Raw genomic sequence first — 121896 nt, forward strand, 5'->3', positions numbered from 1 at the left:
CTACATTTTCATCCCCTTTATTTTTCGTACCTACGAACCTATCTGAAAGATCGATGAATGCGGGATCACTCTCATTCACTTGCTTATTTGCGTCTTCTGCTGGCATGTTGGCTATCTTTGTTCTTGCTCGTGTATTATGGGCCGGTGGCGAGTGATTCATACGAATGATTAAAAAAAAATTTGGACTTAAAAAAAATCTTTGTATACGAGGCACCAAAAAGACACCCTGTAAATGTATATATGTATATAAAATCCTTAAGTAACCCAAAAAGAGAAAATTATAGTATAAAACCTGAAATGTGTGTTAAATCCTATGAGCCTTGCGTGTCTACAGACACTCCTTCACGTACTAGCGCTTTAAACAAAAATCAAAAGAAAATTTATATAAAAGAAAATTTAAATCAATATAAAATATATGTATATGCGGGTTACAACCCTATAGGTACTGAACCTTATGAAAAAAATGTATATCTATTGGTATAATAAAAAAAAATATTTATGTAAACCAAAATATCAAGCAACCAAGTAATCTCGATGTAATCTCAAAAAGGAGAATATACGACATAGCAAAATATATGTATGTTAAATGCTATAAACCTTGAGTGTCTACGAACACGCACCCCTGTATTAGCGCTTCATACGAAATCAACCAAAAAAAAATGTCTACAAAATATATATATATATCGATAAAAAAATGTTTGTATTGATGAAGAGGTGTGAATATAGTATACCTGTAGGTTAACCCCTATGCTAAATGAATGTTCATAAACTTATGATGACGTATTAACGTAACACGTACACCAAAAAACTCAAACCTTTGTAAAAAACTGACTCCAAAAAACCAATACCAAAATTATCTCCGATATAAAAAGTATAAAAAAAAATTTAATAATATAGAATGTTATGAGTTGGCGGGTGTTCGGATGGCCTGACTACATGAGGAGGCTTAGGGTTCTGGAGCATAGTTGTTCGTTCCTGTGTGGGTTGGTATGTGAATCCTCACTGATAAATTAAATAACGAAACAAATTACGAAACGATTTTATGCTTCACAACATCTACCAATCGCAATGTAGTTGTGGTCACACAATCTACTACTTATGGAACAACAAAACTCAAAACCTATGTTTTGGCTTCCACATTTGTAGCCATATTCCTGACACTAACTCTCTATAAAAGAAACAAACCAAAAAACTGAAATCTAAAATAAACTTTTGTGTTGTAAAAATGTCGATGCTAATAGATCACCCTCATGTTTTGCGTCTATGCCACCGTTTGGTTATTGTATCAGATATGGTGGGCTTGCTCCTAACTACTGGTGCAATTAAACTTTGTAACAAATAGACAAGCAAGTCACCTAACTAGCTTAGATACCCGCTTACACCATACCTTTTTTTTCAAATGAACGTTTTTTTTTTTTTTTTTTTTTGAAAGCTTAAATACATTTGTAAGTGCAAGTTTAATTGAGTAAAAAAAAAGATAATTATATCTTTGTATTTCTACTAGATGTTACAGAAGAATATTTGATTTCTTGCGAGGGCGCCAATTCAAGCTTCTTTTCCTGCGCTCTGTTGAATTATAAAAAAAATTATTTCTCGGGTGCTATAAGAAATATAGCGATCCCTTCATGTGTTTTTAGTTTGGGCGCCATTTATAAATGTATGTCACGTACACGTTGCTTTGGTTCCCGATGGTGGCCCTAGCTAGCTCAGTACATTTGGCAGGCCGTGGTTCTCAACCCGCCATCTTGGAACCGGACGCACACATATATTTATTTACTTCCGTTCAACCTCTTCGGATTCACTTACCCACCGCACAATAGGAATCCCACCCAACCTTGGACCGCTCGCATCGTGCAACCTACTCTGCGGTCACCCTAATGCCATGCTCCATACTCCTACTTACCTCCTCATCATTCCATCCTTACATCCCGCCCCAAAAGAAATTAGCCAGCCATATTACTTCTCTTTTCACTTCAATAACGCATTTTTAATAACCATAATCTTAAAATCTATACACGAAATGAAATAAAATCTTATACAAAAAATCAAGCTTCGCTTATATTCAATAATATTTTTCTTCAAACACCTTAATTTATGTATATACATATATGTAAATTTTAATTTAACACATATGGGTTCCTTCTTCGCAAAAAAAAAAAAATGTATATCCTTATGCAAACATATAAAAATAAACGTATTACAAACAGTATTTATACACGCGTAAACAGGCCTATAAATATTGTCAACCTAAAAAGAATCAAAATGCGCACATGAATTCCGTATAAAAAAACTGTATGACAAATGTTCAAATATATTTCTGGGCCTTTCTGTCGCCAAAATCACCAAACTCTTATCTACTCAAGTGGAGTTATATAAAAAAAAAGAGTTTTAAAACACACCCTAATGCCTGCCTAAAAGAGCTCTTTTATGTGGGGATTGGGGAGCATATTGGTGCAGGGTTCATACCCCCTGCAAAAAAAAAGGTAAGACAAAAAAAACAGTCTAAATCGTTTTGGTATATCTTGTGACTGATAGACACCTTACAATTTTAAAGAATTTTCGATCTACTCTGAACATTACGTTTAAGACTAAAACGAATAAGATTTATAGTGACTCGGATATATGTCCATGCACATCAATGTAAAATTCATATTTCATACAGTTTAAAATTTGGGATAAAAAAAAAACAATTCTTAGACTACCCTGACTCGTTTGTTAATTTCTATCTACCATAAAAAGCTTTTGTACACATTCCATTATGGTGAACTTTTTTGCTGAATGCTATAATGAGGTAAGTCGCTCCAACGTTAGGGTAAATGGCTAGGTGAATAAACAAATCCAATTGGACGCAGCTTTCCGAGACGCACATAAAAGGATTTGTTGGTGATGAAATGGTAATACCAAAATCGTGATGAGATGCAATTACGATTTTTGCTTGATAAAAAAATGTTGTAGGGTTTTGATAGATCGGAGATCGAATTGTATCGGATTTGTAGGCAATGACGCTGAGTTTGTATAAAATGACGTCGAATATGTAGGAATAATATGGACTTTGTACAAAAACGGTGTTGATTTTATAAAAATGGTTGATACTCGTAACAATTTTGATGTTGAAGTTGCAAAAAGAATTGTTGCATTTGTAAAATTTGATACCGAATTCGTAGAAATTCGTAGTTTTCGTAAAAATTCGTGATTTGTAAAAATTTTGATTCGTAATAAATGTGATTCGCAAAAAATGTGATTCGCAAAAAATGTGATTCGCAAAAGATGTGATTCGCAAAAAATGTGATTCGCAAAAGATGTGATTCGCAAAAGATGTGATTCCCTGGCGCTTTAAAAAGGCTTCACTGGCCACCTCCGGTTCCCACTACGAGAATGAAATCTCAATTAGCGCCAATTAAATTCTTTCATTAAGGCTCCCAAAACCGATTTGGCGTTCACGCGCCTTATGTCACACATACATTAATATTATATTGCCCTCATACCTACACGCAATATGAAACGAATGTATCCGCAAAAAATTTATTATTTTAATCAAAAGGAAAAATCAAAGAGATAGTAAATTTTTAGAATTTGGGATTACGCAAAAAAACAATGATTGAGTGGGAATCTTCACTCAGGAAAATCCGTGCTTGCGGATTTATTGAGGAGGCTGGTGACCGAAGTCGAAATTGAGGTCGCGTGAACCCCAAACGGCGCGAAAGTCTACATGATTAAAAAAAAAAAAAATCTTCATAATTTAAACACTCACCAGGTAAACAAATATTCCACCTCCTTATGCAGCAAGGAAATCCTGTCCTGATGGTTGGATGCAGCGTCGTCCTTTTTCTTTAAAAATTATCGACCGAAGCCGCTTTTTTTTTATTGAAGGCAATTTGCCTTATCAAAACTTAAAAATTATTGCTATCGGCACTAACCTGATCCTTTCTGGATCTTCGCGCACAGGGAATTTTAAAACTTTATCACACGCAAAAATCACAAATGTTTTTTTTTCTTTTTATAAGCGGAGCGCGCACTTTAGCCCGATATGCTGCTATATTTTACTTTCCTCTTGTTCACCTTCAGTTACCCCCTTTTATACTATCCGAACCGCTGAAAAGAACCGTTTCCTTATGCCGTTTCCCACGGTCTTTCTTTTGTCTATTGCAATCATAACCACCCTATATCTATCCCTGTCCTTATTCTCAACATATCATGCACGTCAATCTGGCAATCTTCAACCTAAAGCTTTTTTCATCAATTGTGAACTTACGTGAGTTCACCATGGTGTTTTTTTTTTGCGACATTTTCATTTGACGTTTCTCGTGTTTACCTTTTTGGTAAACACAATTTTATAAATTTTATTTATGATAAATTGTAGTTGAGGGATCGACTGCTACCCACAACCTGTCGCGAGAGGTGTCCAAGACGCGTCGAAAACAATGTTCCGAAGGCGGAAAATAAGAATTGTATCTCTATCCGGAGATATTTGCAGTGTAAGTTGGTGATTTTCAGGTGATTGTTGTTCTGTTGTGCAATACCCAACAAAAAAACTGTGAACATAAGTGCTTTGCGTGGATATAGTTTTGGTCTCCAAACCGGTGTTGGACCTACCCAGGGTGCTGTTTTATAAGCGCGGCCGACGGCCACCAATGCAGAATGGTGTTCTGTGCAACCATGCTGTGGATACCACCCCCGGTTTAGGCGGGACCCGCTGGTAACTTTTCGGTTTTTTTGTTCATATATTTTGAACGAGCAAAAAAAAATGTATTTCAATATTGCTGTTTTAACAGCGTACTCCACCCTAACATATGAGGCTCTATACATCCGAGCGGGCCAAGGTCTGCATGAAGCCCAACGCGGGGACGACCCACGCCCTGACATCTTTTGATACGCATATTGTACAAACAAATTCTAGGGTCACCCCTGGTCCACCTTTATGGCGATATCTCGAAAATACGACCACCTATACAACAACCACCACTCCCTTTTAAAACCCTCATTAATACCTTTAATTTGATACCCATATCGTACAAACACATTCTAGAGTCACCCCTGGTCCACCTTTGTGGCGATATTTCGAAACGGCGTCCACCTATAGAACTAAGGCCCACTCCCTTTTAAAATACTCATTAACACCTTTCGTTTGATGCCCATATTGTACAAACATATTCTAGGGTCAACCCTGGGCCACCTTTATGGCGATATCTCGAAACGGCGTCCACCTATGGAACTAAGGATTACTCCCTTTTAAAATACTCATTAACACCTTTCTTTTGATACCCATATTGTACAAACAAATTCTAGGGTCACCCCTGGTCCACCTTTATGACGATATCTCGAAACGGCGTCCACCTATGGAACTAAGGATTACTCCCTTTTAAAATACTCATTAACACCTTTCATTTGATACCCATATCGTACAAACGCATTCTAGAGTCACCCCTGGTCCACCTTTATGGCGATATCTCGAAAAGGTGACCACCTATACAACAACCACCACTCCCTTTTAAAACCCTCATTAATACCTTTAATTTGATACCCATATCGTACAAACACATTCTAGAGTCACCCCTGGTCCACTTTTATGGCGATATTTCGAAACGGCATCCACCTATAGAACTAAGGCCCACTCCCTTTTAAAATACTCATTAACACCATTCGTTTGATGCCCATATTATACAAACAAATTCTAGGGTCACCCCTGGTCCACCTTTATGGCGATATCTCGAAACGGCGTCCACCTATGGAACTAAGGATTACTCCCTTTTAAAATACTCATTAACACCTTTCATTTGATACCCATATCGTACAAACGTATTCTAGAGTCAACCCTGATCCACCTTTATGGCTATATCCCTAAATGGCGTCCACCTATAGAACTATGGCCCACTGCCTCATAAAATACTCTTTAATGCCTTTCATTTGATACGCATGTCATACAAACACATTCCAGGGTTTCCCTCGGTTCATTTTCCTGCATGGTTATTTTCCCTTATGTTGTCACCATAGCTCTCAACTGAGTATGTAATGTTCGGTTACACCCGAACTTAACCTTCCTTACCTGTTTTCATTAAAAGTTTAATTTATTACGGAGGGTTACTCCTTTAATTGTAAAAAGCAGAGAAAACGTAGAGTTTTTCAAATTATTCTGAAAAACTTTTTAATTTGAATTTCTGTACCCAAGTTCACTATGAAAAACTGAAAAATGTAAACTTATTGAAAACTCATTTGCACACACAATTTACACTTTGAATTTAATTGTGTTTTTATGCACAAAATTTTGAAACTAAAAACAAAATTTTCGTTTGTCAGAAAAAATAAAGAAAAAACTAACTAATGTCAAAAAACCCTATCGAAATACAAACTGGCTTGTTTGTTTTTAATGAACTACTTTGAATTTTTCTTGTATTTCGTTAGTTTTGCCAAATATAGTTCACATACTTTCACCAGTATTGAAACCTTATTGGCTCCCTCGACAAAAAATATAGGAGAAAATACAAGAAAAATACATAGAAAATAAAGTAGCGTCATATAGGAGTTTGATTTGTTTGCAATTACAGCACCATTATACTTGCAGGAGGCTTTCACAGCTACAAAAATTAAGGCGGATTTAAACAGATGCTTTGGTTGTGTTGCATTCATTAATTCATCTGTCGGGCGAAGTATCGAAAAATTTACATAAATGCTTTGGTTGCGAGCTTACGCTAAACTATATTTCAAAAAACTAACGAAATACAAGAAAAATACAACCTTCCATTAAAAACAAACGAGCCAGTTTGTTTTTCGATATGTTTTTTTGACATTCGGCCGTTTTTTCTTTATTTTTTTCAGACAAATGAAAGTTTTTTTTTAGTTTGAAAATTTGGTGCATAAAAACACAATTAGAATCAAGTTTCTTGTGAAAAAAGTGAACCATTAGAGATCGAAATAATTTGCGCGTGTTATTTGCATTGTTTTATTGTTAAAAATGTTAATGTGAAAATAAAATGTAAAACATAAACAAAAACATAACAAACTCGCTAATTATGGGCGAATAGTGGCCTCGCTTTTTCATGATAAAAATTTTGTTTGTGTTTTAAAGTTCCGATAAAGTTTCGTTAGTTTTTTTTTAGCTTGAAATCCAAGCAAAAATAAAGTAGTGTCATATATGCTTTTGAAGTGACCAAAGCGTTTTATATAGTTTTGCCCTTATGCATTTGTGTAAACAGCCTTAGAATTGAAATTTTTCCATGATACACGTGTGGCGCTTTATATTTTGACTCTAATTTAAATAAATTTTGCTTTCCGTATGTTTCCGCATTGTTGCAGGCTACAAATCTAGTATTCTTATTTCCGCGGAAATATATTGTAACGAATTTGCTGCAAATCGTCTTATTTGCAACCCTCTGCTAAGTTCGTATCGCTAAACTGTTGAATAAATAACTCCAATATGTAATAATGCAAAATGGCCTTTATTCAAGTACTTCACAATAACACTTATACTTTGCAACGAATAGCTTGCTTAATAACCAAACTGATTGACAGCTCAAATGAAACTGTACTATACAAAATAATACTGCTATAGCTCGCTAGGTAGCGCTTAATCCAAATCTCAAATCAAACTGAATTACTTCTTACTCGCCTGCACCGCTTTTATAGTTTACGCTGCATACTTCTAGGCTCTTCGATTTCCAGAAGTTACTAGTTGTTTCGGCTACAAAATAGCCAGCCACAACTACGTGCACAAATTATTGCCCTCTCTTGTGACCACTGAGATAAGATATATGCATGTGTTTGTGCATTACCGCTCCGCTGCTCGTATACGTACATATGTGTAGACGCAATTATTTATTCGTTTATGTAGATCCATAAAGATTGAATTATTGATGTGAATGTTTGTAGTTTACAGTCTCTCGCGCGCACATAGTCGTATAAGTAAATGCATCTGTGTGTGACATCTCTCTGGGCTGCCTTATATATGTGTATACTTGATTTGATTATTAACGTAAATACTGCTTGGCATGGCCTTAGCATCGCCTTAGTGATGGGATAATTTAGTGATGCTAATATCCGTGACACTGCCCTCCACCTAAGTCTGATCGTCCCGATCAGACAAATCTCTCGATCTAAACGCTGCTAGCATCGCCAAATGTACCACTCTTCTACTCCGTGGTTTCTCAATGCTTTGTATGCGGTAGATGGTATCACTGATCTTCTTCACAACCTTGTACGGGCCTTCCCAACTGCACCGAAATTTGAATGGAACACCTTTCCGCCGGTGAGGGTTGTATAACAGTACCAAATCTCCCGCCAAGAAACCTTTCGAATTATTGTTCTCATGGTACCTGTGTTTCATCGTACCACTCAATACCCTGGTTCGTTCCTTCACACTCTGTTGTTTGGCCAATGAACCACTTCGTAGAGCTTGCGCTGGACGAATTTTCTTTGCATAATCGGTATCGTTCCCACATTTTACAACAGTAGTGCGCTCCGGCTTGAAACTACCCTCGCATTCTTTCTCGGAAATTCGTTGCTTCGTTTTCCTGCGTCTTTTAGGTTTTGTCAATGCCAGTGTTTCTCTCGCAGGTACTTTTGATTTTGATTTATTTGGCCCATTCGATCTATCAACCTTTACCTTTGAATTTCGTGGCCTTCGTCGAGTATTCTCCTCCAGTACCCGATTACTGCTGAACCCTTTTTCCAAACTAAAGTTAAGTGGCACATCTTGGTTCTCATAACGCATCACCCTTCTCTGCATATCGATCTTGATGTCATGGTCAACCAAGAAATCCACTCCCAATATAACTTCATCAACAATCTCCACCACAACAAATTTGTGTAGAACCATGACCTTCCGAATCAATACTTCACATATCGCTTCTCCCTGAACTTGGTTATACTCGCCAGTGACCGTACGCAACTTTGCTCCAGGTAACGGTTTTACTCTCCTGTTGACCAAGTCAGATCGGATCAAGGAATGAGATGCGCCCGTATCTACAGTCAATACTCGTTCTTTGCCATCCACATTCCCTCTGACGGTAAGACTGCTCGATTTTCTACCAATTTGCGACACAGATATCACGGGGCATTCAATAGCTGGATCTAGCTTTCTACCTCTTACTCGCTCTTGCTCATCTCCTCCAGCTTTGCGTTTATGGCCACCCACATTGTTGGAACTATTAGGACCAAGATCGCAATGACGTGCAATGTGACCTGGGTTGCCGCACTTGAAACATTTGATAACTTTTCCACTCCGCTTTTGCGATCCTTTCAGCACCTCCAATATTGCGTCTACCCACTCTGGCCTTTCTACTTCCACACGGCGTGCTTTGAAAACTGGCTTAAACAGAAGCGACGCTGTTTCCTGAGTCAATGCATGGGATACCGTTTCAGAAAATGTTTGCTTTGGGTTCGCGTATGTGGCTCGCTTCGTTTCGACATCTCGTATGCCATTTATGAAGCTCTGGATTTTTACCCTTTCAGTGTATTCCACGGGTGCGTGTGCATTTGCAAGATGAGCCAATCTTTCAATATCTGAAGCAAACTCCTGCAATGTCTCATTTGCTTTTTGGTAGCGGTTTTGCAACTCAATTTGGAATATCTGTTTCCTATGCTCGCTTCCGTAATGTCTCTCTAAAGCGCTCATCAATGTTTCGTAGTGGTTCCGCTCGTACTCTGGGATGTTCTGTAGGATTTCCGCTGCTGGCCCCTTCAATGCCACGAACAGTGCAGCAACTTTATCTTCCGCATTCCAGTTGTTCACTGCTGCGGTCTTCTTAAACTGTAGCTTAAATACCTGGAAAGGAACAGAACCGTCAAAGGATGGTGTCTTTACCTTTGGATTACTCGCTGAAACAGCTGGGCGGTTTAGTTGTAACTGCTCCATACGACCTTTTAACGCTTCTATTTCGGCATCAATTTTGTCCTCGAGTTGTAAAATTTTTGCATCCTGCTCTTCCAGTTTCACAAAGAGCTGCGATGATACCTGTTCCGAAATTTGTGCCGACATTTCAGATATACGTGCCTCTTGCGCTTCCAGTTGAGATGCCAAATGTGTCTTCTGTTCTTCCAATTGTGATGTTATACGGGTTTCCTGCGATTCCAGTTGGGATACCATATACGTCTTCTGTTCTTCAAGTTGTGTTTCCTGTGCTTCAATCTTCGATGTTATTCGTGTCTCTTGGGATTCCATCTGTGATGACATATACGTTTTCTGTTCTTCTAGTTGAGATGACATATACTTTTTCTGTTCTTCTAGTTGAGATGCCAGTTGCGACGACATTGATGCTACTGTCGATGTTTGTGCAGATATTGCAGCCAATATCATGTTCAAGTCTGTGCTCGTAACTGTCTGCGATGTTTCGTTTTTCTCTTCAATTTTTGTTGTTGTTTCGTCCCCATCAGGATAAAAGACAAACTCGTCCACATCAATTCCTTGCGACTCCATTACCTCTCGTAGCCGTGCTTGAAGTTCGATCTTATTGCCGGTTGTATTTAATCCACGGTTCTCCAACTCCTTTTTCAGTTGCTGGATCTTCAATTCACTGAACTTTGCCATGTCCAAGTTGTATTCCCAATCTTCGGAATTTATTCAACAATTCCTCTTCTGACACCAATTGTAACGAATTTGCTGCAAATCCTCTTATTTGCAACCCTCTGCTAAGTTCGTATCGCTAAACTGTTGAATAAATAACTCCAATATGTAATAATGCAAAATGGCCTTTATTCAAGTACTTCACAATAACACTTATACTTTGCAACGAATAGCTTGCTTAATAACCAAACTGATTGACAGCTCAAATGAAACTCTACTATACAAAATAATACTGCTATAGCTCGCTAGATAGCGCTTAATCCAAATCTCAAATCAAACTGAATTACTTCTTACTCGCCTGCACCGCTTTTATAGTTTACGCTGCATACTTCTAGGCTCTTCGATTTCCAGAAGTTACTAGTTGTTTCGGCTACAAAATAGCCAGCCACAACTACGTGCACAAATTATTGCCCTCTCTTGTGACCACTGAGATAAGATATATGCATGTGTTTGTGCATTACCGCTCTGCTGCTCGTATACGTACATATGTGTAGACGCAATTATTTATTCGTTTATGTAGATCCATAAAGATTGAATTATTGATGTGAATGTTTGTAGTTTACAGTCTCTCGCGCGCACATAGTCGTATAAGTAAATGCATCTGTGTGTGACATCTCTCTGGGCTGCCTTATATATGTGTATACTTGATTTGATTAACGTAAATACTGCTTGGCATGGCCTTAGCATCGCCTTAGTGATGGGATAATTTAGTGATGCTAATATCCGTGACAATATGCAACTATTACATCTGTAAATACTACAAAGTTTTATTAAACTATTAAATGCAACTCAGCTTGAAGTACTCTTACGTACCAAAAATGCAACTCTAGACCTGAGATTTGCATCAGGTGAGCGAGGCTGTTTGTAGTTTTGACGTTTATCGCTTAGTTGACACACTTGGTATAGGTACACTATGCGAGTGCCTGTCAGAAAGAAGTCAACACACTTGTACATGTACACTATGGAATAAATAACTAAATACTTGAACATATGCAAACATTTTGTCTTAATTACTGCAAATAAGGTATCCTAAATTCTATATTTTCCAAAGTTATCACAGTTTGTTTAAAAATTTTACCTGAATTTCCTTAAAGATTTGGTTCTAATGTCAAATGCAAAACACTCCCTTATAGTATTTTAAAATGTTTGCTAGACTGGCTGCTCATATTATTTTATAAATGAAAATTTTTATGCTGTTTGGTTTTCTATAGACAAATATAAAAAGAAAAGTTGGTTTGAAACACAAATGGGCAATGCATTGCAATGCAATTTATTTACCACGAGCAAACAAGCCAGTCTATCTTCAATGCTCTGCCCTGCAAAAATCGTTGGATTACGTGTTCCATTTTCTTCATGTTGGAGTACTCTAACAATATTCCTTTACAATGCGTTTGCCGACCACCATCAGCCGATCATTGCTCGTTTTTTAACGACAGTGATCACGACACGATGACGATCGAACAGAGTTGCCAAAAGTAAAATATTGCATGCAAATAACTATTAATAAAATTTTACCTTGGCAACTCTGATAAAATGCAACAGCGCACTGGTTTTATGTATACATACTAAAGTATGTATAGAGAAATATTAGTTTCTTTATTCACGCAAATGCTAAATAACATAAGAATATTCGTAGCATAAAATATAAAAGTTGTATTTCCCCTCTTCATTTACTTTCATTTTAAATTAAATTCACTTCGATAATTCTTTCCGACACAATTCCTCTTTAGTACTTTGGCATATGATCCTCTGTGGGTGCTCCATGGAGTACTACAGGGAAAGTACTCTCACGTATGTACTCTATGGAATACTCACAAACAAAGCGAGAGTGGGATCACCTACTCCTCTGCTAGGAGATCGCAATGTTAATTGGAGCACATTTTTTGTATGAATACAGATTAGATTTGGAGCAGTCCTATACTCCCAAAGGAGTATTCCTTACATTATTTATAGAGTAATCGCGTGCTTTGAAGGGTGGCCATTCGTGACAGCCATCCTCCCTGTCAGCCTAATTTGACAGGCAGAAATTGCAATGGAAGCATGGAAAGATTCTTCACTTGTAGGAATTCACAATTATTAAGAAAAATCAAATACAAGAATATTTTAATAAATATGTTGCAATAAGATTTTTTCACCCATCAACAAATAAAACAAAATTAGATAACAAAAGGTTAAATAAACTATTAAAAAATAGAAAAAATAAAAACAAGTACTACTTATAAAAAGAAACTGGGTAATCATGATTTAATCACTAGATTTGTTCTTTAATGTCAGCAGAGCTTTGACACTCCCAAAATTGAAAATCAGAGGACGGGTTGTTTTTGCGAAGCAAAGGAAAGGGGTGAATAACACTGTGCAACAAATTCAGGTTAGCAAAAGTTAGGTCGATTCTTAGAGTGAGGGGTGAAAATAGAGGCTAAATTAGAAGACCCGTATCTCAGCGGTTGTTTATGTTAGTTCGATTTTTTTTAATCGACCTTCGAACTTTGCAGTCAAATGCAATAAATTTCTTCCCCTTCTTCCTCGTCTCCTCTTTTTTGTTTCCAACCACCGCACAGGTAGCGATTTTTATATATTTCATACATGCAATAATATCAAAAATAAAGATTCAGTTAAGACTCGAAACTCAGCCGAAGCTGATGTGTTTTAATTTTCGCTCGGTGGTGATAAAATTCGCTATTAATTTTTTTTGGAACTTATTTCATTTTGTGAGTGATTTAAGTTGAGTGCATCGGTTTCATAAAATAACAAAAAAAACATTGTATAATATATAATCACCCCTATTCTGCATTTCGATTACGTTCCCGTTCTACGCTCCGCTTCAATCGAAGTTTGGTATTCTGCATTACGACGGAATTGTAAAGAGAAGAGGAAGAGCAAATGATTTTTCGAAATCAGCTGATGGTACGGAATGTGTGAACATTGGAACAAAATAAATTCAAGAAAATTAGTAAAAAATACTGAAAAACGTTTAAATTTTATTATCCACGCCATTTTGTACAAAAAAAGCAATAGAATATATTGCCGCAGTGTTATATTTTTTTGAGTGAAGTGCTTTCATAATTGTAAGTGTGTTTTTGTAGTTCTTTTGGCCAATTCCCTGCCGTGGCCACCAAGTTTTGTTAAAACGGATTCCTGCACGAATATAGTTGACATTTTCTGAATTTTAAGGATGCTAATTTCATTGCACTGCCCTAAAATACTTTATGAAGATTTATTTATTCTTTCCGCAAGGATTGTTTACGTTTTCGCTTCACCTTCCTCTACTCCGGCAGCTTGCTTTGGCATATATCTGGACCCAACGAACATACACAAATTATAGCTGTCTATTATAATGGAATCAATAGCCGCGGCATTATTTATGGAGTTGGAAAGCAACGCATACGAAAATTGCCAGGCGAGAACGGAAAGGCAAATATTGCGAGATTTGTGTAATCCATTTGAGATGAGTGACGAATTGTAAGAAATTGAAATTAACAGTGGTATAGTTTAATGACTTATTTTCTTATTTAGGTTCATAAAAAAACTTTCGACTTAACAAGGATGCTTTCAAGTATGTGTTAGATACTTTTGTGGCGCAAATACGTCCAAGGACTTCGACATCGACATGTTGTTTTTGCCCTGGAAACACATAAAAAACAATCATCATCAAGCCTTCTACGTTTCTTAACAAGTTTTACTTACATTTTTGTTAAAATTCTGTTATAAATTAATAAAAAATAAAATATTTTTCCGCCAACTAATTTGCAACTTAGAAAAACGGAACTACGATCGAAATGCAGAATACAAAAAATCGAACGATTCGAAGTTGGATCGAAAGAGATTGGAACACAGAATACTAAAATTGCCAAATCGAAAAAATTCCAATCCAAGTCGAAATGTAGAATAGGGCTGATTGTATTAGAAATGTCGGAACCAAAATGTAAAATGGACCATTTTTGTAATGTTTGTGGACGTTTCATAGCAAGCGATGAAAAATGTGCAGCCTTATCGCGAGTTTTATTTTCACCCGAAAATATTCACAGTTTTTGTTCACCCTATCGCAGAGGGTGGCGAAACAATTTTTCGTGTTCGAAAAAGATTTCACCTTATCGGCAACTCTTTGTTCGGGCGAAATGAACAGCGTGGAAACTCAAATTTGTTCACTTACATTTTACAGGCGAACGAAGAAAAATGTAAGTAATTTTTTGTTTTGAAATTTGGTACTGTTATAATTATATGTACTTTTATTATTAGAAATAAATCAATAAATAATGCACAATCGGAAGCTGAGTGGGAAAAAGTGAAATTCCTGTATTGCTAAGTATGTAAATTCTATTTTTTATGACAACGTATCAGTCGGCCAAGTTATCCATTGTTGACCAAGCAAAGATTCCAAAATGTTGAGCACCTCACTGAAACAAGATTGGCTAATGCCCACTTCATGGTCCTTTCCAACGCCTTTTTGCTTATGCGAAAAAACGAAGACATGTACTCAACTTTACAATTGGTGGAACTCCAAATTTTTGCTTCAATGTTGGCAAGGAGTTGGTAAGAATCTAGCAAATATAAGAATGCCGGCTTGTTTAGTCTGTAATATTGGCCAAAGCTAATTAAAAAAAATTAACTTGTTATTCAAAAGTGCTGAAAATAGTAATTATTAGCTTACAGTGAATCACTTAGCTCCAAAAGGTTAGAACTGTCACTTAATTGCCTCCGAATCGCTTCCACATTTATATTCTCCTCGCGCTCAATCAATACCAACCTAAGTGCAATACTAAACATTATTTTATTAATTTTTTATTTATATTTTTGTTGTATTTTAAGGAAATATATGCTTGGTTACAAAATTTACACAATTGTAAGTAAATTATTTGTTCACTGCCAATTCGCAATAGAGCATCAGCTGTTTCGAAGTGAACTTTTGTTCGCCCGAAATTGCCGATAGGCGGAAAAAGTTCAACTGAACAAAAGAAGTGAAGGCGAACACTTTTCCGCGTGAACTTCGTGATAAGGGTGGTGACAATGCGAGCGATTGTTTTTTGGAAGCCTATGAACAATCAGCCTTATTGTAAACTTCATGTGAATAAATCAATTCAATGAATTTTTTATTTCCCATGAACAAAAAATTCGTATCGTTAATTTCATGTGAATCAATCCTTATATTCGAATTTCGAATATGCTATTGTGAACATCACTCATGTTTTGTTTACAAATTTTTGCAGAAAAAATTGCTGTTGTGTAGTCAAACATTTTTATTTTTGCGTTAAATATTAAAATTGTAATGATTAGTGCTTACTTGCGCCTTTTGTTTAATTGCAGAAGAAATTAATACCAGTCAGCAATTGGCTGAACGAGTGTCCAGGAGGATATTACGCGACAAGTGTAATCCCCTTGAATTACCCAATGCAAGGTAAACATGCAAATAATTATACTCGTAACCAAATAAATAATCGCGTTTTAACTATTTATACATAGCCGGCGTTCAAATATTTGTTGGATATATTGCACAGTGGTCTGCCAGTGGCACGTAAACGTTTTGCAATAGACACAGTTGTAAAGCTTTCAGTTGCTCTAAGATTTTTTGGTGAAGGAGCATACCAAAAAGGAGTAGGGAGGCAAGTGGATGTTGGCTTATCGCAGTCAAGTTTTAGCCACGTCTTGTCTGAAGTATTGAATGTTTTTGAGGAGTGCCTTTGCAATCAGTGGATAAAATGGCTTACTAAAGACGAAATGCGTGAAATTGCTTTGGGTTTTCATCAACAATTTAATATCCCAGGCATTATTGGCTGCATAGATGGCACACACGTTAGAATTATAGGCCCTAGGAATAATAAACACTTATATTATAACAGAAAGGGTTACTATAGTATGAACGTTTTGCTGGTAGATTGGTAAAATTTGTGTATGCTTTTACGCATGTTAATAATTTTATCTGCAGGTATGTGATAACAAAATGGCAATAAGATACGTCGATGCTACACACGCTGGAGCCTGCCATGACTCATTAATATGGAATACAAGTGAATTGAGGGTTTCAATGGAGCAGGATTACTTGCTAGGCACTAGAAATGTTTGGCTGCTAGGTAAAATTTTAAATGAAATCTGTAAGTCCCAAAATCAAATTTTGTTTATAGGCGATGCTAGATATCCACTGGAGCCTTGGTTGCTAACACCCCACAGATCAGCGGAAGAGGGCTCCACAGAAAGAAAATTTAATGAGGTTCTTGCACGTGGACGTAACATTGTGGAAAGGACCAATGGCGTCTTAAAAAATATATGGAGGTGTGTACTAGGAGCCAGGGAGCTACATTATTTGCCTAAGAAAGCAGCTCAAATTACTAATGTCTTTTGCGCGTTGCACAATATATGCTTAAAGTATCGGTGCGATGACACACCTTTTATTTCAAATAGAGCTTCTCAACCGGAAATTTCTGAACACGTGCAGTTTGAAGAATCTGAATCGCATTCATCATACCTCAATGAGGCTAAGCGTATTAGAGCAAATATAGGCAATTGCCTTATGTAAATTTATGACAAAATGTTTTTTATAATTGAATGACACTCTTCAAAGAAATGTCTGATTTGTATTAGCTCAAAAAGCGGCTTTATTGTTAATCTTGTTTTACCAATTTGAAAAAATAAAGTACATAAAATTAATTTTTTTTACAAAAACGTTCTAATTAAGGCCTAAGCTTTTCTTTGCAGCTAGTATTTTCAAATTTTGAACCTCGATTTGGCTGTTTATAAGTATGAGTTACGGTCAACTTCAATTTTTCTGAGCCGTTCAATTTCCGAATTGTGGCGTTTTGTTTCCTTTAGTAAACTGTTTTGAATATTTTGAAAGTTTTCGAGGCCCTGGTTTAATTCCTTTAAGTGGCCTTCTATTTCAGTATAGTGATGACTCTGGATTTCCAAGCCCTTTCTGACGTTGTCATTCATTTCTTTTTGAACATCTAGTTCAATGTTTAATAGCTCCGAAGGGTTAATTTTTTTGCGAGTTTGCTTGCTGGTTTTTTGTGCAGGCAAAGCACTTTCCCTTTGCGTGTCACCGACAGTTTCGGTGCTATTTTCGTCCAAGCTATTGTCCATGCAACTAAGTTCCACTTCAGAGTCCTCACTAGAGCTGTTGTCTTCATCACTACTGTTATTTTCACGTTGCTTACCAGTTGATTTCGTTGCATTCAAACCAAAAGGCTTGCCATCTTCGACACCTTCCGCAGCTGCTACCGACGCAGTTATATCCAAAATTGACTGTTCTAATACAGAAAAAACATGATGCTTGCAAGGTCCTCCACCGGTCTTTTTCCTATTTTTGGTATTTTCGCCAGCCTTGTTTCGTACGTATCGTTTTTGATCAATCCAAACCTGTATGCAATGGCTATATAAATTATGGTACATTCCATAGCCACATTGCATTGATAGTCACCTTTTCCATTCGGAGATTGATTTTGATGGTGGGCCCATGCTATTGAGAGAATTGTTCAATTTCTTCCAAAAAGCCAGAACTTTATCTTTATTTTTTTTTTTGGAAGCCCTTTTCTATTTCAGGATTTCCGGCCATAGTGCTTACCAAGAAAGTCAACTGAGTTATATAAAATAATTCTTAACTAAGTTTAATAAGCAATAAACAATCCTTACATTTTATCGAGTGTTGTTCCCCACTTTCAGTTTTGCGAACAAATTCTATATATTCACGTGGAAAAAAATTTGTTGACGGTTAGGGTAATTTTTCGAAAATGGGAAATTTTTCACATGTGAAGTTCACAATGAGAACAGAACAAATGTGGGAATTTTTCCATTGAGAATTTCATTCACGCGAAGTTTACAATAAGGCTGAATGAGTTATATTCAGCCCTATTCTGCATTTCGACTTGGATTGGAATTTTTTCGATTTGGCAATTTTGGTATTCTGTGTTCCAATCTCTTTCGATCCAACTTCGAATCGTTCGATTTTTTGTATTCTGCATTGCGATCGTAGTTCCGTTTTTCTAAGTTGCAAATTAGTTGGCGGAAAAATATTTTCTTTTTATTTTTTTTATTAATTTATAACAGAATTTTAACAAAAATGTAAGTAAAACTTGTTAAGAAACGTAGAAGGCTTGATGATGATTGTTTTTTTATATGTTTTCAGGTCAAAAACAACATGTCGATGTCGAAGTCCTTGGACGTATTTGCCCCGCAAAAGTATCTAAAATATACTTGAAAGCATCCTTGTTAAGTCGAAAATTCTTTTTGAACCTAAATAAAAAAATAAGTCATTAAACTTTACCACTTTTAAGTTCAATTTCTTACAATTCGTCACTCATCTCAAATGGACTACACAAATCTCGCAATATTTGCCTTTCCATTGTCGCCTGGGAATTTTCGTATGCGTTGCTTTCCAACTCCATAAATAATGCCGCGGCTATTGATTCCATTATAATAGACAGCTATTATTTGTGTCTGTTCGTTGGGTCCAGTTATATGCCAAAGCAATCTGCCGGCGTAGAGGAAGGTAAAGCGAAAACGTAAACAATTCTTGCGGAAAGAATAAATAAACCTTTAAAAAGTATTTCAGGCCAGTGCAATGAAATTACCATCCTTAAAATTCAGAAAATGTGAACTATATTCGTGCAAGAATCCGTTTTAACAAAACTTGGTGGCCACGGCAGGGAATTGGCAAAAGAACGACAAAAACACACTTACAATTATGAAAACACATCACTCAAAAAAATATAACACTGCGGCAATATATTCTATTGCTTTTTTTTGTACAAAATGTCGTGGATAATAAAATATAAACGTTTTTCAGTGTTTTTTACAAATTGTCTTTAATTTATTTTGTTTCAATGTTCACACATTCCGTACCAACAGCTGATTTCGAAAAATCATTTGATCTTCCTCTTCTCTTTACGATTCCGTCGTAATGCAGAATACCAAACTTCGATTGAAGCGGAGCGTAGAACGGGAACGTAATCGAAATGCAGAATAGGGGTGATTAGTTTTGTCATTTCTCCAGAATTTGTCGATTAAACAACAAAAATTTTAAATAAAGTGACAAAAATTAAATATAAAATATTTTTGAATAAATTAATTAAAAAAATAAGAAATATGTATGTACCTGAAAAACTATTGGGTCATCGCCGGGTATGAAACTTGGCTACCGTTGTGTGTACAGGAGTCTAAGTCGCTTTTCTACGGCGGCTTTTCACCTCCGATGGAAAATTAGTAATATACATACGTAGCCGATAGATCACAAGTGGTGTATTTTCATGTCAATGGTCGTCTTACGAAAGAGTGATAACGGTTTAAGCCAGAATTGCCCTGTAAATATGTGAAAGCCATCATAAGGAAATAGTTTAGACTTATGGCGGTTTTCATCATCTCCCGTTCACGCTAATCGGTAGTTTATTTCATAGATATCCTACTGATTTGTCAACTAAAAAGGTCAATGTTAAATGAAATGTACAATGTAAGTTCTTATAAACATAAATTAATTCAACACATTATTAAACTTAGGCCCTGCATTTCAGTGCGAGCTTAAACTCCAGCCTGAATCTGAATTCATCGTCCAGTTCCGAACAAACAAGAACGAGAAAAATGTAGAAAAAAAATTTGTTCTGAATTGAAAGATAAATGCAGCCTAAGAAAATTATATACTAATGTGTCACTTATGTATTTATCTAATATACTTTTTTTATTTTCTTTCAGGAGTTAATCAGCCCTATTCTGCACTTCGAACTGAACTGAAATTTTCTCAGTTTGGTAACTTTGCTATCCTGCGTTCCGTTTTCGTTCAGTCCATGTTCGAAAGTCTCGATTTGACGTATTCTGCATTTCGAGCGGAGTTTCGTTTTTCTGAGTTGCAAATTAGTTGACGGAGATTCTTTTGATTTTTATTTTCGCGGGCTTCAAAGCGGAATTTTTTAAAAAATATGTAAGTAAAATATACATTAATGTTTATAAAAAATATTTTAAAACAAACTTTTTATTTTGTTGTGGTTCTGCAGGGCAACAAGTACAACACCAGAGCAATAGGAAAAGTTGTTGGAAATGCTGTCAACAAAAAGAGACAATGCGCAAGGGTTCTCAAAGAGGCCTAAAGAAGAAGTCCATTGATTATATTGAATTTAATGAATTATTTTTTATTAAAATTTACAAACTTCTACAAATATAAAATAATTCAACTTCTTATTTATTGGAATATTATATGTTTTTACAACAAAGTGAGTATGTTGTTGCGAATGCGATTGGCTACAGCAGTATAATCATTATCACTGCTATGTCCTTCTTCGTCTTCCTCCTGAAGGCTTTCTGTTTGAATGTATGAAGGTTTAGCACTTTCAGCACCAACTTACAATTCATCGCTCATCCTGAATGGATCACTGAGGTCCCTCAATCTCCGTCTTTCCACTCTCACGTCTACATTGTGTGACGCATTGTCCTCCTCTTCAATTAAAACTGCAACGGGTAATGTTTTCATAATTTATTTATGTTAAATAAATGTTAAATAACGAAATATTCACTAATTTATAAATTTTTCAATATTTCTTTATTTTGTTGTGTTCTAATTTCATCAATTTCTCACAAACAGCTGATTTCGAAAATTCGTTCATTCTTCCTCTTCTTCTTTCGATTCAAGCGGAACTCAGGATACCTACTTTCAGTTCAAGCGGAGCGGAGAACTGAAACGGACTTGTAATGCAGAATAGGGGTGAATATGTCTTTAAAAATTCATTTTCTACACTCCCATTTAAATTTTTTTCTCGCAACATTTTGGCGACGAAAGTGACGAGCAGGTTTCACGAGCAAATGAAAATGATTGAAAGTCGGTATCAAGGATTCTGGGATATTGCTATGATGGGTGACTACTGCTGGTTTCTCATAAGAGAAACCGATTCTAATCTAAATAAGCGTCAAAACAAGACACATAACTTTTTCAATTATAAAATAAGATCATAGAGTTAAGACAGAATGATATGTACATATGCTATTATTTGTAGGATACTTAAGTATTAAATGGATATATTTACTTGAATGCTTATAACTTTTGTACTAGTCCATCGATTTTGTTGAACGAAAGCTTATTTTTTTTTTGTAATAAAACAGAGCTTAGAGGGGAAAAAATCATATTTTTACAAAAAAAATTAAAAAAAATCCGTAATATTGTTCGTTATCTTTGAATCTGCAGGGCTTAGCAAAAAGTGTTGTATGCACAGTTTATAGCAAATTTTATTACCTTTAAAAGCCTTCGGAATTTCTCATTTCGTTCTTGAGATATATATGATTAAGTGGACCCAATTTTTTTTTTTTTGAAAACATGGTTATTCGTAAATATCTCAAAAACGTTGCCACAGAATTAAAAATAACCTTGATTTTCGGAATCAGGGGGTGATTTTACATAGGCATTTCATAATGGCGCCTCTGATGCATCTTGGCTGTAAACCAGTGTAATTTAATAAACAAATTGCGAAAGGCGTATAAAATTCCTTAAACTTTATGAGTATAATACTAACTTATGGTTGGAATAGTTCTGGAATTACATCGAAAATATTCCAGAGTTTGAAAATTATTTTTGGGAAAATAACGGGGAAATGCCCGATTTTTTTTCGGAATAATTTTCGAATTATTTTATAGCATGACTTGAAATGCATTCTATACATACATACTCATATGTAGTCAAATATTAATACCCAAAATAGCCACTTGAGCGCAGCGTGCAATTATGCATAAATGCATTTGCTTCATCTTAGAATACTTTCGGTATAATTTTGGAAATTTTCTGTATTAATCTGGGATACGTTCGAGATTTTTACTAAACATATTGAGTGATTATTGATTTTCGAAGTTACTTGCCACCTCAGTATATTTCTTAAAACTGTTATTTGTGTTCATATCTCAAACTCATATGGAGTAATTTATTGTCGGGACTTTTTCGAAACAACTTTGTCAACTATTTTTGGACAACGTCGGGTCTATTTCGAAATAATTTGTTTAATTACTCTGGCATTATATACAAGTCATTTTCGGGATTATTTTGGAACTAATTTTAGAAAATATCGAAAGCAGTTGCGTTTTTTTTTAATAGTTTCGAGGTTTTTTTCAGCATATATTATAAATTAATAAATAAAAATGTTGACTTATTATTAATTATCGGAGCCGTTGCGTCACGCAAGAACGCCAATATTTTACAAGCCAACAAAGCGTTTCAGCTAGTAAACAAAACAAATTAAAAATTAAAGAACATATTAAATTATTTGTATTTGTAGGCTACATATGTATTAATATATATTTTTTTTTATAATTATTCATACACTTAATATATTCATGTGTTGAGTATATCATTCATTTGCTGCTTGCATTCGCAAATCTTCTTCTATATAGCTCTCTCTATTACTAAGACATGGGTAATACACTCATCTAATGCTTTTTCTTGTATTTTAATTTAAACTTATGATTTTTTTCTGGTTTTTATTTTTAGAAAAGTTTCTTATTATTTATTTGTTTTTAGATGCATATATGTATATAGCAATTTTTGCTCTTTGTTGTTCTTGTATTTATGTGTGTAGTAGAAATGCTTCTTAATTCATATATTTTCATAATAATAAATGTATCATAGATGTATATGCATGTATGTATATTTATATATATTTATTTATTTTTGTTTATATCGGTTGCATTTTATTTTAAAATTTAAATTTAGTTCAACTACAGCTCTACTACTTGCACTACTATTCAACCGATCAACTGCTTGTTGCTATACGATTATAACATTCTCTATTTACTATATATATGCCAATAGTGTACGAGGGTGTTTATGTGTGTGGTGGTGTATGTTACTGGGTTGATTCCAACGCGAAATAAAAAAGTCGCTAAATTTTTTATTTTTTTTTTTGACAGCCGAAATTGTTTTTTTTCTTTGTAACTTTCTTATTAGGCAAGCCATTTTTTAAATAGACTCATTATTATTTTAGCTCCATAACTTCTTTTAGTGTTCTTTTCAGTTCTGCAGACCGTTTTTTCATAAAATCTTTTAACGGGGCTCCAACTGATTTAGTACACAAAACTTTATGAACGCAGCTCCAGTGCTCCAAAGTATATTAGAAGGAAAAATAATGCTTGTCAAGACCAATATGACAATAAAAAAACTTCGGCTGTATTTGCAAGGAGCAAAAAACTAAAAAATTGCCCCGAAACGCTCTTAAAATATGCTCCAAATTCAGGGGCACTTTTTTACAACTTTTTTTCGACCCCACTTCGAATACTAAGTTTTTTCAAAGTCAACCCTTCTTTCCAAACGCTGCTAAATGTTACGCTGCTGCTGTTTTTTTTATTTAACATTTAAACAGTTGTCATTTGTTCTGTTTTTGTTGATATTTTGGTGGTGGTAGTTTTGATCTGCGTAATTGAGTTGTTGTTGTTGTTGCTGTTGATGATTACATTGCAAATTGTCGTCCAAAATACAAAAACAAATTTATACTTAAACAAACACCTTAGCCAAACCATCCGCTCCAGCGCTAGCTATATATGGTTTTGTAGCATGGAACGCCACATCAAATATACTTTCATCGAATTTCTTACGATGCGCTGTAATCTCTTGTACACATGTCTTATTGTCCAAATTCCATAATCGTATCGAGCAATCATGCGAACCAGATAATAAATATAAACCATGCGCATCAACAGCCAACGATGTCACCGGCTCCAAATGTGCCACCATCGAATGTATTAATGTACCCGAAACATTATCCCAAAAGCGTATATGACGATCTTCATGTGCAGTAATAGTAATAGGCAGCGTTGGATGTGATACAACTTTATTTATAAATTTCCCCGTATTCCCGGACATCTCTTGGGCAGCCTCCAATTTGACAACTTGTTTACCTGTCTCCGTATCATACACAATACAATGGGCGCTATTATATGCCACAACAATATGATCGACCTCATTACGTACAAAATCCACAGATGATGGTGTACCTTCAGCTTCGGAAGCAGTGTAGGTGCGTAACAGTGGCTCCTTTGTATATGGTGACCACAATTTAACGGTGCTATCAGCTGAACATGATACAATATTGCTATGCATTGTTGTTAAACCCCATACGGCGTCAGTATGTCCTTCTAAGGTGCCCGAATGTACGCTTGGATCATAACAATCGTATGGATCAATATTTGGTGATGGTAGTTGCCAGCATTCGATGTTACCATCTAAACCACCAGAATAGCAAACATCACCTGTTGTTGACATACCGAGACATAATACGGGTGCGGTATGCGCACGAAAAGTATATAATGGTTCTACATCGAGACTAGCTGATTTTTTGGCTGGTACCGTTTTTTGTAGATTCCACAATTTGAGTGTATGATCCTCGGAGGCGGTAATTAACACCGGCTCCTCCGGATGGAAAATTAATGCGCGTACACCATCAAAATGTGAACGCAATGTATATTTAGCATTCCAAGTTTTACGATAACTACCAGTACCACCACCAGTACCATCTTTGGCATTTGCATCATATGAACTTTCCGCCTCGTTGTTTACCGTTAGTTGTGCTAATTCACCTAGACCGAGTGAGGCATCAACCTCTTCATCGCCACCAGCTGTTACGGCGGTAATAAGGTTGCGTCTTGCCGCTGCAGAAGCAGCTGCATTATTAACAGTGTTATTCAATTGTTCCGTCGCATTTGGTGATGGGTATCCTTGGGAGAGGTGGGTGTGTTGTAAATACATATATACCGAGGATATTCAATTTTGGTTGTAGAAAGTGTGGAGGATTAAATCAGTTTTCATCGTTGCGTTTACCACAGTTGTTAGAACGTGCGCATATGAAATAATGTTGATGGCGAAATTGTGAATTATTTTATAGAAAAGAAGAAAAATAAAAAATTAATTAATTGTTTTATATAGTATAAGCTATAAATAAATGAGTAGGTATATAGAAATGTATTAAAGGTTCGAAATCTTATTTGTAAGGGATGCCAAAAGAAAGCAAGCTTTTGCGTGTCCAAAACAACAGAGCTAACTTTTTTGTTTTTTAAATTTTTTGTGGAAACATTTTTTTATTATTAAATCTTTTTGCATGCTTAGTTCGAAATTTAGAGCGAACCACTAGAAATAAGCTGAAAATGTTCCTCTGGCTTCGAAAATGTAGTTCTGAAGATTATAAAAATGAAAAACAATTTTTAATTTATTTAATAAAAATTACCTGCCAACCAACGCTACCCGCTTTTTGCTAATTTCACCTCAAATTCCAACGCAATCTCATATTTTTTTTGAATTACTAACACCATCGCACATTTATGGGATATTTCGAAATTCGAAAAGTATGCTTAAGCAAATAAAAAAAAAATTCCTAAAATATGAAATGAAAGCAGCTGCCATCCGCAAAAAAATACACATTTTTACAAAATGTAAAAATTAAGAGAAAGAAATTAAAATATAATCAGTTTAATGGTAAATCAAGGTAAATATTTTTTCATAAATTGCTAAATTATTATTAGATAAAGATAGTTCACAAATTTCGTTTTTCAACAGGTTTCGCAAAAACCATAGCTGAATAAGCAAAGAAAGGCATTGATATGTGCTCAGGACGTTTCCCCATGGCCAAATCCCATTAAATTATTAATTAAGAAATGAGCCAGTTCTTGAATTGAAGTTTGAATTGAACTACGCAGCAAGGGTGAATCTGCAATCTGTCTAGAGATCAGGTCCACCAGAAAGCGTGCAACAAGTGTGAGGACAACAGCCGTCAAGGGATGAATTTTTGCAAAGAGCCCATATCAAAGCATACATGCATTTATGCCATGGTTGTTATTGCCATAAATGATAATATTTTGTTTAAATAAAACAAAAAATATTATTTGTATCGTTTTATAAAATCTTATTTTATTTTAATTTTTTTTTTATTTTACTTTGTTTTATTTTATTTCATTCCATTTCATTTCATTTAATTCCATGTCATTTTAATTTATCCTATTTAATTTCAACCAATTTCCTTCATTTCATTTCACTTCACTTCATATCGTTTCATTTCATATCGATTCATTTCATTTCGTTTTATTTTTTTTTCATTTCCATATGATTTATATTTTTTTTTTTCATTTCATTTCATATCATTCCGTTTCGTTTCATACAGTTTCATTTTTATCTCTTTTCCATATCATTTCATTTTATTCTATTTCATGTCATTCCGTTTAATTTCAAATCGTTTAAAGTTTTTTCGTTTCAGTTAATTTTTTTCTGTTTCATTTCACTTCTTTCCTTTTCATTTTATTTTGTCTCATCTCACTTCATTCCATTTAATTTCATTGAATTTATTTTTCTTTTAATTCGTTCCACTCCATTTTTGTTACGCCAAATCACTTTATTTAATTTTATTCCATTTCATTTTCTATAGTTTCATTCCAACTTATTTTTTTTTAAATTATTTATTTTATTTTATTTCATTTTATTTTATTTATTTTGTTTTGTTTCATTTTATTTTATTTTATTTTATGTTATTTTTCTATCGTTTTCAATTTTAGTTCATTTTAGTCTATTGTTATTGAATAAAAATTTTTTTTTTTATAAAAATGTAAATTATAAAAAATTTATATGAAATTTGTAAATTTAAAAAAAAATTAAAAAAAAGTATGGAATATTTTGTTGGGAATTTTTTGTACATAAAAAGTGAATGAAAAACTTGGAGCATTTTTGGAGCATGTGTGATTTTTGTGTATTAGGAAAACGTTTTGCGATGTTTTAAAGGACGGTCTGGCAACACTGCACATTGACGTTCAAAGCTGTCATTTGCACCTAAAAGTATGCAGTAGTTGCAGACTGACAGCTCACACGTACACGAAATATCCCATTTCACCATGGATAATATCGGCGCCTCGCCGAACAAAATTATCATCCCATTTTTTGGGCAGCGTCAGTATATTATTACCCAAGTTTTTATCCACTCATGGTTGGTAGGGTTGCTACAAATAAATGTTCTCATACATTTAAAAGCAATAAGGGCAACCCCGCTTAATTCATACGAAAAACAATTTTTTTCCAAAATTCATCAAAAAATTTAAACATTTTCACCCAGCAAAGTTTTTCTGAAAGAAAGTAAAATTTTTGCGGACCAATTTAACGTATCAATAGCGCGATCAACTCTGCTGCTTTCGGAGCCACCAAAACAAATGCATTCACAAAAATAAAAAAAGCTGGAGATTTGTTAAGTAACAATCTTTTTCATAGTATCTTTTTTTATATACACATATACTATATAATAATGCAAGGATAATTTATTTATAAGAATAATAAGCACCTTCAGTTATTAGATTTATATCATTCAGAAGCTGCTCCCCAACCTCGGCGTCAAGATCTTTTTATATATAAAAAAATTAAAAAAAAGAACACAAAAAAAAAATTTATAATAATTGCTCAAATAGAAAGAAGCGAAGAAAATTTCTTGTACTTGTTGTAGATGTGATTAATTATTATTATTATTTTTTTCTAACTTTGTAACGCTCATGTAACCGCATGATTTTATAGCAATGAAAATGGTTTCAATAGGATTAAACTATGTAAAATGTGTACATATGTATGTATGCAAATAAGCTAGTGATTGAGTGGGGAGGGGAACAAACTAAATTAATATTCACGAGCTGGTCCCGTGCGCATCTTGCGCAACCAATAAAAAAGTTTCTTATCAAATATCAACAGAAATCAGCTGTTCTATCAATCAGCTTGCGCTGCCATCTGGCGTACGGTAGCAACTGCCGGTAATACTGTGCAACTATTCACAATAGTGCCATAGTACAAATAGATTCCTTTGTGTGCTCACAATCGCTTATTTTTAAAAAGTTATTTTAATAAAATATAGCTAAACAAAAGCTCTACGACCAAAATTGTCCAAAGCTCGCTAATAGCCCGAATCTCCATCTTTACAACCAAAACTTTACTTATAGATTTGGATTCCAAATAAGAGCGAAAAATGGACCCGTACTTAACAGCAGTTAGAAACAATATACATATATGATGATATGCCCATTTGCAGAACGGCGAGTTATCTTTCAAGCTCGAAATTCGCTTCTCTTGAGGGGTTTAACGCATACAACAAATTTTCATGTTAACTGTGAGTTAAAAAGCTCTGCAAGTGGGCCATAACGTGACTAATTATTGGAGAAAGTGAGAAAGCTCCTGTATCAAATTTGGTAAAGATATCTCAATATTTACTCAAGTTATCGTGTTAACGGACAGACGGGCATGGCTCAATCAAATTTTTTTTCGATACTGATGATTTTGATATATGGAAGTCTATATCTATCTCGATTCCTTTATATCTGTACAATAGGGCGGGTCAAATTGTATGGGGAAAGGGGGGGGGGGCGCAACTTCAGGTGCACATCCGTTTCTGAATCTATGGGTCATACTGAGTAATATTGTCCATGGGACCATAGGTCTGAAATGAATTTCGAGCCTCCCTAATTTTGTTAAAAAATTTTATATCGCAATCCAAATCCGAATTTGACATTTATTTCCATGTATTTTATTTGTGAGAGCCGCTATTCCGATTGGGATATAAAATTTTCTAACAAAATTAGGGAGACTCGAAATTCATTTCAGACCATGGTCCCATGGACAATATTACTCAGTATGACCCATAGATTCAGAAACTGGATTTGCCTTTTCAACAATAAATTTGACCCGCCCTACTGTACAACCAACCATTACCAATCAAAGTTAATATACTCTGTGTGCACAGCACGCTGAGTATAAAAGTCGAATAATCGAAAGCGAATAAAAGGCTACTGACTTAACACGGGTTTTAGTGCCCTATGAGGCTTCGTGGCGCCAGTAACCAATGTCACCACTTCGTCCCTTAATAACTGTTAGTTCTATCACTTTTAATTTGATAAATTTTCCACACTGTATCATCTTGTAACCTATTGAAACTGAAAGTTTCCTTGGACTTCCAGGAGGAGAATATTGATGGCAATGTGCGAGTGATCGTAACCATTGTAGAGGCGAAGCACTGTTATAAGAAGATGCAGAGAGTAAGAGGTACAAACGCTTGGGAGCTGTGGTTGAACTAACCACAGCTAAGCATTACCACTCGAGGTAGTAGAAAATGGCGGAAGTAGTTTGCTGCCAAGAACTTTGCCGCAAGAGACCCGGTGGTATTAAAAGCATCGAGTGGAATGAAGAGGTACAGATCGGCTGGAGGCGATGTCTACTTTAAAGAGGCCGAAAGGCACAGTCCCAGAGCTATGTGGTTCGCTAGTTGCATCGACAACACATTGTACAAAAGAGAGTAAACCGCTTCCACCGTTTGATTCAGCGGGGTGGTAAATGAGGTTAAGTTAATAGGGTGTAAATACATCTTGAGATAGCTAGAGAGAGTTGTTCCAAAGCTCCAAAGACGAGGCTCAAGCAAGCGATTTGAGGTAGTTGATAGAGCGAAGATCCACGCAATACCAAAGGCCAAGGCAATAAGATAGAGCTAGACCATCTGGCACTTGCCCGACTGCCGCGGAAACGAACCCTCGGGTCTGTGGCTTTTAATCGTTTCGGAAATTAGGCATGCTCTCCCGGGGGTATATTGCAAGGCCCTTAACTTACTGATCGATTTGGAACTCGATTGTAATAACTGACCAGTTGAAAAACGACTATAAACACGCCCACTTTTTCGATATCGCAAAATGGGATTATTCATTAATAAATATTGATAAATGGGTGATACTTGGCGAGCGGGTTGATTTATGATTCAAAATAAAAATTTTGTAAATAAAAAATGAAACTTTTACAAGCCATAAACCAATAGCCCGTGATACCGAGATACTAAGTCGAAATTTCATAGAAGCGTTTCTGTTGCGAGTATGAAGTTATAGGATAAAAACTAAAAAAAAAAGTAAGAACGGGACTGTAGTCGACTTTATACCTTTCATGAATGAAGCTGAGCCACAAACTTATCCCATTGGTAATATCCGAATTAGTAATGGGCTCTATAAGATATGGAAAATATAGAGAACAGATGTACATGAGCGGCATTTCCATATATATTATGACGAATGTTAGCATCACTAAGTGACACTAGCATCCCTAAGCTGATACTAAGCAGCCACTCGTATGTACGTAAACAAAGCTATCATAATTCACACTTACATACAAGGCAACGGAGAGATACCATCAGCCGAAGTAGTACTCACATATACATATGGCTACAAACTACAAATATACATGTATATGGCTGGTAACCAAGCATGAAGTTCACGAAATTACTAGACCTTAGGAGAAATGGGTGAACGAGGAAACCGAGAGTATAAAAGCAGCGCAAGCTGAGGCATGACTAACCAGTTTTGATTTAAGCACGCTATTGGTTGTGAAGAATAAGAGTTATTGTGAAGTACCCTCAAAGTAGTCTAATAAAGACCATTTGCATTATTGGAGTTATTTATTCAACAGCATAGCGATTCGAACGTTATCAGAAGGTTTGGAATAAGCGGAATTTCCCAAAATTCGTTACAATATCAAAAAAATAATAGATGAGTAATCACACAAAGTTTCACGTTACTTGTTGTCTGCAGTAGGTAGCTATGACGATGAATCTTTTATCTGAACAATAGGTTGTATGGAATGTGTACTATATATAATACCGATCCATGCGATTTTTTCAGACAACAATATACGTATGCCATATACATACGTAATCATTTAGTAGAGTTCGAAGCTTGTAGCTGTTGAAGTGGAGCAGAAATTACAAAAAGCTTCCTACCTGAACAATCGGTTGTATAATATATATGCGATATACATACATATACGACAGATCTCTAAGATTTTTTCAGTCAAGAATAAATGCTATATATGTAGTCATTTTGTGGAATTTGAAGCTGGTGGCTCTTGAATTGAGTCAGGAATTGCGAAAAGCTTCTGATCCGTACAATCGGTTGTGTGGGATATATGCTATATATACGACCGATCCCTATGCAGTTTTCACACAACAATACGTGCCATAAATGATGGCATCTGGCCACAAAATGAAATCCATTGATCCAATTGTGGAGGCAACTAATTTGCAATTTTCTCTTTATTCAGGTTGTTGTTGTACTAACGATAGACACTCCTCGAAGCTTTTGGGGAGTGTTATCGATGTTGATGGTCCTTTGCCGGATATAGATCCGGTAACATAACACCATTAAGGTACTAGCCCGACCATCTTGGGAACGATTACTATGACCACATTAAATCTTCTAGGCCCTCCCGCCACCATAAGTGTATATATGCACATATGTCATGCTCTGTGAGTCACTGTAAACTTTATTTTATTTTTCGATTCACCTCTTTCTTTTCTGGAAAAAGTGTTACACTTTTTGTACACCGCGCAAGGGTTGTAAATATATTTTGCTCTATTCTAAAATGCAGGCAACGCCTTTACATAAGTAAAAAAGGACAAAATTAAACAGCTCAGCGGCGGAGATCAGCTGCCTTTTTGTTGTATTTGGTTTTACAAAAAAAGAAGAAATTTCTTTTGAAGTATACGCCTCGCATAACCTTGATTTGAGCTTGGTACTGTCGATATAATCAAGAATATCTGAGCGTCCACCGTGACCCAATGGCAATAAAACAATCGCAAACTGTGCACAACGGTTCATGTTCACTTCTTCCAAGATTCATAAAAGACCATTTCTCTGTGTATGAGAGAAGGAATTAACATTTCCTTTTTGGCATTTTCTAAAAGTGATTGAAAGTATTATAAACACATCTATTTTATAAATTTTGTGAGAAAACTTACAATGAAATCAGAAATACTCAACTTGAAGAAGAAAATACTTAGCGGAAAACTAAAACAGTTGTAGCTAATTAGGAAGAACACTTGACATCGATAATCGATATATGTGTACTATGCAATGTACTTGTATTCAGACTAGTTGGAGCGCACATTATAAGCAAACCAAATAGTTGGTAGATTTCATGGCTCTTTACAATCGAATAGATTTAAGGGCCTATTACGGTACACAACTCAACTTGGTTGGGTTGTAATTAAAACAACTCAACTTTCAGACAACTCAACTCCTGTTTGGTATTACGAATTACAACTTATTTCAGTTGAAGTTGAATTGGTGCTGCCAAGCTAAGAAAGTGATGATTTGACAGATAAATGAACAGCTGATCAATTTGTGGCAGAAATTTAAGCATTTTCAAATGTGATTTTTTTATTAATGTTATATGAAATCTATTTTATAATGGCGAAAATGTTGGTGATTGACATGTCGCGATTACGGAAACATTCGCGTGATCATTCCAATCCCTTGGAACTACCAAGCACCAAGTAAGAAAATGTTTAAGTGACAAATAATGAGCTTCATATGAAGTTATTTTGCAGATTGGAAAGGAAGCATTTTACTCAGTACTAAACAAAATTAAGAACCATTTCCGCATACGCGTTCGTATTTTAAAATTATGCGCCACACTCCGATTCCTTGCTGACGGCAGCTATCAAATATGCTATGGAAATGATTTTGGTGTTGGACTGGTATTAGATATAATTGAGGAGCGTATTTGTGCGAAGTAGATTAAAACCCTAACATAAAAAACTGTATTTTACTCAAATAGGATTCCCAGGAGTAGTGATTAGTATCAATGGGACTCGCATAATTTCACCTATTTTGGCTGCATCCAAACTGCGACCAGCCTCGTCCAACTATGGAATGTCACTACATAAAGTCAAAAAGTTATTCAATGTAATTCGTTTAAACGTTGGTTTTTCTAGAAATGTGTACAAAATTGTTGATTATTGTTTGATTAAAAAAGGTTTAACTACCGGCTTTAAATTTTTTGTTTTTTTTTGGTAACGTTTTATAAGCCCGTGCACCATCTATCTCTTATCAAAGGTGGTATCAAAAGACGGGTTTCCATCTCTGTTTTTAGGATTCGAAAGCGAAAATTAAAAATTTTATTTCTTTCGAAAGATATTTACAAAGACCCACAAAATGGCCCGAGAGGTTCCGAAATATGAGGCCCGGTCCACAGTTTTTTTGCACAGAACATCTTTCTGCGTTGGCGGCCTTTGGCCGCGATTCGTAAAAATAATCCTGGTTGGGTCCAACACCTTTCTGCATTGCTGTATACAAAAAATCTGGCAAAATACAACAACCACATGAAATTAGATTTTATTAGAATTAATTTTTGTGGTAATTCTTTACAACAGCATGATACTGCTAATACGTGTCCAAAAATATCGAGAGAGGTATTAAACGACGCGTCTTGACATCAGTATTAATAATCCGAAAGCGGAAAATACAAATTTTAACTCGTTCAAAAGATATTAAACACAAACCGAAAAAAGACAACAACATTGCAACAACCACATGAAAATCGCCAACTTCAACTGAAAATATCTCCGGACAGAGATAAAATGTTTATTTTCCGCTTTCGGATTATTGTTCTCGAGATTAATAGCGTCTTTTGGCACCTCTCTCGATATTTTTGGACGCGTTTTAGCAGTGTCATGCTGTCGTAAAGAATTACAATTTTAATTTTCGGATTCTTAAATCGGAGGTCGAAACGTGTCTTTTGATACCAACTTTAAACATTTTTGTTAAAAATTAGGTGGTGAACCGTCTTCTAAAACGTAACATTTTTTCAAAACAACTACAAAATTGTATGAGACAACTGCTAGTAAGCAGTTGTAAGATTTTGACGTCTTTGACAACTACACCAACACAAGGTTGTAAACGGCAATGCCACAAAAAGTTGTAAGGCTAGACAACTCAACCGAAATTTTTTTTGACAGGTTGAGTTGTAATCTGTAATACCAAATTGCGAAACTTCAACCCAACCAGAGTTGAGTTGTAAACGGTAATAGGGGCATTAAAAACCGGGACATTTTAGGGTTGGACCGGGACATGACCCGGAAAACCGGGACGTCTGCCAGCCCTAACATGGTAGCCATTTATGTTCTTGCACTATAAATGTCGAAAATTTTCTGGAGTAGGAGTAACTCTATTACGTCTTTAACATTTACTTAGGCAACAATTTATTTCAGAAAAGAAAACGCTATAATATACTCGTTGATATGTGAAATATTTGATTTTAAGACAAATTTCCCTAAAATTCTCCCATGTGTGCTGGGGATCAGGTTCAACAACTGAAAATTCTTAAAGAAACATTCGAAATATGGCAGAGCCTTTTTTCAATTTCATACACATTTTTATGAACATATTTTAAATTCCGAAACATTTCTTTTATAACAATGATTTGTGCAATAGGATATAAAAATTTTATTAAAAATTTTATCCTAAAAAACATTTAAACATGAAATGCTACAAAATGGATTTACAAAGTAGAATAAATAATCATAACAGGAATAATAAATAAAAATTTACAAAGAAACAAGTAAGGAAAGCTAAGCTCGGGTGTAACCGAACATTACATACTCAGGTATCTCAGGCATATCTGGTATCAAATGAAAGGTGTTAATGATTATTTAAAAGGCAGTGGGCATTAGTTCTATAGGTGGACGCCTTTTCGAGATATCGCCATAAAGGTGGACCAGTAGTGGAATTCACTAACTTATAACGATGCAATTTGTCGAGATTTTAATTAACGATTTTGTCGCTTGCCTTATCGATTGTGCTATTCACTAACTTAGTTTTGACGACTCGAAATAAATGACATTTAAATTTTCTTTTATTAATAGAAAGGTGGCAGCACAGCTTAACGAAACCAAAAAAATACGAAAAGAACAAAAGGGATGCCAAAAATAAATAAATTCCGTATACTAACTGCTTTCAAAAGCCATTGTTGTGCAAGTTTTTACATATTTTAACAAAAGATAAGTAAATGCGGTATTAATTTCTTTTTTTCTCTGTGGATATCGCAATTAGTCTTGTACCCCTTCATCAAGTTGAGAAATAATATCATGAGCCAAGTCTGGGATTAGTCGGTACAGCTTTCGAAACTCCGTTGGTTTCAAGTGGAATGGGTTATCTACTTCTCTAAGAAGGTGTCTGTCCACTGGTGATGGACTTATTGATTCTTCATATTGTGATAAAACGTACGCCAAGTACACAAATGCCATTTGATTTAAAAAAATAAAGCAACTTTTCGTGTTTGAAAGTATTTAATTAAAGTTCCGATTTTCTTTTTTAACTAAATTTCCAGAAATGTTAATTTCGTGATTTTTAACGCAGCCCATTTACTTGCCGTTTATTTAACAACACAGCTGATCGTCGATAAACGAATATCGATACAAAATAGTTACTGAATAACGAAATCGTTATAGTTATCGATTCGCAAATAAAGCGAAGGCAAATGTCGTTAAAAAAGTTAGTGAATTCCACTACTGGAGTGACTCTGGAATGTGTTTGTACGATATGGGTATCAAATTAAGGGTATTAATGTGGGCTTTAAAAGGGAGTAGCCCTCAGTTGTATATGTGAAGGCGTTTTCGAGGTATCGACCAAAACGTGGACCAGGGTGACCCAGAACATCATCTGTCGGGTATCGCTAATTTATCTATATCTGTAATACCACGAACAGTATTCCTGCCATGATTCCAATGGCTTTTGATTTCGCCCTGCAGAACTTTTTCATTTTCTTCCACTTAATATGGTAGGTGTCACACCCATTTTACAAAGTTTTTTCTAAAGTTATATTTTGCGTCAAAAAACCAATCCAATCACCATGTTGCATCCCTTTTTTCGTATTTAGTATAGAATTATGGCATTTTTTTCATTTTTCGATATCGAAAAAGTGGGCGTGGTCATAGTCGAATTTCGCCCATTTTTAATACCAAGATAAAGTGAGTTCAGATAAGTACGTGAACTAATTTTAGTAAAGGTATATCGATTTTTGCTCAAGTTATCGTGTTAACGGCCAAGAGAAAGGACAGACGGTTGACTGTGTATATAAAATGGGCGATTTCGCCCATTTTCACAGAAAACAGTTACCGATATAGACGCTATGCCCTTACCAAATTTCACAAGGATTGGTAAATTTTTGTTCGACTTATGGCATTAAAAGTATTCTAGACAAATTAAAAGAAAAAGGTTGAAATTTTCTTTTATTTTTGTATCTTGTTGCACCATAGCAATACTGGAGTTGAATGTTGACATAATTTACTTATATACTGTAAAGATATAATTTTTATTTAGCACACATATAGTAACAGTAATAACGTTCCTGCCATCGTGATATCTTCAACGACTGCCAAATTACAGCTTGCAAAACTTTTAAATTACCTTCTTTTAAAAGTGGGCAGTGCCATGCCCATTGTCCAAAATTTTACTAATTTTCTATTCTCATAAGGTCAACCCACCTACCAAGTTTCATCGCTTTATCCGTCTTTGGTAATGAATTATCGCACTTTTTCGGTATCGAAAAAGTGGGCGTGGTTATAGTCCGATTTCGTTCATTTTAAATAGCAATCTGAGGTGAGTACCCAGGAACATACCAAATTTCATCAAGATACCTCAAAATTTACTCAAGTTATCGTGTTTACGGACGGACGGACGGACATGGCTAATGAATTTCTTTTTTCGCCCAGATCATTTTGATATATATCTATATCTATCTCGATTAGTTTATGCCGTTACGGATTACCGTTATGCGAACCAAATTAATATACACTGTGAGCTCTGCTCAGCTGAGTATAAAAACAAAAAAAAAATTGGTTAGTTTGGAAGATAATGCGATAGAATAAAATTATTAAGTGAAAAAAGCAAATGGCAAGAGATGCGTACTCTTAGTTAAGTTAAATATAACAATGTATTAAGCAAGAATTGACTACTCTGCGCATATATCAATTAATGCGTAAGCGTATATAGGTATGTAAGTATGTATTTTAATTCATAAAATTTATGTCCTACCTTCGCTTATCATATCCTTGCTACTTTTATTACGTTTTGTAGTTTTCACATCGCTATCGTCATTCTCGCCAGATACCATATCGAGATCATCGGATATCTCATCGTCATCGGACATTTCGGTAGTGCCAAGAAATTCAAAGTTAGCCATTACTGCAGCTTCAGTGTCCAAAATTATGGCATCGTTTTGCTGAGCTTTCTTAGCTGGTGTGCGACGGCCTACATAACAACAACACAAAAGTATAAAAAGTAAATCGTATTTCAATTCTCTTTGCTTTTTTTCTGTGTTTACTAACCCTCTGATTCTGCTGCACGTTTATTATTCTCATTGCCATTTATATTGGGACTAACATTTTCCTCTTGCTCAGAATTATTATTGAGGCCAAGTATGGAGCGCACACGATTTGAACGCACATCAATTATATTATCTGTATAACCAATTTCGGCCAAATACTGTCGTAACATTTGTCTGCCTTGTCGCCAAGTTGTATTCGATACTGAACTATATGGTACTTCGGAATCTGGCGCTACTTCGCTACCGAGACCACCATCATCTGTTGGTGGTTTTAGTTCATTCAATTGTGGCGGATCCGTACCATATTTTAATCGATAGAATTTCGCGCGTTCCTGCCGCAAAGCGTATTCTAACATTTTGATGCGTCGCGTTAGATCGGATTTGAGGCTTTCCAAGCATTTACGTTCTCCCAATAGCATTGCGATGCGTGCCTGTTGATGGATAGACAAAACAAAGTTGAAAACGGCATGTCAAAAATTATAATACTGTTGAAATTAAAACTTTTTTAAAATTATATGTTTCGTAGATTCTATACTTTAGAGGGTTATGCTTATATGGTTATATGCTTTAAAACACTTCAAAAACAATGTAAACTGGAGAAAAACTGTTTTAAGGAATACGAACCGGACCCGTGCGCATCTTGCGCAACCAATATGAAAGTCTCTTATCAAATATCAACAGACATCAGCTGTTCTATCAATAAATAAAGACTTACAGCTTGCGCTGCCATCTAGCGTATGATAGCAACTGCCAATAATGCAGTGCAAATATTCACAATAGTGCCATAGTACAAATATATTTCTTTGTGTGCTCACAACCGTTTATTTTTAACAAATTATTTTAATTAAATATAGCTTAACAAAAGCACTACGACCAAAATTCCCCAAAGCTCTCTAATAGCCCGAATCTCCATCTTTACAACGAAAACTTTATTTATAGATTTGGATTCCAAATAAGAGCGAAAAAGGGACCGTACATAAACACAGCAATAAGAAATAATATATATGATGATAAGCTGATAACAAGGGACCGTGAATACACATAGGCTACGTTAGGTTGAACTGGCTGGCCCGACATTTTCAAACCAAACTAGCCAAACGCTCCAAAGAGTATCGATAATACCACTGTCAGGAAGTTGCTTTAAGATATTCCTCAAAAGCTACATATGGCTACCTCAGAATACGGATGTCGTGCGTTACAAATCTGGATTTTTCAGAAGACGATTTTTTAAGTTCAACAGAAAATATTTACAAAATAGCTCCGTGGATTTTCTCAAATTTCGTACTGATAGTGGACTGAGTATTGCACTCTCATCAGGCTTAGTGAAATTAACTGTAACTATTATAGCAAATATGTTATTAGCGTATAAAACAGCACTCATGATGCACTGTAAAATGAGAGCACATACACCAAATTTTGAAGAAACAAAGATTCTCCAGCAAGAACAACATTATAGCAAACGTTTCACTCTAGAAATGTTACATATCGTCGACAAAGATACAAACATTAGGCTCAATTATAAGACAGATATATCGAACTGCGCGCACAGCTACAAATATTTACTTTCCAACAAGACGGTACACAGCTCCACGTCAGACAGAGCAGACGTGTAAATAAATGCAATGTATGTACATATATTTTGTTCTATTTTATAATTTTTAATATGTCAATGTTTTATTTTATTTTGTTTCGATTTTGTCAATAGTTACGCCCTGAAGACGGTTACCGGAAGAGTAGCCGAAATATATTGGTAGTAAAACTTAAACATATTGTGTTTTACTCAATTTGACCTGAAGCCAGCTTTAAACAAAATAAGTAAAAACATTATTATTTATTATCATTATCAATAAGAAGAATTTTCCACTAATAAAATTATTGGTTTTCACTACAATACATTCTTTATTCAAAGTAAAATAAAACTGTGAGCAACATTACAAAATGATTGATAAATATGTAAGAATAACAATGCATGTAAGCTATTGAAAGATGTCCTTATAAAATTTGCGGTCGTTCTCCTTTTCAAAGTAACACAACATACTTTTTAAGTCTTTTATTTTACCTTCGTCGAGTTTTTTCGGTTTTAAAACAGATAATTGTTTTTCAATGAAGTTGTCCGGTGTATTTTGATTTATCCGTCGGAGGTTTTCTTGTTTAACGTTTTTATAAATTGACTCGACTTCACCATGCGAAAGCTTATAGCCGATTTCATATAAACTTGCCATATCATACTCAATATATTTTATTTTAGAAAATGGAATGGATTAAAAATATAGTGTTTCTGCTTTCAAAGCAAAATTTTTGAAGTAATTTCTTTCTATTTCCAAAATTTTAAGTTTCACTCTTTCGAATACAGCGTTTCTTAAGAGACGTACCGATGCCGTTTGACTCGAAATCTCAAGATGTTTTAAATGTCGCTCAATGACACTGTGTACACAGTCCACTTCTTGGATCTGGGAGTGCCCCGGCTCAGAAAATTTTTGTATTGCAACTTTAATACGACTACGATGTATGAGGTGAAGTACAGCCGTGGCAGTTATTTTATTTCGATTTTGTGGAATGCAGGAATCACTCCATAATATAACTTGCTTTATTTCGGGGCAATCGTTCTCAACGTTGACTAAAATTTTTAAAAGAGCGCTTGCTATATCATTACTACTTCTTCCAGCACTACATTCATTCCATAGGGCACAGTACGTTATTTTTCACCATTGCAATTATCTAGAGTTCCCGTCAAATTATAGATACACACTTTTCTCTTGTAATAGCAATTGGAAGCGAATATTCTGGGCAAAGTGAAAACATTTTCCAGATCGTACCACAAAACGGCAATATAGGAATCTTTATTGCGGCGATCGGCATCTCGCTCCTCTTTGCATATGGTCTTTTGCACATATGTCATTTCACTTTCATTTAAAATATTTTTATTGACGTTTGCGTAAACACACCTATCGCATTGGTCTTTTTTCGGCTTATAAAATGACAAGTTGAATTCATTATTAAATACACTCCTATATGTGTGTATGCGTACAGGATATTCACACTTTTCCTTATACAAATCACACATTTTTTGTAAATTTAAATTGCACTCGTGATATTCTTGAACGGCAGTAGTGCGAATCTATTGTCGGAAAAATATTAATGTGGACTTTTATTTCTTCAATTTTGTCCTGCGAGGTTTTTGGTCTATCATGGTGCTTTCTGCGTTTATTTCGCAGTACTTGTTCAGGGTCATTCAAAAATTTGAAACAATAATAAGTTTTCTTTCAGATATTCCCAAAGTATTAAGAAAAAAAATTTTACATACTGCAAATGTAGTAGCGTTTACTTGAAAAAAAAAAAAGATTGGAAACTCTTGTTTTTGCGAAAATTCTCTTTATCTTTAGATGTGCATCGACGCCTATTACTTTTGGTTTGACAAAATTAGCATAAATTAGCATTTTTTGATGGAATTTAACTGCCAAAATTGTGAGTGTATTTCCCTCCTTTCACACTCTGTAATTTTATTTTTGCAATCACGAATGCAGCTTTCCTTACAGGGTTGTCGTATACTTACTGCAGGGCGCTCTACACCTTTCCTATTTACATATTTCTTTTCTTTTTCGCGAAGGGATTTTCGTACGTTAATTTTCCATGATTCTCGATGTCTCTGACGCTTTCGTGCCCTACTTTTCCCAGTGCCTGAAGATGTTCCTTTTTCACAATTGTTAGCACTTTGTTCCAGGTTAGAGTTAACACAAATACTCGAACGAACCATGCCAATATCTTACTCAATATTAAAGGAATGATCTAAAATTTCATCATCCGATGAAAAATCGCTTGCGGACATGTAACTATTCATTGTTTTTGTTTGAAATAAAATTCACCTTTTAATCACAAGCGCGGCAACAAGCAAAAATATAGTTAACTGAATTTTATATTGCAACTATTTCAATGCATACTAACACCGGTACCTACTTTTAAAAAAGTTTGTCGGCCAAAGTAGTTTTTTCCCACAAGTGAAATCACATTTTCTTTTAATTGTTTCGATTCTTCACCAAAAGAAGCAATAGATGGTATGGAGTATAAACAAAATCAATAAATTTATTTAAACTCACATCTATTTGCTGTTTTTGTTACTTGACATGTTCAATGTATATAAGTGCATTTAAATTGTATGACATACGACAACTGTATTCTTAACAAAATAAATTATCAATTTGAATATAAAAATGTCGTATGTTCGTTATTTGTTGCACATACGACAAAATACTACACAGGACATTAAAATCAAGTGACATACGACAAATGCATGATGGATATCTGGAAATCTATAGCGTTCAGGAAGAAACTAATGGTACCGTTCGATAGAGCATGAAGAGTATGCTATGAAATTGCAATAATCGTAAAATCGAAAATTTTCACATTCGACATCGGCATTCTCAGATAGCGATATGTCAAGTATAAAGATGCATGCAAATGCAAATTAAAGTAAAATAAAATGTGCTTTTAAAAAATACCACGGTGATTCTATTGCAAAATTACGGTAGTAGTTGTAAATACTTTGGCTAAGTCCAGATTTTCATTCGATATTTGAACTTGCCAATGGCAATGACACTGAAATTTTCAATACTCATTGATATATGTATAAGCGGTATCGGTTTAAGAGCGAAAATAAAAGGTAAAAAGAAATGAAAATTGTTGTCATTCTTTGCAATTTCTGAAGTTATATGAAAATTGTTCTACATACATGACATACATAGCACTCATACTAACGGAACGCAAAAAAATGCGATTGTAAAATTGCATGGTTCAACTATATGGTTTGCTCATCTCTACAGCAACAGCATACCTTTGTTCAGATTGTCAAAATCTGCGTGTTGGTGTTAGGTTAGGTTAGAGTGGCCACCGGTGCGAGCACCAGTGCACTTAGGCCCAACAAGGTCCCATTGTGATACCACGTGGATCTCTCCCCTACCCAAACCAACAGGTCGATACAGCAAACGTCAGGAGTTTCTTAGGTTCCAACTTAGCCAGATCACAAAGATCGTCAAAGAAGGGAGATCCCAGAGATTTCTTCCTCTTGTGCCAAAGCGCGGGACAATCGCACAGCAAATGTTTGACTGTTTCTGTCTCCTCTTCGTCTTTATATTATAGGGAGCACCCAGTCGTTGTGCGTGCCTCCCGATTGCTATGTGGCTGGTTATAAGTTCAAACACCAGAGATATCCAGTTTGGAGCCGTCAGTATATATCTGCAGCCGGTGGCTCCTTCAACCAATAATTATTGATTATTGGCGTGTTGGTGTTAGGCGAATTGAATGGAGAAAACATAAAAAATTGCAATTCTTGTGTGTTGTGGGAAAATAATGCGCTAAATTAGATGGATTTACTAAAAAAAAGCTTAAAGTGATATGAAACTATTTTTTAATAAATAATTGACCACAACGGAAGTAAATAATTGTCAATGTGTTGGTTACATTTTGCGTTTGCCATATCCTTTTGACAATCCCTATGTCAGTGAAATGAAAAAAATTAAATCAGCTGATGATTGATGAGCGATTTTCGTAATGATGAATTTTCTTTTTCGAATATATGTACATTTATACACCCCTAAGGGTAAAAAATAGTAACAAAATGGTTTGAAAGTTATGTTAACCAAATTCAAATGCAAAAAAAAAACCGCGAAAGGGTAAATTTTTCGACCAAAACACTCCCCAAAACCCAACGCCAACGTTTTTACAACAGTTTTAAGAGTCTGTTTCCCTGACCTACACGATTGCTGCAGGAAGAGAGGGGGGAGAAGACGGGGGCAGGGGCTGATGCACAGCATTGCTACCGACTCTACTACGAAGATAGTAGTTGTGAGTGGCAGCAGCTGTTTGAGTTGTTGGCGCCGTGGGGCGCGAGCAGCAGCGGGTACTTATTGTGGCTTGCTGACTGCGGGGCTGCTGGAAGGTAGTGGGGGCGCTTAGGCGAAGACTTCGGGACGCCCTTGGGAGTGAACAGCAAGGAGCCACAAAAGATTTATAAAAGTTACGTGGACGTCGGGTTTTGGGATCAAGCCCAGAACAACCTGTCCGATGCAACCATCCCTTACACGAGACACATTGAACAGAGTATGACCATCCTAAAAAGATTCTTTTCCGGCAGATGCAGCAAAACCATATCTCAGGACCGGGGTCAGGAGACGGACTCGGATTGGATTCGATACCTTCCCGGAGCAAGAGAATATGGAGCAGTCCTGCTGCAAGGAGCTGCTGGGAGGATGACAATTTGTGGGAGGGACGCAACAAATTAAATGGGGTTACACTGAAATGACAGTCCTTGGTCGGGAAAAATCCCGTCGCTCCGGTACATAGAACCGACTGCCTTGGGAAACGATTCGTCCGTTGTGTCCATGTGTAACCCTTCGATAACAAGCCGAAAAGAAACCAATAAGAAGACGATGACGAGCTGATAACAAATCGATAGCAAACTGACTATAAATTTGAAAATTTGACGATTATAATTCGCTACTAAAAATGAATGGATAAAAAAGCGAAGCTCTTCTCAAAAAGCCCGAAACTATTTGTATCTGGTAGAGTTACCTCTGCTCTGGTTTAGCTTCAACACCTGGGCGAGCTAGAAAATTCAAAAACATTGCCTTAACTTGCACCTGTCCTGAGAGAGGACTGTGATGATTTTCCATAAATAATTACAAAATGGTTAAAAGTTAGCCTTCGAAGAATCAATGTCTTTTATTTAATGAAAGTTTTTGAAACATGTATTTCAATATCGTAGATTGAAAATTTAACAAAAAATAATCCATTACAAATATTCAAGTAGAAATTGTATAAAGTAATAATAACTACAATTAACTCTTAACATGATGAATTAAAACAACAACCCTACAGGACTGTAGACTCATGACGGGTATTCTGACTGGGCACTGCCTTTTGGCGTCACATGCCTTAAAATTAGGCCTGGTGAGTGATATCAGATGTAGGAAGGAGGGGAAAACGATGGAGCACGTTTTGTGCTCGTACCCTGCCCTTGCCAGGCTAAGATTCCAGCTATTAGGAGTGATACAGCTGTCAGATCTAGAAGCAGCAAGTGGCATATGTCTAGAAGGCTTCTAGCATTTGGCAAGAGGACGGAGTTATTTTATAACATAAGTCCTGGTTTTTGAAGGGGCTTTTCAGTTTGGTCGTTAAATAAACTTCTGGTAACACTACGGACTCATTCAGTCTATGTTTGGTCCTCATGGACCGACTAGTTCAACCTAACCTAACTTCACGAGTGCTTGGTACTCACGCCTTTTTTCCGCGAAAACTTCTTAGCCTAAAGAGATATCAAAAAAAAAATGGCAGACGAAAAATGTGGGTAATAAATATTGTCAATAAAAGCATTTGAAAAAATAACATACATATATGTAATTAATTTTGTTGGCGTAGCGACGAAATAATCTTCTGTAGCTATTTTTTACTCGCAGGTGTACTAGTTGACACCCTCACAAAACCTTTAAAAATTTGTTCAACATTAGATAACAACAGCGGATGATTCTAAAAATTCTATTGTTAATTAATGAAATTATTTGTTGCCATAACATTCGAACGACCTCCAGTCAGCAGACACAATATACATACATACGTAGTTAGACCAATTAATCGGTCACTATTCATTGACTTAGTCGGCATAAATATGTACATATGTATATATGCATGGAACGCTGTCGTAGTTGGGGTTTCGCAAAAACATTTGCGTGTATACCATTCCTCTGTGGTGAATGGGTGGTTGTTGATGATTAGTTGTGATGATAGATGGTAGGTTGAAGGCGTCATCGAGTCGCTATGTATGCGTCATAGTTGTAACTATGCGAATACATTGATTATGGACTTAGGCACAATCAACAATACGGTGGGTTAGTTTATCAGTCGTAACGATAACATACATACATATGTATGTATATTAGACTGGGTCGATTTATTAACCGATATTGCGCCATAGATTTTTCGATAGGATTTGGGCTAATAAAAGTTCCACTACGCATACCTAAAAAAAATTTCAAGCCTGCGAAATTAAATTTTTTTGAATTTTTTTCGACTTTGATTTTTAATGTTTTTTTCATTACCTTCTAAAAAGAAATTTCATTTCATTGTAACATTTTCATTTCATTGTAAAATTTTCATTTCATTGTAAAATTTTCATTTCATTGTAAAATTTTCATTTCATTGCAAAATTTTCATTTCATTGTAAAATTTTCATGTATACCCCGTCCGGCCCAAAAATATCCGCTAAAAACGTGGGCGATAACAGTTTTTTGAAAAAAAAAAATAATAATAATATATTTGGGTCGGACAGGGTATACATATGAAAATTTTTTAGTAGGTCATGAGAAAAACCTTACAAATCAAAGTCGAAAAAAAGTAAAAGAAAAGAAATTTCGCAGCCTCCAAAATAATTTTTTTTGGGTATGCGTAGTGGAACTTTTTTTCCTGAGCCCAAATCCTATCGAAAAATCGAGCGCGATATCGGCTAACTTTCGTCCATACAAATCGACCCACCCTAATTTATATATTTTATTTTTTTAAGCCTTTATGCATTTTTAATGAATTTAACAGAACAGCGAAATTTTAATTGCTTTCAAAACCAATTTCCATGCGGCCTTCGCATAAAGGTATCAAATAGTATTTGTTTTAGTTATATTAGGTATAAAAGGATCATGGCTCAATTATATGGATGGCTCATCTCATCAGCTGATACTATTTTTCTCATTTCACTGGTATAGGGATTGTCAAAAGGAGATGACCAACGCAAAATGTAACCAACACATTGACAACTATTTACTGCTGGTAAATTTTTTATTCAAAAATAGTTTCACAGCACTTCAATTTATTTTTATAGTAAATTTATCTAATTTAGCCCACACAACACACAAGAATTGCAAAGTTTCATATTTTCTCTTGAAAAAGATAAACGCGAAAACGATTTAATTAAATACATACTTGCCATTGCACTCAATTTAAAATTTTAGATTGTGCTACTTTCTATTTATTTGTATTGTAACGAATTTAGAGAAACTCGTCTTATTTGAAACCTTCTGCTAACGTTCGAATCACTCCAATATTCTGTATTGCAAAATGATCTTTATTAGATTACTTTGGTAGTAGTGCAATTATACTTCACTTCGCAATTGATAGCGTGTTTAAATCAAACACAAAGCTTATGCATTATGAGTAGATTGCACGCATTTTTATGGAGAACGGTAGAATGAGCGACACTGACGCCATCTGATATTGAAAAGTAGCCATCTCCCAAATTTTGTTCCAAGCAAATCATAAGAAGAAGAATTTGACATTTGCTTTGGCTAAGGGTGTTGGCACACTTTGCAAGTGAAATTATTTTTCCCACTGGTTGGTAAATTTTCTAACATTTTTCGCAATTAAAAACTGCAATATAACAATCGAATACGACACAAAAGTTAGCAAGTAATTTGCTAGCGGTCAATTTTTGAAAAAGTTATAGCATTTTGAAAAAACGGTCAAAAATTGACCGTTTGGGGTAATTTTTTTTTTAAATATGTGTTTAAATGTACTTTTCGGAAAAAATACAAAAAAAATTTTAAAGTTTTTTTTTCATTTTTTCTTTTACTAAGGAATAACGATTTCCCCGATAAAACTATTAAAAGCTTATTAAATAAATCAAAACATCAAAACCAAAAGCAAAAATCCGAAAACCCAGTAATTTTCAAATGAGTTATTTATGTACCTCAACTCTCTGAACGACTCGCGACGTCAGATTGTTACAATAAAGAAAATATTAAAATAGCACACAAACCTATTAATACCTTGAAAAACTTTTTCAACAAAACAAAATCTAAAATACCCGAAATGGAAAAAAGTAACGTAGTTTATGAAATTCCATGCAAAGGAGGTAAAAACAACGAGCCTTGCCATAGTGTTTATGTAGGAACAAGCAAACAAAAATTGAAAAGTAGACTTGCCCAACACAAGTCGGATTTAAAACATTGCCATAATGTAATGAATCAAAAAACAGCACTCATGATGCACTGTAAAATGAGAGCACATACACCAAATTTTGAAGAAACAAAGATTCTCCAGCAAGAACAACATTATAGCAAACGTTTCACTCTAGAAATGTTACATATCGTCGACAAAGATACAAACATTAGGCTCAATTATAAGACAGATATATAGCGAACTGCGCGCACAGCTACAAATATTTACTTTCCAACAAGACAGTACACAGCTCCACGTCAGACAGAGCAGACGTGTAAATAAATGCAATGTATGTACATATATTTTGTTCAATTTTATAATTTTTAATATGTGCAATTGTCAATGTTTTATTTTATTTTGTTTTGATTTTGTCAATAGTTACGCCCTGAAGACGGTTACCGGAAGAGTAGCCGAAATATATTGGTAGTAAAACTTAAACATATTGTGTTTTACTCACCTTGACCTGAAGCCAGCTTTAACCAAAATAAGTTTTTTTTTTCAATTAAATAAAAAAAAAATTCTCGGCCCACTCCGGGATTAGTGGGGATGATTGCAGAATTGATTGAAGTTTTTTATGAGAAAAAAAGGGCGAAATTCGAAAAATCTCGAAAAACTGAAAAATTTAAAAAAAAAGATCCCAAACGGTAAATTTTTGAAAAAGTTATAGCGTTTTGAAAACAAAAACGGTGTTTTTTTAAAAATTCATAACTTTTTTTGAATTGGATGAAAAAATTTGAAAAACTTCTGAAAAACGTCTTTCGTAAGCTAGAAAAAGAAGAAAAACTTTCAGCCAATTCTAAAGGGGTCGGGTTCAAAATTGGTCGAAATGGGATGGAATACCCTATATATAGTAATAGTAGTAACGTTCCTGCTAAATTTCATCATGATATCTTCAACGACTGCCAAATTACAGCTTGCAAAACTTTTATATTATCTTCTTTTAAAAGTGGGCGGTGCCACGCCCAGTGTCCAAAATTTTACTAATTTTCTATTCTGCGTCATAAAGTCACCTAGCAAGTTTCATCGTTTTATTCGCCTTTGGTAATGAATTATCGCATTCTTTCGGTTTTTCGAAATTTTCGATATCGAACAAGTGGGCGTGGTTATAGTCCGATATCGTTCATTTTAAATAGCGATCTGAGATGAGTGCCCAGGAACCTACATGCCAAATTTCATCAAGATACCTCAAAATTTACTCAAGTTATCGTGTTAACGGACAGACGGACGGACGGACGGACATGGCTCCATCAAATTTTTTTTCGATACTGATGATTTTGATATATGGAAGTCTATATCTACCTCGATTCCTTTATGCCTGTACAACCAACCGTTATCCAATCAAATTTAATATACTCTGTGTGCAAAGCACGCTGATTACTTATAAAAAGGTGTGGTAATTAGCAGTGCAGTATTATCTCCAAAATCCCCGTCACATCAGCAGTTTTTCATATAGATGCGTTTTACTCAATATTGTGCATTATGAGTAGATTGCACGTCTTTTTGTGGGGAACGGTAGATTGAGCGACACTGGCGCCATCTGATATGAAAAAGTAGCCAACTTGCAAACTTTGTTGCAAAGCATAAGAAAAACAATTTGACATTTGCTTTGGCACACTTTGCAAGTGAAATTATTTTTCCCACTCGTTGGTAACTTTTCAATTAAAAACTGCAATATAACAAATGGATACGGCATAAGCTTGTGTTAAACGCATCTATATGAAACATTTCATTGTGCCGCAGCCTTAACATATTTTACTAATTTATTGAGCGCCTCACTGTCACGTTATTTTTAACTTTTCAAAAAGACGTTTACATACTAATGAGGTGTAAATAGAATTCGAAAAACAGCAGATAATGACATGAAGGGAAAGATGCTCGTGCTGTGTGATAATGTAGGAGTTTGACGTTTCCCAGCTGATAATTTTAATAATGCTTCATTCATACTAACTTTAAAATTAAACTGTAAACGATACGAGCACAATTAACCGTTTAAAATGTGTAAAATAAGTACCTTTACTATCGCTGAGTAATGATGCAAGCCTGTTTTTGGAATGGGACTTGCCTCAAGCTATTACAGCCTTTTGTATGTCTTTTGAAACTGAATTAGATAGCTTCTATATCCCACACCTTGGATGTAGATATGTGTAATTGGTTAACCCCGCATTGTGGGCAACCTCTTTTCATTGTGTGCAAGTCTCTTCTTTGTAGGGCTAACTGCCGCCAGTTGGTAACACCAAGGGAACTGATCTTTACAACGGAGTGGAGGACACCCTCTTCCTTTGTTTCCAAAGGTGGGTTCCGATAAGAATGCTTTATGAGACGGATCACCTTTTTTATTCGCAGGACTATGTTGATTTCATCATAAAATCTTCTCTCTACCCTTCGTAATTTTGTCGTTTCTCTCTTTTTTCTATCTATATGACCCATTTTCAAATACTATTGGTCTAGGTTAAAAAGACTATAAGGTCTAACCAAAAAACCGATACAGTTCCGATAGTCCTAAGGATGAACCCAAAATAAACCCGAGGACAATTTCGAAATACTTCCGAAACGATCCCTTAACATTGGCAAAATGATAAAAAATCAATTCCAGAACTATTCCTAAATAATCCCAAAATAAACTTACATATTCAAAAGGTTCCGGAATGGTTATGGCTTTTAAAATAACATCAAAATCGTCCTTAACCCTTTCGAACCGGCATTCAGTCTGTTAAGTAAATATAATTTACTTAGTTTCAAGTAATTAAGATACAGATAATTAGATTATTTGCATTCAAAAATAAAAAATTTTTATGATGGGGGGGGGGGGGGGGGGGGGCTGGGGGGGAACTGATACAACATTGTACCACCAGTACTATTGTGTGGTACAACATTTGTACCAGCAGTTCTCAACGAACAAATAATAATAAAAACTTTTCCTATTGATGGATAATCATTTATTGGAAAAAATAAAAGTTTTACAAAAAAGTATATTACTTCCAAGAAAAATCTCTAAAAAGTAATCCCAGCCAGCATTTTTTGAAAATTTTGATGAAAAAATATTCAAATATCATACCCCAAGATGATTAAAAACGTTCAAATTCAAAACCATTTTCTGTTCGAAAATTAACGCATCGTCGGGAGAAAAATGTACCATAAATGTGATTATTCTTGAATAATCATTTATGATTCATATTTCGAAACGGTTTTTGTTCATATCTGATATCATTGAAAAATTGGGCTTTAATTGTTTTAGAGTAATATTTAAATGCTTATCACAGTCATTTTCTGATCATATTCGTGAACATATTTCAATCGCTTTGGTTGAGATTTTTGAATCATTTTTGAATGCGATTATCATGCATTTATTCTTCATATCTCATAGAAAATAAGATACTACATGCTAATTTTATTAAACAGGGGAAGAAATCGCGCGGAAGTGAGCTATTTGAACCAAAGGTAATTCACAAACAAACTAGACCAATATACACCTGCGACTACAACATCCAGCATCAGCTATGATCGTCAACATCTTAAAATACGATATGGTACGGGATGTTGAAGCCATATCCAAGTACATATGTCAAGAGAGTTTCACTTACCTGGGGTTCAAATAGTTCACAACCTTTGTATTGTCTAATGGTTGGATTTGTATTTTCTGGGAAGGCGAAGGTGGAGAAATGGTTTGGGACGTCTTTTGTAAGGATCAGTATATATTTTTAAGTATTTATAATTTTAATATATTTTTTCTGAACTTCATGATTGAAAAAAATGTGTGTGTGTGAAAAATAAGATCTTCAATCAAAAGTAAAATTTTTAAGTATAAAATTCATTATTCAGTCAACAAAGATTGTCAGAAAAAGATTCAGAAAGCTGAATGAAAAATGGTTAAAATTTTTGATCACCTAAAGTAAACACATTTGATTCAATTATGATTCCAAAATGTGATTGAAAAACTATATTCAGTTTTTGATGATCAAAAGTATTGATATTTGATTATTTCTTTTGTTTAATTGTATGATAACTCATTATTTAGTCAGAATGAGTAATCAAATTGTATTGATATGTAGGGAAATTCAAAATTTATTCACCTAAATGCTGAGTGGGTAAAGACACAATTCTTACATTTCGAAAATTATGTATGAATCTAATTTATTTTTGAGTATGATATTTTGCGAAGCACATCTTGCAAAGTGATATATCACATTGCTGTCAAATTTGTTTTGTTCTGGTTTGTGTTTTGCCCTGCGCACACTTTGCGCAACCTCTTCGAGTCTCAATAGGAATTGGTAAATGTAAGGATACGTTGCCCAGCTCCCTTTTTTCGTTGAGATAAACGGCTTGGTGATTGGGATCTGCGTACGACTGCAGTTTGATATTAATGACCAGATGTGCTGACCCTGAACGAGGACTCATTTCTTTCCCATTTTTCGTTTGTTGGTGGGGTAAATTTTTCGATTTTTCTTTAATTGCACTAACTAAAGCTTTAACCACACGTTCGCCTAAAGTTCCATCGTATTGATTTTGTTCTCTTCCGCTGTATATATTGAAATCATAAATGTATCCCGTCTCAAGAGTCACATCGCAGCCACATTTTTATTATTATTTGAGTGGCATATATTGTTTTAAGGATGATCTTCCTTTAAACTTTGCCATTGATTCATCTCTTCTCTGCCTAACCTTATCCTGCCGGTATTTTTGAAATGTACTTTTCAAATACCCCACAACTCGTCGATGTAATAAGTTTTACTGCAACCAGTTGGTTTCTGAGAAAATGCAAAATATAATTTTGATAATAGCATTACTTATTATTACTTATTGAAGGATGTTTTGACCAATAATGTTTTAAAGTCGGAAGCTTGTTATAAGACATAACGAACATAGAGCCCAGCATAATTCGTATCAGTCTTTACTGATCTTTTTTTTGCGGTTTGAAACTCAGAAATGGGGTCATTTGTACATTGTGCGATATACAAGCACAGGCTTCGAGGAACCATCTTTTGAAAAATTTTGAAAGGGCAAAGAATTGAGAAGAATTTCCGGACTTATATGACGTCCACGGTAATCATTTATAACATGTATAGGTATGGAATTTTCTCAAAGAGAAGACCACAACCTAAAGTCTGATAAGATGTCATTCTCATTATCGTCTTGTGCTAAATTGGACCCCACTAATTCATTCGGTGATATAATGCTTTCAACATTTGATAGCTCACTATTGAAAGATGAAGGGAAAACGAGAGAATACTTCTTTTTTGAAGAGAGGCACTGCTGGTACGTATATGTACCAGTATAAAATACTACTGGTACATATAAGTACCAGCTCACTGAAACTCCACAAACTCAAGCAAATCCATATAAATGTTTCACTAGATATGCTAAAGCTTGTAAATAAAATAAATATCTTCCATAAAAATAATTTGTTTGGCAGTTACAACTTTTTTTTAAAGATTATTATTCAAAAACCAAACACGTGTCCGAACCTTTCACCATTTAACTCAAAACTGAGGTACTGCACAGGAGAAAATGATTTCATTTTTATATGTACCTTTAGACAAACTAAAAAGCCTGCTTTGGTACATTTTTTATTCAGTTTGAGTGTGATTTTGAGCATTTAGTCCAATATACACATTTAGTGGTACATACGGTGTACCAACAGTTTCGAAAGGGTTAAATTATCCCGAAAGCCAACCTGAAATAGTTCCAATAAAATACCGAAATAGTCTCGAAAAGACAATCCAATTTAGACTATAGAAGTGCAAGTGTCTCAAACCCCCTTATTTAATTATGAAAATTTTTTCCTAATTTTTTTTCTAATTTTCGTCCAATTACAAAAAAATTTAGAGTACTCCAAATAAAAAAAATATGAATTTTGGTAAAAATTTGTCGAATTTTTTCGAAACCAAATTTTTTGAGTAAGTAAAATAAGTAAGAAAGTAAATGCATATAAGGCTGAACTTGTATAGTACATGCGAGCTCAATATAATACTGTTTAGAAAAAAAAGAAAAAAACACGAGTGGGAAAAATGAAATGAGAATAACTCAACAAAGAGACCTGGAATGGGAGTGGCAAAAATTAAATTAAAATTTCATTAGGATAATAGTGTTTCCTGAGCTTCTGTATGCACCCAAAGAGCGGGTCAAATTTTCTTTTCCATCAGGAGTATAGCAAAAACGTAATCTACAGATGATTCTAAGAATAATTGATGAAGACACCATAGCTCTAAGTCCGATTTCGAGTCCGCGACTTTTGCAAAATATATATTTTGCCATATGAATGTAGGGTTTGGCTAAAAATCTTCATAGCTTCTGATAGAATATTAGGAAAAATATTATATTGGGCTTACTTTAAAGATATTTTACGTACTTTTCAGAATCTGTATTAATATCTATAGTGTTTTTGAATTTTAGTAGAGATATCAAGCTTAAATTAAGAGAAATTAGCCTAAAATGAACTTTTAACTACTATGTTATAATTTTTAACAAATTGCTTAGGGAACATATTTTTTTCTTTACAGCTAAAAAAAAGTGCAGAGCATTTCCAACAACTTTCATTCAGACAGTTTTTCTTTTTTCGAATTCATTTTAGTAGAAAAAAATTTTTGCTTATTACTTGAAAATATAGGTTTTTTTTTTTTAAATTTTCTACTAAAACGAATTCGAAAAAAGAAAAACTGTCTGAATGAAAGTTGTTGGAAATGTTCTGGACTTATTTTAGCTGTAAAGAAAAAATTTCTCTAAGAAATTTGTTAAAACTGATAATATAGTAGTTAAAAGTTCAGTTTAGGCTAATTTCTCATAATTTAAGCCTAAAGTTCAAAAACACTATAGATATTAATACAGATTCTGAAATTTACGTAAAATATCTTTAAAGTAAGCCTAATATGATATTTTTCCTAATATTCTATCAGAAGCTATGCAGATTTTTGGCCAAACCCTACATTTATATGGCAAAATATATATTTTGCAAAAGTCGCGGACTCGAAATCGGATTTTGAGCTATGGTGTCTTCAGCAATTATTCTTAGAATCATCTTTAGATTACGTTTTTGCTATACTCCTGATGGGAAAAAAATTTTACCCGCTCTAATGTACATACATATATACAAACATGCTACGAATGTAGGTACTTATGGAATTGTGTCTAGTAAGTAAAGCACCAAATTAAAGTCATTAATTAATGATAGGCCACAGAAAGAGAAACCAACAGCAATTGTATTTATAGTCACACATTTATATATACAAAATAAAAATTTTTAACGCAGCACAAAGTATTTAAGTAATGTATTTAATATAAATAAATGTTAGCAAAGAAACAAGTGGAGTGAATTATTTTCGACTGTGATGACGGAGTTATACCTTTCACGATTGTGTTTTGCTTTTGTAGTAAACACAAACGCCCCCTAAGCACAAGCAAAAACCATAAAGAGATTCACACACTCTGCTGTTTTGATGAATATAGAGCGCCGATAAAACTAGTTCCAATAAGAGAGTCTACTTTTTATCATTTCAAAAAATAAATAAAAACGTAAATTTTACAATTCTGGTTGTCTGAGGCAATCTATTTCCTGTTTTTGGTATACTGCTTTTTTTAACTTTCCGACATACTGGCGGGAGCTACGTCTTTTATGCCGACTCCAAACGACATCTGGAAATGGAACCTGGTAAATAAATATAGGGGCTGGACGAACCACTTCCCAGAAGTGACCATGATTAAAAAGCTTAAAAAAGGGTTTTTAATGTTACTTTTCAATACATGTGTAAGAACTAAAAATAAATTTTCAATGAGAAATTACCAATCTATACTTAAATAATATTTTGAAATAGGTGAATGTAAAGATGAAAGAAGGAATTCAAAGCCAGATGGCATCTTATTATAAGTCCTATACAAGCGTGGTTTTTTATTTGCAATAACACTTATAACTAGGTTGATATATAGCATATTATTCCCTATTCTAACTGGTTCATAAACCTTATAATCAGATTATTGTACTCAATAAATTGTCTTATTTTAACACCTCATGTGAGCCTCATTTTATTGGGCTATAAGCAAGTAGTATCTTAAAATAGGAGCTTTCTCATAAAGTCCGAAACTATTTGTATCTGGTAAAGTTACCTTTGTTACTTTAGCCACTGTGCGAGCTCAAGTTAACTTAAAAAAATAATTCCCTAGACCTTCACCTTTATGTTTACACATCGAACTTTTACTAACGCTTTTTTTATTAAAACTTGGGAAGCCCCATTTTTCCTTATTATATAATTTTGAGCACCAAAGTCGTTTTCACACAGTTGACCCAGTGTTATATATGTACATGTGTCGTGTTTTATAGGCTAAGTAACACGCACCATCTCATTAAAGCCATAAAAAGAGTTTAATGTTCATGAAATGTATAAAAAGCAAGAAAAAGGCGTTAAAATGTTTTTACTCTCGCTAATTGGGTTTAATGAGATTTGAGTGCATATGTTTTTTTTTTTTTTTTACTTTACCAAGCATTTATCTGAAAATATTTTTTTCATTTTTTTGTTTTTGCAATACAAATCTCGCTTTTTTATATGTAATTGCTAATGCACAGTTTATATGTATATAAGCACAGTGACGGGTGAAAATATAGCAACAAATATACTCAAACTTGCGAAGACTTTAAGGGCCATTTGCAACACGAAAAGTTAATTTTTTTCGTCAAAGTTAGTTTTGAAATTTGTCAAAAATGTATGAATTTTACCCCTCATTCTTAGCTCTGAGAAAAAAGTTAACTTTTTGTTCTGCATGTGGACCTAAATTCCTAATTTTGTTTCGGTAAAATGTATAGAACTTTTTGTTGCAGAGTGCAAGTTTCAAATAACTAAAGCAATGAATTTTAAAACGAAGGTTTTTTTAAGCTCTTTATAAGGGTATTCTCTGTCTCTAGGAAACACAGTAAACGTAGAAATCTTTCCATTTTACTATCAAAAGTTTTCAACACGCAACAATAGAATATACGTGAACAATTGTTTACGTTTCTACATTTTTCATAGGCTTATGTATTTTTGAATAGTCGATCTGGGTGTATGGAACGTAGTAGTAAAGGTGGACAATATTCTATGCTTTTTACGGTTTCTAAAGTAAGATAAATTTTCTTATGAAAATTTTTAGGAAATTTCAAAATTACTAGTCTGAAATCTCTCAAAATGCGTATCAATTTCGAGGGAGAGGGGGCAAAAAATATAAGAGAAAATACAAGAAAATAAGTAAGGAAGCCCAAGTTCGGGTGTAACCGAACATTACATACTCAGCTGCCAAATTACAGCTTGCAAAACTTTTAAATTACCTTCTTTTAATAGTGTGGGTGCCACGCCCATTGTCAAAAATTTTACTAATTTTCTATTCTGCGTCATAAGGTCAATCCATCTACTAAGTTTCACCGCCTTATCCGTCTTTGGTAATGAATTATCGCACTTTTTCGGTTTTTCGAAATTTTCGATATCGAAAAAGTGGGCGTGGTTATAGTTCGATTTCGTTCATTTTAAATGGCGATCTGAGATGCCCAAGAACTTACATACCAAATTTCATTAAGATACCTCAAAATTTACTCAAGTTATCGTGTTTACGGACATACGGACGGACATGGCTAAATAATTTTTTTTTTCGCCCAGATCATTTTTATATATAGAAGTCTATATCTATCTCGATTAGTTTATGCCGATACGGGATACCGTTATGCGAAAAAAATTAATATACTCTGTGAGCTCTGCTCAGCTGAGTATAAATGCAGAGAAAATAAAGGAGTTTCTTATAGGTATTTGTCAGACTAAAATGAATCGGGTTATAAAACTGCTTACTCAAAAACATTTATAAAAATTCTTCTAAAATCAGCCAATTTTCATACATATTTTTAAAAACTACACGAATTATCCAAATTTTTTAAAGATTCTGGAAATTATATAGAAAAATTTGAAATTTTCAAAAACTTTTCAAATTTTCGAAAGCATAGTTCTCATTACATAAAATTTTAAATCTTTAAAATCTCTAAAAAAATTTTGTCTTCTATTTTTTACGCACAGTTATACGTTGCGTGGTATTTCACTGCTTAATTCACAACTTTTTTAATCGCAACAACAAATTGTTGTGGCATTGTTGTAACACAAACACGCTTCTTTAACTGGTAGCTTTTGAAAATTTCATGCAATTCTCACCTTGCCTGCCTTTTTACACGCAAGATTTTTTCCTACTCCACTTTGATTTGTTTGCTCGTGCTGCATGCCACATGCCAGCACAATAGTTAATGCACATTTGCAATGCCATAGAGCATTCATTCTCATGTTCATCTCTATGTATTTTGCTGTCTACACAATAATTTGTTAAATTGTTTAGCATTGAATAAAATTATGCACCCAAAACCCTCACGCTCTCTCCCCTCTCCTTCTACATATGTATGTATATCACACAACACATCATTAAATGTTAAACAGCTCATCCACGCAATATATGGCATCACCATCAGCCAACAGCGCCACCATCTGCAGGGGAGTTCAGCCGAAGTTAACTTTGAGTGGAACACTACCAATGGTAGTAAAATATTAATTAATATAAAAAAAATAATAAGATTGGATTATTATTAGTTTTTTTTCAGAAAATTGTTTCTTGTTCACAAGATTCAGCCAAGAAATAATTGAAATAATAGTTTGAAAAGAATAAAAAACTACGCAAACCGAACTAAAAACAAGTAAAGGTGTCTAAGTTCGGGTGTAACAGAACATTATATACTCAGCGTGAGCTTCAATTGACATTTAATTTCAGATAAATTACTTTTCTACATAACACGTGGCACCGCCCGTTTAAAAGAAAAATTTCTCCCCATTTCCTCTTACAGTAAAACTTGATAAGTGAAATATTGTAACTTCGTTTATTTGGGAACCAGCATCAACATTAGCAACAACATCAGCACTGAAATCCAGCGAAGAATCAATCTTGCCAATAAATGCTACTTTGGACTAGGTAGGCAATTGAAAAGTAAAGTCCTCTCTCGGCGAACGAAAATCATACTCTACAAGTCACTTATCGTACCCGTCCTGCTATATGGGGCAGAAGCATGGACCATGACAACAGCAGATGAAGCGGCTTTGGGAGTGTTCGAGAGAAAAGTTCTTCGAAAGATTTATGGACCTCTACGCGTTGGCGATGGCGAGTACCGAAGAAGATTTAATGATGAGCTGTACGAGCTATACGCAGACATCAACATAGTCCAGCGAATTAAAACGCAGCGGCTGCGCTGGCTAGGCCATGTTATGCGAATGAAAGATGATGCTCCGGCCAAGAAAGTGTTTCTATCGGAACCCGCCTATGGAAGCAGAGGTAGAGGGCGGCCCCCACTCCGTTGGAAGGACCAGGTGGAAAACGATTTAAACTCCCTTGGTGTGACCAATTGGCGCCGGTTGGCGGAGCGAAGGAGCGACTGGCGCGCCTTGTTGGACGGCCATAACCGTTTAGACGGTTAAGCGCCAATTAAGTAAGTAAGTAAGAAATATTGTAACGAATTTAGGGAAATTCCGCTTATTTGCAACCTTCTGCTTACGTTCGTATCGCTAAACTGTTGAATAAAACACTCCAATATTCTGCATTACAAAATGGTCTTTATTAGACTACTTTGCAAGTACTTCGCAATTCAACTTCACTTCGCAACTTATTGCGTTTTTAAATCAAACTGATTACAGATTACTCAGCTTTCGCTGCTTTTATACTCTGTGCCCAAATGTCTAGACGTTTCTTCTGCTAGAATTTTCTACTTGGTTACCAGCTATACGCTACCAGCTATAAACTACAGATACACGTTTATAGCCTCTCCCATAGCCGCGTGTATATGTGAGTACTACTTCGGCTGATGAGTACATCTGAATGTGAGTTATCTCTTCGTTGCCTTGTATGTATGTGGGTAAATGGTGATTAATGTGTTTATGTAGCTTGCTTAATGTTTCTGTTGTTGTGCCTTTATTTAAGAACCTTAGAGATGGTAATATTGATTCAAAACTATTTTTTGCTAAGCTATAGCTTATTATACCAGTATACGACCCTTTTAAACTTGTTTTATCTCTAAGTTGCCGTGGTCTTTAACCAATCCCAAATATTTTCTGCTATAAGGAAAATATGTGTACCCAATTTTGTTACGACATGTAAATATTTCTTCGAGTTATGGCTCCCGAAACAGAGAAAATTACTTAGTATAAAAGGGGTCACGCACATTTTTTTTAATTTGAAGTTTTTCCTATTTCTTGTTATAAATCCACTTGGGAAGTGAAATACCATTGATATAAAGCTCTTTTTTGCAAATATATAGCTTATTTTATTCGTCCACGACCCTATTCAAAATATTTTATATAAAAGTGGGCGTGGTCCTTAACCGATTTCGTTAATTTTTCTTCAAAGCATTCCTTATAGTAAAGGCAATTCTCTGCCGAATTTTGTTACGATAGGTTTAACGATTTTTGATTTATGATTAATAATATTTGTAAAATTAATTTTATCACAAGTGGGCGGTGCCACGCCCATTTAAAACAATTTTTTGAAATTTTTATCAAGAGTGTCAATATCAGTCCACACGTCAAATTTCAACATTCTAGGTGTATTATTTACTAAATAATCAGGTTTGTGTGTTTTCCAAAATGTTATATATATAAAGTGGGTGTGGTTATCATCCGATTTCGTCCATTTTCAATACCAATCTATTCTGGGCCCAGATAAGCTCGTGAAGATAAGTTGGTGAAGATATCTCAATATTTACTCAAGTTATCGTGTTAACGGACAGACGGACGGACGGACGGACATGGCTCAATCAAATTTTTTTCGATACTGATGATTTTGATATATGGTCTATATCTATCTCGATTCCTTTATACCTGTACAGCCAACCGTTATCCAATCAAAGTTAATATACTCTGTGTGCAAAGCACGCTGAGTATAAAAAAAGAAGAAAACTAGAATGTTTAAAGCAGGAATCGATATCATTGATGAGCAGCACAACCAGGTGAGAGCTAAGAATATTTCCTTGAGGCACCTCTGATGTGGCGACAAATGGACGAGACTTATGCGGCAGTTACCCACCGACGTGTGCTACGTACGGACGTTTGTCGTACGAAGCACGTTTGACCGAACTCTCAAGCCCGTAGGAATCAATGTGTGCGTCTGTGTATATGTACATATTTGTGTGTGTATTGTTTACAGATAAGCACTGTTGCCATTGACCATTTTGCATGTATGCCTATGCAAACATCAACTTTTTCCAATTTCATTTTTGATATTAGGGGGACTCATGATAGCATATAAACTTATAAGGTATAAAATTATATCCATTTACACACGCTGTTATATGAACGCACCTAGTAATACTCTTGATAAACTTGATTGTGTATCAGCTGTATTATTGCCGAACAACATTTTTTGATTGTTATACAAATTAAAAAAAGCCAAGACTAAGTGAAAAATCAAAACTAAAACGCCTTTACTTGCTGATGTTGGAGATTTTTGATGAAAATGCCGTCTGTAATGTCTGCAAGGTTGCATTCCTTTGAGTTTACCGCGTTTACACAATGAAATATGCGCGTAAATTTATACAAATTGTGTAAATGATTTTTCATACAAAATTTGACAGCTCGTGCGTAAACTAGATAAATTTATGCGTTTACACACTTTATAAGGCATTTATACGGTTACATGAGTCCCCCTATTGTGTAAATGATTTTTCATACAAAATTTGACAGCTCGTGCGTAAACTAGATAAATTTATACGTTTACACACTTTATAAGGCATTTATACGGTTACATGAGTCCCCCTATTGTAAAAGGCCGGAATAAATATTAAATAAGTATAAATAGATTACATATGTATTTATAATCTGCACTTTTACATAATTATTTCGAATTATTTTCACAATTTTTCAAACTCTAATTTGGTGTTTTTGCATAAAATTGCAAACGGTCAAAAATTAGCGCACAAAAGTTTACTAGGCAACTCTGTCTAGTGAGAGAGCGATCAGCTGACACCTTCTTACGGAAAAAATCAAAATTGTTTTGATTTCTACGTTCCGGGCTACGTACGTACGGGCGTTGCACGTCGGTGAGTTTTCGATTACATTGCACACTCATAAGATAGGTCGTGTCAGCTGACACGTTTTTGGTACGTACGTTCGTTAGTAACTGCCACATTACAGTTTATGATTTCGGCACACATTACATTTAATACTAATTTCACACAGACGGCTTATTGAATAATAAAGGCAATTTTCTACATTAAGACGCTTATTGAGCTCAATCTTCCCTACAAAATTTGAATCTATTATTATTTCATTAGTAGCTAATCGAATGCCTAATGAAGTCAAAAGCGCAATGCAACTCTGTTGGCAGCGTTCCGCTTCCGTTTCCGTTTCTTAGTTTTCAAAGCAAATGTCATTGTCTGCATGGCGGAACGATACAAGGTGGCCGCATCGAACAGCTGATTATAACCTTTTTTATTTGATTTGATACATCAACTACCGGCGCAGTACGATTTTGACATTTGTCCATCGAATTTACAAGTACATGGAATTTTTATTGTTTGTAGGTATGTCACCATGCTCCAACCTTGTATCGTTCCGCCATGATTGTCTGTCTCATCCTTCATACTAATCGAGCAGTTACTTCTGTGTGAAAGCAAAAAATTTACGATTTCATTAGCAGGTGAAATGAGATCATTAAGTTTCTGTGTGAAAACAGTATAAATCAAATTAAAACGCAGAATGGAAGCAAATATACTCATGTTTATGTATTAGGACCTAAAGAGAGACTTTATTGAACGCCTTTGTGAAATCGGTATATGTATATGGTATCAACCTGAGGTCCATCCTTCAAGGTCAAGATACAGAAGTCAGATAATGTCGGCCAGATTAGTGACCGTTGAACGTCCAGCAAAAAAGCCAATGCTCTTAATCACAACCAGTATTGCCAGAACTTTTTCAGAAAAAAGGCTCGATTGACAAGAATAAAAAGCTAAAAAATTATAAAGAAAATTTTTTAAGGCTAAGAAAATAAGCTAAAAGTTTATAGCAACTTTTCATGCGTTTTATTTATTTTTTCATAAAAGATATAACAGAATAAAAAAATAAAATTAATTTTTACTCCAATTTCATAAAAAATAAATAATTTACTGATACTATCTGTGTTTTAACTTAACCGAGATATGCCGACGGACCTCCTGGTGAAGCAATTTCCACATTTTTTTTTTTAATACCTTTCTTTTAACATAAAGTATTACAGAAATTAAGATAAATTAAAAAAAAAAAAATATTTTTTAAACGATTTTGTAGGGTGTACTACATGTAGTACGCTCGGCACATACACAAGGAAAAAGTAGTAATTTTTGGTTATATAGAAAAAATCGTTTTTATTCTTCTAGAGTACTTATTATTTCATTTAGAGTTAAAACCTGAAAACAAAAAATATTGTTGTTTTTTTTTAAAAATTTTTTTTTTCTCTAATGCCGTGTAGTACGCTACATGCAGAGTACGCCAGCAAATAAATCAACAAAAATCAAATATAGTTGGGTTTTACACTTCCACTACCGGTGTACCTCAATTTCTACAACTATTTTTAATAAAAATATACAAAAAACAGAACAAAACAAAATAGGCTTAAATATTTTTTCTTACGGATTACGCGACATCTTCACACTTTTGACAATTTTACAAAACTCGCATTTTTGATATTAAAAAAGGCAATCAAGGAATTGCAACAGAAATTTTTTCAAAGCCAACTATGATGCCTGTTTTGTACAGTAGCACAGCGACAGGTTGGTTACGTATTTTAAATTACTGTTTACGAAATATTTTGAAAATTACAGGTGTACTACATAAAGTACGCTCGGCATATCTGGGTTAAAAGGAATACATGATAAATAAAACCGAAATAGTCTATAAATTTCATATTTTTGAGGAAACTGTTTTTTTTTTATGTGCGAAATAAGAACGCCGATACAACTATTTTCAATAAAGAAATATACTTTTTGTCCTTTCAAAGAACGCATGAAAGATGTAAATTCTACATTCCACACTGTCTGGGAACCTCTTTTTCAAGTGCTTGGTATGTGTTTTACACCCACTCCAACGATATCTGGGAAATGAATGAGAATGTTTTCATGACACGTTTCTGGGCTTGCCGTAGCACTGCCCCCCCGGTTAAGTTTTCAATTAGGTTATTATGAATGTAAATAAAGCAATTTGAAGTCAGGCGGTGTCTTATTATAAGTCCAAGCAATTGTATATGTGCAATAAAACTTAATATGGTTTCCTAATCGTTATTCAGTCTCGTTACTTTATTTAAGCCTGATTTTGGGTGGCCTATAAGGCTTGTATAAGAACTCCTAATACAGCAAGTAAAAATAAATAAATGTAAGATGCAATAACCTCCAAAGAAATATTAGGCCGAGCTTCTTTCAAAATTGCGTCCTGCTCCTTTCAGTTTTTCCTACAAATTGGCGGGACGGGACCTACTTGACTCCGAACGGCATCTGCAAGGCAGATGAGTTTTCACTGAGATGCTTTCCATGGCAGAAATACACTCGGAGTGCTTGCCAGAAGGGTTGTTGTCGTTGTTGCCAGAAGGGTCGCACCTCCCGCTTAGAAAAATATTCTTCTAATTGAAAATACTTGTTTCTAAAATTTTTATGTTGCTTTGCCCGGGACGTGAACCCAGGGTCCTCGGTGTGGTAAATAAATCGTATGCCTGTTGGAGTTATCCCATTAGTGTGGATGCGATTTGCAATGGGTTGAGTCCGTCGTTAAGGGCAGCATATATGTATATATCATTACATATGTCTTTAGCCTAAATGCGGACTTAGAAAACCAGTTAAATGTTTCTAAAATCAAAAATTCAATTTCGCTCGGAAGCAGTTTCAAAGCAGATTAAACAGCCAATCGAATCGAGTGGCAAACACACGAAACGAAAACGATGTTAGGTTGATGTTGCCTTAATAAAGTTACTAAACCTCGTGCCTACCATAATGCCAACATTATTTGTTTCTTAGCCCCTTAAATTTTTAACATCTAGCCCAAATTCATTCAATGTTCTTAAAATTGAATGTAGATTTTCAAAAATTTTGAAAAAAAGTTAAAAAATTCTGAAAAAAGCTTAAAGCTAAATCGGTACTTTTCAAGCTAAACAGGGAAAAAAACTTAATCTAGCTTAAAAAAACGCACGAAAATTTTTCCTTTATGATTTTTTACGAAAAGCTTCCAGCAAACTGTGTGTCAGACCTGTAGTTAGCGACATCATTTTGGTTACCGAATTTGAAAATCTGAGTGATCGACTTCCATTTATCAATCAAAATTCCAGAAGACAGAGATAAATTAAAGATATAACATACCAGCCGGACCCGTGCGCATCTTGCGCAACCAATATAAAAGTATATTATCAAATATCAACAAAAATCAGTTCTATAAATTAATTAAAACTTACAGCTTGTGCTGCCATCTAGCGTATGATAGCAACTGCCAGTAATGCAGTGCAAATATTCCCAATAGTGTCATAGTAAAAATAGATTTCTTTGTGTGCTCACAATCGTTTATTTTTAACAAATTATTTTAATTAAATATAGCTAAACAAAAGCTCTACGACCAAAATTGCCCAAAGCTCGCTATTAGCACGAACCTCCATCTTTACCACCAAAACTTTATTTATAGATTTGGATTCCAAATAAGAGCGAAAAAGGGACTCGTACATAAAGACGGCAATTAGAAATAATATATATGATTTTGATTGGGGCACTTAAGCCACACTACAGTTCATAAGAACAAAAGTGCAAAGACCATCACAATCACAGTTTAACGAAGGATTTTTAGAAAAATCATGGCATGTAAAGCCTCTTAACTCTGACTTTTTCAAGGGGCTGCGGAGAATTAGCAATGGATAAATACACCTGATTTGCAAACAGAAAAACAAACAAAACAACAAAAAAATTATATGCAATCCGTGCAATTCAAAGTATGGTTTCCGTGAAACCAATGGCAGGAAATGAGAATCAATCCAGGGCCGTATCGTGTTATATGATCACGTATAGAAAATCATTTTCAAATCATTTTTAAGCTATAAGTACCCAGAGGTTTTGGAGAGCATTATCGCTGTAAATGGTCCTTTGCCGGATATACATAGATCCAGTACGTTCCGGTAATAAGCTCTCGTAGTCGTGCACCTTGCTTGTTATTATTATTTTTTTTTTCGTTCCTTCAGTTCTACTAAATTTTTAGTTTCGTAATTCGTTTTCCCTATTTAATAAAAGTTCAAGTGGTTTGATATTTTGTTTGTTTTTCACCCCTTCGTTGTCTTAAATATTTTGTACAGTTTATAAACAATGCAACAAGTAATATCGATAAATGTTTTTGTTTTGTTTTAAACGCCCCTATTGTTTGTTTTGACTTCATAAATTGATAACCCAGTAAACACATTAGATACGAAACTTTGTACTTAACGTCATCTTATGACAAACTGGACCATAAAGAAGTGGGAGTATCGAAATTAAGACATTCGTAACATCACTAGGTCGCAAATCAAAACTTAAAAAAAAAATGTAATTGCAAAAGAGGAGGAAAAACCATTAATAAACTTGTTCGATTTGCTTACAGCAATCAAACAAATAAACGACGAATGCAGGAAAAACCACTTCCAACAACAATTTCAATGTATTTGAATAGAAAACGTAAACGAGTGAATAAACAAGCCTAGAGTGACAATTCTCAATTCACAATCAATAACACTCGATTGGCAGTTTTTTTTTATCAAAGTGTAAAGAGTGCTAATAAATAAAGACTTTCGAACGATTAACAACAAAGTTCTGGAAAAAGGCACTCAGCGTATCTATAAGCAAATGTTTATGGGTGATTATGTGTATGTACGGGTAAAAAAGACCTCATAGATAAAAATTGCAAAGCGTCCACAATGGTTTTATTATAGAAAGAAGAGGAGAGGAAAGGATAACAACTGTTGTCGCATTGTTATCGACGGTTCATGGGTGTGCTATACATTTATTTTAGATGAGATATCATCTCGTTATCCACTAGTTATAGGTCTGTAATCGGTGAAGACGAGTTAACGACTTGTTATCGAAAAGTTGATAATTTGTTACCGACAGAAAACATTAGCGACAACTTATTGGTTTAACATGGAAAAGTCAACGAAAAAATATCGATTTGTTATCGAAATGCTATCGATTTGTTATCTAAGAAATATCGATTTGTTATTGGAAAATATCGATTTGCTATCAGAAAAATAACGATTTCTTATCGAAAAATGAGTGAATGAATTTTCGATATTTTTCAGATAACAAACACATAACTTTTCGATAGCAAATCAATATTTTTTCAAATACAAATCGATATTTTTCGGTAATAAACCGATAACACGTCGATTATTCACCAATGCTATACCGCTTGCTCTTCGATAAAAGTTGTCATCGATAACAAGCCGATAATATACCGATGACAATCCGATAATAAAAAAATATCCACCTCATAACTTTTCGTATTCATAAATGAATTTTTCCGAACCTTGCATAATTATTTCAAAATAGTCTGCAAGCAGTAGTACTTGGCAAAGTTTTGAGTACATTATCGCACAAACATTTTTGTTTGCGAGTTTAATCTCATAGAGCTTAAATGCAAGGAAAATGATTTTTGACGTCTGTTTTCCACTTCGTTTTGAAATTTTTTTTCTTTTTGTACGTTTTAATACCAATTTTCGTCCAAATTTACAAAATTTCTTAACGTAGTTCTTTCTTCGTACTCATTTTTCTCGTTGTTGAAAGCTTGACTTGAGAAGCTAATATATTTTTAAAAATGTCATCACCAATCCAAAAATATTTTATTTAAAGCGTATTATGTCATTACTATACAACTTATAGGGAGTTCTAAATTTGCAGAACTTTCTGTACCAGTCCTAAGTATGGAGTTTCTGGTTTAAATTTTGAGGAATAACAATTATGTGCAGACCCTTATAATAACCAAACATTAAGTTTACATTATACTGTAACGATTTCTGGGGATTTCTGATATTTTACGTTCGAATCGCTAAACTGTTGAATAAATCACTCCAATATTCAGTATTGCAAACTGGTCTTTATTTAGATTACTTTGGGAGTAGTACTTCACAATTATACTTCACACCCAATAGCGTGTTTAAATCAAAACTTGCGCTGCTTTTATACTCTCTGTTGTCTCGTCCGCATACTTCTCCTAAGACCTAGTTGTTTCGAGAACAGTTGTATCTCATGCTTGGTTACCAGCTATATACATGTATATTTGTAGTTTATGTTTTTCTTATAGCCTTATGGGTGTGTATGTGTGAGTAACTACTTCGGCTGATGACTACATCTGTGTGTGTGAGATATCTCTTCGTTGCCTTGTCACATAAGTGTTGCTAGCTTTAATGTGTACATGTACATAAGAGTGGCTGCTTCATATTTTTGTCGTTGCGATTATTTACTAAAAGCATAGTGATGTCAACTTTCGCCACAATATTGATTCTAACAGAGCAGAAAAGAGATTCCCATTTCGGTCCCAAACATGGGCAATAAATCACACCACACGATCTCAGTGATAGTGAGAAAGCATTTTAAAATAAAAATTAATAACTAAGACAGACCGAAGAAATTCAAAAATAAACATATCTCACTAGGGAAAGTTGAAGACCTAGACTGAACCTGCGCGAGTACTCCATGTATGCATGTATGGACCAAGCGAGTGCTCCAAATTAACCACAATTCATACAAAAAATATGGTCCAATTAATATTGCGATGTCCTAGGACTGGACCATATACTCCAGCTCAGCATTACATCAGAGTAATGCATGGAGTACCCACATGGAATTACTCTCGAATCTACTCCAATGGATTACTCCATGGAGTAACTTCGGGAAACTAGTTTTGAAACTGGCTTTATTAGTTATCAAAGGGATAATACTCCTAACAGTTTTATTTGATTATTAACATTAATTTTGTAATTAATTATTTCATTTCTCCCGCATGGTAACACAGTCCAATAAGCATCGTGTAGTGATTACAATCGTTAAAAACGATCAATGAACGGCATATAATATGTTCGTGTAGAAACATGAGTTGGTCCATTACTGCATTACAGTGGAGTATAATGGTAAGTACTCCAGTATGACACAAGTGGACCACATGATCCAACGATTTTTGCAGTGGAGCTGAGACATGTAGAAGGAGGAAGACTTGGTGACCCTTGGTGCCGCCAATTGGTTCCAGTTATCTCGAAACAAGGATAGCTGGCGTGAATTGTTATGAAACGACCGAATTCGCGTAGCGGCGTAAGCGCCAATTTATGAGTATGATGATAAGATTCAGTTTCCTATAGGACAAATGAGTATTAAGTATATCTTTGCATTTGCAATGTCAAGTGCTCTGAATATTTCAAGTTTTACAACATATACACATGCAGGTAAAATAACAGCAACAAAAATTATTTATTTTCTTCTTTTTTATTTTCGCTAGTTTTAAAATAGCTTTAATGAATTACATATATAACGAAAACAATGAATGCCGGTTTATCAATCCAATTTTTGGTTTTCAGTTTATCCAACAAAAATAATAAATTTTTTCTGATATGGACTATCGTTTTGTTAAGCTCATTAAATTGTGGACACCTTTGGTTAACACAAAATTTCTCTAGAATGTTTCGTTTACTTACGAACAGAACTTAAGGAATGAAGACCAAAAAACTTGAGTCCTTTTAAAAAATATTTTGGCGAAACTGTTGTGCTAAAACGTACTCTACGAAACAATTATAATTATTATTCTGAAGGTATATTATTAGGCTTTTCCGGTCTAAGTGTTTTTTTTAAGTGCGAAATAAAATTACATTATTCCACTTTTCTAACCCAACGTTTCGCTAATAACTTTTTAGCAAGGGGTATGCGTTTATTTGTTTGATCTGTTACAAACAACAAAATACAAAAATGTTAAATTACATACAAAATATATTGAGTTTGACCAAATTACAAAATTGCACTCTGCCGAGGGTTTTTTTTCCCCCTTTTGAAATTATTTGAAAACTATTGTTTTTGAACATACAACACTTTTGAGAAACATAAATACATTCAACATTTATGGACAGTAAATCAATACCATCTTAACGCTATGGTAATCTCGTGAATACTAAAAGCTATTTTCCCAAACACGTAATGTAAGCAGATGCTATATTGTCTGTATCTTCTTTCTTGTTAATCGTCTTTTCTCTTCTTTCCATGATTTTGTAAGTTGGTTTTTTATGCATTATTATATGTCTTTAGTTGATTTTTCATACGGATTTTTTTCAAACTCAATATATTTTGTATGTAATTTAACATTTTTGTATTTTGTTGTTTGTAACAGATCAAACAAATAAACGCATACCCCTGATGATGCTAAAAAGTTATTAGCGAAACGTTGGGTTAGAAAAGTGGAATAATGTAATTTTATTTCGCACTTAAAAAAAAAAAAACACACTTAGACCGGAAAAGCCTAATAATATACCTTCAGATTTAACGAGAACTGGTCGGAAATACATAATAATAATAATTATTATTAGGTGTCGATGCACTGCGACCTTTAGTTAGATCTGTTGTCATATCAGGCTATAAGTGTATGTGGAGGCTTTCAACGTAGTCAGACTTTTTACTCAATATCACGAAGGGATTAAGAGTCACGTCACTTAGATGGTAGACTCTGCATTTTACTAACTAAGGTGATTTCATAAACTACAGTGTTCCGTATTGTACTCGTTGAGAGTTCCCTGGTCCTATGAATAAATTGATGAGTTTGGCTGATGCTCTTGTTTAGCCTGCTTTTTCCCTGGGCTTAAAATTCAGTGTCGCCTGAGGTGATTTGTTTCCCAGCTACATATGGTTCAACTAGTGAGTCCACAGAGGAGGTCTGGACCATAAAAAGCTGCTAAAGCACACTGTTTGGCTAGGTAGTCTGCCTGTCCATTACCTTAATGTCCCTGACGCCCGGGAACCCATCCTAACAAAACGTTGTTTTTGGCTCCTAGATAATTTAGGACTACAATGCATTTATCCACATCTTAGAAGTAATTGTTTAAGACTGTAAGGCACGTATGGCTGCCTGGCTATCTGACATATTAAGCATACTCCTCGAGGATAATCCCCTTGGTAGACATTCTCTATCCCAAACTTCTATTGCATGGATTTATGCCCGAAAAATAGTGGGTTAGCATGCCGTTGGTATACATAGAATAAATGCAAGGCGCAATGAAACCTGCGAATAGATTTTAGGCCGAGCTTCTCTTCCAATTTACATCGTACTCGTTTTAATTTTTCCTCCAAATTGGCAGGGCGGGACCACATATTTTACGCCGACTCCGAAAGACATCTGCAGGGCAGATTAGTTTTCATTAAGAAGCTTTTTATGGCAGAAATACACTTGGAGTGTTTGCCAAATCACTGCCGAAGAGCGTCCCCGCTTAGAACAACTTTTTTCTAATTGAAAAAACTTTTTTTTCTAAATTTTGGTGTTGCTTTGCCCGGGGCTTGGACCCAGGATCTTCGGCATGCTAGGCGGAGCACGCCACCACACTACGGCGCCCGTTTAAGGAAGCATAGGTGGCTATTAACTTCACAACATTGTTGAATGCCAAGCATACCATTTTGGGGGAAAGCTCCCATTTTTTTCCATAGAGGCAAGTGTAAGCGAAGAAAGCTGATGTTGCTTTGTTTAAGGTAGCATTGTAACCACAAGGTAATTCTTCTATTGAAAATCGGATTTTGGTGCCGCCCAGGAATGATTCTGATTATTTTCTATTTTTATTTTTGTCATCATCCAAAAGTTGATCCATTTCACGAACCCTCACACTTATACATTTTGCAAATAATTTTTGCTGCTATTAGTTCACTCGCACATGTAAGTATGTGCACATAAAAGTTATGATAAAAAGTATATAGATAAGCAAGGTGAAGACCAACTAAGCGCAAGTTGATATGTGCAGCAAGTGCAATTACACCGAGTACACGGATACAATTTGCTCTTTAACTATTCGTTGTTTCTCGTGAGATTACATTTGGTCACTTCGTTGAGTGCTTGTTATTGTAAAAAAAAAACAAAGTTGTTGCTGTTGTTAACAAAATGACAAGAAACAAAGGCCGTTTACATTTAGTCCGGTTTGATGGTGTCATGTTGCAAGCAGCTTTGGTGAGAGCGGTGGCAACAAAACGTCGCCAACGTCATTGGCCAGCCGGTGGGTTTGACTAAGAAAACTGAAAAGAGTTTGTGGTGGGCCATGAATTCGTGTTTGAAGCAAGTAAATTTTAACAATTTTTTTTCGCTCATCGAAGCCAAAAATAAAATTTGTCAAAGTTACAAATATTACAATGACAACTCTTATGTTATGTATTTAGTTAAGAATTTTGCATCCTTTTGCTGTCGATATCTACGATTGGTGATATAAACAAGCCGATTAAACTCCTTGACATAGCGTGCAACCGTTGAATATGGATGAGAAACTTACCCTAATGCTTCTACCAAGTCGTTGGGTATGTCTTTCGTGGAAATTTTTTTAAGGTTACCGCTCTGATTTCATGTTTTTCCAATTTTATTCTTCACTCCCCTACAATTTGTATTCAAATGAATATACTAAGCTCTAGGGAATAGTGGCCTATTCACGAGATTTTTTTTCCTCTGCTAATAGATTTTTAAACAATTAGAGGAGAATTCATTTTTATTTTTGTCTGCACTAGAAATAAACTCTTATTACTTTTAAATTAGCCCTCGAAAGTAATAAGTATACTTTTCTTCATGCGGGCCTGTGACAAAAACCATCCCCAATAAAGAGCGAAATAAGAAGAGAGAGGAAAAGGAAGAATGATTGGAAAAGAGAGAGAGAAGAATAAGAAGAAAAGAGAGGGAGGAATAAGGAGGTAGCGAGAAAAAGAAGAGAGAGGAAAAGAGCAAGAGGGCAGAATGAAAGCAAGGGAGGGAGAGGGAGAGATGGAGAATAGCAAAGACATAGAGAGCTAAGGAGTCCGAGTCAGAAACAGAGAGAAAAGAGACAAAAAAGCAAAGAAAAAGAAAAAAATAATAAATATAAAAATAGAGAGGTAAGGAGTGATACCAAAAGAGAGCGAGGGAGTTGAAAAGAAAATGAGGAAGAGATAGAAAGATGGTGAAGTATGGAAGAGTGAACGAAGGTGAAAAGAGAGTTACATTATTAAGTACTCTAATCATGCGTGAGTGAGATAATGATCGTTAGAGATAGTCTTCCTCTAACGAAGAAATTGAGAAAAAACAATGCTAGGAATTGTAGGTTAGAATTGAAAATCGGTAACTAGTTCGGCATGAAGATTTTTTTTTAAAACCGAATATTTTAAAACAGTTGTCGCTTTAGTATTTAATCACTGATTTACATGGAATCTAAATTTAAATTAATGAAACTTTAAGCATTAAGAAATTTCGAGTTATTTCAAACTTGTACGTTTTTAGTTTATTTTAGTTTAATAATTTATGAATTCTCAAAAATTTCTTGAAATTCGAACACCAATTCCACGACGCAGAGGTTTATTGGGGTCACAACTTTTTTAATGAAATAATCAGCCCAATTCTAAACAAAAATTCCGTGCTAGTTTTTTCCCTTCTCCCATTCCTCGTATTCTAAATAAAAATTCCATGTGAGTTTTTTCACTTCCGCCTTTACTCCTATTCTGAACAATGTTCGAAAAAGCAGAAACTGGTTATGGCAGAAAAGTAGGTATTATGAATGTGAGTGAGAGGGAGTAAATTAAAGGGAATGCATCAAAATAGTTAAAGGAAATTGGTTATTTTAAGAAAGAACACTTAGTTGACAAATTTGTGCTAAAATATGTACACTCTACCACAAGATTCTTTATTTTAAGTCGAAAAGTATATCATAAGCAACGGAAGAGCTCTTGGTATATTTGATGCAGCCATCCAGAAATTGCGCAAGGATATTTTAAGAAGGCTTAAATAGATTTTGGCATATGATGAAAGACGAATTCAACTCGACTTGGTCGCTAGAAATTGCTTGGCTGAATGGAAGCAGGCAACTCCGGCAAATTTGTATTACCCCGCCGTCTTCTTCTTATTATGCTCCTCTGTTGATGTTGTTGTGGCACCAATTCATTACTTATTTCAGTGAATACCACATGAAATGCAATATTGTGCATTGTTTATATTTTATTTCTTAATTTCAAACAAATTTTCAACAATAATTAAACTTATCAATTTTTTAAACCATTGTAAAAATAGTAAACAATGTTTTAAACAAAATAAGAAATGCACAACGAAATTTCAATTTACAAAACAGCTGACTTCGAAAAATCGAAATTCCTATTTCCCAAATAGTGTTCTCCCTAGGAGAAAAGAATTGGAAAAATTTTTCCGCGAGAACAAAATTCCGAGGAAATATTTAGAATTGAGCTGAATTAATTTTTCTTCCACATAGGACCACTTACTTTATTAAAGAACGTCTGTCAGCAGGCCGGAAAAATCTTTTTTTTGTTTTTTAAATTTAAATGGAGAGCAGCATTTTTCTTTCTAACTGTGAAGATAATCAAAAAGCATGCGAACTAAGTGTCCCTTGAAAGAAAGTACACACTTCATTTGGCTTGTAATTCGACGAGCTTGCACTTCTTTTCATTCAATTTTCTTCTAACAGAAACAAGCATATTTAATCTAGTTAATGGTTAAAGAAAGGAAGCAAAAAATATATCCATTAGCTCTAATAGGGCCGTTCTCTCATTTATACTTTAAAGTCAATCTACCCTATTAACACAAATTTTATTCACATAAAAGGTTTTAATCGGATATATAAGTTTTAAAGTTTACTTGAGAAAATGGTCCATAGAGTTTTGTCTTTCCCAGTATTGATTAACTATTGTACACATTTTTCGAGAAAAGCAACCTTTGCTTTTGTATAGTTTTTTCAGGTTCGTGATGGTGGGGAAAACTCAAGCGTACTTGCGACACGTTGTGCAGGTCAAAAACGCAGTCCCGTTCAATTGGCGAAATTCTGGGAAGATTGGTAGACTTTCCTTTTTATAATTTACTGTTCAAGCGTTTTTGTTTTACAAACCTCCATTAGATTTGAAATTTGCAGAAACCGAATAGGGTCAAAATAAAACTGACACAATGTGAGGAAATTGAAGGTGTCAGACGTTGCTTGGAACACTCCTCGTTTTTTTTTAAATAGTGCCCATATAGGACAATTAAAGATAGTCCTTAAGCCTCTGGTAAAAATAGTTTACCATAAAATTAGTTTTTTACTAAACTTTTTTTTCCAAATTAGTGGAAAAAATAGCCATAGGGTAAATAGCCGTAATTTGCCCTCCAAACAAAAAACAATTGCCGCGACCATATTTTAGAAAAAATCGAGTTGCACGCCAACTTCATGTTAAGTTAGCGTGTCACCCTCAGAAAATTTGTGCACATAAATTTGCCGTAGATAAGCGGCATATTTAATAAGTTAGAAAAAAAATTAATTTTTTTTATGAAGCACCTCGATATTTTCTAAAATATGGTCGCTGCCAATTTTTTTGTATCACGGATAATTCACGGCAAACTTACGGAAAATTTCTCTTCAGGAACTATATCTGGAACTGGTTTCTAAAGTGCTTTTCGAAAAGTGGGAAGCTAACTTCACGTGAAGTTGGCGTGCCACTCGATAAGTTCTAAAACATGGGCGCGGCAAATTAGTTTCTTTCACGTAAATCTTGTCTTACCCACTTCAGAGGGGTTGACACTGGAAGGAATACAGTGTATGTCGGTTTTATGCACAATTTGAACTAGATAACTTTTATTCATCCATTTTTATGTTGCTTTAATTATACGTTCCTATTCACTAAAAAAATTTTAGCATCTAATGTTCGTAGAATGTTGGTGGTCCCTGTTTTCCTAATATCAACTACTTTTAGTCCCGTTTTGATATTTTCTGCTTTTTAAAAGATTATCATATATATTATTTCTAATTGCTGATATATTATTTATGTACGAGTCCCTTTTTCGCTCTTATTTGGAATCCAAACCTATAAATAAAGTTTTGGTTGTAAAGATGGAGATTCGGGCTATTACCGAACTTTGGGCAATTTTGGTCGTAGTGCTTTTGTTTAGCTATATTTTATTAAAATAATTTGTGAAAAATAAACGATTGTGAGCACACAAAGAAATCTATTTGTACTATGGCACTATTGTGAATATTTGCACCGCATTACCGACAGTTGCTATTGTACGCTAGATGGCAGCGCAAGCTGTAAGTTTTAATTGATTGACGGCAGTTGCTATTATACGCTAGATGGCAGCTCAAGCTGTAAGTTAATAGAACAGCTGATTTCTGTTGATATTTGATAAGAGACTTTTATATTGGTTGCGCATCTTGCACGGGTCAGGCTCGTATCTTGAATTTGAAAACATCTACACCAGGACATGATGTTAACGGTCAGCTAATTTTATCATGGTACTTGTGGTTCTCGCCTTTTTCGCTGAATTTCCCACTGATAATAAATAGTTTCTTTGCATAAATACCTTCTTTCTGAAATATATTTATTTCTTTTTTTCCGACATTTTTGTAAAATTTTCGAAAAAGTTTTTTAGTTTGCTTCACATATTTTATCAATTACAAAATTTATACGTTTTTTCTTAAATTATCGAAAAAAAAAATAGAATTTGATTCAAGGCGAATACATACCAGGTGTTGGCAAAGCGAATTCAGCCAATTCGGCGTGCAGAAGAATGTCAAGTCAAAAGAAAATTTTAATTGATTTCGATTAACTGAAATATTAAAGTACAAGGCAATGTATGGAAAATAATCAGGAAGAAGCAATCAGCTGTTGGGATAACAACACCTGGTACTGAATTCGTCTTGATTTGATTGACAAAAACAACATACTTAAAACAAGAAGAAAAGAAAACAATTTGCAAATATAGAAATATGCGATTCGTATGCATTTGTTACAATTTAAAAAAATTATTAGCATATGTACAAAAACAAATGTGGGGACATCCATTAGGGTTTTAACTCCAGTCAGTAAGTATAGTGAGGATGTGGAAAATGCTTTGACATACGTGGTCTTTCTGTCACTAAAAAAAACGCAAGGCTGCTTAATGTCTACAATTGGTCGACCAGGCAAAGCTACTTGTCAGCTATTACCCACATTAACCAGCTAGATAATATTCTTGGTCAGAGTGTAATTCCATTGGTGCACCAAACCTTGCTACCCAATTGTTTGTAAATACTTCTACAATGGTGTCCGCTTCTTGGTTTGGACTAGGGTACACCTGCGGCCTACTGCCGAAGTAATCCATAACCAACAGTAAGTATTGGTTTCCGCATTTGCTATATCCATGACGATTCTCTCAAATGGTATGGTTATTCTGTGTTGTATTGCTTCATCTGGCCATAACTGTGGGTTTTGGGCCCTTTTGCTCTGCTGCAAACGTCGCAGTTGGCAATCCACTCTGTGGCCGACTGTCGGCAGCCAATCGAAAAGAACCTGTGTTTTAATTTCTCTTAAGTCTTCGCGATTCCAAGATGACCTTCACTTGAAGCGTTATGTAACCCACTAAGAACGTAAGGGAGCCTTTTCCTTGGGTCGACTACAAGTGATTTTCGAAAAGTAGCACGCTAACTTCATTTTTTTTTTCGAACTTATTTATGGAAAATTCGTCTGTAAGAAATATTCTCACAACTGTTGTCTAAGGTAGTTTTTTAGAGGGTGGGGCGCGGATATATCTAAAATATAGTCGCGCAAATTTTTTTGTTTCACGGATACATTACGGCAAATTACTCAATAGTTAATTTTTTTCCACGTAAAAGTTTTCTTGCCAACTTCAGAGGTAAATTTTTCCTTTCAGAAAAAATATACAATGAGCCCTGGGTCATTTTGGGTATGATTGAAGCCAACTTCAAAATCGTCTATCATCAGGGCCGGATTAACAGGTAGGCAGAATAGGCAGTTGCCTGGGGCCCTCGATTTTAAGGGCCCCCGAAAAATGAAAAAGACTTCTAAAATTTTCTTACAAACATAAAATTGCAGAGAGTGAAAGAAAAATATAATCAGAACTTGTAACGTAGCAAGATAACGTAGCATAACATATTTGAAGTATTTTATAAGACAACTGTATGGCAACTCCTTTCACTTTAAAACTTTCGTTACCATGGCAGTAGTAGTATAACTGAAGAACTATGTTTGTCTCTTTCTTTCTTTTGCATTTGCATTGTATAACATTTTTCTTAACAGGATTGCCTTAAAATAATTTTGCTCTGGCGCAGACTATAAAAAGGCTGCGCACTCTTAATTTTCAGTCGTTTCGTTTTGCGATCGGCGTTTTACTTTAGCTGTGAAAATATACATTTTGTGAACCTATAGACATTTTTTTCTGAACAATAACAATAATTATAACGCAACAAACCAGTTTTCGATTTCCTTCATTTCAACGAGAGTAGAAATTATTCAATTTAAACTCTACAATTGGCGCCCAACTGGCTGAATTTTTTCTTCAAAATTTTACCACGAAGAAGTCCACGTTTTAACAAAATGGCGACTCTCTCTAATGAACAATTTAAGGAGCTACTGATGTCAATGAACAACCCTAATACACGTGTGGGTACATTTAGCACCTGCAAAGCTCGATACAATGGCGAGAGGAGCCCTATCAAAGTCGAAGAGTTCATCGCAGCGATTTCTACTTTTAAAATGGTAGAAAAAATTAACGACGCCGACGCAATAACGGGAATGCCTATGTTGCTCGAGGGTGATGCTGCGGAATGGTGGCGCGGTGTGAAGGATCAAGTATCCACATTCACGGATGTAGTTCGCATGCTACACGAAAGTTTCTGTCCCGCAAAACCGGCATGGAGAATATATTGTGACATATTCGAATGTAAGCAGCAGAAGAGCGAGCCGACGGACACCTTTATCCGGAAAAAGCGAGCATTATTCGCTCAATTACCTAACGCTCCAGCAGAAGCTGATCAAATCGATATGGTTTTTGGCATGCTTAGTGCTTTTATCCGGGAGAGAGTAAGCCGTCATAAGGTAAATACTTATGAGCAACTTCTCAAAGAAGCGCGAGAAACAGAATTGTTTTTGAGCGAACGTGAAAGCTCGAGAAAAGTACAGGATCAAGTTTCCCGATGCACTTTTTGCCATAAAAAGGGACATACGCGTGAAACTTGTTTTAAAAAGCAAAAATCGGACACGTCTGACGCAAATGCCGCTACAATTGCCGCTGCATTAGCTGTTAAACCGAAGTTTGCATGCTATGGATGCAATGCACCTGGCGTAACACGCGCAAACTGTACCGTGTGCAGTAAAATTAAATCGTCATCTGATAAGGTGGTGAATTTTAACGCAATATCCCCCGTAAATGTTGGTAGAAACATACCAGTGGTAAATGTGGAGCTGTTCGGTGTACCGGGACAAGCGTATTTCGATACTGGAGCTCGTACAAGTGTGGCAAGCGCTAACCTCAAACGCGTCATGGATTTCAATGGGTGTAAGTATGAAAAAGTTACTTGCGACATCGCTTTAGCGGATGGAATCGTGTCAAGGAAATATACACAATATATATGCAAAATCGTAATTGGCGGTCGGTGTTTAAACATCCAATTCATAATACTGCCAGAGGCAGACTATAATCGCACGTTGATTGGAGCCGACTTTCTCGAAAAAGAAAATTTCGTAATAAATATGGGGCAGAAATATTGGTATTTCGAAGACAACCTCACGCAACAATTCGATTTTGGTGAAAACGTACCAGTAAACCTGATCGAAACCATTAAAGTGGCGCGTATTATTACCCCTAAACGCAAGATTCCAGTTAACACCTCTCCTCCAAAGTCACATGCTTCAGATCATGAGTATGATGGTCCAGACATACCAGGAAATGACTATTCGCCAGGTCCAATCCAAGCCATATTCAAAGATTCACTGCCAGCCGATGCGCTAACCCCACAGAGGCAGAAAGGACCATCTCTATTTCCAAGTATGATATATAATAAAAGAGATGACGACGATGACTTCGTAAGACTGGGTTCATTCGATTTTAAATTGTTGAAATCCACAGATGGGATTAGTCTCAAAAGTGAACAGAAGCAGGAGCTCGATGCAGTTCTTCACGCCAATGCAGAAGCATTTGGCAACATTTCTGAACCAACGCCGTACGCAGAGCACAAAATTGACACAGGCGATCATGTACCAATTTTTAGTCCACCTTATCGTCTTTCTTTTGCAAAAACACGTGAGCTAAAAACAGAAGTTGAAAAAATGATAGATGCTGATATTATCATGGAAGGTGAATCACCATGGGCATCCCCCGTTGTAATGGTACCAAAGAAAACCGGCGCAGTCCGAGTATGTATTGACTACAGGAAGCTAAATGCAGTAACCGTACCTGGCAGGTATCCGTTACCACGTATGGATGACATATTACATGCAGCAAAAAGTACTAAATATATGTCAACTTTAGATTTGCAAAGTGGTTATTATCAAATAAAAGTAAATGATAAAGACTCTTACAAAACCTCTTTTATTACCCCTTTTGGAACATTTTTATTTAAAAGAATGCCATTCGGTTTGCGTAATGCACCGGCAACTTTCCAGCGTCTCATGGACTGTTTTAAGGCTTCTATTCCCAAGGTTCAACTATTAGTTTATCTAGACGACTTGATCGTGTGCTCGTCTTCTTTTCAAGAGCACCTCAAGGATCTTAACATTGTCCTCTCTAAATTAAACGAATTTAGCCTACGGGTAAATAATGCTAAAAGTAAACTTTGTTGCGACGAGGTAAAGTATTTAGGTCATATTATTACAGCTGACGGCATATGCGTTGATGTGGAGAAGACAGCCGCCATTAGCCAAAGAAAAGAACCGAGAAATGTTAAAGAATTAATTTCATTTATTCAGACGTGCTCATGGTACAGGAGATTCATAAGTAAATATGCCGAAATCTCGAAACCATTAACTGAGCTTACGAAAAAGAATGCAAAATGGTCTTGGTCCGCAAGGCAAAAAGAAGCATTCGAAGCACTTAAGCAAGCCTTAACATCAGCACCAATATTGAAACAAGCTCAAGACAATATGCCGTTTTATGTCAAAGCCGATGCTAGCGCTTATGCGTTAGGAGCTGCTTTACTCCAGGGGGAGGAGGATAATGAACATCCGATTGAATATGCGAGCCGATTATACTACAGAACGGGAAGCACTAGCGATAGTGTGGGCATGTGCAAAGTTTCGCGGCTACATCGAAGGCTCTAATATTATTTTGGTAACAGATCATCAACCTTTAAAATGGTTACTTACAATAAAGTCACCTTCTGGTCGACTAGCACGTTGGGCATTGCAAATTCAACAGTATGACTTCAAAGTGAAATACACCCCTGGGAAAACCAACTCCCTCGCTGATATGCTATCCCGTCCGACAAGCGATGAGGATCAAATCCAAATTGAACAAAATGATTTATATGCTTTTCAAATAGACTTTCCCCGTAAGAGTTCCAAAGAAATACGGGATGATCAATTGAAAGACGAGTACTTAAAAAAGATTATATCGTCATTTGAATCTGAAGACGATAATTTAACATTTTGGTCAAGCAGAGGTTATTTGCTGTTTGATGGGGTATTGTTCTGCTATTCTAACGACGATAGAGAAGACGCTCAACTGGTAATACCACAGCAAGAACGTGAGGAACTTTTAAAGAAATACCATAATGAGTGTACTGCCGGCCACTATGGGATAGAGAGAAGCATTCATCGTATTGCTAACCGATATTTTTGGCCAGGTATGCGAACTGATATTTCAAAGCATGTCAAAGCTTGCACAGAGTGTCAGAGGTATAAGGCAACTAATCTAAAACCTATGGGTCTTTTTCAAACTACCAGCAGCAATCAACGATTTGAAGTTGTCGCGGTTGACCTGTTTGGTCCTCTACCAAAAACCCATGATGGCTTCCAGTGGATACTGGTAGCCGAAGACGTAGCATCACGATGGACAGAACTTTTTCCTCTAAAAGAAGCAACCGCGGAATGTTGTGCAAAAACGTTAATTGACGAAATATTTCTCCGTTATGGGATTCCCCGTCGACTAAAATCTGATAATGGTGTCCAGTTTATATCAGCCATAATGCAAAAAGTTTCATATTGCATGGGAATTGAGCAACAGTTCACACCCGTCTATCACCCGCAAGCTAATCCCGTCGAGCGTAAGAATAGGGACATAAAAACACAATTAGCAATACTTGTTGGCAATGAACATAATACGTGGAATCTAAATCTACCGTCAATCAGATTCGCACTAAATACTGCCAGATGCCAAAGTACTGGCTTTACTTCAGCATACTTAACTTTCGGAAGAGAGCTACGCACTCTTGATGACGTACAACATGACGTCAAAGCTTTTGTGGAGTCCGAAAATTTTATTCCGCAAATTACGCCATATCTCAATAGAATCAGCACTGAATTGAAACGTGCAAAAGAAACACAACATCACATGCAAGACAAAAACAAAGACTACTTTGATCAGCGGAGACGCCCTAAAGACGACTTTGAACTTGGTACAGAAGTACTAGTCACTACACATACTCTTAGTCAATCATCGAAAAACCTCACATCAAAATTTGTCCCGAAAAGGGACGGACCATATATCATCATCCGAAAAGTTGGCTCAACGTCGTATGAAATCGCTTCTAAACAAAACCCAAATTTATCGCTGGGAACTTACCATGCTTCCTCACTTACAAAATTCAATCAAGATGAGTCTCCAACACCTGTACGGCCTTTGAAAAGACGAGGACGACCCAAGAAGAATTAAACAAGTGTTGTCGTGCCCTCGAGACGAGTTAGTCACGCCAGAGGGGGAGACTGTAACGTAGCAAGATAACGTAGCATAACATATTTGAAGTATTTTATAAGACAACTGTATGGCAACTCCTTTCACTTTAAAACTTTCGTTACCATGGCAGTAGTAGTATAACTGAAGAACTATGTTTGTCTCTTTATTTCTTTTGCATTTGCATTGTATAACATTTTTCTTAACAGGATTGCCTTAAAATAATTTTGCTCTGGCGCAGACTATAAAAAGGCTGCGCACTCTTAATTTTCAATCATTTCGTTTTGCGATCGCCGTTTTACTTTAGCTGTGAAAATGTACATTTTGTGAACCTATAGACATTTTTTTCTGAACAATAATAAATAATTATAACGAAACAAACCAGTTTTCGATTTCCTTCATTTCAACGAGAGTAGAAATTATTCAATTTAAACTCTACAAACTGAAAATATTTTTTACTCAAATAAATAAAACTTAATTGACCGCAATCAAAAGGCGACGACCGACAAACTAGACAAGGTTCCTAAAAAGGACATTTCCGACTCATTTGACAAATTGTATTAGCGTGCAAAGAAGTGTATCGAAGTAAAAGCAGAGTATATTGAATAATAAAAAAGAATTATCTCAAAATGTACACTGGTTGTTTTATTTTGAAAAATTTCGGTTATTTTTGGAACAGAGAGTGTAGAAGCCCTCAACTCTATTTTGACTGCTATGCGTTCAGTGAGTAAGTCATTGCAAAGTGAAAAAGCAGATTTGCAAAAGGGTGCTTTTTTGTACGAATCGTTAGAAGAGAGTTTAGATTCATTCTGTGAAAAAGTCAATGATTTCGAGGAAAAAACAAAACAATTATTACCTGGTGTAGGTTATACAGAAATCGTAAAACGTACTCGTCGTAGAAAAAACCAAGCTAATGACGGAAAGATGGGTTTGATGGTGAATGAGGACAAAACGAAGTACCTGCTGTCATCGAGCAAAGAGTTAGCGCATATGCGCCTTGGAAACCACGCTACTGTTGGCAGCCATAATTTCGAAATAGTAAAAGACTTCGTTTATTTGGGAACCAGCATCAACACTAGCAACAACATCAGCACTGAAATCCAGCGAAGAATAAATCTTGCCAATAAATGCTACTTTGGACTAGGTAGGCAATTGAAAAGTAAAGTCCTCTCTCGGCGAACGAAAATCATACTCTACAAGTCACTTATCGTACCCGTCCTGCTATATGGGGCAGAAGCATGGACCATGACAACAGCAGATGAAGCGGCTTTGGGAGTGTTCGAGAGAAAAGTTCTTCCAAAGATTTATGGACCTCTACGCGTTGGCGATGGCGAGTACCGAAGAAGATTTAATGATGAGCTGTACGAGCTATACGCAGACATCAACATAGTCCAGCGAATTAAAACGCAGCGGCTGCGCTGGCTAGGCCATGTTATGCGAATGAAAGATGATGCTCCGGCCAAGAAAGTGTTTCTATCGGAACCCGCCTATGGAAGCAGAGGTAGAGGGCGGCCCCCACTCCGTTGGAAGGACCACGTGGAAAACGATTTAAACTCCCTTGGTGTGACCAATTGGCGCCGGTTGGCGGAGCGAAGGAGCGACTGGCGCGCCTTGTTGGACGGCCATAACCGTTTAGACGGTTAAGCGCCAATTAAGTAAGTAAGTAAGTAATGACGGAAATGCTCCAGAAGTCCAGAAGTAGAATTTTCGCCTCGCGATGATTTTAGGACAAAAGGTTTCCTCGAAATCACCAGCAATCTTCACAGTGAAATCAAACGACGTGCGAAAGTGTATATGGAAGTTTCAGAGAGATTTGCATTTCACATCAACTTTTCTCAAAGTGATGGAGACTCCACGAAGCTATAAATAACTTGGGCTGTGTGCGAGTTGACCTAAATTTCTACCTAAATCACTGGAGAATGTCGCTAAGGCAGTGCAAAATAAAAACTTAGATTTTTTATGAGCATACTTTTCAACCTAAATTCAAATGTCAAATTTCAAAAACAAAAATATTGATTTTTCAATATTGTATATGCAAATAAATGGCTCTAGTCCATTCAATTTGAGTAAATCATAGATCATAGAGCGATGAGCGATTAAGGTCCGATCGATTGTACGTGATGGTGAGCTCAATTTTGTTCAAGCTGATATTGGCGACACAAGAAATGGATCCTTCTCAAATATGGACCGCAATCTGAACATATATACATATTTGGCAGCCAAGTGCACTAATTGGCCCAAAGAAGTTATTGGAGGTGTAGCAACATCACAGTATTGAATTCGAGATTGTGGAAAAGGTCATTGTGCACGTGCTCCACTATGTCCGAAAAAAAGCCTTATAAAACGGAGCCACTGCATTTTCTTGAACTGCTATCTTGGGATAGGTACTTACCGCGGACCCTAATTGACCTCTGTTCTTTTTAAGCGTGAAAACGCATCAAAAATACCAAATTTCCCGTATTGTTATTATTTTCTTAGCAGAAATAAACAATTTAGGTTTTCAAATCAACTCGCACAGTTTTGACAGCCTTTTCCCAAATTATTGCAGTGCTGGAAAGTTCCAGTGGAATATTAGTTTAGGTACCTAAAATTTAGGTCAACTCGCACCCAGCCTTAGTTCGTTTTTATTCTAGAGATTTGGAAGAATTTTTCATTGAAATGAAACAATTCCAAAGTTACGTGAACTGCAGATACACTGGTGCACAAAAAACCATTTTTATTTCGGATAAGCCGTTTCTTAGTTATCAAGGGGGACTTTAACTTTTATTTCCGGACTTTTATTTTTAAAAGTCCGAGTTTAACTAGTTCTATCGGACTCAAAAAATAAAAGTCCGAAAATAATTTTTATCTTGAATATATGTAAAGTCCAAAATTTATAGTTTTGCAAGGAATTATATTATAAAAGGAATAACAGTTTCAGCCCCTGCAAAAAACTCATAGTCATTTGTATAAGATTCTAATGGAAGATCAATTAGCCAATGTATTTCCTAACACAGAAATAGCTCTTCGGATTTTTTTAACATTAATGATCACAAATTGTGCTGCCGAACGATCCTTCTCGCAATTAAAAAGAATCAAAACTGCTGAAAGAACTACAACGCACCAAGAGCGACTCTAGATGTTAGGTATACTTTGCATTGAATGAGATTTATTGAACAAAATCGATATTTATGATATAATTTATAAATTTTCCGAAAACAAATGTAGAAAACGACATGTTTAAAATGTAGATAGTAATTTTATTGATATTGTTACGAATATTAGCAAAACTAAGGGGTGCTGCCAACTCTAAGCCGATGCTAAACAGTGATATCATGCACATCCATAGATCAATCATTATGTATCTACTACATAAACGAAACAATAATTGCGTCTACACATATGTACCATGTACGTATACGAGCAGCGGAGAGTCAATGCACAAACACATGCATATATCTGAGATACTCCCGAAAGTATGCAATGAGAAAAACTATAAAATCATGCAATTGTAGTTACAGCTGAGAAGTTTGAGAGCTACTGGACTAGTAGATTCTGGAAGCGCCTAGAAGATGCGAACGTTGAAATCCGAGAGTATAAAAGGCGGCAATTGTAGAGGCGCTGGAATTCAGTTTGATTTGAGATTTCGATTAAGACGCTATCTAGCGAGCAAGAGCAGTATTATTTTGAATAGTAGTTTCATTTGAGCTATCAATCAGTTTGGTTATTAAGCAAGCTATTCGTTGCAAAGTTTGAGTGTTATTGTGAAGTACTTTAATAAAGGCCATTTTGCATTATTAAATATTGGAGTCATTTATTCAACAGTTTAGTGATTCGAACTTAGCAGAGGGTTGCAAATAAGAGGATTTGCAAGTAAATTCGTAACAATTGGTGTCAGAAGAGGAATTGTTGAATAAATTCCAGAGGACAACAAGGACATGGCAAAGTTCAGTGAATTGAAGATCCAGCAACTGAAGAAGGAGTTGGAGAGCCGTGGATTGAATACAACCGGCATTAAACTCGAACTTCAGGCACGACTACGAAAGGCAATGGAATTAGAAGGAATTGACGTGGAAGAGTATGACTTTCATCTTGAAGGAGAGGAAACAACAAAAATGGAAGAGACAGTTACGCAGACAGTTACGAGCACAGACTTGAACATGATTTTGGCTGCAATATCTGCTCAAACATCGACAGTGGCTTCTCAACTGGAATCGCAAAAGACAGATATAACATCCCAACTGGCATCTCAACTAGAAGAACAGAAAACGTATATGTCATCACAGATGGAATCGCAGGAGAACCGTATAACATCGAAGATTGAAGCACAAGAGGCACGTATATCCGAAATGTCGGCACAAATATCAGCGCAGATCTCTGCACAACTGGAAGAGCAAGAAGGACGTATTTCTTCGAAGATGGAGGCGCAAGACACAATAATTTTGCAACTTGAGAACAAAATCGATGCCGAGATTGAAACATTGCGAGGTCATATACAGGAGTTGCAACTAATTCGCCCAGTTGTTTCAGCAAGCAATACGAAGGTAAAAACTCCATCTTTTGACGGCTCTGTTCCTTTCCAGGTCTTTAAGCTACAGTTTGAGACCACCGCAACAGTGAACAACTGGAATGCTGAAGATAAAGTTGCTGCACTAGTCATGGCGTTGAAAGGGCCTGCAGCTGAGATTTTACAAACCATTCCAGAGGGCGAACGGAACTGTTATGAAGCATTGATGGGCGCTCTAGAGAGACGATACGGAACTGAGCATAGGAGACAGATATACCAAATGGAGTTGCTGAACCGCTTCCAGAGGCCTGGTGAAACATTGCAAGAGTTTGCGTCGGATATTGAAAGGCTAGCACATTTAGCGAATGCGGACGCACCCGTGGAATACACTGAACGGGTAAAGATTCAGAGCTTTATAAATGGCATACGGGACGTCGAAACAAAGCGAGCTACATACGCAAACCCAAAGCCAACATTCGCAGAAACGGTGTCACAAGCTCTGATTCAGGAAACAGCGTCGCTTCTGTGTAAGCCAGTTTTCAAAGCACGCCGTGTGGAAGTAGAAAGGCCAGAGTGGGTAGACGCAATATTGGAGGCGCTGAAAGGATCGCAAAAGCGGAGTGAAAAAGTTATCAAATGCTTCAAATGCGGGAAGTCCGGTCACATTGCACGTCATTGCGATCTTGGTCCTAATAGTTCCAACAATGTGGGTGGCTGTAAACGCAAAGCTGGAGGAGATGAGCAACTGCGAGTAAGAGGTAGAGATCGAGAGCTAGATCCAGCTATTGAATGCCCTGTGATATCTGTGTTGCAAATTGGTAGAAAATTGAGCAGTCTTACCGTCAGAGGGAATGTGGATGGTAAAGAACGTGTACTGACTGTAGATACGGGCGCATCTCATTCCTTGATCCGATCTGACTTGGTCAACAGGAGAATAAAACCGATACCTGGAGCAAGGTTGCGTACGGTCACTGGCGAGTATAACCAAGTTCAGGGAGAAGTGATATGTGAAGTCTTGATTGGAAAGGTCATGGTTCTACACAAATTCGTTGTGGCGAAGATCGTTGAAGAAGTCATATTGGGAGTAGACTTCTTGGTTGACCATGACATCAAGATCGATATGCAGAGAAGGGTGATGCGTTATGAGAACCAGGATATAATATTTAACTTCAAGTTGGAGAAAGGGTTCAGTAGTAATCGATTAATGGTGGAGAAGACTTGACAAAGGCCACGAAAGTCAAAAGAAAAGGTTGATGGATCGAATGGGCCAAAAAAGCGAAATTAAAAGTACCTGCGAGAAAAAGACCGGCATTGACAAACCCTAATGGGCGCACTAAAACAACTGAAAGAATTTTTCAGAAAGAATGCAAGGGTGGCTTCAAGCCAGCGCGCACTACTGTTGTGAAACATCAAGACGATAATGATGATGCAAAGTCAATCTGTCAAGTGCAAGCTCTGCGAAGAAGTTCATTGGCCAAACAACAGAGTGCGAGGGAACGATCAAGAATAATGAGTAGTGAGATGAAACGCAGGTACAACGAGAACAAAAATTCGGAAGGTTTCTTGGAGGGAGAATTGGTACTGTTAAACAACCCTCACTTGCGGAAAGGTGTTCCAGCCAAATTTCGGTGCAGTTGGGAAGGCCCGTACAAAGATGTGAAGAAGATCAGTGATACCATCTACCGCATACAAAGCACTGGGAAACCACGGAGTAGAAGAGTGGTACATCTGGAGATGCTAGCGGCGTTTAGATCGGGAGATTATTCTGATCGGGACATTCAGACTTAGGTGGAGGGCAGTGTTACGAATATTAGCAAAACTAAGGAGTGCTGCCAACTCTAAGCCGATACTAAGCAGTGATATCATGCACATCCATAGATCAATCATTATGTATCTACTACATAAACGAAACAATAATTGCGTCTACACATATGTACCATGTACGTATACGAGCAGCGGAGATCAATGCACAAACACATGCATATATCTGAGATACTCCCGAAAGTATGCAATGAGAAAAACTATAAAATCATACATTGTAGTTACAGCTGAGAAGTTTGAGAGCTGCTGGACTAGTAGATTCTGAAAGCGCCTAGAAGATGCGAACGTTGAAATCCGAGAGTATAAAAGGGGGCAATTGTAGAGGCGCTGGAATTCAGTTTGATTTGAGATTTCGATTAAGACGCTATCTAGCGAGCAAGAGCAGTATTATTTTGAATAGTAGAGTTTCATTTGAGCTATCAATCAGTTTGGTTATTAAGCAAGCTATTCGTTGCAAAGTTTGAGTGTTATTGTGAAGTACTTTAATAAAGGCCATTTTGCATTATTAAATATTGGAGTCATTTATTCAACAGTTTAGTGATTCGAACTTAGCAGAGGGTTGCAAATAAGAGGATTTGCAAGTAAATTCGTTACAATATCATTACATTGTGGCAATAAAATTTTTATGAAAGATATGTTTTTATTTTTTAATCGAAGAAAAGACGTGAAAAAAGGGCCCCCAAATTGATGGTTGCCTAGGGCCCCGTTGAGGGTTAATCCGGCCTTGTCTATCATGATGAGACCCACCGTAATATATGTACATACATATATCTGAAGCTGTGTCAATAAATATTAATTCAAAGGAGTTTTAGATGGCACGTGCGTTTGCGCTTGAAAGTGAGAACGATTATTGATTTTTTTATTTTTTGCAATTTTTGTAGTTTTATTGTTTTAAGCTTGAATGAGCAGCTTCCGGCTTTGTTTGCCACTTGAGCATTTATGTTTAGGTAGCAAAATAGTGTTGTTTAGAAACATATTAAGTGTTTATGGTTGGATTCAGCATTGCTTTCTTGTTTTGTTTTCGCGTATATTCAACAAAGTAAATAATTAAATAAATATTCTAAGATTTGGAAAAAAGTAGAATTATTTATTTGAAACAGACGTGCTACACTTGTACGCCATAAGTGTGGCACTTGTATTCTCTATACGTGACTCAAGGTTGAGTTGAAGGAATCAAATAATACTATAAACCTGTGAGAAGTTACTATTTATTTATTTTTAATCATTGTTGTTGTTGTAGCGATAAGGACAGTCCCCGAAGGCCTTGGGGAGTGTTATCGATGTTGATTGTCCATTGCTGCATTAAGATCCAGTACGTTCCGGTACCAAACCCGACCATCTCGGGAACGATTTGTTATGACTCTTAGTACGATGATGATCGAGTGAACAGCTTTCGGCCGGAATAACTCTGCGTTTATTTGGCCTAGACTAGATATGTTGGTCATATATGTATGTAGAAAAATGATACGTGAATATTTAAGGATATCTCGGGATAATTTCGCAATTTTTTTCATTTTGAGATTGTTTTTTGGACAATTTTGGTATTATTCCAGGACTATTCTCTAATAACTTTGGGATTATTTTTGAGATACGTTCTGACGAATTAAAAATCATTTCGGAGCTATTTCTGCCTTTTTCAAGATCTTTGCGGATCCGCCTTCCAAACGTTTCGTTAATATTTTTGGGATAAATTCACAATTCGAAAAAATTTCGTGACCGTGTGGATATCATTTTGCAACTATATCAGTATCATTTCGGAATTTTTTCGAGGCTATTTCGGGAATATTTTATAGGACAGATTCGAAATGGATTTTGAGATAATTTAAGAACCATTTCGGTATTCGTTTTTGGATCATACTAGGATTTTAACGCACCACTTTTTTTTTTCAAGTTTATTGCGGAAATTTTTTAGGAATCATTGCATACTCTTTGGGGATCATTTTGGAACTCTCTCTGTTTGTGACCGGTTTTGGAATGATAGCGGGACTATTTTCCGCTTATTTTTGGACTTTTTTAACTCAGTCTTTTCGACCTAGGCCAATAAATAATATTCAGTAGGTAATAAGCGGGTGAATATATTGATCGGAAAAAACTGCTTTAATAGAATCAAAACTTTTTATTAATATATTCGAGACACGAGTTGAAAGAAATCGGAAGACAAATCCATAAGACCAGAACTATCATCATATATATTATTTCTAATTGATGTTTTTATGTACGGGTGCCTTTTTCACTCTTATTTAGAATCCAAATCTATAAATAAAGTTTTGGTTGTAAAGATGGAGATTCGGGTTATTAGCGAGCTTTGGGCAATTTTGGTCGTAGTGCTTTTTTTAGCTATATTTTATTAAAATAATTTGTTAAAAATAAACGATTGTGAGCACACAAAGAAATCTATTTGTACTATGGCACTATTGTGAATATTTGCACTGCATTACCGGCAGTTGCTACCATACTTGATTGATAGATCAGCTGATTTCTGTTGATATTTGATAAAATACTTTTATATTGGTTGCGTAAGATACGCCAAGATCCGGCTCGTTTTACCATAAAAGCTGAAGTACAGTTCTAAAAGACTCTTATGGCGTTTTCTTTCCTGAAAATAATGTAATCCGGTTCGTTCTTCTCTATTCTCTCGTAAATTTATGTGTTCCTTCAACAAAATATTTTCCTTTGAATGAGAAAAGTGCCACAAGTACCTGCAAATACAGCCATTTTGCAGAGCGAGAGTAACATTCTTCATTTTCGAATCGGCAGTCAGATATACTTATTTGAATTTCGTTCTTATAAACTCTCCATACATAAGAAATTTAACTAAACTTTGGATATTATTCACAGCTATTTTAAACAGCCGATTGAATTTCAAATCCCCTTATGGCTATTTTATAATCAATTCGTTAATAAATTTCAAACTTTCAAAAAAAGCAACAAAACTGTAAAACTAATTTAATGAAATTGGATATGAAACACAAAAAAAGGGAAATACTGCAGTCTCAATTTGTAATACATAGTTGGATTATTGTTTTAGCTTTTTAATGAGTGCCTTTTTATGTATGTTTTTGTACTACATAAGTTAAACAGAGCATGACTAACATACATACATTTTTTTATGTTGAACATATTACGGCATCTACCGATAACGTTGTAAAAAATAAAATTTGTAATAATCAGTATTGCGCAACAAATGTGCATGAAATATACATAAAGACTGAAACGAGAGTGATTCAAATTTTACTACACTAAATTAAGCTTTCTATATATAGAGCTCACAGTATATTAATTTTGTTCGCATAACGGTACCCCGTAACGGCATAAACTAATCGAGATAGATATAGACTTCTATATATCAAAATGATCTGGGCGAAAAAAGAAATTCATTCAGCCATGTCCGTCCGTCCGCCTGTCCGTAAACACGATTACTTGAGTAAATTTTGAGGTATCTTAATGAAATTTGCTATGTAAGTTTCTAGGCACTCATCTCAGATCGCTATTTAAAACGAACGAAATCGGGCTATAACCACGCCCACCTTTTCGATATCGAAAATTTCGAAAAACAGAAAAAGTGCGATAATTCATTACCAAAGACGGATAAAGCGATGAAACTTGGTAGGTGGGTTGACCTTATGATGTAGAATAGAAAATTAGTACAATTTTTGACAATAGGCGTGGCACCGCCCACTTTTAAAAGAATATAATTTAAAAGTTTGGCAAGCTGTAATTTGGCAGTTGAGTATGTAATGTTCGGTTACACCCGATCATAGCCTTCCTTACTTGTTTTATTTAACTACTAGCCTTTATTCGCGACTCCGTTGGCACGAATAAGATAAAACATGAAAAAGTTTTGTTTAGCTAAAAATCAAAGTCCAAAATTGTTTGGATCACGATCTATGTACACATATGGTCATTAAAATAGGTACTCCCATGTGAGTACTAATAATTCATTACTTTTTAAGCGAATAGTAACAGATTTTCAATTCTCTTATGTTTTTATTTTCAGACTAATAAGACAAATGTAAATAATAACTCAACAATATTTTGAAGTTTACACTATTGTCAATATAAACAAAAATGGTATTTTCATATGGCCATTAAAATAGGTACTAAATAGTTTTACAAAACTTAATGAATTTATTTTAAAAATATGTTTTCAGCCTCCAAGCTTGATCAATAACTACTGTGTCCACTGTTATTATCAATTACTTTTTGCATTGGGTTCGGCATAGAGCTGATAATCCTGCCGCAGGTCTCTATGGGAGTGGAATACCACAACTCTTTAACTTTTTGCCATAAGTCCGTCTTGTTTTTGAATGCTTCTTTCCCGATTCGCTTCGTTTGTCGCCAAAGGTTTTCAATAGGATTTATATCAGGTGACTGCCTTGGCCAATCCAGAACGCTTACATTATTTTGGGAAAACCATTCACGTACTAGCCTTGAGGAGTGTTTAGGGTCATTGTCTTGCATAAAAAGCCATGGAAGTGGCATGTTTTCTTCAGCAAAGAGCAACATCACATCTTGTAGTATATTCCTGTACATAAACTTATCCATTGTATCCGAGATTAGGTGGATAGGGCCTACTCCGTACCAAGAGAAGCAACACCAAATCATTATGTTGCCGCCACCGTGCTTAACTGTTTCGTGTACCGCGCTGAGAATTCTTTGCCTTTAGGACGCCTTACATTGCGGCCAGCATCGTTTCCAAATAAATTTATTTTTGTTTCATCGCTCCAAAGAATATTATACCATTTTTTAATACCCTCTAATCCACACCATGTGATGTGCTCTTGAGCAAAAGATTTCCTCTTCCGTAAATTTGCAATTCGCAACAAAGGCACTTTTCGAGCTACTCTGCCTGGTAAGTTGCTGTTGCACAATCGACGGCGTACAGTTCTGGCTGATATTGCATTATTAATTTCTGCTGCAATAGCCTTTGACGACATAAAAGGATCCCGCAAGAGTTACAATTAAATTGTCAGTAGTGAGACTAGTTTTCTTTTTACCACCTCTTCGTTCCGTCGATTTTATGGGCTTAAGGGCATTTACAACAAAATTTTTAGACCTTCCTAGTGATTCAGCGATAAATTTATAAGATTTATTCTGTTTTCGAAGGTTGAGAACAAGTCTTCGCCCCTCAAGACTACAATGCAGAGCACGACCCATCATTTAAAGAATTATACAGTGATTTTTATTTAGTTTTCTTTATTCAACGTCACAATAAATATTTTCCTCTTACTTACTTAGTTAAAAGCAAAAGTTATACGCGAAGTACCTATTTTAGTAGCCAAGTTAAATTACACCTTATGAAAACAAACGGCTCTATGAAGTTTATAACGCAATTTATTATAACGGGACTTGCAATATACAATGAACCAAAGTTGCCACATTTGAAAAAATAAAGTTTCAAAAATGCCCTTAGACTTACCTTTTAATGCCCTTAAACTTACGATTTAAAAGTACAGGGTACCTATTTTAATGACCATATGTGTATATGATCGATTTACCAAATTATATTGCTGTAGGCCGAATAGGCTCTAGAGTTATAACTATTTACATGTCCCCAACAGTCCAAAAATAACCCTTAAATAAAAAACAATCCAAAAACTATACGGATCTTGATAACATAATTAGAAGATAGTGGTTCCAAAGTAAACCCAAAACCGCGCCGAAATTGGTCCCTAAAATTATAATCCCGAAATAATCTTAAAAAGAAACCCAAATGGTCTTGATATAGTACCGTTACTGTCCCTAAAACAACCCTGAATTGGCTTAAGTTATCCCGAAAGCAATGGTGTAAAAGTACTCTGTTTCCTAAAATCATCACGCAAAGGTCTCCTTGTAATCCCTAAAACTATTCCGAAAATATCCTAAAATAGTCTCAAATTATCTTGAAATAGTTCCTAAATAGTCCTGTTATGATCTTAAAAGAACCCTTAACAGTTCTGAAAATATCTTCAAATTTATCCTAACTTCGTTCTCAATGATCCTGGAAATAATATCGAAACGGTCCAAAATAGTTTGAAAGTAACCTCAAAACAGTCCAGAAGAGTTCTAAGATCGTTTCGAAAAAGTTCTGAACTAGCCTCGTAAACAATTCCTGAATAGCTCCAGAATGAATCAGAGATCTCGCAATGATATCGAAATGCCCACGAAATAATCTCGAAACGAATCGTTTTTTATGTTCAGGGTGATTTTTACAATCCTAATCAATAAACTTGAAGCTAGTCAATGCATAAGCATTATTTTGGGAATCAAAATAGATGCATAAGCATAAAAACGTAACATGGAAAAGAAATTGAAGTGGTAAATGAGTTGTTTCAGGACCGCGTAATTTCAAAATCTCTGGCCAAATTGATTTATAATTCACGGTTTTCTAAAACCTTTACACTGTATTTGGTTGTACCTGCGAGAAAGCTTCCTGCTTTGTTAACCAATTTTAAAGGTTCGAACATTTTGTCAAAGTTAGTATTTGTTTGTCCACTGTCGAATATTTTTTGGTTTATAGATTTCCATGTTTTCAACATTTTCAGCTGTGGTATTTTGATTGCGCGTGAAAGTCATTGAAATTTTTGCTGGGAAACAGTTTGAGGGATTCAAGTATCTCGTTTATTATTCTACCTTCGCATGTACTTTATAGATTTTGCTTGCACTTATAATAGCTTCCATGACTTTTTTACAGGTGTTTTTACCAATCATACTGTAACGAATTTTGGGAAATTCCGCTTATTTGAAACCTTCTGCTAACGTTCGAAGTGGTGACTGTTGAATAAATCACTCCAATATTCCGTATTGCAAAATGGTCTTTATTAGACTACTTTGGGAGTAGTATAATATACTTCACTTCGCTACGGATAGCGTGTTTAAATCAAACTGATTACTGATTACTCAGCTTGCGCTTTTTTTATACTCTCCGTTGCTTCATTCGCATATTTCTACTAGTCTAGACGTTTCGCCTTCTAGAACTGCTGTATCTCTTGCTTGGCAATTGAGCTACATATATGCGTGTGTGTGTGTGAGTAACAACTTCGGCTGATGACCACACCTGTGTGTGAGTTATCTCTTCGTTGCCTTTTATATATGTGTGTAAATGATGATTGATGTGTTCATGTATATACGAGTGGTTGCTTCATGTGTTTTTATTGTTGCGTGATTATTTATTTATATCAGCTTAGTGATGCTAAAATTCGCCACAATATACAAAACACACAAAGAAATGTACACTTTCTTTGGTTGCGTAATCTTCATAATGAACAAATCAATAATATTAGTGATATGGATCTAACAATTTTCGCCAGTTTGGAAATCTAGTACATACTTAGAGCTCATATTCGTCCTCACAAAAATCTTTAGAATGTATTGAACTAGTGAAGCTTGAATGGCATCAATACTACATAAAACTTTACTCACCCAAATGGAAACAATATGATAATAAGATTAGTTGGAAATTAACAACAACAAATATTCACGTGAAGGTGTATAACAAAAGGGCATTATTCATATAAGTTCCTAAGTAAGTAACATATAGCAACAAAAAGTATATAATACAATTCTAAAAGCGCTTAGGTCAGAGATAAAAATAGAAATTTATACAGATGATCACACTAAACGAAAATTAAGAGATGTATTTAATTTTATCTAAATAATATTAAGTTCATATATTACGTATTTGGTGTGAGTAGCTCATTTAGATACAGGAAATGCAAATTGAAATACCATATTATATCTAAGACGAAAGCAGCTAATGGTTAGTATGATTGTTTTTGTATTTTAGGAAGATATTTTGAAGAATTCACAAAACTCAAGCTGACAACAACGGATTTCGTTTGGCCATGGTTCATTGACCATATTTAAAGCTGCTATAGCTACTCAAATGAAGCAATATTCAGAACCTGTTATTGTTCCCGAACCGGGTACTTTCGTAGAAGCTCCCACTTTTTTAGAACCGAGTACTTTTCATAAGCAGGTTTTTTTTTTGGATCGGGTATTATTTTAGAATCGGTTACTGTTTCAAAGAAGTGTATTTTTTTTTTAATTTCCTCGAAATTATTCCAAACGCAGTCCAAAAATGGCAACGCTGCTATGACGTAATGGATCCAATATAGTCACAACCATAATCACGAAATAGTATTGAAATTGGCCGGGAATGATCGCAAATACATTTTAGAAATGGTCACAACCCAGGAAATACAGTTTCTAACGTTAGAGAAATATTGTAGTTTTACATTAGAATTCTAATGTAGTTCTCTAATGTATTTCGAATCTAAAACTAGGTTAGAGAACTAGATTAGAATTCGACTGTGAAACGATTCGAATAACACTAGAAATGCGATGTTATGATTATTGTCACAGTTATCGATTATTCGCACGACATGATCAGTCATAGTGTTATACAAAAAAAAATAAAAATAGTGAAAAGTTGTGTGGAAATATTATAAGCTGAGAAATAAGTTTTTTTATTTATAATAATAAATACTAGTAAGTGAAAATGAATCCAAGAAAGTTAAAAAGGGAAAGCGAGCCGATTATTGAAGGGCTATTTGAATGGCATGAAGAAAACGCTTCCTCATCCGTACCTCAAACCAATGCCGAGCTCAATCCTGAGGAAATAAGTGGAAGCGAAAATCCCAACACAATAACAAGTACTGAAAACTGTGAAACATACGATAGGATTTTGAATTATTTTTATTTTATTATAATTTATAAGCTTACACTCAAGTAAAAGTATCCGATATAATGAAACAATGAAAATTTCGCTGATTTTAAATAACTGAACTTAATTGCGCATCACTTAAAAATTCTCATTAGAAACCCATTAGCAATTGACGTTAGAATTCGATTAGAACTGAGTAACTTACTTGCTAAAATAACGTGAAAAATATGTGTCATATCCTTATATCATGCAAGCGATAAAATAATTCGGGATGTCCCTTAAGCTCAGGGACATGAAGCTGATGAACATACAGATTACCTAGATAAGCAGTGTGCTACAGCAGCATTCTATGGTCCAGAGCCCTTATGCGGACTCACAAAAGCACACGATAGGGAAAGGAGTCACCTCCGTAAGCATTTTGAGGATAAACGCACCTGAGAACTCAGCCGTATGAAGCCAAAAAACACAAGCAGGTCCTCAGCGAGCTCCACAAACAGGCGTCGGACTTTTATGCCAGGAATTGCCCGGTGAATCCAGTACTGAAACAACAGTACCCAAAACTAGCGGAAGAGGAACGCATACTCCCCAGGGAAATGCGAGTCACTCTAGTTCTACTTCGATCTGGATACTGTAACAGGTTACCTATCCAGCATCAACCCCGACATACAAAATGTATGCCCCGCTTGCAATGTGTCCCCACATGACCCCAAACCATCTCTTTAATTGTAATGTGGAACCAACGCCTCTAAGATCCCTTTCATTATGGTCCACCCCTGTTGAAACGGCAAATTTCCTTGGACTCCCGTTAGAGGATATTGATGACAATTTGTAATCGGTCGCACCTATTGGATAGGGCGACGCACTGCTACAACAACATAGGGAAACCAAAAGTAACTGGAAAACAAAACAATTCAGACGTCACTGGATTGACTGCCCAGGACAAACTGTTTTTACATTCGGCAACGAAAATATCAGCCAAACTCATTAATCTAAGCGGGGAGGAACTACGAACTCTCACTGGGTACTATACGGGATACTGAAGTCTCCGATATCACCTAAGTAAGTTAAAGAAATCCGATACTCAAATTTGTCGTATCTGTGAGCTGCAGAATGATACGCCGGTTCATATTCTCTGCGAATGCGTCGCTCTAGCAAGGAAGCGACTCCCCCATCGAGGTGGTGTGACTGAGCAATTCCCCTTATTTGCAACCTTCTGCTAACGTTCGAATCACTGAACTGTTGAATAAATAACTCCAATACTGAATAATCGAAAAATGAACCTTATTAAAGTACTTCACAATAACACTTAAAATTAGAACAAAACTGAGTTTAATTTATGGCATTTAATTTATTTCATTTAAAATATACAAGTCAATAATTATTTCACGGCTTTGACATAGTGGCATGTTCACTAATGTGTGTCCTTGCAGCCTCCAACGTTGCGAACGAATGTACGAGAATAATTTTCTCAGGCAAATTTTGCCTATTTTATCGAAAGTTGATTAGGTGATTTTTAAAGTCCCGCTATGCGATGTTGGAAAAGAACAGCACAGCTTATACTATACATACAGGCAGTACAATAAAGAAACATAAAAAACAGGCAAACATAAAAAGGCAGGCGAACCCAGTAGGCACGTAAATCGGCAAATGTACCCAGTCATACGTTTGTAAGTCATTTTGTAACGACCGGGGGTGGGACCCGGTGGATCCGCAGGAGGATTCACTAATCATTAAAGCGGCCATCTTACTGGCTGGTCTACGTATTGTCCCGGATGGTGTGCGAACTTTGGCAGTCCTAACCTGGCCATCTTTTGCGGTAAACACCTCGGTCACTAGGCCTCGTTCCCATTGATTTCGAGGTCTTGCAGGATCGCAGACAATCACCAGCTGTCCAGGTTTCAAAGGCGTTGCCTTTTCTCTCCATTTTGATCGTCGGAGGAGTGTAGGCAAACATTCATGTGTCCATCTTTTCCATAGTCGGTCTTTGAGGTTTTGCGATATACGATTGTTTCCTTAGGCATAATTTTTCTTCATTTATAGCCGGCGTCTGAGTGGAGTTAAGACAACCCAGTAAAAAGTGGTTCGGAGTCAAAGGCTCTTCGTCTTGCGGCGATACAGGCAGTTCTGTCAGTGGGCGGCTGTTAATAATGTTTTCGGCCTCTATTAAAACGCTGTTGAAGGTTTCTAAGCGCGGGGCTTCCTCTTTTAACACTCGCTGTAACAATCGTTTGACGCATTGTACGAGGCGCTCCCAGCAACCTCCTGCTGATGGATTCGCAGGACAGTTGAAGACCCACTGGATATTTTGGTTGCACATCTCTTGGTCGATGAGGTCAAAGTCGAATAATCGGTTTTCCTTGTTAAGCTCCTTTTGCGCTCCTACGAAATTGGTGCCATTATCGCTTCGAATCTTAATTGGCACTCCACGACGATTGCCGAAATTCCGAAAGCAGATGATAAAGGCGTCAGTTGATAAATCTGTGGCAATTTCTAAGTGAACAGTGCTACCCACCTTTTCTCTCGTCTTCTACCGATAGCAACAAAAAATGGGCCACAATAGTCAACCCCGGTATATGAAAATGGCCTGACATATGGCGTAAGGCGATCTTGTGGTAATTGACCCATTAGTGGCACTACCGGATTAGTTGTGTTGGCGATGCAAACTGCGCACTCTCTTTTTACCGACTTTAACAAGGTACGTATGCGAGGTACCCAGAACTTTTGGCGCATCTCGTTTATTGTTAAGTTATCGTTGTGATGATGCAGCTTACGGTGATATTGTTGGACGATCAAACGCGTTATATAGTGATTGTAATGTAGAATTATTGGACGTCGTGCAGTTATCGGCAAGCAGTATGCAGCGTCGATTCTTCCGTTAACTTTTATCAAATCATCGTCGTCTAAGAACGGAGTTAGTTGGTGTAAACATGATGATTTTGGTACGCATTTTCCCCTTTTTAGAGCTTCGATTTCGGCAGCGAATGACTCTGCTTGAACTCTATGAAGGATAGTTGTTTCGGCGTTTCCAACTTCTATGGCATTCAGCTCACCTCTATGCGTATACCTGACTTAGTGTTGTGTACAAAACGCAAAATCCAGGCGAAAATTCTGATGACCTTTGAATATGGCGAAAATTTAGAAAAGTTAATTAGATACTCGCCTTTGCTTGACAGCATGACCCTCTTTGTGATCTCTTCTGATATGCAGTGTTCCGACGTCAGTTGTGGTGCTTCTTGTGGCCACAGTTCTTTGTCCTTATACAAAAACGATGGTCCCTGCAACCACCTTGACAATAAAATATTGTAACGAATGTTAGCAGCACTGAGCGATGTTATCGTCTCTAAGCTGATGCTAACCAGTGACGTGAATGCACATCAATAATTCAATCATTATGTATCTACATAAACGAAACAATAACTGCGTCTACATATATGTACCATGTACGTATACGAGCATCGGAGCGGCAATGCACAAATACATGCATATATCTTATCTGAGTTGTCACAAGAGAGAGCAATAATTTGTGCACGAAGTTGTGGCTGGCAATTTTGTAGCCGAAACCAACTAGTAACTTCTGGAAATCGAAGAGCCTAGAAGTATGCAGCGTAAACTATAAAAGCGGGGCAGGCGAGTAAGAAGTAATTCAGTTTGATTTGAGCTGTCAAGCAGTTTCGATTAAGCGATATCTAGCGAGCAATAGCAGTATTATTTTGATAGTAGAGTTTCAATCAGTTTGGTTATTAAGCAAGTTATTCGTTGCAAAGTTTGAGTGTTATTGTGAAGTACTTTAATAAAGGCCATTTTTCCATTATTCAATATTGGAGTTATTTATTCAACAGTTTAGTGATTCGAACTCAACAGAAGATTGCAAATAAGAGGATTTGCAAGTAAAATCGTTACAATATATTCAAATTTTGTACGAGCTCTCGTTGCTTCGTCTGCTACATTCAGTGATGATAGTATCCACCGCCATTGGTTCACGGTTGTTATGTTCAAAATCTCTGATATACGACATGCGACGAATTGTTTAAAGTTTCTGTTAATCGAGTGAATCCAAGAAATTATAGTTTTTCGGTCGCTCCAAAATGTTGTGCTGTGTATGTGGAAATCGTGGCATCGTTCCATCGACTCCTTCAGACGGCAGCCGAGTACAGCAGCTTGCAGTTCCAAACGCGGTATTGTCATACCCTTAAGCGGTGTACATCTAGACTTGGCACATATTAAAGTTACATCGATTTTACTCATCTTTTTAATTCGTAGATAGGCAACGGCAGCATATGCAGATTCGCTTGTGTCAACAAAAACATGCAATTTTATATCGTCAGCAACCGATAAAATCGTGGAATTACAACGTGGCACCGAAAAATCTTTTACGGACTGAAAACTACTCCACCACAATTTCCATTGTTCTGCCAAGTCCTGTGGTACCGTTTCGTCCCATTGCACCTGTAAGCGCCATAATGACTGCATTAATATTTTCAAATATATAGTGACATTTGCTAAAAGACCAAATGGGTCAAAAATTGACATGGATATACCCAATAACTCTCGCTTGTTGTTGTTGTTGTAGCAATGCTCGCCCCACCTAATAGCAGCGACCGATCACAAATTGTCATCAATATCCTCTAACGGGAGTCCAAGGAAACTTGCCGTTTCAACAGGGGTGGACCATAAGGAAAGGGGTGTTAGAGGCGTTGGTTCCACATTACAATTAAAGAGATGGTTGGTGTCATGTGGGGACACATTGCAAGCGGGGCGTACATTTTGTATGTCGGGGTTGATTCTGGATAGGTAAGAGTTTAACCTGTTACAGTATCCAGAACGAAGTTGAGCAAGAGTGACACGCGTTTCCCTGGGGAGTATGCGTTCCTCTTCTGCGAGTTCTGGATATTTTTCTTCAAGTACTGGATTCACCGGGCAATTCCCGACATAAAGGTCCGACGCCTGTCTATGGAGTTCACCAAGGACCTGCTTGTGTTTTTTCGCTTCATACGGCTGGGTTCTCAGGTGCCGTATTTCCTCAAAATGCTTACGGAGATGACTCCTTAGGTCCCTAGGCGGTGCTGGTTCGTCAATCAGATGTCTGTTGGGATGCCCAGGTTTCTGGGTATTCAACAGAAACTGTCTGGTCAGCATCTCATTTCTCTCCCTGATGGGGAGTATTCTCGCCTCATTATGCAGGTGGTGTTCTGGGGACATAAGAAGACAGCCCGTGGCGATTCTGAGAGCAGTATTTTGGCAGGCCTGTAGTTTCTTCCAGTGGGTGGTTTTTAGGTTTGGCGACCATATGGGTGACGCGTAGCACGTAATCGGCTGGCTAATTGCTTTGTATGTGGTCAAGAGCGTTTCTTTATCTTTTCCCCAGGTACTGCCAGCAAGGGATTTGAGGATTTTATTACGGCTCTGAATTCTTGGAACAATTGCGGTTGCGTGCGCAACAAAATGTAGATCCTGATCAAACGTCACACCCAAGATTTTAGGGTGTAGGACAGTCGGTAGCGTAGTGCCATCGACGTGGATGTTCAATATGGTCGACATTTGGGGCGTCCATGTTGTAAATAAGGTCGCGGAAGATTTAGTCGGTGACAATGCCAGGTTTCGCGAGGCGAAAAAAATGGAGAGATCAGGGAGATAGCCGTTTATTTTATTGCATAGCTCATCGATCTCTGGGCCTGGGCCTGTGGGCATTATTGTGCAGTCATCGGCGTAGGAAACGATTGTGACTCCTTCCGGTGGTGAAGGTAGCTTAGATTTAAACAAAAGCGGGGATAGGACACCACCCTGTGGCACCCCTTGTTTAATTCTCCTTTGTTTTGATGTTTCGTTTCTGAATTGCACCGATGCCTGCCGACCACCCAGATAATTTGCGGTCCACCTTTTAAGACATGGGGGAAGGGTAGACCCTTCCAGGTCTTGCAGTAACGAGCCATGGTTGACCGTATCAAAAGCTTTTGATAGGTCTAACGCTACGAGTACTGTACTCTCGCTTAGTTGGCATTCGTAAGCCGTTCAAAACATCACGGGCAATCTTGTGGAACTGAAAATGAAATTCGAGCGCATCATTCGTAGAATTCCAATACATACCAAGGACCTTTTCCGTTGTTGTTTGGCGATCCATTGTGACAATTTGCGAATTGGTTACTACATTTTTACCGTTCAGTTCATTTTGTACATCTTTGTTGTTACATTAAAAATTTCTTAGCTTGAATCCGGCAGCGGCATGTGATCTTGATGGCCTCGCCAGTTACTATCAGTGCTTCGTCGGGGCTATTAAAACTGAATACCAATTCGTCAACGTACGTACTGGCAATCACAGGATGACTACCCCTGGGCATTATGGGTTCATACTTACGGGCGTTAACATTTTTTATGTGCTCAGCGCAACACGGCGAACAAATTGCTCCGAATATCATCGAGGACATTAAGTACGTCTGGATCGGCTTATCTGGTTTACCGTCTCTCCACAAAAACCTTTGAGAATCTTGATCTGCCTCCCTGATTCTCACCTGTGAAAACATCTCTTCAATATCCCCGGCTACGGCTACGATACCTTGACGAAATTTGTGGATAATGGCTATTAATGGCTGTGCTTGTTCAGGACCTTTAAGTAAAGAGGAATTTAAAGAACATGAGTTAGAAATGGCGGCTGCATCGAAAACGATGCGTAGTTTTTCTGCCTTCGAAGTGTTGACAACCCCAAAGTGCGGAAGGTACCATGTCGTTGGTCGTACATAGGCAGCCTGTTCTGGCGTTAGCAATTTTGCGTATCCCCGGTCAATGTACTTGGCTATTTCCATTCTGTATTTTTTGGCATAAATAGGGTCTTTCTGCATACGCGTCTCGACGTTTAGTAGACGTTGCTTCGCCATGGCATAGCTCGACGGAAGTACCATAGAATCCTGCCGCCAAAGCAACCCCACCTCATACCGCTGACCGAGATCCTTTGTAGTTTCCGTGAGTATTTTACGGACGCGTTGATTCGCATCAGACTCTAAGCCGACTTCTGCATTTCGTACTTCAAATTTTCGATCGAAAAATACTCCTCCAGCAATTTGTTTAGTCTTTTGCAAGATTTACCTCTACGTATATTTAGCACCCGAGGCATGGCGATACTTTCGTGACTGTGTGGCCCGTATACTAGCCAGCCTAACTTTGTCGCTGCTGCTATTGGTTGCTCACCTCCAGCTTCGACGATTTTTCCTGGCAAATACAAGTGGGCATTATCAAGACCGAGTAGCAAAACAGGTTTGACGTCATTATAACTCTGTACTGGCAAATTCTTTAAATGATCAAATTGTTCTTTGTTTAATGACTGCGTCGGCAAATTGAGACTCTTGATGGTGACAGTTGTCGACAGTTTCAATTTCACATGATACTCGTTTAGAGTTTCCCGTTGTTTGGCTATCACCGTACCACTGTAGGGTGAGAGGCGTAACATGCCCCCGAAGCCCTAACTGTGCGACGATATCGTCTTCGAGGAGCGTAACCGACGACCCTTCGTCGAGCATGGCATACGTGGTGATCTTACCTAAGGGTCCTGTCGGAACAACTTTAAAGAGATTAGCTACCTGCTCTTCGCGACAATTTAAAAGGCGTTCTCGATCGGCTGGCAATGTGGACTGTGATGCAATTTCCTTATGTAACAATTGGTGATGCATACGCTTGCAATTGTTTAGCGCACATGGCTTACGGCGACGACAATTCAATAGACTGTGACCTTTCACCAAACATCCGAAGCATAACCGTTGCTGCTTGACAAGTGACCATCTGGCGTCTATCTCCATTGATTGAAATTTACGGCAATCGGTTAATAAGTGAGTTTGGCTGCAACATAGACATTTTGGTTGTTCTTCAGTTGTACGCAAAACTCGGCGAACTGAACCCCCACTTAGACCATGCTGACGATTAGCATTCGTACTGTAGCGCGGCGGTGGCAATATTTGCTGGCTGGAACGCAGAGAGCTCTCGTTGACTCCAGGCATAATTGCTATAACTTTCGCAAGATCGTTAGGCAGTCTGAAAAGGTAACCAGTTGGGAATGGAGAAATGTTAGAAGCATACTTACTCCACTCGAATTGCTTTGATGCTGGAAGTTTTGTTATCAGCTGGTCCAGTAAAGTGGGGTTCATGAGGTGGTGTTCACACTTGGCTGATTTCAAATACGCTGAGACGTTTCGCACACGGTTTGCAAATTCATGTACTTGGTCGAGGCGATTGTCATGTATTATGGGAAACTGTTGCACCTTCTGCAGTTGGATCGTATGAGTAAATCTTGTCGGTCGGAATTAAACTCCAATTCTTTTATTATTTTTGGCACGTCGTCTGGGTAGATCAGCATTGATGTCACTGCGCGCTTTGCATTGCCTTGGAGCGCTTTCTGAAGGCGCATGAGATTCTGCCTATTATTGTATGAAAATTCAGCAGTGGTGTCCACGAAATTCGCCAGAAATAACGGCCAATCCTCCGGGTTTCCATCGAACGTAGGTAGCGGGTACAGTTTGGTGGCATGTCTTTTCATTAGTAGCATTGTATTTGCTGCTGACGATGGTTGTAGTTGTGCTGGTGGTGGCGGTGCTTGTGATGATGGAGCAGGCGCACCCAAGATTGGTACTAAACTAGTAGGCGCGGTAGTATTGGTATCTGTTTCAATCCGTTCTCGCAGTTGCTGCAGCTCCACTTGGCTACGGCTTGTTTCGTTACGAAGCTCTCGCACACAGTATCGAAGCGATGCAATATTTGCTACTAACGAAGCCAGTGTTTCGCCGATACCACCCAATGCTTGCTGGACTGCGGTACACTCTCCTATATTTACCGCTGTAGTACCTCCGTCCATTTCTACGTCACTATCATTACCTGGGGTGGTGGTATTTTTACCTTTTTGACGAGTATTCATATTGATGCTGCTGAAACTTGTGGCTGGAAGGCGCTTGAAAATTGTCTCGAAGATTTGTTTTATATAATCGCTTGGCAATTTCACATTAAACGCATATGTGTACACACCAGAGGGATGCCTGACAAAGAGCGGCCACAGTAATGATATAACAAAAACAAATAGTTGGCGATACCGTGTTAATAATGATGTGATGCTCTTAGACTTTGACGACGAAAATTCTATGGTTGACGATGGCTGGAGCACAAGGACATTAGTGAAACTTTATGTCGACGGCAACGGCAGTACTTTACATTAATGGCAAAATAAAATTAGAACAAAACTGATTTTAATTTATGGCATTTAATTTATTTCATTTAAATTATACTAGTCAATAATTATTTCATGGCTTTGACATAGTGGCGTGTTCACTAATGTGTGTCCTTGCAGCCTCCAACGTTGCGAACGAATGTACGAGAATAATTTTCTCAGGCAAATTTTGCCTATTTTATCGAAAGTTGATTAGGTGATTTTTAAAGTCCCGCTATGCGATGTTGGAAAAGAACAGCACAGCTTATACTATACATACAGGCAGTACAATAAAGAAACATAAAACAGGCAAACATAAAAAACATAAAAACGCAGGCAAACCCAGTAAGCACGTAAATCGGCAAATGTACCCAGTCATACGTTTGTAAGTCATTTTGTAACGACTCATACCTTTAGGAGCATTTCAGATAAGATATCTGCATGTGCTTGTGCGTTTCTCTCAGCTGCGTGCCTACATATGTGTAGACATAATGATTGATTCGTTTATGTAGATATATAATGATTGATCTATGGATGTACATGCAAGGCGCTGCTTAGCATCGGCTTAGAGATGGCAGCACCCCTTAGTTTTGCTAATATTCGTAACAATACATTAAAAGCCTCCACATAAAAAATTTGGCTGAAAGGTCATGCACAATAGATCTACACAAAGGTCACAGTGCTTCCAGGACAATAATAATAATAATAGCAAGGACTATTTCGAGATCAATACGGAACCAGGACCGGATCATATCTGGATTTTTTTCATAATAGTTTTGTGTTGTTTTCGGAAATCAATTCCGAAATATTTATATCAGTTATCAATTCGGCATAACAATTGTGGATGTATTTGGGTTGGCTTTTTATATTATTTCGGGGATTGTTTTCGGATGATTCCGGGCCTATCTACGAATTATTTTGGGACGTTAGGAAGCATTTGGAACGTACTGTGAACTATGACTGGCTCATATAAAGACTGTTTTCGGTATTATTTCGGAACCATTTCGAGCATGTTTTAAGGACCAAGTCAGCTTCACTTCAGAACTTTTTTAGAATTGTGTTCAGTATAATTATTAAACTATTTCAGGACTATCTTGTGACGTATGGGGGTTAGTTATTATATAATTTCGTGAATGATTTTAAGGATCATCGTTTACAAACTATTTCGGGATCATCTTCGGTTACATTGCGACCATTTCACAAATCCTGAATTGTTTTGAAAGCATTTGGAGCATGTTTAAGGACCAATTTAATATCATTTCGGTATTACTCTGTTATTATGTTCGGGATCATTTTTAAACTATTTCCAACAATTACGGTAATATTTTTATGACATATAATTCACAACGGAACTTACCTGCAATTCGGCTCTATCCACATCCCACTGCGACCGCTCCAGTTCAAAGCGTGACCATTCGTGTTGTATAAAATGTAATATGCCTGGTATGGTGTATTGTGGTGTGGTTTGTTGATTATTCTGTCCACTAGGTCCACCGCCACCGCCACCACCGTTGCCGCTATCATCATTACCATTACTGCCGCCCGTACCCATGCTACCGGCACCAGGCGCACTATTAACATTACCACCGGATAAACCACCAACACCACCGGATACACCACCTAAACTATTGGCGCCTACACCAACAATACCACCCACACCGCTACCACCACCACCACCACCACCCCCACCAACAACGCTACTACCGCTTGCACCCGCACTCACGGGTTTATTATTTATGCCAGTTGTTGCTCCTGAATTAGTGCCCATCGGATCGAATATTTAATTGTTGCCGTTGTCGTTATGGTGCCTTGACACGTAATCTTTTCTGAATTTATCTTGGTTTTTTTGCTTATAATTAATTTTTTGTTGTTATTTCTGCTTTTGATGCTGGAAATGCGAAGTATTTGTTGCAATATGTAAACAATTGTTAACGACGTTTAAATTATGTAATTGTTTTTTAGTTTGTTTTTTTTTTTTTTTTTGCTAGTTTGCTGCCTTGTAATGATTTATTTATATATTTATTAATGTACGTATGTATGTATTATATGTGCGTAGCACTTAGCAAGCGATTACCTCCTTTTTTAACGTGGGTTTCTTATTTATTTTGCTATTTGAAGAAATTAAGATGCGTTTAGAATAATCCAGGCATGCTTAACCAACGAAACGATATCATTTCGTTACGATAATCAACGTTAATAAACGAAACGAACTCATTTCGTTTCGTTTATTAACGTTAAGATCGTTAAATTAACGAAATGATTTCGTTTCGTTTTCTGCCATATCAAAACGAAATCAAATCGTTTATGTTGATTATTAATTTCAAACTATGCTGGCAAAGCTGATTGATGGCGGAGTCATTAAAGGTGAAAGCATTAGCCAAGCTGATTGCAACTTTTCTCTTGAATTTTGACAGTACGAACATTTCTCAGAGTATTTTTGACATTACCACCAACGAATTACACAAACAAATTACATAGAGTTTGTGTGTGTATGTGCGCTCGTTGTTGCCACCTTACGGCTTCACCATGGCTGTAGCATTGCCAGCACAATTCAAACATAAAGTATCACGTTTTTGTTAACGTTTTTAACGTTAACGAAAGCTTTTCGTTTCGGTTAAAAACGAGATACAATTTATTTTGATAATTTCTTTATCGATAATATTTCGAAGTGTTTCAACGGAAACGGTGGAAATTTTTTGATAAACGATTAGCTTAACGTTAAGGTGCATCCCTGGAATAATCAATTAGGTAGGTATAATATATCAGCCGTATATATGTATACAAGTATCTAAAATGTTATCCGATGGCTTTTAAATAATCAAAATAAGTTTACTTAGTACTATTGCTTGTTGTTGTTTTTATTGCTTTTATAAATTATTTGTTTTTATTCACTCACTGTTATGGACCAGCCAAACGTCCTACAAATATGAAGTTGTCAATAGTTCGATTAACTTTTCAAAAATATATACATTTATACAGTGCCTGTCCAAAGTTTTGGCACAGCGATTGAATTAAACTTCAGTTTTAAAGCCTCTTCAAACGGCACCTATTTGTTGTCAGTTTTTGATGAAGTTCCGATAAAAGATTAATATATAACCGGTTCTAACTAAGTTACGATGCTGGGTTCAGAATACTCTAACATTAAATGAGATTGTTTCCTCCCAAATGTTTGTACGGCATTTGTCTTGTTGTTGTTGTTGTAGCGATAAGGTTGCTCCCCGAAGGCTTTGGGGAGTGTTATCTATGTGATGGTCCTTTGCCGGATAAAGATCCGGTACGCGCCGGTAACACAGCACCATTAATGTGCTAGCCCGACCATCTCGGGAACGAATTATGGTCACATTAAACCTTCAAGCCGTCCCTCCCTCCCCACCCTCAAGTTCCATGAGGAGCTCGGGGTCGCCAGAGCTTCGTCTATTGGTGAAACAGTATTCGTCGCAGATAGGTGAGGTTGACAATTGGGATTGGAGAAGCTATATATTGCGCTGGCAACCTGAAGGGTTGCGCTACACAGCCCCTTAAATCTGGTATTTTAGTCGCCTCTTACGACAGGCATACCTACCGTGTATATTCTGACCCCCTAACCCGCTGGGGTATTTGTGCTGTTCTGGCTTTTGGTCCGAGCCTGAATAAAGAATGAGAAATTGAACTAAGAATGAGAGGTTCTTTGACACCGTACTATATACCGCGACAAATAAAACAAGATTTTATAAATTTATATAAACATTAAAGCTGATTTGGAAATAATCTTGGAAAATCGCCATCGAGAAAAGCATTACACGGGGGTTCAAATGTCAGTGCTATATATATAGACTCAGTAATCTGCACTAGATCCAGGAATTGCATAGCGATTACCTTTCAACGTCGATAACACTGGAAACCTACGGAAAGTGTTTTTATCGCTACAATAACAACAGATCCATTGAAATATGGATGGGAGCAGTACAGGTAAACACGAAAATGTAATCCGCGGCTAATGCTACGCGTATGGCTTGCGTCAGATGGTGTGTCATCTAATCGATTAAGTCGAGGATTTCAACTAAGAGTTGGTAAGTATAACAAATGCTCTAATTTGAGTACCCGCATTTTAGGCTTATCTCTGTGATACTAACATGCTGATGCTGGTGCTATATGTACATATATTCGTGCTCCGATATTGTGTGATGTCTTCTTATTTGTCATTCAAATGTTTGGACCAGGTGGAAACACGCAATTTTTTTAAGTCTTGATAATGTCGCGCCGGGGCAGCTTAGACTTATCTAACTTACCACTTTCTCAGAGAAGACTCTATACTGAGGTTAATGATTCGACAGCCTGAGGCTCGACCTTGGTTATATTAAAGGACGTATTTGGGAAATAGGCTGCTAGCAGGTGTTTCTCTACATTCATCGTTCCATGTCATCGAAAATTTCATTGCTTGTCTTTTTTTTTATTTTCTTTCTTAGCTAAGGCTTGTTATATCTAAGATCGAAGAAATAGAGAAACGAAGTTGGAAAGAAATAGCAGGAAAAATGTTGTAGCATAAATTTTTGATGATTTTGTTGATCACGAAAGTGAAAATGGAGAGCAGATCAGTTCGAAACTAGGAACGGTAACATTAGTTCCATGAGCAATTTTGGGTCGCCAGAGCATATCCTGCTGTTGTTGTATATGTATATGTTTATTAAGTCTATGAACGAAAAGAATCTTACAGACTAGATACAAATGAATAGAAAATTATAAAAACTATATAGTCAAACTTATATATTAATTACCGTGTAAATAATAAAAAAGAAAAAAGATAACAATGAGATGAATAAATAATAAAAATAAATTACAGCCACAAATCTAGAGAAGACTTGAACGTACTTCTCGACAAAGAGAAATCAAGAAGGAAGCTCCCTGAGAGTCTATTAAATACGGTAAGTGCGTGGAAAATCGGGTCAAACATGCAATAGTTAGCTCTACCGACACGCAAGTAAAAGGGCAAGAAAGTACGAAGACACCTATTAGGTACATTAAAATTAACTTTAGCTAGAAGAGCTGAACAATCCAAAGAGCCAGTGATGAGATCATAAACAAACATTAGTAGATGCGCAGCTCTCCGGATTTCAAAGACTGGAGATTGATAAGCATGCATCGCGAGTAATAGGATGGGGTTGGATCGTCAAAGTTAATAGAAATTAAGCAAAATCTAATGAATTTTCTTTGAACCCTCTCTATTCTGGCAGAGTGGCCACTATAGATGGGATTCCAGACAACTGAGGCGTATTCTAATTTTGAGCGAACTAAAGAGATAAAAAGTGCCTTCCTGGTATAGGGATCCTTGAAGTCGTTTGCATATCTGCGAGGGAAGGCAAGGTTTCTGTAAGCCTTCGGAAGGACATAACAGATATGACTAACGAAGGAGAAAGAAGTGTCGAAGACAACACCTAGATCAATAACTTCTCTGACAGAAGCCAGTGGAACACCTGAAATACCGTAGGGCGTGGTATGCAGGGTAGACGACTTGGAAAGACATTTGAAAGCACTTTTTGACATTTAAGTAGAGACTATTGGCATTACACCAAGCAACAAGATTATTTAGATCATTTTGTAGGAGCACTGCATCAGGCGGGCCATTAATTCTACGAAAAATCTTAAGATCGTCTGCATATAAAAGGAAATCAGACGAATTAAAGCAGGAACCAATGTCATTAATAAAGAGCACAAATAAAAGAGGACCAAGAATGCTACCCTGAGGTACCCCGGATGTTGCCAAGAAGGGTTGGGACTTACAGTCTTCAATTTCGACGCACAAGGACCTATTCGACAAATAAGATTTTAACCATGATAGGAAAACAGAGTGAAATCCAATGGATTCCAGTTTAAATAATAAGATTTTATGCGATACTTTATCGAAAGCCTTCGTGAAATCGGTGTATACAGTATCTACCTGGCAACCGTCCTGAAATGCAGAGATACAGAAATCAGAAAACGACACTAGGTTCGTAACAGTCGAGCGACCGGCCACAAACCCAAGTTGGCACGGCTCAATGACGCTTTTGATGACAAAAGTTAGCTTCTCTTTTATAATTTTCCCAAAAAGCTTCGAGCAAACTGTTAGTTTGGCGATAGGCCTATAATTAGAGACGTCATTTTTATTGCCAGCTTTAAAGATTGGACAAATGGAACTTTTTTTCCACCTATCGATAAAAGTTCCGGAAGACAGGGATAAATTGAATATATGCCGAAGAGGTATGCACAAAGATAAACTACAGAACTTCAGGACAAAGGCACAGAGGCCGTCACTGTCACATTTTAACGAGGGTTTAAGGGAGGACATAGCATTGCTGACGTCATCTCCGGAGATCACGAGGGAGCCAAAATATAAACGATCATAGAGCCCGGATCGCGAATAAGAGTCATTCAGATCTACAGTAGCATCATCAAAGTTTGATTTAAAGAAATCAGCAAACAGCTCAACTGTTTCTGGTAGGGACTGGGAGCGTACACCATTAAAGCTCATGCAGATCGGTATATTCGTCGAACCACGTTTGGATCGGATAAAGTTCCAAAAGGCTTTGGGATTTTCTTTAAGCTCATTTTCGAGCCTACCCATATAGCGATTGTAAAGGAATTTGTCAAGGACATTAAATTGACGCACACTGGTAGTGAACTGTTCTCTGAGAAGGATATTATCTGAATCTGCCTTGAATAAGTTATTGAGTTTGTTACGCTTATTTTTCAACCTCTTAAGAGTTTTATTATACCATGGTAATTTATGAAGCCTGGGCCCAAAACGAGGCACAATACTTTGAAATGTTTCAGTCAAATTCGATAAGAAAATATCATAACAAACACTGACGTTGTTGTATTAGCACGACTATCTCGGGAACGAGTAATATGACCACATTAAACCTTCTAGGCCATACCGCCCCAACCCTTCGTGTCATGTGTGCAGCACATTCATATTTGTAACAGGATTCACCTCGCATAGGTGAGGTGGAGAATTGGGTTGCCGAAGCTTTGAAACTATAAAGCTTTGTATTGCTCTTTTCAGCCCCTTTGAACCCTGCATCGCCTGCTGATACGTGCATATTTGTAACGGGGTTCGCTTAGCGTAGGTGAAGTTGATAATTGGGCTACAGGAGCTATGAATTGCGCTGGCAACCACATGAAAAAACGCCTGGGTGGGTCCTATGTCACGCAGAACATCGTTCTGTATAAGTATGTACATAATGGGTATGTTTATGCGGGAAGGTGTTCTGTCGGCGTCATTTTTGGTTTTTTTTTAAACTTTTTTATTAGATACTGTATGTATATACACATAATTTCGGCATGTTTTAGCTAATTATGTAGCACCACTTTTTATTCTAATAAGTACATTGCACTATTACTATTTTACAAATGAGGTCAACTTTTTCGCACTTATGGCCGTAATCTGACTTCTACCATTCGTGTTTGGATTGCACTTTTACCTCTTTTAAGTTCGTTCGGGTAAGTGCAGCAACCTTCCCAGACAAAGACAGCGAAGATGACAAGGCAAACAACGTTTTGTTCAAAGAATGGAGGTGCGCTAGTATATGCTCGTATGTGTACCGGCTACGTCCAACTCATCAATGTAAATCAAGTTTTTTTATCTACATAAATATGCAAATTAGATCAAATTTTTAACGCCGCTTTCTTTGCACATCATCATCAACAGCAACAACATAAAAAAACCGGGTTGGTCAGCTATAGGTACGTTTAACAAACAAGCACACCTACCAGACGACGATGTCCAAACTTTTCTTTACAAACTATTTGGTATGTATTATAGTCAGTCACCTGGACGAGTTCGAAATAAAACGGGACACCGCTGTATTTCACCCAACCCCTACAAACACGCATACACTTGCATTAAAGACACGATCGTGCGCTAATCGAAATTTTTGTGCATGAAGATTGAAATTGAACTTGGCTTTCACTGCTTTATTTTTCGTATTATGAACACAATTTAGTTTTTTATGAAAACGAATTACACTCATTTAGTTAGCACTACTCCTTTTAACATGATTTTGCAATATTTTCCATTCCTTTGGCAGTTGAAAATTCTTTACGCAAAATCTACTTTTCTACACAGAAGTGTCAAAGTAGACGAAAAAATTAAATGAACAATGAAGAGTGAGAAATTGCCGTACGAAAAACTGAACGAAGAAAACGAGAAGTCCCTGCCAAATACGAAAAAAATTAGATGTCAAAAATGTAGTGATGCCAGATTTTTATTTGATAAACTTTACCCTACACGAAACAATCGGAAGATCAAATTACAAGATATTTCTTTCACAAGACGGTGTACCACCTAATATTTATACAAAATTATCATAAGTGGTATCGAAAGTCGGGATTCGACCTGCGTTTCTAGGAACCGAAAGCGAAAATTTAAAATTTTTTTTCTGTCGAAAGATATTTACAAAAAAACCGGAAAAAGCCGCTAGAGGATCCATTCGGAGGACTGATCCATAGGTTTACTCTGCACAGAAGACCTTTCTGCGCTAACAGCATTCGGCGGCAACTTTATTAAATAACCATGGGTGTGCCCAACACTTGATTGAGCCGAACAATACAACCGCGTAGAACACCTTTCTGCGTTAGTGTGTGTTTGTGTATAACAAATCTGGCATGAAAATTTCTTTATCTTTTGGCAGATATAAAGAGCCTCATTTACCCTTTCGAATTTTAAAAATGGCGGTCAAATGCGTATTTGAATACCCCTTTGATAATTTTTGATACAAGTTAAGTGTTGCACCGTCTTGTAAAATATTACCAATTATACAAAGAATTTCTATAAATGCGACAGCGAGACTAACATTATACACAAAATAAATGAATCTGACATATTATTGTTATAAAATTCATTTTAAAGACTGAAATAAAAGAATAAATCTGGTAGATAGCTAAGGAAGGACTTTGTATTTTAGGTACAAAAAATTTAAACAAAACTGATTGTTTTGCTTGAGGGTAGATACAATTAAAATTTTAATGTTACTTTCCAAACGGTAAAATAAAAAAGGGTCGACTGCTAATACAATTCTAAAAGATTTCAAAGACACATTTTTCCCTGGTAAAAATACTCCGCAGGCGGGAAACAAAAATTCTAATTTCTGCGCGGAAAAAATTTTGATATCCAAACCCGTGTTAGACTCACAAAGGATAAATGAGATGAGATCCCCTTTCTAAAAGCATCACCTTCAGCCACTGGAGGCTTATAGTATTTCCACAACTAAATATTAAAGTTACCAAAAATATGTATGAAAAGGCAGTGAAGTTACCAAATATGGTGCTACCAGACATGTGAATGGCACGATTTTTATTCCAATTAATTTTATAAAAAGCGCTACAGGGAAAATTTTGAAATAAAAGTTTACGCACTTTCAATTTTTTTTTTTAAAGCACGATTTTTTATTCCAAATTTTCTATTATTATATGAAATAAACACAACTTATTGAAAACTAAGCACCATAGGCGAAAACCTAGAATAAAAAATACCGCGATTTGTTTTTCCGTGAAATGAAAAAGGTTAGGTTAGGTTGAGCTGGCCGGTCCATGAGGACCTCACGTAGACTGAATAAGTCCGTAGTGTTACCAGAAGTTTGCTTTAACGACAAAACTGAAAAACCCTATCAAAAACCAGGACCCATGTTATAAAATAACTCCGTCCTCTTGGCAAATACTAGAAGCTTCCTAGGACTTAAGCTACTTACTGCTTCTAAATCTGACAGTCTTAGCCTGGCAAGCGCAGGGCACGAGCACAGAACGTACTCGATCGTTTCCTCCGCCAGGCCGCACTTCCTACATCTGCTGTCACTGACTAAGCTTAATTTAAAGGCATCTGACGCCAGAAGGCAGGGTCCAGTCAGAATACCCGTCATGAGTCTACAGTCCTCTCTTTTTAATGATAGAAGCAACTTTTTTAGTCTAAGGTTGTAACACCTACACATAATCTTCGACACTTTACAGCCCCGCGCTTGAACCCACGCCTTTCCTGCTTGGTCGATGATGTGCACCTCTCGCCTTCGCTTAATTTCGCCCGTCTAATTGGGACGTCTATGGAGCAAGCTTCAAGGGATGCGCCCTCTTTAGGTAGTTCATCCGCTTTTCCATTCCCATCTATTCCCAACAACTTTCGCCTGCCGGCAGTACGATCGGAGTTCGACAAGCAAAATATATACTACGAAGGACTGAGAGAATACAACGATTTTCCAGTTGAAATAAAACAATGCCAAAACATCAATGAATTTAAGAAATTATTGTAAAGAACTACCTTTCAGATAATGATCTCATAGATATACAAATTAGGGGTACAAGACTGTATAAAATTTAATAAATAAAAATAATAAATCTATTCCCATATGCCTTGGGACCCAATATAGATGTATGCTTCTCCCTGTCCCGATTCTCTCCAGGGACTGCTTACACTCTAACACACATTTAGATGATGTGCTATGGAGATTGCCTTAATTGCTGCTTGCCTGTCAATAAAAAAAGTTAACACGATTGCAGATTGGGCTATTTTCTTCCAGGGTTTCTACTGCTTTGGATACGGCTACTATTTCCGCTGGAAAACGCTACAGTAATCCGGCAGCCGGTAGGATCTGTTTATTTCCGGATCAGCACAGTATACCGCAGACCCTACCCTTTCCACTACTTTGTAACCATCTGTGTCACATGTATCGCCTCGTCCGCCATTTGAGCACCCTTGCGCAGATGGGGAATCAGGTAGTCTGTTCGTCTTGTGATTGATGACGCTTTACTACTGTGGCCGTATGGTCGGCGCTCAAGCTGCCCCGAGGCACCGAGCCTGGTTACAGTTGTTAACGCTATGTTCTTTGCTACCACGTCTACATATGGAATGTCCAGAATGGAATACAGTGCAGCTGTCGGGGTTGTTTTCAGGGCTCCCGATCTGCTAAGCATTGATAATCTGCATACCCCCTCTAATTTTTTGAGGTAATAGGGCTTACAATCGCTGTAAAACCCCAATGAGAAAGAGAGGGCGATAAGACCCACGTACACCCCAGCATTATTTTACATGCATAAAGTGCCGTTGAGGCCTTCTTCAACCTCTCCTCCACGTTGAGCTTCCATGACAGCTTACTGTCTAGGATGATTCCTAGATATTTTGTGCAAGGTTTCTCTGTAGGGTCACCCCTTCTAATTTAGGCCTGATCCAATTTGGGACCTTGTACACGGGTAATTTTTCGGTTTTTTTTTTTTTTGGACAGAAGCAAAATTTTCGGTACGCTTTTCGAAAACCCATATTTTTGAAACGCCGCTGGGCCTAAGGACTTACGTTAAGATTGTAATATTGTATATTATTACCGAATTTTGTTTTGTGCAGACACATCGGTAGCTAACCGAGTGCGTTGAACATCTCGCTAAACCAAAGAGGATAAATTAAAATAAGAGCCACCAGCATTTATGCACTCATGTTTTGGGCATAAATGGTAGTCTCATATACCCGGTACTCTTTAACAATAAATTAAAATATGTGGCAACCAACAATTCTCGTCCTTTTGCCAGCAGCCTAAAATTCTCGTATTTTTGAAATATATCACATAAGCCCTCTTTCTAAAACCTATCGTTCTTTACATTTCATTCTTTCCCTGAATGACACAACCATAGTGTAATCACCAGGTGAAGTAAATAAAAAAAAAAACAGAAGATGTACGCTACACTTCGTTTTTAAGCGTCTTTGCGTCAAGTTCGTTTCCCCACAGCTCAACCGCGTGGTATAAAAGGACGCTATTCATGCGGTTGAGAACAAAATGGCGGATAGTGAGGGAATCGAAATGACAAAAAATTAATTAAAACAGTTGAAAAACTTAAAATGTATCGTACTTGGAGTAAACCATTAAATCATTTAATTTGAATATAATTTATCTAAGAGAAATACCTGGCGTGTGGAGCATAGATTAGATTGATACGAATCTTTTGTTTACGCTCTCATATTTTCGCTCTCACGAGGGATTTATCTTCTAGTTGTTGCTGGCAACAATCACAGATAAATCCCTTGCGCCAGCTGAAGCGGGTGCCAGAACAAAAAATGTGCCAGCCAAAAGGAAAAACGTGCCAAAAATTTTGGTAAACTTTAGTTTGACCTACAACTGTAGAATAGCGTTCAAAAATTATGGGAAAAAGGATAAAAATACTTGTTTTAGTGTAAGTATTATTAGTTCGAAGGCGGAGGGTAAATATTATTTCCCATTCAAAAGTTATTACTAAAAACAGGTTTTGTAAATATGAACTCCCGATGCAACCAGTCCATTTTGATCACAGAACCTGGAACGCCAGACATGTAGGATAAGCCCTATCCATTAAATTATGTTAACTATTATATCATAGGTCCGATATACTGAAATTTCAAAAGAATATATGATTTTCACTGCGAGTTAAAGGCAGTTACAATATTTGACTAATTAATTTAATCGAAATGTTAGTTTTACTTAGATTTGTTTATATTTAACTCTAACTATTCGTATTATTGTAAAATAACTTTAAGGAAATAAATATTTTACGACTATCATTTTATTAAATAATTGAAACTATAATCGCCGAAATGTATGTCAAAAATCCCCATTTTCAGATCTATTAATTTTTGTTTGGAGTGGCATCATTGATAAATGTTATAAAAAATGTGCATTTTGACAGCGCTCTCTCGAAACAATGAGTTGCAAATCCATTCATCTATGGTGTGGAGACAAGTTCTCTGGCCAACAAACCCCAAACTAAAAAAAAAAAAAAAAGATGTACGCTATCTGAAACGGTAGTGATGTAATTTCGACGGTCAGAAGAGGGCAAAATTTTTAGCCGCTTTGAAGAAATAAGAGTAGAAAAATAAATAACTTGCTACGAAACCATTACAAAAATTGCTGTTTTCAGCATATTAGTGCAAAATTGCATACAAAGGTTCAGTGCAAGTTAACATTGCTTTTAGGATCGAATAAAAGTAAAAAAGTCAATTTGGCCACTTTAACTGATCTCAATTTCAACTGCAGTTGAAACTTTCATTGCAAAACAAGACATAAAAGAAATATAAAATACATACATATGTTCGTCAGTTATTTAGTTGTACTTTTCTGCCTTTGGCGGAACTGAAATGGGTTTCGGGTTCGATGAAAAGTTTTACAGTCACACTTGGAAGTGATTGTGATAGTCTTAAATGTGTTTTCGTCCCTGAAAATTCATTGACATGTTCATCTGCTTTATTGATTTCTCGTTGAGTCGGGATTAAAAAATATAAATAAAATTAAAAAAAAACAACAAACTTAGTCAGAAGATACCCCAAAAACTCTTGACGTTGCATTCATGATGTATTACTAATGTTACCAAGTTATTATTTACCAAAATATATCAGGGGATAGACTAGCCCAGTGGCATTCGGCCTAGAACGATAAGATGCTGATCCAAAGTGAGCTGGATTCATTTATTCTAAATTACAATCCTTAAGTGTAACATTCCTGTTGTTGTTGTAGCAGTGCTTCATCTCATCTTAGTGTTCTGATTTTTAGGCCAAACAGCAACAGTGAGTTACAATTTTTTGTATATTTAGAATACCACTGTTTAGCCGAAGTTTTTTCCAAATAAGGTATAATACAATTTTGGGGTTCTTGTAGGAATGAGAAAACATTCTTCGTAGTTTTCACTAGTACTGTACAGGGGAAAATCCTTGGTTGAAAATGACGTGAATGCAAATAGTTTGTTTTAACAAAGTCCTTTTTCAATTTTTTTGGGAACAAATTAAACATATGTATATAATGATAATATCAAAACTATGGAAGTATTAGTTTAAAGATACCCTAACTGATTAATTTCTGTAATTAAATCCAGTAAAGGTCCATCGATATTCACCCTCCATAGTTTATGTGAAAAGAGTACTAAAAGTGGAATATTTAACTCCTGAAAAATGAAAAAAGCAACACTTTTTCGGGGACAACATTGGTGAATAATTTTCAGATAGCCGAATGACAGAACAAAGAATTTAGAGCGAGACAATTGACGGTTACTTCACCTGATTATTCCACCATGGACACAACTTAACGAAAAGTGTTGCCAACTAAAATCAACAAACAAACAAACAAAAAAAAGTTGCAGCCAATGAAATAGCAAAGATACGCATTCAACGAAAAATACGACGGTGGCCGAATTCCGTTTTCAATCGCTTCTGCACTACACCTATTTCCAGTATGGGAAGGTCTACAATGTTTTGTTGATTGTTTCAACGCCTAAAATAAATCAATTTTATATCGTTGCCGAAACACGCTTCACCCTCATTCATTAATACTTTTACGCTTTTGGCAGGTCAACAATAGAAGGCAATGAACTTTATGAGGCCATTTAGTTTTGATAGAGAAATTTCAAATATGTGCTTTTAAGAATAAACCGACGTATTTTATTTTTATCCACATTTATCAATTGGTAGTATTTTATTCAGACATGAGTTAATGCACTTAGTCACATCAAAGGATTCTTTCACACTTATATCGGCATTCATTTCAACTAAAACAGTATTTTGTTGTCTTAAACGCTTCACCACCAACTTTTTTCATTAATCTTAACTGCGATATATGTACGTTGCACTTATAATTTTCTGTAACAATCGGAATAGTTTAAAATACACATTTTAATAAAATCGAATCACTGATATAAAATATTCGTAGAGAAGCAGAGAAACATCTCCGATTCCGTTCATTCATATTTTCTCGTCTTTTTTTTACTGAAGAATGCTCAATGGGCCGTTGTCTGTTTGCGGGAGTACCTTTTAGACAACTTCACTAATGTGTAATTTTTGTATATAAATTAAGCCGCGTCTCGTGTACAGAATAATAACTAGCATATTTTTATTGTTTTAATAACTTAAATTTTATATATATATTTTGTATGCTTAAAAATTGTACAAATTAGTTTTCAAGTGAAAATTACCGAGAGCAGAAAATTATGCACTTTCTATTCTCGCCTTTTTAATGGAAACTTGACGAAGATAGTGTTGCCAGCTTAGTGGTTTATGGTTTGTGTTAAAAAACTTTGTGGAAATACACATACGTTAAAGGCGGTGACACAATGCCATTTTTTATATAAATACATTTAACACAAGCTTATGCATTCCAATAACATCGCCACAATAGACCAAGATGTTGCGTTTGTAAATATGAAGGAACTTCAGACTTGGCAATTGAAGTTTATTACGCCTTGCCCATTCACATACAAAATTTCGGGGAATATTTTGAATAAAGTGCCACGATTTTCCAACTTTTTTTTTCGAAGGGTGGCGGGGGTCCTAAAAATCACAAAATTATCATCCGCAACCCTAGGAAACTCTTAGT

The 121896-nt window shown here is 36.1% G+C and overlaps 2 protein-coding genes and 2 long non-coding RNA genes across 14 annotated transcripts; 3 read left to right on the forward strand and 1 right to left on the reverse strand.

Annotated features, from left to right (window-relative positions):
• Window positions 1-15953: 15953 nt before the first annotated feature.
• On the forward strand, window positions 15954-17211 carry LOC137241888 (putative nuclease HARBI1). Its single transcript, XM_067769247.1, has 4 exons — window positions 15954-15971; window positions 16013-16420; window positions 16476-16620; window positions 16672-17211. The coding sequence occupies exons 1-4, from the start codon at window positions 15954-15956 to the stop codon at window positions 17061-17063; spliced, it is 963 nt and encodes a 320-aa protein (XP_067625348.1). The 3' UTR covers window positions 17064-17211.
• Window positions 17212-18546: 1335 nt separating this feature from the next.
• On the forward strand, window positions 18547-20676 carry LOC137241173 (uncharacterized). The gene is made up of 3 exons (XR_010949925.1): window positions 18547-18604; window positions 18669-20453; window positions 20527-20676. It is a non-coding gene; the product is annotated as an uncharacterized lncRNA (long non-coding RNA).
• Window positions 20672-121562, reverse strand: Cka (Connector of kinase to AP-1). Of its 11 annotated transcripts, XM_067768470.1 has the most exons (7): window positions 114362-114680; window positions 109470-109619; window positions 107931-108681; window positions 37651-38080; window positions 37358-37573; window positions 27814-27870; window positions 20685-25216 (listed from the first exon to the last, which is right to left on the reverse strand). In XM_067768470.1, exons 3-7 carry the CDS (start codon window positions 108339-108341, stop codon window positions 23997-23999), a joined length of 2334 nt encoding a protein of 777 aa, XP_067624571.1. In that variant the 5' UTR covers window positions 108342-108681; window positions 109470-109619; window positions 114362-114680; the 3' UTR covers window positions 20685-23996. The 11 variants fall into 11 exon arrangements, with proteins under 11 accessions (XP_067624578.1, XP_067624571.1, XP_067624572.1 ...); XM_067768477.1 differs by lacking the exon at window positions 109470-109619 and having other exon boundaries at window positions 20672-25162; XM_067768471.1 differs by lacking the exons at window positions 109470-109619; window positions 114362-114680 and adding an exon at window positions 121496-121562.
• LOC137241172 (uncharacterized) lies at window positions 32484-33319 on the forward strand. The gene is made up of 2 exons (XR_010949924.1): window positions 32484-32817; window positions 32872-33319. It is a non-coding gene; the product is annotated as an uncharacterized lncRNA (long non-coding RNA).
• Window positions 121563-121896: the final 334 nt, after the last annotated feature.

Source organism: Eurosta solidaginis, chromosome 2 (genome assembly GCF_040869045.1).
Source record: "Eurosta solidaginis isolate ZX-2024a chromosome 2, ASM4086904v1, whole genome shotgun sequence".
Lineage (NCBI taxonomy): Eukaryota > Metazoa > Arthropoda > Insecta > Diptera > Tephritidae > Eurosta > Eurosta solidaginis.

Bases quoted from the DNA above. Each gene is read 5' to 3' on its own strand.
- Cka (XM_067768471.1), bottom strand. From the start codon at position 108,341: ATGGGCACTAATTCAGGAGCAACAACTGGCATAAATAATAAACCCGTG. The intron at 37,574-37,650 runs GTTAGTAAACAC...GTTGTTATGTAG, and splicing joins ACGTGCAGCAGAATCAGAGG to GCCGTCGCACACCAGCTAAG. The intron at 27,871-37,357 runs GTAGGACATAAA...ATATATAAAAAG, and splicing joins CAAGGATATGATAAGCGAAG to ATCTTGACGCCGAGGTTGGG.
- LOC137241888 (XM_067769247.1), top strand. The intron at 16,421-16,475 runs GTAGATTGGTAA...TTTTATCTGCAG, and splicing joins ATAGTATGAACGTTTTGCTG to GTATGTGATAACAAAATGGC. The intron at 16,621-16,671 runs GTAAAATTTTAA...TTTTGTTTATAG, and splicing joins TAGAAATGTTTGGCTGCTAG to GCGATGCTAGATATCCACTG.